This window comes from Podarcis erhardii (assembly GCF_964252035.2).
Source record: "Podarcis erhardii genome assembly, chromosome: 1".
NCBI classification, from domain to species: Eukaryota; Metazoa; Chordata; class Lepidosauria; order Squamata; family Lacertidae; genus Podarcis; species Podarcis erhardii.
The window spans coordinates 12797052-12920967 of NC_138497.1; the positions used below are offsets into that span (position 1 = coordinate 12797052).

The 123916-nt window shown below is 45.8% G+C and overlaps 2 protein-coding genes and 1 long non-coding RNA gene across 9 annotated transcripts; 2 read left to right on the forward strand and 1 right to left on the reverse strand.

The window, feature by feature from the left end:
• The first annotated feature begins 8164 nt into the window (after nucleotides 1-8164).
• Nucleotides 8165-100989, forward strand: CEP170B (centrosomal protein 170B). 5 transcript variants are annotated; one of them, XR_014155555.1, is made up of 22 exons: nucleotides 8165-8458; nucleotides 13914-14050; nucleotides 31887-31976; nucleotides 37440-37518; nucleotides 45400-45458; nucleotides 49083-49221; nucleotides 64148-64264; nucleotides 64807-65283; nucleotides 66818-67587; nucleotides 68497-68676; nucleotides 70326-70461; nucleotides 71831-73603; nucleotides 79662-79908; nucleotides 84124-84283; nucleotides 86852-86875; nucleotides 88560-88598; nucleotides 91304-91450; nucleotides 92772-92860; nucleotides 94115-94208; nucleotides 95540-95591; nucleotides 96803-99906; nucleotides 99951-100834. XR_014155555.1 is itself a non-coding variant. In XM_081858334.1 (21 exons), exons 2-21 carry the CDS (start codon nucleotides 13946-13948, stop codon nucleotides 97039-97041), a joined length of 5016 nt encoding a protein of 1671 aa, XP_081714460.1. In that variant the 5' UTR covers nucleotides 8165-8458; nucleotides 13914-13945; the 3' UTR covers nucleotides 97042-100989. The 5 variants fall into 5 exon arrangements, 4 of the variants coding, with proteins under 4 accessions (XP_081714460.1, XP_081714463.1, XP_081714461.1 ...); XM_081858334.1 differs by having other exon boundaries at nucleotides 96803-100989; XM_081858337.1 differs by having other exon boundaries at nucleotides 79767-79908; nucleotides 96803-100989.
• Nucleotides 84180-88553, reverse strand: LOC309345511. The gene is made up of 3 exons (XR_014158273.1): nucleotides 88213-88553; nucleotides 86796-86873; nucleotides 84180-84303 (listed from the first exon to the last, which is right to left on the reverse strand). It is a non-coding gene; the product is annotated as an uncharacterized lncRNA (long non-coding RNA).
• Nucleotides 100990-104374: 3385 nt separating the features above from the next.
• On the forward strand, nucleotides 104375-119825 carry PLD4 (phospholipase D family member 4). Of its 3 annotated transcripts, none has more exons than XM_081862360.1 (11): nucleotides 104375-104736; nucleotides 105220-105309; nucleotides 107897-108084; nucleotides 110772-110955; nucleotides 111501-111621; nucleotides 112688-112815; nucleotides 114485-114685; nucleotides 114867-115006; nucleotides 115567-115732; nucleotides 117344-117440; nucleotides 118528-119825. In XM_081862360.1, the coding sequence occupies exons 1-11, from the start codon at nucleotides 104689-104691 to the stop codon at nucleotides 118752-118754; spliced, it is 1590 nt and encodes a 529-aa protein (XP_081718486.1). In that variant the 5' UTR covers nucleotides 104375-104688; the 3' UTR covers nucleotides 118755-119825. The 3 variants fall into 3 exon arrangements, with proteins under 3 accessions (XP_081718486.1, XP_081718487.1, XP_081718488.1); XM_081862361.1 differs by having other exon boundaries at nucleotides 105220-105306; XM_081862362.1 differs by having other exon boundaries at nucleotides 104376-104674.
• Nucleotides 119826-123916: the final 4091 nt, after the last annotated feature.

Here is a 123916-nt window from a genome sequence, read left to right on the forward strand (position 1 = left end):
TATCTCTGCTCCCTTCGGCCATCTGGCCAGAGAGAGACAGACTCACAGGCTTATTATGGCACACACTGACCAACCCTGACTGCCTCACAATTCATGGTATCTCCTCCAGATATGCCCTGATAAAGATGCCTGTGGCTGGGGAGAATTCTCATGGCTAAGCGGATGTTTTAGGCGTGCTTCAAGGATCCTTTCAAGTTTATTTTGGCAATACACCAACAGCATGAAACCCTGTGGAAGTTGGCTGGCAGAAGTTAGTGGATGAAACCACTGGGCAGAAGGTGAGGTTTTCTGAAGACCACCCGAGAAAGCAATTAAGACAGCTGTGCTGGTTAAGCAAGGCAGCTTATATTTCTCAATAAATGTCTCTCCATAGACATCCACCTTTGGCATCCATTATTTTTTTTCAAAGATAGGTAATAGAAGCTAGCATCAGTACATAGGGCTGCCAAACGTTCAGATTTTCCCGGACATTACAACTTTCTGGGTGTCCCAGTTTTTACTTTTTGAAATATGGCAACCCTATCATTCTATAAAGGGACGTGGGTGGTGCTGTGGGTTAAACCACAGAGCCTAGGACTTGCCAATCAGAAGGTCGGTGGTTTGAATCCCTGCGACGGGGTGAGCTCCCATTGCTTGGTCCCAGCTCCTGCCAACCTAACAGTTCCAAAGCATGCCAGTGCAAGTAGATAAATAGGTACCGCTCCAGCAGGAAGGTAAACGCCATTTCCGTGCGCTGCTCTGTTTTGCCAGAAGCGGTTTAGTCATGCTGGCCACATGACCCGGAAGCTGTACGCCGGCTCCCTTTATCATTATATAAAATGTACATATCACTTGATTGGGGGGGGGGGTCAAAGCAGGTTACAAAAATGATATGCCACCTCTTTTGCTAAATTCATGCCCTTCTCTTCCACTTGGAACAGCTTTTATGTGCTTTATTATTGGAATTATATATATAATGCATAAAATAAATAAATAATGCAGTTTTACAAGCAGGCCACAAGAGGCTAGGACGACCCCAGGGAGTGTGCTCAGGAACACCAGATGACTGTCAAACACCGGTCTACTGCTCCTTGAAAAGAAAAGAAAAAGCAACTATGATAAACCCTCAGCATCCTCCAGCTGCGTCCAAAATGATGCATGCAAAGCAGAATGCATTTTTAAAATCAGGCTCGCCCATGAACTTTTGATATTGTAAATCCCACTCATTATCCTCAAGAAAAGTAAGTAAATAAATAAAAAAGTATGTGTGCGTTGGGGGGTGGAGTTGTTGTTTCTTGGGTGTGTGTGTGTGTGTGTGGAATTACCCTAGGGAAGGGAGGATATACCTGTATTGAAGGGCTAGACAATAAATAATGAATATTACTCAGTAGCCTCATCCTGGTTTGCACAGACGGCCTTGTCCTGAGTGATTATGACCCTCGGATGTACATGCATGATTAATGATCTCGTTCCCTACAGGCAACCATAACAGGAGGAGGACGATGTCAAACCTGTTTTAAACAAAAGCCAGGCGTCACTCTGCAGCAGATTCTAGGATTACCGCCCACAAAATGACTAACCTTCCAGCTGGGTTTTTACACGGCAAGTGGGATCTGCAACAAAATGTTGCAGCATGGAGTGTTCTCCGATCAGAGTTGCTGTCTCTCCATCCCATCCCCTGCTTTTTATTTTCCTTTTCCTTGCTGACATTCCATGCCCATTGAAGCTGGTCCAAAGGCTCAGGACCAGGCGACTTAACTTCAGGAATAGCTCAGTTGGTAGAGCACGAGATTCTTAATCTCAGGGTGTTGGGTTTGAATCCCACATTTGGCAGAAGAATCCTGCACTGCAGGGGGCAGGGCTAGATGACCCTCGTGGTCCCTTCCAACTCTACAATTCTATGATTCTGGCAGCACGTACACCTCCTTTGCTTCAGAGGATCACCACCAAATAGCCCTCGTTGTTCAGGTTGCACCTGAAGCAGATACACGCTTCCTTCTAAAAATATTTATTGGTGCTGAAACTTCTACACTGGCCAGAGTTGTATTATTACACTTATTGTAATAATGCAAATTTATTCTTGGAAATTTTATTTTTTGGGGGGGGGCGGGTATGAAGAAACGAAAACAGTAAATCGATCAAAATAAACAAACCCCTCTGGGGCTTTTCCAGTTTCTATTCTATCCGTCAATTCCAATTTGAAACTGCCCATTGCTGAGTGAGAAGACTAAATTAAGCTCAGCTGGGTGGCAAAGTCTGTTTAAATAAAGTTAAGTTTCAAGCGAAGTGGCTCCAATGTTGGATAAAGGGAAACTGCAATGGACATCCATAGAAAATGATATAGTTCGTGGTGCGCTAATGTAATAGCGAGTTACTACAACATCATCATCATGGCTCACAGGGAACTGGGTGGTTAATGAAAGGTCTGAGAAATGGAGAGTGTGACAGGCAGGTCAGTGACTCAGGACAGAGGGGGTAGTCAGCAGTATCTTGGGAGATCTGGAGGAAGTGTTAAGGCCAATGAAAGATGTCTGGGAGCTGGAGCAGCAAAAAGCAGGGCAGGCTCTATTAGGCCGAGTGAGGTGGGTGCCACAGGTGCTGGGCACCTGGCAGGGACGGCACTGCTGAGTCTACAAACTTAGCCTTCTCTCCCTAGAGAGACTTGCCTGGCTCCCACACTGCAATCCTTTAACGCCAGGTGAAAACATTTTTGTCCTTCACATTCAAAGCGCATTTCTCCTCTCAAGGAATTCCAGGCACTGTAGTGTGTTAAGGTTTGCGGGGAACTATAACTGCAAGTAAACTGCAATGCCCAGAATTCTTTGAGGGGAAGAAGAATGTGTTTTGAACGTGCTCTAAAAGTATAGTGCGCACACTGCCTTAGCTGGTCAGCCAGGTATCTCCCTTCTGAATGTAGAGGAATTTTTTAGGCTGGGGGAAAACAACAACCTTGGTTCATGAATGTTAGGAGCAAGCCAGCAATAAATCACACAGAGTATGAAAAGTACATTCTTAATTAGAAGAAACAAGGTCTGTTCAGGAGTGCCTAATGAGCAACTCTTCTCTGGTAGGTCCCGCCCCTGTGAGGCAGTTGTGGAGGCTGAAGGTCCCCACCTTAACACAAGTGCCTAAATCTGTTCCCCCCAAGTCCTTCCCAAGTAACCTGAGACTACGCTGGCACACCTGCCTTTGCTCCTCCCACTTCATACCTCTCCTGGTCCTGGGAGACCAGGCGTGAGGGTAGCTGGTCGCAGCAGGAGGGGGAGACACCCATGCTTCTTCACCAGCCTGACTCATCTCTGCCTTTTGGCTTCCCTCCGTCAGCTTCTGCCTCTGATTCTTGACTTCTCTCTGCCACAGGGGCGTAGGAAGGGGGGGCGGGGGGGCATTCCGTCCCAGTGCCATCATGGGTTTTTTCTTTTGACAGCTTATCAAGGAACAATTACTGCCCTACTAGGGCGGTTCATCGGACGCAGGTGGCGCTGTGGGTTAAACCACAGAGCCTAGGACTTGCCGATCAGAAGGTCGGCAGTTTGAATCCCCACAACGGGGTGAGCTCCCATTGCTCAGTCCCTGCTCCTGCCAACCTAGCAGTTTGAAAGCACGTCAAAGTGCAAGTAGATAAATAGGTATCGCGACTGGCAGAATCCGAGACCAAGGAGAAGAGTTGGTGGAAGAAGAGTGGAAGAAATTTAAAGTTTATCTTCAGAAATATTGTAAAATTAAGGAATGTTAGAAAGATGTTGGGGAAAAAAATTATGTGGTTTTAGCAGAAAGGATATAAAGGATTAAGTAAAAATGAATTGGTGAAAGAGAGAAGGTAAAATTATAATATGTTAAGATAAATTATTAGGATAAAAACAAAGTTGGAAGGATTTGCTGGAATATTTAATTGAATTAGAATACAAAAATGGGAGGCGTGAGGATGTCAAGGAAATAAGTGAATGTAAGTAAGTGAGTTAAAGGTTTGACTTGTTTTTTATTTCTTTTTTCTTTTTTCTGTTTTTTGATGATATATATTGTTTTTTTTTCTTTTTCTGCCTTGATTGTTTTCTTTTCTTTTTTTTCTGTAACCTTTAAAATCTTAATAAAAACTTATTTTTTTTTTAAAAAAAAGATAAATAGGTACCGCTCCGGCGGGAAGGTAAACGGCGTTTCCGTGCGCTGCTCTGGTTCGCCAGAAGCGGCTTAGTCATGCTGGCCACATAACCCGGAAGCTGTACTCTGGCTCCCTTGGCCAATAAAGCGAGATGAGCGCTGCAACCCCAGAATCGGCCACGACTGGACCTAATGGTCAGGGGTCCCTTTACCTTTACCTTAGGGCGCTTCATAAAAAAACTTTTTTTAAAATGCCTGCTCCAAAGGTCTTATTTTACTACACTAGGGATTATATAGCTATATCTGAAATTTCATGCATATCAATTAATATCTTGACCCTCCTCCACGAAAATAACTGTTTACTTGGCCGTTTTCATATGTCACAAAGGCTGAAATTTCAATTCAGTGGAGCCAAAACACAATCCATCCTGTAGATTTAAGTATCTGTCCACAGTCGTCTATTTGTTATCAGGGGCCCAGAATCCACATCCCTTTGTAAGAAAATATGAAATGACGTAAAACCATTTTTGCAAGCCAAAACCCCCCACAAAAAACCCCCACAATGTGTGTGTGGGGGGGGGGGGTGTGACAAGAAATTTTCTGCACCAGGTACCACCTGACCTTCCTACGCCTCTGCTCTGCCATAGACTCTTCCGGCTCACTAAACCCTGTTAACCTCTTCAGCTTCCAACACCTCCTTCCTGTCTTCTGAGCCTTTTCCCCTCTGTATCCAGTCAGTCCGTGACAATGAAGCAGAATTTCTTTTCAAATGTATGCAACCCCAAGGACAGAAAATTACAAATCTTGTTTATGTAGTGGTGTTAATGAACGCCAGTGATGCTGTCATGCATATCACAGGGAATGAATAGAAGAGGTGGTCCTTTTTTTGGGGGGGGGGGGACCAGATTTCAGTTGCCTTTAGCGCTTCTCTGAGCTTCTCTGACAAACTGCACTACATGACAATGAGAGATTTGGTAGGTCAGTTTTACCATCCACAGACCTGAGATCTTCTGGTATCAAATGACCATCTTCTTTATCCTTCACCTCCCATCAGCCAACACAATCTCCTCAACATGCAATCTCCTCAACAAAGGATTTATTGACTAGCCACTTAAACAGCATTAAGGAAGCAATAATTTGATGATACACCTTGATGTTCAATGGGGTTTGGCAAACCAGAAAACTGCAGAAGACTACTCTAGTGACTGCCTATTCATTCTTAAAGTAGGGGTGCTAAACCCAGACCCTGAGAGACATTCTCTAGTATGAAGGGTGCTTCCAGACAGGTATTTATTATGGGATTATTAGGATGCGGGTGGCGCTTGTTGTGGGGATCAAATGAGGAGGAGGACAACCATGTGTGCCACTTTGAGCTCCTTGGAGAAAACAGTGGGATATACTGTAATTGCAATCAACAAATTTTCAACAAACACCATCAGAAACTAAAAATAATAATAATGCACACCAACAAATGAGTTACTTACAACTATTCCCTTTGTTATAAACATGGCATCTTTTGTTAACGAAGTATTTGCATAGAATTGCAAACCCCAAAGATTAGCCCAATCCCTCCTTGATCACTGTTAAATACATTCCATCAAGGAGTATCATTCCAAGTGATTCTGTCACAGGGCTCAGCGAAGTAACGTGATTTGAGAGGAACTCCAACCTGCTCAGCTAATCCCTGCACCAGATCACTGGGCCCAAAAATATTCTCCTAATTAGCTGGATGGCAGCAACATCAAGGCTGCCTACCTGGTAGCACTACGGCACTAAAGGAGATCAAGGCGCTGCGATAGTCAGCAAAGGCCCTTCTGAATGGAAAGGTGATGTGAAAGCAAAGTGCACAATCCCCAATAGAAAAGTCAATTATCTAAGCTATCTGATTTGGCTGTGGCTCATACAAAGCTGGAACTGAAGATGCCAGGGTGTTAGGTAAAGGTAAGGGGAGCTCACCCCGTCACGGGGATTCGAACCACCGACCTTCTGATCGGCAAGTCCTAGGCTCAGTGGTTTAACCCACAGCACCACCCGCCAGGGTGTTAGGTGCATGGAAATGCTTGAAACCACTTTTCTTCGATTTCTTCAGACCCTAAAAAGCCCACTGGGTAACCTTGGGCTATTCACTACCTCAGCCTCAACTACCTCACACGGTTGTTGCAGAGTTCCAGTGAGGAAGGGGAAAGCCGTCTATGCCACCTTGAGCTCCTCGGGTCTCCCTTGAGAGGTTGTGGACTATCCTTCATTGGAGGTTTCTAAGCAGAGGTTGGATGGCCACCTGTCATGGATGCTTTATCTGTGATACCTGCATTGCAGGGGGCCGGACTAGATGACCCTCGGAGTCCCTTCCAACTTTATGATTCCTCGCATGCATTTTAAGGAATGATTAACCACCCCAGCTGATCCATAGATCTTTTTGCACCAACTTTTTCTGGGTCACAATACCAACTGCAATGGTAGGGTGGTGCTGTGGTCTAAATCACCAAACCTCTTGGGCTTGCTGATTAGAAGGTCCGCAGTTCGAATCCCTGCGACGGTGGTGAGCTCCCGTTGCTCTGTCCCAGCTTCTGCCAATCTAGCAGTTCGAAAGCACACCAGTGCAAGTAGATAAATAGGTACCGCTGCGGTGGGAAAGTAAACAGCATTAACATGCGCTCTGGCTTCCGTCATGGTGCTCTTCCGTCATGGTTGCGCCAGAAGCAGTTTAGTCATGCTGGCCACATGACCTGGAAAGCTGTCTGTGGACAAACACCGGCTCCCTTGGCCTGAAAAGCAAGATACGCCTCAAGTCAGTGGCGTAGCGTGGGTTGTCAGCACCCGGGGCAAGGCAAGTAATTTGCGCCCCCTAACCCGTGGATTTGCGCCCCCTAACCCTAACCCCCAGATGTTGCGCCCGGTGCGGCCGGCCCCCCCTGCACCCCTCACGCTACGCCACTGCCTCAAGTCGCCTTTCACTGGACTTAACCGCCCAGCGGTCTTTTACTTTTACTTTACCAAGTGCAACACAAAGCGGTGTGTAGAATCATTAACAAGTAGAAAGCTTTCCTTACTTGGCCAAGACAAGAGAAAATTCTTAGCAGTGTTCAAAGGTGAGAACTACACCAGCCCTATTTATGATGGTGACCCACCACAACCCATGCATGTATGGGGAACAAAAAAAACCCTTAAGATGAACTGCTGGATTATTCCCACACACCCTTTCACTGACCTGGATCATCCTCCAGTTTTCTGGCGACTAGCCAAGGGGGCCGCATCCTGGTTTTCATAATAGATAGATAGATAGATAGATAGACAGAGTGCCAAATTCACTCCACGATCGTGGGTACCCAAGCCCTTCATGGGGAATTTTGTGGGTACCCAGAGCCCCGGCACCTATGATAGATAGATAGATAGATAGATAGATGATAGGTAGATAGATAGATGATAGATAGATATAGATAGATAGATAGATAGATAGATAGAGAAAGAGAGATAGATATAGATAGATAGGAGCCAACGAATAGGGGCTGAGGTCCCTTCGCGCTCACTCCACCCATTAAAATATTTGAGGGGCTGGGCTCCCCCAAAGTTAATGGCCAGGCCTATTGCCATTCAAATAGTGTGGGAGTGCGGTGACATGTGGTTGATTATGCGCGGGAGGGGGGACAGAATAATATTTTATTCAAGTTGGCGCTCCTGGAAAGCAAGAAATGGCACCTCTCCTCTCCTCTCCCCGCAAGCTTCTCGTCTCGCCGCTTAGGGCTCAAAGAAGCAAAAGCAACGCGGCCGCGTGCTCCTCCTCGCCGAGCCCGCCCCCGCCCCCGGGGTGCTCGGCTCCGCTCCGCTCCGCCCGCCCTGCCGTCGCAACCAAACTCCTCACCAGCCAAGGGAGGGAGAGGGAGAGACGGGGAAGCCGCCGCTGCCGCCGCCGCCACCCGCGCCAAGCCGCCGAGGGCGCACGGGCGCGCACGACGCTTGTGCCACGGAGAAGCCTCGACGGCGTCACCTGATCTAACCTGGCGGCTTGGCAGTCGGAGGAGGCAGCCCGAGAGGGAAGGGCAGGGCTGGGCTGGGCTGGGCTGGGCTGGGAGTACCGGGAGGGGTGGAGGGAAGGGAGAGAGAGGGAGAGGAGGAGGGCGAGGGAAGCGAGGAGCCGCCTCCTGACGTCGGGAACCTGCTGTGCAAGTGAGCGCAGGCGGCGGCGGCGGCGGCGGCGCTCCTTGTGTCCTCCTCCCCGGGGCGAGAGAAAGGACGATCCCTCGGTGCGCGGCCATGGCAGAAGCCCAGCAGCGCCGGATCCGGAGAGGCTAGGGGAGGCTGACGGTGCGCCCTGGGGCTTGGATCGGGCGCCCCGCACCTGGCGCAGCGCTGGAGGGCGGAGAGCCGGGGGCCGCCACGCCGGGTAAGGCTGCGCCGAGTCGGGGGTGGCGGTGGTGGTCGGGGCAGGCGGAGCCCACCCTCGGGGCAGGCGGGCGGGCGGGCAGGCCGGCGCGCAGGGCCGCCCCGCAGACAGGAAACAGCTGATCGCGCCTGCTGGGCTTTGGCCTGCGGCCTCCGGAGGCGCAGGGAGCACCTGGCCGCGTTGCGATGCGCCGTGCCAGCCCGGCCGGGTCAAGGGCCTGCCTGTCTGCGGGGTTGGAGAGCCGGGCATGCGGGGACTGCACAGGAGGAGGAGGGAAAGGCGCGCTTCCCTCTGCTGCAGGATCGGGGCTGGGGAGAGGAGGTGGGGATGGAGAGCAGGTGGAAGGTGATTGTTATTATTATTATTATTTTGAGGGGGGTGTATAGAATTGGTGGAGCTTGGCCAGGCCCTCCCTCCGCATCTTTCTCAGACACAAAAGGAGGTGGGCTCGCTGCTGCTGCTGCTGCTGCTACTGCTACTAAGGCCAGATTTTGAATGGGAGCGGGTGCATCTATGGGGACAGAGGAGGGGGAGCATCTCAGATGGGGGAGGTGTCATTGAGAGATGGCCGCTGGTGCCGCAAGCCCAGCCAGGTAAGCGAAGGGGAGGCCAAGCGAGGAGCTTGTGGGTGGATTGTGACCAAGTCCTCTCCCAAATGGGGTCCCCGGAGCCTTGGGGGGGGGGAGGATAATGTTGGATAATGGGGGAGGGGAATGTCAGTGCATCCAGCATGGCAGGTAGGAGGTTCCCTTTATCTCTCAACGACGAGAGAGGTATATAAAAGAGCAGAAGGCCACTTTGGGCAGGGACTGGCGGTGAGGGATCAATAGATCAATTCTGCTGCTCCCTGCTAGCTTCCTACCAAAATAATACCCCCCCCCTCCCAGGGATTCACACCGCTCGCCAGCTTGGATTCCTGCTGCAGCCCCAGACTTCTTCCTAAACAAAGAGACGAAGGGTCCCTCCAGTCGACTTATCTATCTATCCACAACCCCTTGGAGGTTTGAATGCTCCCCCACCCCTGGAAAGAGAGACAGATTTATCCGGCTGGCTGGCTGGCGGCTTTATTGTTGCACCTTGGGTAGGGCTGGTGGCGAAGCTTCGGATTCTCTCCCCCCCCCCAATCCTTTCCTTGGGTGTGGGTAGCTGCTGGCAGTCGCTTTGTAATGGTGGCAAGATCTGGGAGGAATCGCCTGGCTCAGCCAGTTGAACTGGCATCTGGTAGCACCAGGCAACCAAATGCTAACCATCTTTTGGAGCTGGTTTTTCTCCCTCTTGCTTGTTATATGTGCTGGTTTCTCTCCTTCTCCTTCTCTTGCAATGCTTCCCCCCCCCCCAATCATGCGCTTCATTTAACTCCTTTCCTCTTCTCACCCCTTCCTCTTCCTCCTCTTCTTTTTTTAAAGCCTGCAACAAAAAGAAAACGAAAAAAACAATCAGGTGGCTTATGGTGGGCTCGATCTGTGGGCCTGGCTTGTGTGTTTTCCTTTAAATCTTCCCCTCCTGCTGGCAAAATGTCCATAATAAGCATTAGTTGTGGCAGAATCTGCTGCTAAGGGTTAGGGCGAGCTGATTAAAGCTACAGCCGCCGAGCAAAAGAAAAATGAAAAATGTTGGGGGGGGGGAGAGAATAGAGTTGCAGGCTTCAGTCGCTGCTCTGACTTGTGTCTGCTTTTGTGGGCCAATGGGGGCTCTTGCCCAGAGTGTTTATTCCCTTCCTCCTAGCAACAGATGCCAACATGCCCCTGCAGCTCCTAGCATGCACTGGAAGAGGGAGTGGGAAAATGCAGCGTCAAAAGGAGGAAAGTGTGAGGCCTGGGTTTCAGCAGTTTCCCAGGAAAGGGCTATATAGCTCAGGGGCAGTGCATCTGATTGGCATGCAGGAGGACCCAGGACCCACCCCTGGCATCTTCAGGTGAGGCTAGGAGAGACCCTGCCAGTCAATTTAGGCAGTGAGTTAGATGGACCAGTGGCATAAGGCAGCTTCTTAGCTTCATACTTCGCTTTCGCATAGTGCTTTGTGAATGTTCAAAGCACTTATAGTTGCATGAAAAATCCAGCATTGTAGGGGTTAGGCTAGGTGTCCCTTCCAACTCTACATTTCTGTGAAGGCTAACCTTGCATCAGTGCAAGCATTTGTCCTTGTGCAACAGGATGGCCCCCTTCTCTCTCTCTCTCTCTCCTTTGTGCACCATAAATTTGCTCTGGTGGTTCCCTGTGATTTTGCAACAGTGTGGGGAGTGAAAGTCCTGTTCTGCAGGTGCAATAATTTAGTTCACTTCAGCCCTTGATAGGTAGTGTCTTGCGAATCCACGTTAGCAGATAGATCCAGCCCCTTAAGACAGCAATAGCTGGATAGCCTACAAACAAGAGTACTTATTCAAAAGTGTACTTATTTCAGTCATCAGACATTGCATGATGTGCGAATGGAGGCATGGGAGGGGAGCTACTTTGAATTAAGTGAGGCGCAAAGGGAGCAAATTTACAAGTGAAATCTTCCATGCAGGAGAACCTTCCTTCCTCTATCAGCTCAGTGGTGAGACAGCCTTTTCCCTTGATATGTTAAATTTCCTGCCCCACCTCTTACAGGGGGGATTTGTAAAAACTAGGAAGTTGGAACATAATAGGCTTGACACTTATTTCCCTGCCCCCCACTTTCACAGCAGCCTAACACACAGAAACATCTATTTATTACCTTTTAAAATAAGCATCACCCGTCAATTGCTTTGGACGTCTTGCACATAAAATATATGTTTGCTTTTCCCTGACCCGTAAGATTGGACCAGATGTCTGTCTTTCATCTCTGTTTTTATGACGCTTTAGAAATTGCTTTTGTATGTTTGGAGTTTTGTGCACTACATACTTAGAGGTTTTGAATATTCCGCAGTTTGTAAGTGCTTTGAAATAAACAAATGGGGTTTATTTTAAGCCTAGACCTCTGCACCCCAAGTTGCTCAGGACAGCACACAGGGTCTCTCTTCCCCCAGTCATAAAATCTGAAGGGACCACGGGGATCATCTAGTCCAACCCTCTGCAACGCAGGAATCTTTTGCCCAACATGGAGATTAAGAGGAGTCTCATGCTCTACCAGCTGAGCCATCATTTATAAGCCGGAACATTGGAAGCTGGTTTATAGTGAGTCATAACACTGGTCCACACTGGTCCCACACTGCCACCAGCTCTCTGGGGTTTCAGACTGAGACCATTCCTACCTGGAGATGCCAGGGATTGAACCTTCAACCTTCTGGATGCAAAGCAGATGCTCAGCCACTGAGCCACGGCCTTTCCCCAGGTCATAGGTTAGGCTAAGAGCTAGTGACAACTCCAGGTCACCTAATGAGCTCCATGACCGAGTGGGGGTTTGAGCCCAGCTCCCTCCAGTCAGTCCAACAGTCTTCACCAAGAATGAGATGGGTTGGCCCTCCAGAGATCAGACTACAGCTCCCATTACCCCTACCTGTTGGCTGTGCTGGCTGGGGCTGGTAGGACCTGCAGTCCAACAACAGCACCTGGAGATCACAGGTGCTCCATCCTTGCTGTAACCACAGGTGTGGAGATAAGGAGTGGGAAGAGTGCTGAATTCCTGTGTGTCAGTCTGCTGTTAAAGGTGTAGGATCAGGTTATATGTCAAAACTTGAAATGCCTCTCTGTACTTTGGTCTTGCCTAGAGCATCAGGTGGGCCTTCCAGGTGAGGCACAGGTGGTAACCAGGAAGGAAGGCACTCAACTCTAATCTATCCCAGACATGGCTTGTTCCGTATGACCTGCTCTGCCTGTTTCCGTGTGTGGATGTTGTGCACGGAATTCTGTGAGCATTCTGTGTTTTCCTTGCCTCCTTTCTCCTTTTGTGTTCAGCTTTTTGAATGCTCTGTGCATGTAAATCCTCCTAGCACTGAAAGTTCAGCGTGACCAAGAGAAAGGATGCTTTTTAAAAAGCCTATAAGGCACAGGTTTTCAACCTTTTTGAGTCCAGGCCTCCCTTGACTAACTACATTTTTTTCTGTGGTACCCCTGTGGGGCTCGGGAACCCAGTTATGTCGTTCCTTGCCTGGGGAGTCAGCAGCCCCTTGCCCCTTTTCGAACACCCTCCCTTGGGGAGTGTTCCCTCGGCCTCCTCTCTTCTCCTTGGGAGTCCTCTGGGCAGTCGCAGCTGCTGCCCCTGGTCTCTGAGCTGCTCCCCCTGCCCCAAAGAGAGGTGCCTCCTCAAATTGCCCCACAGGGGCCTGGGAAGGTATCATTCGCCTGCAGAGCTTGTAGCCAGGGCTGATGCAACAAACAGCTGTGCAAGCCTTTGGGAGGCAGAGACATGAGAGGGCATCAGAGGAGGGAGGGAAGGAAAGAGGGACAGAGGCCAGTGTTGCCCGTGGCATCCCTGACCATCATTCAAGGCACACTGGTTGAAAACTACTGCTATAAGGTATTCGAGACCCAAGCTCAAGTGCTTTAAGCATGATTCCAGGCTTTGGCTCATACCGAATCTCCTGGGCTTTTGAGATTGTCATCAGAAGCCCTTTTTCATGTGTCACCTCTGAGGATGGTGATGAAAGAAGGTGTCATTTCTGCCCACCACTGATACTCTCCTTGGAGAGGCCCTCCTGGTGCCAACCTTGCCATGTTTCAACTCCAGGCAAAGTCTGTTTTTGTTTTCCTCGGCAATTGGACATCACCAGTGAGTGGATCTTTTCGTTCTGTGTTTTTCCAGGACTTTTTGTTGTGGGAAGTGGTTTGTAAATTCAGCAAACCTAACCAAACCTTTGCTTGTCTTCCTGGTTGGCTTTGGGTGGATATTTTCTCCATTTCCCTTTTATAATAACTCTGTGAACTACCAGTTGGGAGGCTCCCTGGCTCAGTGGTAGAACATTTGCTTTGCCCACAGAAAGTCCCAGGTTCCTTCTCGATCATTTCCAGGTTGGGAAACTCCCTGGTCTGAAACCCTGGAGAGCTGGTTTTGGTCAGCAAAGAATGGGGCTGGGGAACATCTGGACCTCCAAATGTTGCCGAACGACAGCTCCAGATTTCTGTACACCTGCACCTGGGGGACCAGAGGTGGGCAAAGGGTGCATTAGGATCTGTACTGTTGGTGCATCTCTGGGTGATTTTGAAGTAGATCCGCAGGGATTTCTGACTCTCAGTTATTTAACAATGGCAATATCAAAATATCTAACTAGGAGCGGGTTTTTGTGACTGTGAGCTCGGTTCAGTTTTGGAACCCAGAACAAATTCCTGGGCTCAGGATGCTTTAATCCTAAATGCATGCTGTTAGCTCCTGACTCCGTAGTTGATAGATATTTGCGTATTAGTAAAAAGCAAAGTAGGTCTTGAAATCTGCCCTCATATGCGGTGGTAAAGGAATTAGTGGTCATGCTTTTTGTGTTCCTAACAGATGACATGGTTTGTTTGCCTTTGTTGGTCCACATTTTTTTTCTGGAACTTTTTTTTTCTCTCTCTCATCTAGGATGGTGAAAAGTTGAAGTGCCAAACACCAAAATGAGTGTGACGTCATGGTTTCTGGTGAGCAGTGCAGGCATTCGCCACCGGCTCCCTCGGGAGATGATCTTTGTTGGCAGAGAAGACTGTGAGCTGATGCTCCAGGTAAGTGATTATGCCTTCGTTCTCATAATTAGCACAACTTGGGTTTCATCTCTGAAAAAGAGCAAGGACACACACACACACCCCTCATTCATTTAGAACACTTGTAGTACACGCTTTTTAACAGTTGTGGAGATCTCGGGAACTTTAGTTTGCTAAGGGTCCTGACTTTACTGTTGAAGTAGTGTGAGTGCTTCAAATACGGATTTTTCTTGAGACTCCAAATGCAATAGTACAACTTAGCATGTGCCCCCAAACAGAAAACATTATGGGTCTATGTACAGAGCATATCTGGGTGCTCAAAATCTGGTGGTATTCGTAGTTGCTCAATTGCTATGCAGACAAAGACTTTTAGCATGGTGACGCCAGTGATTTGTTCCTGTTGGGATTAGTTTGGCACCTACAATCCTGGCATTTTATTACTTGCTGAAAATGTTTTTTTCTTTCTTTTCATTTCTTTGAGAGTTTTTACAGAATTGATCATAGAGTGGCAGTTTGCTCTGTATTTTTTAATTTATTTATTTTTTATTTTGATGATTTTGTTGTATAGCACCACAATACGTACATACATACATACATACATATATACATATATGTGTGTCTGTGAGAGAGAGAGCGCGAGCTGGAGGTTTATAAATTTTCTTACAAAAAGATAAATAAAAATTAAACATTATTCCTGTATTTCAGCAGTGGATAAATAGTAAGACTGATTGACTAGGAATCTGCCTGAGGTACCTTAGTAAATCTCATGAGTTAGATTAGCGAAAGGTGTTGTTGTTTAGTCGTTTAGTCGTGTCCGACTCTTCATGACCCCATGGACCAGAGCACGCCAGGCACTCCTGTCTTCCACTGCCTCCCACAGTTTGGTCAGACTTATGTTTGTAGCTTCGAAGACACTATCCAACCATCTCGTCCTCTGTCGTCCCCTTCTCCTTGTGCCCTCCATCTTTCCCAACATCAGGGTCTTTTCCAGGGAGTCTTCTCTTCCCATGAGGCGGCCAAAGTATTGGAGCCTCAGCTTCAGGATCTGTCCTTCCAGTGGACATTCAGGGCTGATTTCCTTCAGAATGGATAGGTTTGATCTTCTTGCAGTCCATGGGACTCTCAAGAGTCTCCTTCAGCACCATAATTCAAAAGCATCAATTATTCGGCGATCAGCCTTCTTTCTGGTCCAAATCTCACTTCCATACATCACTACTGGGAAAACCATAGCTTTTACTATACGGACCTTTGTTGGCAAGGTGATGTCTCTACTTTTTAAGATGCTGTCTAGGTTTGTCATTGCTTTCCTCCCAAGAAGCAGGCGTCTCTTAATTTCGTGGCTGCTGTCACCATCTGCAGTGATCATGGAGCCCAAGAAAGTAAAATCTCTCACTGCCTCCATTTCTTCTCCTTCTATTTGCCAGGAGGTGATGGGACCAGTGGCCATGTTCTTCATTTTTTTGATGTTGAGCTTCAGACCATATTTTGGGCTCTCCTCTTTCACCCTCAATAAAAGGTTCTTTAATTCCTCCTCACTTTCTGCCATCAAGCTTGTGCATATCTGAGGTTGTTGATATTTCTTCCAGCAATCTTAATTCCAGCTAGGGATTCATCCAGCCCAGCCTTTCGCATGATGAATTCTGCATATAAGTTAAATAAGCAGGGAGACAAAATACAGCCTTGTCGTACTCCTTTCCCAATTTTGAACCAATCAGTTGTTCCATATCCAGTTCTAGCTTCTTGTCCCACATAGAGATTTCTCAGGAGACAGATGAGGTGATCAGGCACTCCCATTTCTTTAAGAACTTGCCATAGTTTGCTGTGGTCGACACAGTCAAAGGCTTTTGCATAGTCAATGAAGCAGAAGTAGATGTCTTTCTGGAACTCTCTAGCTTTCTCCATAATCCAGCACATGTTTGCAATTTGGTCTCTGGTTCCTCTGCCTCTTCTAAATCCAGCTTGCACTTCTGGGAGTTCTCGGTCCACATACTGCTTCAGCCTTCCTTGTAGAATTTTAAGCATAACCTTGCTAGCGTGTGAAATGAGTGCAATTGTGCAGTAGTTGGAGCATTCTTTAGCACTGCCCTTCTTTGGGATTGGGATGTAGACTGATCTTCTCCAATCCTCTGGCCACTGCTGAGTTTTCCAAACTTGCTGGCATATTGAGTGTAGCACCTTAACAGCATCATCTTTTAAAATTTTAAATAGTTCAGCAGGAATACCATCACTTCCACTGGCCTTGTTATTTGCAGTGCTTTCTAATGCCCATTTGACTTCACTCTCCAAGATGTCTGGCTCAAGGTCAGCAACCCCACTACCTGGGGTGTATGAGCCATCCATATCTTTCTGGTATAATTCCTCTGTGTATTCTTGCCACCTCTTCTTGATGTCTTCTGCTTCTGTTAGGTCCTTACCACTTTTGTCCTTTATTATGGTAATCTTTGAACGAAATGTTCCTTTCATATCTCCAATTTTCTTGAACAGATCTCTAGTTCTTCCCATTCTGTTGTTTTCCTCTATTTCTTTGCATTGCTCGTTTAAGAAGGCCTTCTTATCTCTCCTTGCTATTTTTTGGAAATCTGCATTCAATTTCCTGTATCTTTCTCTGTCTCCCTCGCATTTTGCTTGCCTTCTCTCCCCTGCTATTTGTAAGGCCTCGTTGGACAGCCACTTTGCTTTCTTGCATTTCCTTTTCATTGGGATGGTTTTCGTTGCTGCCTCCTGTATAATGTTGTGAGCCTCCATCCATAGTTCTTCAGGCACTCTGTCCACCAAATCTAAATCCTTAAACCTGTTCCTCACTTCCACTGTGTATTCATAAGGGATTTGATTTAGATTGTATCTTACCAGGCAGTGGCGTAGCGTGGGGGGTGCCGGGGGTGCCAGCCGCACCGGGCGCAACATCTGGGGAGGGCGCGAGTCCAGAGGGCCCAGCCCCGTCGTGCCCTCGGCCCGCCCCTATTGTCAGAGCGGCCGGCCAGCCTCCGCCTGCTCCTACCTTGCCCACCCGAGGACTGCGGCAGCGCCCGCCCCCGTGGCCACCTACCCCCGCCTCGCCCATTGGCTTGCTTCCCTCGGCCCCGCCTCTCTCCGATGGCCGCGGGGGTGTCCTGCTCGGCGCCGGCGCCTTTTTTCAGGAGGTAGGGAGGCTGGACGGGGAGGTGGGGTCGGAAGCGGGCAGAGAAGGAGGGGAGCTCGTAGCCAAAAGGGCTGCGCCGGCCGGCAAAGGGCCGGGGAAAGTTTGGAGAGGAGAAATGCACCGTCATGATTTCCCGGTGGAAGCGGCAGGATTAGGGATGGCGAAGCGTAATTACGCACGAATTTCGCTGGGTGAGAGCTTGGGGGATCGATCGGCCGAAATGGGAATCAATTGGAATATGAGAAAGAGAGAGAGAGGGGGGCCATCATTCATAGGCATAGATTTGTAGGGTATGGGGGCGCAAATCCACGGGTTAGGGGGCGCAAATTACTTGCCTTGCCCCGGGTTAGGGGGCGCAAATTACTTGCCTTGCCCCGGGTGCTGACAACCCACGCTACGCCGCTGTTACCAGGCCAGTGGTTTTTCCTACTTTCTTCAGTTTAAGCTTGAATTTTGCTATAAGAAGTTGATGATCTGAGCCACAGTCAGCTCCAGGTCTTGTTTTTGCTGACTGTATAGAGCTTCTCCATCTTTGGCTGCAGAGAATATAATCAATCTGATTACGATGCTGCCCATCTGGTGATGTCCACATGTAGAGTCGTCTCTTGTGTTGCTGGAAAAGCGTGTTTGTGATGACCAGCTTGTTCTCTTGACAGAACTCTATTAGCCTTTGCCCTGCTTCATTTTGCTCTCCAAGGCCAAACTTGCCAGTTGTTCCTTTTATCTCTTGATTCCTTATTTTAGCATTCCAATCCCCTATAATGAGAAGAACATCCTTCTATAAGGTGTTGTAAGTCTTCATAGAATTGGTCAATTTCAGTGTCTTCAGTACCAGTAGTTGGTGCATAAACTTGGATTACTGTGATGTTAAAAGGTCTGCCTTGGATTCGTATCGAGATCATTCTATCATTTTTGAGATTGCATCCCAGTACTGCTTTCGCCACTCTTTTGTTGACTATGAGGGCCACTCCATTTCTTTTGCGGGTTTCTTGCCCACAGTAGTAGATATGATGGTCATCCGAACTGAATTCGCCCATTCCCGTCCATTTTAGTTCACTGATGCCCAGGATGTCAATATACCCAGGTTCATGGTTCTTACATTCCAGGTTCCTATGCAATATTTTTCTTTACAGCATTGGACTTTCCTTTCACTTCCAGGCATATCCGCAACTAGGCGTCCTTCTGGCTTTGGCCCAGCTGCTTCATCAGCTCTGGATCTACTTGTACTTGTCCTCCGCTCTTCCCCAGTAGCATGTTGGACACCTTCCGACCTGAGGGGCTCATCTTCCAGCATCATAACTTTTATATGCCTGTTGTCTTTGTCCATGGAGTTTTCTTGGCAGGGATACTGGAGTGGTTTGCCAGTTCCTGCTCCAGGTGGATCACAACAAAAAAATTCCTTCCAGTAGCACCTTAAAGACCAACTAAGTCAGTTCTTGGTATGAGCTTTCGTGTGCATGCACACTTCTTCAGATACACTGAAACAGAAGTTTCCAGACCTTTCTATATAGTGAGAAGGTGGGGAGGGGTATTACTCAGAAGGGTGGTAGGAATGGGTGATTGGCAGATAGCTGTGATGAGCCTGTTGACGACTCTTAACGACTGCAATAGGTCTTACAGGAGGAAGCAAGGGGTGAAAAGGTGAAAAATGGCTTTGTCATGTATAATGAGATAAGAATCCTAGGTCTTTGTTCAGGCCAGGTTTTTCCATTGTTTTAAGTTTGGTGATAAGTTGTAATTCAGCAGCTTCTCTTTCCAGTCTATTTCTGAAATTCCTTTGTAGTAAAACAGCTACTTTGAGATCTTGTATAGAATGTCCTGGGAGATTGAAGTGTTCTCCTACTGGTTTCTCTGTCTTGTGATTCCTGATGTCCGATTTATGTCCGTTTATTCTTTGGCGTAAGGTCTGGCCTGTTTGTCCAATATAGAGAGCTGAAGGACACTGTTGGCATTTTATGGCATACACAATGTTAGACGATGAGCAATTAAATAGTCCCGAAATGGTATGTGTGATGTTGTTGGGGCCAGTAATGGTGTTGTCCGGGTGTATGTGGCAGCAAAGTTGGCATCTGGGTTTATTACAGGCTCTGGTGCCAGTGTCTGTGTTAGGTCTGGTTGTAGTATTATTGTGGGTTAGGAGTTGTTTAAGACTGGGTGGCTGTCTGTAGGCAATGAAAGGTCTTCCTCCCAGAGCTTGAGAAAGAGAACTGTCATTGTCCAGGAGAGGTTGTAGATCTCTGATGATGCGTTGTACTGTTTTAACTTGGGAGCTGTATGTGATGACTAGAGGTGTTCTGTTATTTTCTTTTTTGGGTCTGTCTTGCAGCAAGTTCTCTCTGGGTATCAGTCTGGCTCTGTTGATCTGTTGTCTAACTTCATCTGTTGGGTATTTTAGTTCTAAAAAGGTTTGCTGTAGATCTCTTAGGTGAGAGTCTCTGTCAGTAGAATTGGAACAGATGCGGCTGTAACGTAGTGCCTGGCTATATACAATGGACTGTTTGGTATGTTTGGGATGGTAGCTAGAGGCATGTAGATATGTTTGTCGGTCAGTTGGTTTACGGTATAAGGTGGTGTCTATGTGCCCATCCTGTATTTTTATAGTAGTGTCCAGAAAATGTATTTCTTGCATAAATTTCTGGTGGAAGGTGTTCAGGGTCTGTTGACCATGTGTCCAGATGATAAAAATATCGTCAATGTATCGCAGGTATAAGAGAGGTTTGAGTGGGTAAGAGTTTAGGAAACGTTGTTCTAAATCTGCCATGAAGATGTTGGCGTACTGTGGGGCCATGCGGGTGCCCATTGCTGTGCCGCTGATCTGAAGGAACAGGTCATCACCGAATTTGAAGTTGTTGTGGGTAAGGACAAATTGGCAGAGTTTGGTAGCAAAGTCCGCTGTGGTTTTATCTGAAATGGTGTTCCTTATAGCTTGTAAACCATCGTTGTGTGGGATATTGGTATACAGGGATTCCACATCCATAGTAGCTAGTATAGTATTGTTGGGAAGATTATTTAAAGATTGTATTTTCCTCAGAAAATCTGTGGTGTCACGTACATAGCTGGGAGCACTGATGGCATATGGTTTCAGAACAGAGTCCATATAACCGGAGACACCCACTGTAATAGTGCCAATACCTGAAATGATGGGGCGTCCTGGATTTCCTGGTTTGTGTATTTTAGGTAGAAGATAGAAAGTTCCTGGTCGAGGTTCTGTTGGTGTGTTAGTGAGGATCTGTTCTTGGATGTGTGGGGGTAGCTCCTTAACAATCTTGTTCAGTTCTTTTTTGTATTCTTGTGTGGGGTCTGAATCCAATTTTATGTAAAAGGCGGTATTGGAAAGTTGTCTGTGAGCCTCCTGGATGTAGTCAGTTTTGTTCATGATGACGACAGCTCCACCTTTGTCCGCTTCTTTAATTATGATGTCTGGGTTGTTTCTGAGATTATCTATGGCTCTCCTTTCAGCATGGTTTAGATTTTGTTGTAAGCGATGGTGTTTTCTGGTCACATCTGTTTGGATTCTGTGGCGGAAGCAGTCAATGTACAAGTCCAGTGTGGTATTGCGTCCATCAGGAGGGGTCCATGTGGAGTCCCTTTTTGTGTAACACTTTTTCGGTGGTATTTGGTGGTCAGTGTTCTGTTGGGAGGGTGGTTGTTGTTCTCCAGTGGGTTGAGAGGTGTTGTGTTGTGAAGTTGTTGCTTGTTCTGCTTTGTCTTGTTGTTGTGTGTGTTGAAAATACTCCTTCAGGCGTAAACGGCGGAAAAATGCTTCCAAGTCCCCGTAGAACTGGATCATGTGTGGGGATTTGGCAGGGCAGAATGACAGTCCACGTGAAAGGACTGATTCCTCAGCTGGGCTGAGTGCTTGCTGTGAGAGATTGACAATATTGTTGATCTTGTTTTGATTTGTAGCCTGTAGGTTGGAAAGGTTAGAGAGTTTCTTGTTTTTCTGTTTTTTCAGTAGCTCCAGTTGAGAGTGGTAAATGTTTTGTTTTTCCTTTTGGAACTCTTGCCAAGCTTGGTGGTTCCTGATAGAGTTGTCCAATACAAGGAGTTCCTCCTTTATTAGCTTCTGTTTAGAGTAGAGAACGCTGATCAGATGTTTGAGCAGCTTCTTAGAGAAAGTGTTGCATAGTTTTCTTGCATATTCAGTGGGATACGTGGATTGTAGAGGGTTCTTAATTCTAAGACCCTTGGGTATAATGTCCAGGTTCTTGCATTTAGTAAGAAAGAAGATATCAGTCTGTACCTGTGCAAGTTTCTTGGTGAGGTTGATGGACTTCCATTTCATGCGGCTCAATGTGGTGCCTTCCATAGTTCCAGTTACAGATAGGTAGCCGTGTTGGTCTGCCATAGTCAAAACAAAAAAATTCCTTCCAGTAGCACCTTAAAGACCAACTAAGTCAGTTCTTGGTATGAGCTTTCGTGTGCATGCACACTTCTTCAGATACACTGAAACAGAAGTTTCCAGACCTTTCTATATAGTGAGAAGGTGGGGAGGGGTATTACTCAGAAGGGTGGTAGGAATGGGTGATTGGCAGATAGCTGTGATGAGCCTGTTGACGACTCTTAACGACTGCAATAGGTCTTACAGGAGGAAGCAAGGGGTGAAAAGGTGAAAAATGGCTTTGTCATGTATAACATGTATAACATATACATGACAAAGCCATTTTTCACCTTTTCACCCCTTGCTTCCTCCTGTAAGACCTATTGCAGTCGTTAAGAGTCGTCAACAGGCTCATCACAGCTATCTGCCAATCACCCATTCCTACCACCCTTCTGAGTAATACCCCTCCCCACCTTCTCACTATATAGAAAGGTCTGGAAACTTCTGTTTCAGTGTATCTGAAGAAGTGTGCATGCACACGAAAGCTCATACCAAGAACTGACTTAGTTGGTCTTTAAGGTGCTACTGGAAGGAATTTTTTTGTTTTGACTATGGCAGACCAACACGGCTACCTATCTGTAACTGGAACTATGGAAGGCACCACATTGAGCCGCATGAAATGGAAGTCCATCAACCTCACCAAGAAACTTGCACAGGTACAGACTGATATCTTCTTTCTTACTAAATGCAAGAACCTGGACATTATACCCAAGGGTCTTAGAATTAAGAACCCTCTACAATCCACGTATCCCACTGAATATGCAAGAAAACTATGCAACACTTTCTCTAAGAAGCTGCTCAAACATCTGATCAGCGTTCTCTACTCTAAACAGAAGCTAATAAAGGAGGAACTCCTTGTATTGGACAACTCTATCAGGAACCACCAAGCTTGGCAAGAGTTCCAAAAGGAAAAACAAAACATTTACCACTCTCAACTGGAGCTACTGAAAAAACAGAAAAACAAGAAACTCTCTAACCTTTCCAACCTACAGGCTACAAATCAAAACAAGATCAACAATATTGTCAATCTCTCACAGCAAGCACTCAGCCCAGCTGAGGAATCAGTCCTTTCACGTGGACTGTCATTCTGCCCTGCCAAATCCCCACACATGATCCAGTTCTACGGGGACTTGGAAGCATTTTTCCGCCGTTTACGCCTGAAGGAGTATTTTCAACACACACAACAACAAGACAAAGCAGAACAAGCAACAACTTCACAACACAACACCTCTCAACCCACTGGAGAACAACAACCACCCTCCCAACAGAACACTGACCACCAAATACCACCGAAAAAGTGTTACACAAAAAGGGACTCCACATGGACCCCTCCTGATGGACGCAATACCACACTGGACTTGTACATTGACTGCTTCCGCCACAGAATCCAAACAGATGTGACCAGAAAACACCATCGCTTACAACAAAATCTAAACCATGCTGAAAGGAGAGCCATAGATAATCTCAGAAACAACCCAGACATCATAATTAAAGAAGCGGACAAAGGTGGAGCTGTCGTCATCATGAACAAAACTGACTACATCCAGGAGGCTCACAGACAACTTTCCAATACCGCCTTTTACATAAAATTGGATTCAGACCCCACACAAGAATACAAAAAAGAACTGAACAAGATTGTTAAGGAGCTACCCCCACACATCCAAGAACAGATCCTCACTAACACACCAACAGAACCTCGACCAGGAACTTTCTATCTTCTACCTAAAATACACAAACCAGGAAATCCAGGACGCCCCATCATTTCAGGTATTGGCACTATTACAGTGGGTGTCTCCGGTTATATGGACTCTGTTCTGAAACCATATGCCATCAGTGCTCCCAGCTATGTACGTGACACCACAGATTTTCTGAGGAAAATACAATCTTTAAATAATCTTCCCAACAATACTATACTAGCTACTATGGATGTGGAATCCCTGTATACCAATATCCCACACAACGATGGTTTACAAGCTATAAGGAACACCATTTCAGATAAAACCACAGCGGACTTTGCTACCAAACTCTGCCAATTTGTCCTTACCCACAACAACTTCAAATTCGGTGATGACCTGTTCCTTCAGATCAGCGGCACAGCAATGGGCACCCGCATGGCCCCACAGTACGCCAACATCTTCATGGCAGATTTAGAACAACGTTTCCTAAACTCTTACCCACTCAAACCTCTCTTATACCTGCGATACATTGACGATATTTTTATCATCTGGACACATGGTCAACAGACCCTGAACACCTTCCACCAGAAATTTATGCAAGAAATACATTTTCTGGACACTACTATAAAAATACAGGATGGGCACATAGACACCACCTTATACCGTAAACCAACTGACCGACAAACATATCTACATGCCTCTAGCTACCATCCCAAACATACCAAACAGTCCATTGTATATAGCCAGGCACTACGTTACAGCCGCATCTGTTCCAATTCTACTGACAGAGACTCTCACCTAAGAGATCTACAGCAAACCTTTTTAGAACTAAAATACCCAACAGATGAAGTTAGACAACAGATCAACAGAGCCAGACTGATACCCAGAGAGAACTTGCTGCAAGACAGACCCAAAAAAGAAAATAACAGAACACCTCTAGTCATCACATACAGCTCCCAAGTTAAAACAGTACAACGCATCATCAGAGATCTACAACCTCTCCTGGACAATGACAGTTCTCTTTCTCAAGCTCTGGGAGGAAGACCTTTCATTGCCTACAGACAGCCACCCAGTCTTAAACAACTCCTAACCCACAATAATACTACAACCAGACCTAACACAGACACTGGCACCAGAGCCTGTAATAAACCCAGATGCCAACTTTGCTGCCACATACACCCGGACAACACCATTACTGGCCCCAACAACATCACACATACCATTTCGGGACTATTTAATTGCTCATCGTCTAACATTGTGTATGCCATAAAATGCCAACAGTGTCCTTCAGCTCTCTATATTGGACAAACAGGCCAGACCTTACGCCAAAGAATAAACGGACATAAATCGGACATCAGGAATCACAAGACAGAGAAACCAGTAGGAGAACACTTCAATCTCCCAGGACATTCTATACAAGATCTCAAAGTAGCTGTTTTACTACAAAGGAATTTCAGAAATAGACTGGAAAGAGAAGCTGCTGAATTACAACTTATCACCAAACTTAAAACAATGGAAAAACCTGGCCTGAACAAAGACCTAGGATTCTTATCTCATTATACATGACAAAGCCATTTTTCACCTTTTCACCCCTTGCTTCCTCCTGTAAGACCTATTGCAGTCGTTAAGAGTCGTCAACAGGCTCATCACAGCTATCTGCCAATCACCCATTCCTACCACCCTTCTGAGTAATACCCCTCCCCACCTTCTCACTATATAGAAAGGTCTGGAAACTTCTGTTTCAGTGTATCTGAAGAAGTGTGCATGCACACGAAAGCTCATACCAAGAACTGACTTAGTTGGTCTTTAAGGTGCTACTGGAAGGAATTTTTTTGTTTTGACTATGGCAGACCAACACGGCTACCTATCTGTAACAGGTGGATCACGTTTGGTCAAAACTCTCCACTATGACCTGTTCATCTTGGGTGCCCTGCTCGGCATAGTTCATAGCTTCTCTTAGTTCTTCAAGCCCCTTCGCCACGGCAAGGCAGTGATCCATGAAGGGGTAGCGAAAGGTAGACTAGGATTTATGCGTAGATCTCTGGGCAACCGGAAGTAGATTGGCAAGGATTTGTGACTTGATGGTTCAACAGTGGTAGCAAAATACCTCCCCCCCCCCCACAAGTGACGGTTCTTCTTATGAATATTTCAGTTCTGTGTTTGTTTAAATCACTGGTTCTTTATCCTTTTTCATACCCCGCCCCTGGGCTCTGTTGGAGGATGGGTGAGATTCATAAATACAATAAATAATAAATTAGGACAAATTATGCCTATATGGGAAGCTCAAAACGAAGGAAGCTGCGGGGAAGGCAGAGATTGTAACCAGACATGGATTTTTGTGCAGCAGGACTGGGGCTGGGCGATAGCTGGTTTTCAGCATCGCGATATATCACCAGCTAAACACAGCTGTGTACTGACCCTTGGGGTGCCTTCTAATTATTTTCCCAGTGATCAAAACTGCTGGCAAGAAAACCTTGGGGGAAACCTTATGTGAATCAGCAGTGAAACAGTACAGAAATTGTGATTTCTGGCGTGATGTGGTGGTTTCTTGGAATTGTGGGGGAGGGCAGCCAAGTTCAAATCCCCTCTCAGATGCTCAACTTATTATGTGATGTTGGGCTGCTTGCTGTCATTCAGCCTAATGGTACCCCATAGGTTTGTTAGGATAAATTCTCTGTGTGTGTTGTTGAAGAAGAAGGGCCTTTGATGAGCTCCTTTGGAAGACGGGACAGTATAAGAATGAATGGATTAACACCATTCAGTCGATTCAGCACTTCTTCATTCATCTTTATAACTGTTCCATTCATCCAAGCAAGCATCCCAACCTGCATGTGTAGGTTTTTTTTTTAAAAAAAGCATTTGTAAGTGGGTGCTCAGCATCATTCTTCTGCACACATTCTGTATTTAGCCCTTGTTTGCTTTGATTTCACCCATGAATTTAGATAGGTCACTGGGGGAAATATGGAGCCTGGAGAGGGAGGTAGTCGTGAAGCTTGGGTATTTAAATAAATTTTGCTGTTGGGGGAAAAAAGCTTAATCTTTCAGGAAACCTTCTGTGCCTACTTTACGGCTTGGAAATACTTAAAATATTTGTGAGGATTAAGAAGCATGTATTGCTGAATTTCAGGTTGTGATTTGAATATTGGAAAACTGAGCATGCATTTGCTCTTTTCCTGGGGGAGGGGAGTTAAGTTAGGTGCTTAGCGCCTGTTGCAGGCTAAATTCTGCCACTCTTTGTGTGCCAGAAATGCAGTGGGGTGTCTGCTTTGAGTGTTGTATGTAGATCTGGAAATGCTCCCAGACTTGCAGAGATCGCTCATGCCCACTCAGTGTTCCAGGCTTGTGTGCTTGCGCCAAAAGATCAAGTCATGGGTGCCAGAAGTTCTGTGGAGGGGATAGGCAGGTCTCCCTCAAACTGTCTGTAGGTGCCGTAGGCGGCAACCCTAAACAGGCTTACTAGGGAGTAAGCCTCATTGAAACCAATGGAACTGCACAGGACTGGAGCTGCATGCCTTGCATTTATTAGGGATCCAGTTAACAAGAGTATAATGATGCCCAAAATGCGGGTGTGTGGAAATGTTTGTATGCTGCAAGAGGAATTGAAGGTTAGATGCATGTTAGAAGCCGCTTAACAAATGGGTTGTTTTATGTCCTGCTTCTGTTTTGGTGTTTTCGTTTTGCAAATTTGTTTTAATGGCTATTTGGATTTTGAAATTGGCGAGCTGCCTTGGAGATTTTGCTGTTGTTCCAAAGGCCAGGATACTTTTGATGCAGAAGTTGAGTATTCAGATAAGGACTTTATACAGTGATACCTCAGGTTACAAATGCTTCAGGTTACATACGCTTCAGGTTACAGACGCCGCTAACCCAGAAATAGTGCTTCAGGTTAAGAACTTTGCTTCAGGATGAGAACAGAAATCGTGCTCTGGCGGCGCGGCGGCAGCAGCAGAAGGCCCCATTAGCTAAAGTGGTGCTTCAGGTTAAGAACAGTTTCAGGTTAAGAATGGACCGGAGATTAAAGTTTAAAAGATTCTAAAGATTAAAATTACCCAAATGCGCTAGGATGTTTTGATGGCACCTGTGCTGCAGCTGACAAGTATAGGAGCATCCCAGGGTCATTGGTTAGGGCCTCAGACTGGAAGACCAGGGTTCAAATCCCGCACTTGGCCATGGTGCTCGCTGAGTGACCTCAGGGCAGTCCCTGCCTCTCAGCCTAACCAACCTCTCAGGGTTGTTGTGGAGGATTAAATGAGGAGGGGAACCGTGTGAACCACCTTGAACTCCTTGGAGTAAAAGGTGGGATAGAAATGATATGACATGGCATGAAATGAATAAATAAAAAAAATAAAAATGCCCCCAAATCCCTTATCCTATCCATGAGCCATGATTGACAGCACAAAGTGGGAAAAGGAGCAATATAAGTGGGACTTTTTGCAGTGGACAACCTGTTGCCTGAAATATGTCTGCATACATGTATATTTTTTTGAGCATGAGGGAACTGTGCCCCCCCCACTTTTCACCCAGAAAAACAACCTGTCCCATTGTACATAAAAAAAAAAAATATTTATTTCAAATTATTACCTGTCATTCTCGCTCTAAAGTTTCAAGGCAGGTTGCGGCAATTTGACTTGCTACACCCACCTCCTTGCTTTGCTTCCTTGTTTATGTTTGGAATAGCACATACCATGCAATTAATTGCCCAATGAAATATAGATAACTTACCCCTTAAGCAGTAGATTTGGAGGGGATGCAATTCATCAAATGCCACATCCATTTCTAAATGAATGCAGCGCCTTCTTGAGAAGCGCCAGCTGGCTTGAAATGATAGCTTTGTATTTGGTTTTATATATTTTGTCAAGTGTTAGTGCTCTTGCAGCACAGTCCTAACCAGGCCTACTCAGAAGTAAGTCCCCAGCTGAAGGACCGTGGAGCATGTGAAAGACATCTCCCTGTGACCTTTGAGAACCAGGACTCAATACTGAGGGATCCTGACCTGGAGGGACAAATACAGTGGTGCCTCGCAAGACGAAAAGAATCCGTTCCGTGAGTCTCTTCGTCTAGCAGTTTTTTCATCTTGCGAAGCAAGCCCATTGACGGATTAGCAGATTAGCGCTATTAGCAGCTCTCAGCGGCTTTTAGCGGCTTATCGGCTTAGCGGATAAGCAGATAAGCGGCTTAGCGGCTTAGAAAAAGGGGGGAAAAGGAAAAAACCCCACAGGAACTCGCAAGACATTTTCGTCCTGCGAAGCAAGCCCATAGGAAATTCGTTTTGCGATGCACCTCCAAAACGGAAAACCCTTTCGTCTAGCGGGTTTTCCGTCTTGCGAGGCATTCGTCTTGCGGGGCACTACTGTAGTATTTCCTGGTCTAAGGCAGCTCCTTCCATTTCTATGAATTGCACAAGAAACCAAGGCTATGAGTCAGTGTAAAATCATATTCATTCATGTCGGCACATTCCCCTCAGCTTCTCCTTCGGGAAACATCGTAGGGTTTTTACACCCACTGTCCATAATGCACACTTTCTGCCTTCAAGGTGTAGTTTTTTCAGCTGATAGTAGCTTTCTTTTGATGGTGAAGATAACTCACGACAATTACAGAAGGGTGTAAAATGTGTGTAGAGAAAGAGGACAGAGGGGCATTCCTCTCCCTCTCTCGTAATTCTACAGCTCTCAGCCGTCCGGTGAAGTTGAATGGCGGGAGGTTCAGAACAACAAACCCCTGTGTTGCAAACTTGACGCAACAAGCAATACAATTAACACAAAGACCAGTATACTAGATAGCACTGCAATTCTTATTGCATGATATACATGATTTAGTACAACAAGAACACAATGTGTACACTTTTAAATTCCCTAATATATTTGAAATAAATGAACACACATCTGTCAATCTTTGAAAGTCCGTAGAAGTATAATAAGTCTATGGTTGAAACAAAATAATAGATGCTATCCTGTGGGCTAAATGGTAAAACTTTTTTTAGGCGTTCATGGTGTTGAAGTAGTATAGAATCATAGAGTTGGAAGAGACCACAAGGGCCATCGAGTCCCTAACAACGTAGGACAGTGATCCCAGATAATCTGACTGTTTCGCTGGAACCTTCTTCAGCACAACACATAGATTAGAAAAATGCACATGGAGCAGTGGTCATGAGGATATGTAGAGAATTTACAAGTGTACACATTGTGTTTTTGTTGTACTAAATCATGTATATCATGCAATAAGAATTGCAGTGCTATCTAGTATACTGGTCTTCGTGTTGCTTGTATTGTTTGTTGTGGCAGGAGGTTCAGGACAGGTGAGGAACGGCTTCTTCACACAGCACATAGTTAAACTGTGGAGTTTGCTACCACCATAGGCACCAACTTGAACAAAATAGGTCCCCCCCTTGCCTGCAGAGCTGGCAGCCCCTCACCCCTTTTCGAACATCCTCCCTTGGGAGTCCTCTGGGCAGCAGCGGCGGCTGCTGCCCCTGGTCTCTGAGCTGCACCCCCCTTCCCCCAAAGAGAGGTGCCTCCACTTACTGCCCCACAGGGGCCTGGGTAGCACCCCCCAGCCAGCCCCAGAGGCTCCATTCGCCTGCGGAGCTTATAGCCAGGGCTGCTGCAGTAAACAGCTGTGCAAGCCTTTGGGAGGCAAAGATGCGAGAGGGCATCAGAGGAGGAAGGGAAAGAAAGAGGGACAGAGGCCAGTGTTTCCCACGGCACCCCTGACCATCATTCAAGGCAGCCCAGGGTGGCACGGCACTCTTGTTGAAAACCACTGTCAAAGTGGTTGACATTAAAACATCAAATAGAACAGTCCAGAATAAAACAAATTCAAACTTCAAGGGAAATAATTCAGATCCTCCTCCCCTGGTGACTTTTGTTTTCCCCAGTTGCCAGCCTGGCATCCAGAGATCTCCACTTGGTCGCAGTTGGACCTGTGCCTGTCACAAAAATGTGCCTGGCACCTAGCTAATTTCTAATGCTGGCCAAATAGGGGCCTGGAGGGACACAGTTGGCACCTACACCTGTGCTTCCCTGCCCCATGCCACTGTAGCAGCATGCTGGATGAGACAGATAGCTAGGCTACAGGACCCCATAATGGTCCTGTATACATGAAGGAGCGTCTCCACCCCCATCGTTCTGCCCAGACACTGAGATCCAGCTCCGAGGGCCTTCTGGCGGCTCCCCCGCTGCAAGAAGTGAGGTTACGGGGAACCAGGCAGATGGCCTTTTCGGTAGTGGCACCTGCCCTGTGGAACGCCCCTCCAGCAGATGTCAGGGCAATTAACAACTATTTTACTTTTAAAAGATACCTGAAGGTGGCCCTGTTTAGGGAAGTTTTTAATGTCTGGCGCTGTATTGTTTTTGATATTTGGTTGGAAGCCGCCCAGAGTGGCTGGGGAGACCCAGTCAGATGGGCGGTGTATAAATAATAAACTATTATTATTATTATTATTATTATTATTATTATTATTATTATTATTATTTATTTATTGAAAGGAGCTCTTCATCACTTAACGACTTCTGTCGGAGGCATTGTGGCTGCAAATACCAGTTTCTGGGAATTGCAAGTGGGGAGAGTGTGGTTGTGTCTACCTTGCAGGCACCCCCTTGGCTGTTGTGAGAACAGGATCCTGGCAGACCAGATGGGCCATTGGCCTGATCCAGCAGGCACTTCTTATGTTCCTGTATTCAGGGCTCTTGCATTCCTAACAAACCTTCCTTGCATCCATTTTTTCCCATCCTGCCAGTTTGCAGGGTGGTGGCCTTGGTCCTGCTTCTGGGTCGCGGCAGGGAAATAGAAACACTTGCTCAGCATCTGTGAAGCTTTAATTGCACATTCATGGAGTGCCCTATTAGAAGAAAACATGCACGGCGGCTTTGACTAACTTCCTGCTTCTGTCCATTTATTTAGAGAGGGTCGGCAGGGTGCAGATTGTGTCAATGTTTACCCTGCGCAAATTAGAAGCTGCAAGTTCTCATGTTAGGAATTTATACAATGTCCTTTGTGTGCATCGAGGGGGCTGCTATGTGCTGTGAAGTGTGAAGTCCCACTAAAACACACAATTAAGTAACATGGCTCTGCTTTTTGACATTTGTTTTGGTGTAGCCTTGTTCTTAGACAGATGCAGATGAGGTGTTAAAACTCTGGACTAGGGATGTTGTCAATGGGAGCAGAAATTACCTGTGCTCTCTTGTTTGCCCTTTGTCCAGAATGGATGCAGCGAATACGATTGCCATTTGCTGCTGTTGTTTTCCAGTCTGAAAATGATATGCAATTGATGATGTACCCCCTTCCGCTAGGGGTGAACCAATGGAGGAAAAAAATGGAAAAATATTATAATCTTAAAATATCTAACTGTGAAGATACATAAAATGAAAGGGTTTAAGGTCAGTGAGAAGGAGGAGGATTGGTTTGAGAAGATACTGAATTATTTGGGTAGGTTTGAACAATTTGGGGCAATTAAAATGTTAAAAGTTAAATAAACCTTGTGGAGGGAGGAGTGTTAAAGGTATATAGAATTGTACATATGGTTGATTTGAATATGTTATTACTGATTATGTATACCCAATGTATCAGACACCTGGGGGGGGGGTTTCACTGTTTGTGTTTTGGTTGTTGGTAAAAAAATAAAAAATAAAATATTAAAAAAAACCTCTGCCTTCCTTCCCCCAGTCTCGCAGTGTGGATAAGCAGCATGCCGTCATCAACTATGACAAGGAGAAAGACGAGCACTGGGTGAAGGATTTGGGAAGCTTAAATGGGGTAAGTAAGGAAGTCGGCTGCTGGATGGGACAGCTTCATTCCTGCTGGTGTTTGGCTGTGCGTTTCCATTTTGCTTTGCTAGGAGCGCTCCAGAGATCTATGTGCTGAAGGCGATTGAAGCATCTCAACGCGAAGTCAGTAGGGTTGATGCTAATCATGGAAGGATATTATTGTCGTTTAGTCGTGTCTGACTCTTCGTGACCCCATGGACCAGAGCACACCAGGCACTCCTGTCTTCCACTGCCTCCCGCAGTTTGGTCAAACCCATGTTGGTAGCTTTGAGAACACTGTGCAACCATCTCGTCCTCTGTCGTCCCCTTCTCCTTCTGCCCTCAATCTTACCCAACATCAGGGTCTTTTCCAGGGAGTCTTCTCTTCTCAGGAGGTGGCCAAAGTATTTTGGTGGAACCCCTGGGTATAATGGATAGGCCAGCCCCAGCTGTACGTCCATAGATGCTTCATAGTGTTTGGCTAGATCTGCCAGACGTTCAGTTTTTCTCCTCCTCCTCCTCCTCCTCATGTTATGGAAGGTCTGCAAAGGCCTGAAAGACATTTTGACTGGTAGCAATGCTGGCAAGGGTTGTTCTGCTTTCTCATGGATTGAAACAAGACTTCCGAGTTGCATCTTCTGCTGTAGAACAGAACTTGCTGGATCAGGTCCAAGGACCATTTGCATGCAGGCTTCTTATAGGCATCTGGTTGACCACAGTGAAAACAGGATACTGCCCTTCAACTGATCCAGCAGAGCTCTTCTTCTTATGTTCCCAATTGACGTATTTCAGATATTTCTGTTGTCCAAATTAAATTCTATCTATCTGTATTACGACTCGCCTTGTATTAAGGTATTTGGCCTTACCGGCAGCTTCATTTGTAATTTTAGTAGAAAGTTTAGTAGAAATTTTTGCCCTCCCTCTGTTCCCCTTGTATGCAGCCTAAATATGTCCTAGGTTTACTCACAACCCTCTGGAGCAGATGTCATTGCACAAGCCCTAAAAGTAGCACAATAAGTTCATTGAATACTGCTTATTGCTTTCTATGTGCATAGTTTTCTATGGAGTATTTGCGCCTGCTGGTAAGCAATAAAACAGGCATAGGCAAACTCCGGCCCTCCAGATGTTTGGGACTACAATTCCCATCATCCCTAGCTAACAGGACCAGTGGTCAGGGATGATGGGAATTGTAGTCCCAAACATCTGGAGGGCTGGAGTTTGCCTGCAATAAAATAAACAGCAGCATTTTTTTAAAAAAGGACTGTTAGAAAGGGAGTAATTCCATCAGAAAACATTTGGAAGTTTTTATCGCTAAAGAAATAAAACCTTACCTCTGAAATAAAAGAAGACAACTTTTCAGAGAAACCATGGATAAATCAGAGGTATTGTTGGTGGTAAAGTATATAAACTTTTGAAAGCTAAATAAACACATTTTTTTAAAAAAAGCTTTTCGGAGAAATGAGCTTTGAAAAGTTTTCAATGGCATGAAATGAAAGAACTGAGGGCTGAGCTTCTGGCTGAGAAGGAATGTGACTTTACAGATCCTGTAAGGAAGAGGAACTCTCAGTCAATGTGACTGTCTACTGGAAATACAAGTATTTCATATAGAGAGATACATGCAGAACCACTGACTCATGCATGACTATCTCCCAGGTTGACAATCTCCCAGCTACTCTGCCCCTGTATTCTACTGCATGTACAGATCTGGACATCAACGGCATCCCCATAATCGGTTGGGGTCCAACAACATCTGGAAGGCTGGAAGTTCCCCATCCCTGGGGTAGACCTTGTTGCCGGGGCCAGATGAATATGGCAGCTCTTTAACTTGTGTCTCCAGCTTTTCTTTGGACTACAACTCCCATCATCCCTAGCTGGCAGGACCTGCGGTCAGGAATGATGGGAGTTGTAGTCCAGTAACAGCTGGAGCTGGCCTAACACTTCTAAAGCAGAAATCCACTTCTGAAGCACTGTTTCAAGTTGAGATTGGGAGCACAACTGTGGTTATAGCAAAACCACGCTGCACCATGGTTAGCTTCAAGAATGAAAGGGGATGGGGTAGAAAGTAGAAAGAGAGGAAGGAAGCAGGACAGAGTGTTTGAGCCCATGAGATCTCCTTGCTGTAGGTAAGGGACCCACCCAACAGAGTTACTGATGTCTGCAACAGGCCTTAGCTTGCATAAAATATGTACCTTGCACAAGGCGCATAGTGAAATGATTTTAAATGATTTCAGATATGTCCTGGTGCACAGAGCTCTCTCTTTTGGCTCCCCAAATCCCCTTCATAGAATCATAGAGTTGGAAGAGACCACAAGCGCCATCGAGTCCAACCCCCTGCCAAGCAGGAAACACCATCGGAGCACTCCTGACATATGGTTGTCAAGCCTCTGCTTAAAGACCTCCAAAGAAGGAGACTCCACCACACTCCTTGGCAGCAAATTCCACTGTCGAACAGCTCTTACTGTCAGGAAGTTCTTCCTAATGTTTAGGTGGAATCTTCTTTCTTGTAGTTTGGATCCATTGCTCCGTGTCCGCTTCTCTGGTGCAGCAGAAAACAACCTTTCTCCCTCCTCTATGTGACATCCTTTTATATATTTGAACATGGCTATCATATCACCCCTTAACCTCCTCTTCTGCAGGCTAAACATGCCCAGCTCCCTTAGCCGTTCCTCATAAGGCATCGTTTCCAGGCCTTTGACCATTTTGGTTGCCCTCCTCTGGACACGTTCCAGTTTGTCAGTGTCCTTCTTGAACTGTGGTGCCCAGAACTGGACACAGTACTCCAGGTGAGGTCTGACCAGAGCAGAATACAGTGGCACTATTACTTCCCTTGATCTAGATGCTATACTCCTATTGATGCAGCCCCTTCTTAACCTTGTGTGAGCCCCACTGTTTTACATCTGTGCTGTCGCTGTGGCAACATACGGCGACACATAATTTCCTGTCTCTGTTTGCTATGCAAGTCCCATCTGCTAAAGATTGCTTGTGCTCTGGATTTCCAAATCCAAGTGCAGCTGTACGTGGCTTGGCTTTCCCAGCGTGCCAGCACATGTTTGCAACGTATTTGCATTTTAAGGGTGGAGAGAAGGCATTTGTTTCTTTGCACGTGCACACCCTTGAATCAGCAGTGCGGCTTTGTAGTTTAGGCTCAGGGCAGGCGCTCGGAAGCTGTCTTTGCAGCAGACCTCCAGTAGTGCCTTGGGTGAAAAACCTCAGGGGTCAAATGTGGCTGCCTAGGCTTCTCCATCTGGCCCTTGGGATGGGAGACAAAAGCAGAGCAACTCGGACCTGTCTCTGTGCCCTCTTTGCAACCCCAACTCAGCAGCCACAAGCTGCCTCTGCGTGAAAATGGCAAGGGAAAGAAATCTGAATTCCGCAAGCTTTTACAAGCTAGGCAAAGCAGAGGAGGAGGAGGAGGAGGATCTTATCCAGCCCAAGGAACTGCCCAACTTCCTCTGTGCTTCTCCTTCAAAAGTGCAGGCCATAACTTTCTCTCTACAAGACATTTGCACAACGGAGTTTAGGTACTCCTGGGAATTTGGCACCCTGGGCGGTTGCCAGGTTTGCTCCAATTAGTTGGCCTTGGCTAGCGGCAGATCCATTTGGCTGGCCTAATTGGAAAGGGCTATGTCGAGGATACAAAACAGAGCTGCATGTCTGATCCCCAGAATGCAGTCTGTGTGATTTCATTCTGGTCCACACAGCAGGCAGGGTACCACGGTTAGACCAGTGCCGATGGTTGAATTTGCCCTCCGAGCCAAAGGCAGAAAGCCCAGCCAGCAGCCAAACGAAGCCTCAAGCGGTGGTTCCCACAGCGCAGCAACCCAGCAAAGGGGATGCAGCAAGGAAAAACACCGTCACCTCTCCGCTGGGAAGCGCTGAGCAAAGGCGAGTCCCCAGGCAACACGGCCAGGCACAAGGCATGCAAGCTCCACCCCCCCCAGTCGTTCTTAGACTCCTTACTGGGTGAGCAACACAGCCAAGCACCACAGTTGGAGCCTCCCTCCTCCCTGGCCGGCAGGGAGGGAGGGAGGGAGAGGAGCTGCTTCCTTTGAAACCCGGGAAATTTAAGGGAAATCATCAATAAGGGACAGCAGCAGGACAGGGCGCTGAGATAAGGGACTTTCCCGCCAAATAAGGGACGGTTGACAGCTATGGCTATGCTCTATTACAGATCTTATGGCCTTTCCCCATTTTCCTGTGCTGCCCACCTTTGGGCTTAGAACAAACATAGCTCTTCCCAGCTGAACTGTCTGTGTTAGCTGCATTGTCGTCGTTATCTCCGTGGGGCCTCAAATAGGTTTTATTTCAAAAGCCCAAGGTCTTGACTTATGAAAGCTCACCAGGCCGACGTCTGAGAACACTCTGCTCTAAAGTTCAGAGCAAACACATTTACTAGACGGCGGCTGCTCTCTAGCATCGCCCGCTTATCAAATTTCAGAGTCTCTTCCTTGCTGTGATGCCAAGGAAGGCGAAACCACTTTGAGATTCTGTGGGCTGCCTGCAGATGTGTAGAATTCGTACTCTGCTTGGGTGAATAGTCCGAAAGCCTCTCCGCACATGGGTTGTTCAATAAATACGTCAAAAACCAATTGCATCTCTCTGAATCTTTCTCAAGGCGGATAAAGTGTGTGTGTGTGTGTGTCATTGCAGCAATCGCAGTAAAGGGTGTCTGTTGCATTGCCTGGGCAGGGTTAGTCAGTGTGGTGTTTGATTAACCAGGTATTGTTCAGTTCCAGTCAGCACAGCCAGTGGTCAGGGATGATGGGATTTGTAGTCCATAACATCTGAAGGATGCCTCGTTGGCTGCCAGTTAATTTCCAGGCCCTATCCAAAAGGCTGCTGTTGACCTATAAAGTCTTAAATGGCTCAGGGCGGCAATACCCCAAGGACCGCCTCTCCGCAATTGAACCGACCCAAACCCTGCAACATGAGAAAGGGCTTTTTCCTGCAGTGGCCCCCCGTTTGTGGAATGATCTCTCCAAAGAGGTTGGCTGGCACCTTCCTTGCATATATTTAGATGCTAGGTGAAAACGTTTGTCTGCCCCCACGCATTCAACTCATTAGCATTCTATGGATTTTTAAATACCGTATTGGCCCGGATATAAGCCGCACCTGAATATAAGACACTCCCTTAAAATTCTGAAGGCACTCACACCCGTTTCGTTTTACCGTAGGTCTGTTTCAGCAGCAATATCGTAAAAGCCATTTTTTGTAAGGTCATGAATTTAAGCCGCACTTTTAACTTTTCATTGTTGGAATTTGGGGGGGGGGGGAGTGAGACTTATATTCAGGCCCCCGCAAATGGTATGTTTGTAGGAGGGAGGTTATTGGTTTGTTACTGGTTTTGTTTTATGTATTTTGTATTCTCATTTTGTATTTTTCTGTTGTGAACTGCCCTGTGATGCAGGGTGGCATACAAATTTTAACAACAACAACAGTCTTTTAAATGACGTTTTGCCCTTCTTCTCCACAGACTTTTGTGAATGATGTGCGGATTCCAGACCAGAAGTACATCACGCTAAGACTGAACGATGTGATCCGTTTCGGCTATGATATCCTTTTTGGGCGTGCTCTATGGGCAGAATTTTGTGGGACCCTTAGCAACGTGCTTCCTTCCCACCGTGAGCCAATCCTGACTTCATGGGGCACTGTCCACTCCTGAAAGTCTGCCATAATAACAATAACAATAACAATAACAATAACAATAACAATAACAATAACAACAACAATAACAACAACAATAATAATAATAATAATACCATTATTGTCAATGTACAACCTGTGTACAATGAAATTAATGCACTCCTTAATGAAATTTATGGTTATTGCACTCTCTTGCACCCTCATTTTGGAGAGGCAGTGTGGTATAGTGGTTAAAATGTTGGACTAGGACTGAGAAGACCCAGGTTGAGACTTCCATTCATCTGTGAAACTCAAGGGGTGACCCTGAGGCCTATTGCTAGCACTCAGCCTAACCTACCGTACTTTTCTGTGTATAAGACGCCCCCCATGTATAAGACACCCCCTATTTTGGGGGACCCAAATGTAGGAAAATGGGGGGAGATGGCACAGAGTTGTTGAACTTTTTTGGGGGGGAGGATTGCCCAGATTGCTTTTTTTTTGGCGGAGGATTGCTCGGGGGGGATTGCCAAAAATTGCCCGCCCCGACACGTCACAACATCCGCCTCTCGTCTGTTTCCTCACCGACAGAAGCTGCCAATCACCTGCTCAATTACCGCAGTGTCAGCCAATCAACACCCCCCCCATTGACACAGCAACCAATAACATGCCCAATAGCCACTGACAGCCGTGGCAGCAACCAATCAAACGTGCACCCTATGCAAAATCCATGTATAAGACCACCCAAACTTCTTAGCATAATTTTAAAAGAAAAAAACCTAGTCTTATACACGGAAAAGTACGGTACTTCACAGGGTTGCTGTGAGCAACTTGCTCGTTTATTTATTTGCGGCATTTATAACTTGCATATTTATTTGCAGAATTTGTAACTCGGTTCATTTATTAATTTGCAGCATTTGTAGCCAGTAAGTAGTAGTAGTAGCTCGCAAACTTCTGTCCTAAGACGGTCCCTGCCCTCAGCCTCACGATCTAAAACATCGGTTCTCAACCTGTGGGTACCCAGATGATGTTGGACTACAACTCCCATCATCCCTAGCTAGCAAGGTCGGAGCTCAGGGATGATGGGAGTTGTAGTCCAACAACATCTAGGGACCCACCGGTTGAGAACTGCTGATCTAAAAGGACACAACACACAAGGAAAAGGAAATGGGAGGGAGGAGGGGATACTAAGGGAGTTTGAATCCTCATGGTGGGGTGTGTGTGTGTGTGTGTGCGCGCGCCTTGAGGGAGTTATCCTGCCCCTTCGCCAATGCCTGTGGCGGTTTGTATTTGGACAGTGAGTTAATACAGGTCACTCTGAGGATATGAAATGCAGGATATGAAAGCAAAGTTCTTTCCCTGAGACTCTCGTGGAAGAGCTTGCTTTAGATTTCACCCTCCGTCTCTTGGAGGTTTTTGGACATTTGGCACATGAAAAAATGTTTGCATCCTGGCCTTGAGCAAAGCCAAACAGTGGATTTTGTTGGCTTCAGTGGGGAATTCCCTCTGGATCCCCCTAAATTGGCAACAACAGCACTCTTGCTTTCCATCCCTGCCTCCCAAACAGTTGAAAAAACTTTCACTTGGCATCAGCTCCAGAGGGAAAGAATGCAATTGCTTAACTCTTTTGGAAACATCTGTGAGATGGAGCTGCAGAAGCTTTTGAGGCTGGGCTTTTAACCTCTTCATCAGAGCATCGTCTCCCAGTTGCCTGGTATCTTCAGCCAGTTACCAGTGTTGCGATCGCTTTCTGTGTGTGCTCTAGGTCCCCCAGGCCAGAATTTTTAATAACAATTGGCAGGTGGACGGACCATTTCCTCTGTGATAGAACACTTGATTTGCCTGAAGAAGGTTCCAGGTTAAATCCTGCACACCTGAGGTTAGCAGGTGCCAGGAGAGATCTCTTGCCTGACATCCAGGCAGCTGCTGTCAGCTGGAGTAGACCAGGCTTGTAAATAAGCCCCCAGAGGTTACTAGTGCGCTAGGCCCCGTGTTAGAAATTAGCCGGGTGTGTTTTGCGACCATGTGGACCTCTATGGATGCCAGGTTGGCAACTGGGGAAAGCAAAATGTTACTTGGAAGAGTAGGATCTGAAATATTTTTTTCCTTGAAGCTTGAATTGGTTTAATTCTGGATCGTTTGATGTTTTAAGGTATTGTAACCTGCTTTGAGATTTGTTCTTTAAAATATAAAGCGGTATAGACATGAAAGTAATAATAACAATAACAATTCCCCTTGGGGAAAAAGCACTTGGACGTTCCATGGTGGCAACTGCAATTCAGGTTTAAGGTGCCATTTGGTGAGTTCATGACGCCTGAGATTCTTTTGGTCCATGCCATTTTCCTTTTGTGATTTGTTTGCCATGTTGTGGGTTTGAGGGACGTATGACCACAGGGGGAAAACCATCTGGTCTGTATTGATATAAATATATGAAATATAAATATATGAATTTATATTATTATAAATTTAATAAAATAGTAAAATAATAATATTATGCTGGTACTGAGAGTAAATGGGGGGGGGGTGCGCTAAACTTTGCTTATCCTGCGAGATGTACGATGAATGGTGGTGTTGGAGAACAGCTCTCTGGTGTGACTTGTGCCTCCAGCCTATTCCCATCCCCCCTAATTTATATCGACCTCCTTTCATTAAACAGCCTTGATGCTAAAATCAGGTCAATTCCTGATTAGCAAGGCATTGATTTTTAAGCAGGTTCCTGAATTACCCCATGGTCCATACCCACTTCTGGCTTTTTAATTTTTTCTTAAATTCGTCTACATTTCAACACTGTGTTTTCTGTCGAGTGCAAAAACGGGCATTATTCCGCTTTAACATGCTTTGTGGACAAGCAAGGTTCTCTCTCCCAAATAGTGTGGCGGGGCTGGCATTTCAGTGCATCTTGGCAGCAGACACGGGTCTCTCTGCAGGCCTTGGCGTTTGTTCGGATCCTTGTGGTGTGTTTGTATCAGAGGGAGAGAGACAGAGAAAGGGCAGCGGTGGTTGCAGGGCTAGGGAGAACCTTTTGCTGAAATGGAATCTTTTGCAGATGAAATTGCATGCCTAATTCCTGCGACCTGGTGCAATTTACTCTGGTCCCTCCCTACCATCTGATGGGCATTTTCCAAAAAGCATTCTGCCTGTCCCCTTCTAGTTCAGCTCTTTATAGCTCGCATTGCCTGAGTCAGCAGTGTTCTCATGCAGAAGGCGACGCATCTGCCGGCCGCGACAAAAACTGGCCGGTTTCCCCTACTGTGCCCTTGTCCTTGGTCTGTTCCCCTCTCTCTAAAAGCAACATGCACAATCCTTTCTTGTGGTTCCAAACATTCCCAAACAACATCCCACCCTCCTCTGTCGGTGAAGTGCAAGCCAGCTATTCTGTGCAGCTGTAACGTGAGCTGTGTCAACGTTGCCCGTTTAAAACGGTTAATTGTGCTTTTGACGGGGCAATCTTTTGTGCTGCGTCTATACTTATTGCTCCGGAGGCAGAGTCTGGTGTCTGGGTGTGGCAGACGCATTTTTGCACAATGCTGCTTTATTTGTGTGCCTGCCTTGCCTTCCCATTGCTCTCCAACCCAGGTGTTCCACCGTCTACCTGCACACAAAGCTCCCAGGATACAGTCCTATGTTCCATTTTAAGCTGGAGCCTGTCTGGGCAATGGGCACCAAATTCATGGTGGAGCTCTGAACTTTCATTTTCATTTTAGCCTGCTCTTGAATGTGACAAACAGGGAAGCCTTTCCTTTCTTCCTTAAAAATAAAAAAACTACAGATTTTCTTGAGTAACAAAAGTGCTTATAGCATCTCCGCTTTCAGTTCATAGAGGCCTTTCTACAGATCAGTTACATTCAATGGGACTACAGTGGTACCTCAGTTCTCAAACGCCTTGGTACACAAATGCCTTGGTTCTCAAACGCCAAAAACCCAGAAGTAAGTGTTCTGGTTTCTGAACATTTTTCGGAAGCCGAACGTCCGATGTGGCTGTCGGCTATTGTTTCTGGGGCGCCTGCACCAATCAGAAGCTGCTCCCTTGGTTTTCGAACATTTTGGAAGTCAAACAGACTTCTGGAATGGATTAAGTTTGGTGCTTTTGTTTTTGATATTTATTTTGCATTTTTGAGGCTTTTCTGGTTAATTTGTTTTTGTGACTGTATGGAACCTAGTTCAGCTACTGATTGATTGATTGTGTGACTGCGGAAATGGATAAAAAAAGCCCCCCATCCAAACAATGACTATCATCAGTGCAGGTAAGAATTTTTTTAAAATTTTTATTTTTATCATCTACAATACTGTCTTATTTATTTTATAGTACAGTACATTGATTATTGCTTTCATTTTATGGTTCAATGGTCTCGTTGGATAGTAAAATCCATGTTAAATTGCTGTTTTAAGGGTTGTTTATAAAAGTTGGGAATGGATTAATCCGTTTTGCTTTACTTTCTATGGGAAGATGAGCCTTGGTTTTGGAATGCTTTGGTTTTGGAACGGACTTCCGGAACAGTTTAAGTTTGAGAACCAAGGTACCACTGTAAAGTTACAGACAGTATGAGGCTGGAGGAGGAGGCGAGAGAAAGGGGGCAGATAGCAAACTCTGGTATTTTTACATGGTGTGTGCGTGAGGTTTTGGTGTCAGCGTCACATGGGTAGGTTCTTTATCTATTACTTTATTAGTTTTTGTTGGCGATGAGAGAGCTTGAGGGGCCCAGGACATGGCTGGAAAGCCTTTTTGTCACCTGAGCAAACTTGGACCACCTGCAGCTGGGTTTCTCAAACACATAGCTGTCAACTTACAGATTTGAAAATAAGGGACCAGCAGCCTTGAAAATAAGGGATCAGCAGCCCAAATAAGGAATTTTCGGAGCGCAGGTATGTTCAACTTCTGAGGCCCTCCGAGCCAAAGGCAGAAAGCCCAGCCAGCAGCCAAACGAAGCCTCAAGCGGTGGTTCCCACAGCGCAGCAACCCGGCAAAGGGGATGCAGCAAGGAAAACCACCGTCACCTCTCCGCTGGGAAGCACTGAGCAAAGGCGAGTCCCCAGGCAACACGGCTGATTTGTTCGGCACAAGGCATGCAAGCTCCACCCCCCAGTCGTTCTTAGACTCCTTATTGGGTGAGCAACACAGCCAAGCAACACAGTTGGAGCCTTCCTCCTCCCTGGCCGGCAGGGAGGGAGGGAGGGAGAGGAGCTGCTTCCTTTGAAACCCAGGAAATTTAAGGGACATTATCAATAAGGGACATCAGTGGGACACGGTGCTGGGATAAGGGAGTTTCCCGCCAAATTGGGACGCTTGACAGCTATGCTCAAACATCCCCCTCTCCCCCTCTTTGCTCTTAAGGGTGCTGCCTTTCACCTGCACAGAGTGGAACAGGCCCAGCCAAGCATTCCTCTGGCAGCGAATCTGCCCTACCCATGTGATTCTGGAAGCTGGACAGCTCAGCGTCTGTGTGCCACAGTGTCTGGCAACATGGCGATCAGGGGAGCGGAAGGGGATGTGCACTTTCTAGCTGCCTCTGCTGAGCAGTGACCAAGCAGGGACGTATGGCCTGTGCAGCAGCGTTCGAAACTCCCATTGTTCTAGGCCAGGCACCCCCAAACTCGGCCCTCCAGCTGTTTTGGGACTACAACTCCCATCACCCCTAGCTAACAGGACCAGTGGTCAGGGATGATGGGAATTGTAGTCCCAAAACAGCTGGAGGGTCGAGTTTGGGGATGCCTGTTCTAGGCACATTTTGGGATAGGGAGTTTCATTAGCGCGAGCATTTTCTGAGCTCTGGGTTTCAAGATAAAAATTCCTTGCAGAGTGGAAGGAAAGGAGGACCTTTTTCTGCCTCCCCGCTTCCAGTGACTCTCAGAAGACTGGAGAAGAGACCCTCTCAATAATATTATGGGTGTGGGCAGGGGAAGGACTAGACCATGTGAAAAACGAATGTAATATTTTAGCTGCAGTTCATTCATTTTCAGCTTTGTATTCTTGTTATTTAAAAGGCACGCCTAGACATTCTGTTGTGGTGCCCATAACCTGGGTTTAAGCTGCCATTTAGCTCCTAACTTTCATATCTTGGTTTCTAACACTGCTGTGCAGGGATGGCCATATTTAGGTCTGTGAAGAGGCCTGCGCGACAGCATTGTTTTTTCGAACTCTGTGCAGTAGTGATGACCATTGACTTGGATGGCCTTACACTGTGAGAACCTAATACTGGACTAGACTAGGTGTCCCTTTGGTCTGATCCAGCAGGGATTTTCCTAGGTGGTGGTTCTTCTTCTTCTTCTTCTTCTTCTTCTTCTTCTTCTTCTTCTTCTTTTAAAAATATTTTAGTGTGAGCAACCCTTCATAGGAGAACTCATTTGAAATGAATGGAATGCACTCTGTTTGTTGCAAGGGCATGCCCTGGATTGGTGCAGCCATTCAGGGACTCTCAAGTGTCCTCCTTGCCAATTGAAGTATAGCTTAATTTAATTGCAGCTGGATGGATAGGTGTAAGAGGACTTGGCAGGAAGGGTGGGGGTGGGGAGAGGCAGGCAGGGAGTAAGGAATGATGTCATCGCATAAACTTTCTCCTCCTGTGATTCTGAATCACCTGTTTTTCCTCTCTTGACCACCTGAGGTTTTTGTTTTTTTTACTTCCTTGTAGAAATGATGTAAGTTTTGGCTGCGAGGTGATCCTAGCTGGTGTGCTGTGTATTTTTTCTTTTGAAGATGCAGTGACTTCCTTTTCTTCATTGATTTGTAGAATTTATATACTGTTTCTTTTTCTCTCTCTCTTTATGCAAATCATGATCGGCAGATATAAGCCAGTGTGGTGTGTAGTGGTTAAGAGCGGTAGACTTGTAATCTCGGGAACCAGGTTCCGGTCTCCGCTCCTCCACATGCAGCTGCTGGGTGACTTTGGGCTAGTCACACTTCTCTGAAGTCTCTCAGCCCCACTCACCTCACAGCGTGTTTGTTGTGGGGGAGGAAGGGAAAGGAGAATGTTAGCCACTTTGAGACTCCTACCGGTAGTAATAAAGCGGGATATCAAATCCAAACTCTTCTTCTTCTATATCCTTTCATGTACATATACAACAATAACAAATGACACTTTCTAAAAACTAAGCAGAAACAGAATAAAACTGTATTATAAGTAAAACTGGGCAGTGTACGATTGAAAGTTGAGAATTGGAGAGCTTGAAATATTGCGTAAACTTCTTAAAGAGGCATCTAAAGCTGACGTCTGTCTCTGCCTCTCAAAACAACCAGGGGGACAGTATTCTAAAGATGGGAGCTACAACCCAGAAGCCCTGCTTCCTCATCAATAAGTGATAATCTGCTGGTCATGGGATGACTATCAGGATCTCCTCGGAAGATCATAAAGCTCTGTTGGGCCTGTGCTGAGACGGCCAGGGATCTGCTGGATCCCAAGCTGTTGCATCACTGCATCGGGCCTGATCTGGGGCTGATCATCCTGCTCTGCAACTTCCACCCCAGCTGTCAGGAACAGCAGGCCTGCAGATGTTTTGATAGCTCCCCACTGGCGGGAGAGGGAAAATTTGGAATGCACTTCAATTATAGCAGCAAAGTTCAGTTTTGACATATGCACTGCATCGCAAACCAGTCTTGTCACAGATGGTGAATCTGCATCCCCTTACACACTTTCCCTTTTCAGCCGCTGTACGATGAATGTTTATTTATGGCTGCTTTGAAATCATCTGACATGACCGTGTTGGGAGAGGAGTTGCTGTTGGCTTCTAATAATGTTACAGTTGGCTTCTAATAATGTTACAGTAGATGAGTCCTGCAAAAAAACCCCCTCTGCCTCTTTCCTTAACGTGTTCTCTACATGCCAACATGTATGTGCTTGAACACATCCAACACAAGGTCCCAGAAGAAGCACTAAAGGTGAGCATTTGCATTCCTTTTTGTGTTTGTTTGTGGGGGGCAGGTGGGATGAAAATAAGGGGGGCTATTTATGACATGCTTCTTGCGCTAGTGAACTATTCCTACAGCTCAGGGAGATTGTATGAGTGGCTCGACACCATTTTCTTTCTGCTGCTTAGCCTGCAAAATCCCCCAAAACGGGCGTCGGGGAAATGGGATTTCCCAGATTCATAGGAGGCGTGGGATCTGATGCCTCTGATAGCTCTCCTAGCAGTAGAAATGAGGGGCTGCGTGGCTCAGTGGTGGGATGCATGCTCTGCATGTTTCCATGGATAATGAGATCAGCTGATATTGGGAAGGTCATTTCTGTGCCTGCAGAGAGTGTCAGGGAATTCTACTCAATATTGATCCAGAGCAGATTCCAGCGTATAGTTAGCAGAGTAAAAACTTAAACACGTTGCAGGATTCCCCAAAAATAGACCAGAGGCAATCAATATTTCATCCAGCAGAGCTTTACTGCTACTGAAGGCAAATGAGCATAATGGTCACAAATCTAATACATTCAGGATTGACACTGTCCATAAGAAATCCAGTTGCAGCAGACTTAACTTAAATTTACAATAACTTATAATAACATTAAACCTTAACACTAAGCATACAGTCATACCTCGGGTTACAGCCACTTCAAGTTGTGTCTTTTCGGGTTGCGGACCGCCAAAACCCAGACATAACCCTTTCCGGTACTTCTGAAACCCGGAGATACCGGAACGGGTTACTTCCGGGTTTTGGCTAAATCACGCTTTGCACATGCACTGCGGTTTGCGAACATGCATCTCACATGGATCACGTTTGCAACCCGAGCGTCCAATGTACTATGTACAGAACACCACACCAGAAGAAAGAGAGACAGAAAGAGAAAGTGAAGCCCAGGCTCCTTCTGGCCTTACTTTCATGGTCAGCATGACCTTGACTGAAAGAGATGGCAGAACCAGTTTAAACCAGCTGCACTCAGCTTCTCGGAAGGAATAACCCAAACACCATGAACCTTCTGCTTGTTTCTTTCACACAGAGAAGCTTCCAATTGAATCAGTTGGAATAGGAAAGATCTGTACACATCAGATCAATACTTTCTGCACTAAGAAATGCAAATGGACTCTCCCCCTGCATCCGGGTAGATAGTATTGGCTTAAGCTTAAGTGTGGGGAACGTTTGGCTCTCCAGATGTTCATAGAATTGTAGGGTTGGGAGGGCCCCCCAAGGGTCATCCAGTCCAACCCCCTGCAATGCAGGAATCTCAGCTAGATCATACAGGACTGATGGTCATCTAACCTCTGCTTAGAAACCCCTAGTGGAGGAGAGTGAGTGTGGCGTGCAAAATTCATTCTGAGCTTCTCATTCAGCCTTGTTGATGAGAACAGGTGTTGTGCAAAAAGCACAGATGCACCTTTGCACCACCACTCCCATTTATTTCAGAGCTTTCCCATGAGAAATACCCAGTGCAGTATGCTGAAACAATCTTAGATCAGAGTTAATCCCCACCTGGCAGTTCCGTGTTTTGCCAAGACTGGTACTTCGCTGATTATTATGTATCTCCGCCTGTTCCATAGGATAGGCTGCCTTCTTCCCCTTGTCAAGGTTTTGGCCCATAGTCAATTTCACTTACTTATTCTTTTAAAGCCAGCCAGTGACGAGGTTCTTGTGAAAGTCCATGGCTCAGGCAAAGTTGTCGGGCAGGATTCGGGCCATGTTTTGGCTGTCCGAGCCTGAGAAAATAATACATACATCGTAAGAAAGAAACACAACAGTGCAGATTGGAGATCTTGTGTGAATTCTGTGGCAGGGCAAAAGAGCTTCTACAAAAGATCGGGGGGGGGGTGTATTTGGAAACAGTGGCTTGTTTTAGCAACGGGTTATAAGAAATGTCTCCAGCCTTCTTAGAAATCCAGGAAGCTGCCATGGACACACAAACACAGCCCATTTCACGGAAAGAAAAACTAGTGATGATCGCCTTTCCGAACAACAACAGGCAGAACATCTACAACCCCCACAAAAAAATAAAACACGCACACACACAAGTAGGCAGGCTCCCCAAGCAGGCAGACCACCTCAAAAGTCCAACCCCATCAGTTTTTTAAAATATTAAAAATAAGGGGTCTGAGGGTGCCATGGTGTCTATATGCACTGCCCCGGGACTTTGAAGAAGCCCCTTTTCTCCTCAAGCTTCTTGCCTTTGTGCACCCCCCCCCTGCAAAATACTACCAAAAAGTTTTGCGTTTCCCCGTCCCTATTTAATCCTCACACTGTAACAATGACAAATTAAAACAAAAAATTCCTTCCAGTAGCACCTTAAAGACCAACTAAGTTAGTTCTAGGTATGAGCTTTCGAGTGCATGCACACTTCTTCAGATACACTGGGAAAACAAAGTGTGCATGCACACGAAAGCTCATACCTAGAACTAACTTAGTTGGTCTTTAAGGTGCTACTGGAAGGAATTTTTTGTTTTGACTATGGCAGACCAACACGGCTACCTATCTGTAAATGACAAATTATTAATTTCAATTACAAGGTTCCTGCATTTCAGGGGGTTGGACTAGAAGACTTTGATGTTCCTTTCCAATTCTATGATTCTGGGGGGGTGTCCCCCCCCCCACGGGCCAGGCAGTCCCATCCAAGCACTGACTAGGCCCAGAGATGTTTTGCTTTGCATTCAGACCCATGCCCTGAGCGTTCACATCAACCGTTCATGTCAACCGTTCCTCTGTGTCCACACGCACTCCCAAGTCGCACCTCTCGCCATCCCTGACTTGTTTTTGCATGGCTGGAATGTGTCCTTGAACAGTGCCGGATTTACGTATAAGCTAAACAAGCTATAGCTTAGGGCCCACTCTCTTGGGCACCCCCCCCAAAAAAAAATTAAAGGGGAAAAAACCCCTGAATGTACATTTCCAGAATATAAGATAAAAAACAAATAAAATAAAATCTACATACAGCAACAGTGTTTTGTGTTGTCTAGGCTCCTATGATGTAAGTACAGTGGTGCCCCGCAAGACGAATGCCTCGCAAGACGAAAAACCCGCTAGACGAAAGGGTTTTCCATTTTTCGAGGCACTTCGCAAGACGAATTTCCCTATGGGCTTGCTTCGCAAGACAAAAACGTCTTGCGAGTCTTGCGAGTTTTTTCCCTTCCCCCCCCTTTTTCGAAGCCGCTAATAGCCGCTAAGCCGCTAATAGCGTTAAGCCGCTAAGCCGCTAATAGGGATGCTTCGCAAGACGAAAAAACCGCTAGACGAAGAGACTCGCGGAACGGATTATTTTCGTCTTGCGAGGCACCACTGTAATGGGCCCTGCCTGCTAGCCTGCTCCCTAAAATATCACATATAAAGGGCCCCATTAGCTTAGGGCCTCATCAAATCTAAATCCAGCCCTGTCCTTGAACTCCGACAATACTTCTTGCTTGCCTGGATAGTGTATGAATAAGCTTGCCTGTGAATAAACTTAACACTTATTTTGCTCTACCCAAAAATTGTCTCGTGGCCCCCGAAGGCTTGCTGAGACAGGGAGTGTTGCCCTTGGGCTGGGAGAGGTTTTTTCCCCACCCCACCCTTGCGCTATAGACGTTTGTGTGTCTCTCTTTTGCCCTTCAGCATGAGAAATACACCAGCCAACTTCAGATGAGCTTCAAAAGTGCAGTCATGAAAAGGGTAGAGCAGCCTTTGGAGCACGGCGGAGAGACCGAGTCGCCCCAAGCAAAGCTGGAGAAAGGCGAGAAGAAAGCAATTACAGGTACCTGTACGGGAAAACCAGTTGGCTGGGCACCGAAACAAGCTTCTCTCTCTCTCTCTCTCTCTCTCTCTCTCTCTGTTGCAAGTCTTGATTTTGCTGGTGATTAGGAGTTAGCTGTTCAGCAGGAGTGTGGGGTTGCCATCGCGGATCTGGCGCAATGTAACCTTGCCTCTCCTTAAAAGGTAAAGGGACCCCTGACCATTAGGTCCAGTCGTGACCGACTCTGGGGTTGCAGTGCTCATCTGGCTTTATTGGCTGAGGGAGCCGGCATACAGCTTCCGGGTCAAGTGGCCAGCACGACTAAGCCGTTTCTGGCAAACCAGAGCAGCGCACGGAAACGCTGTTTACCTTCCCACCGGAGCGGTACCTATTTATCTACTTGCACTTTGACATGCTTTCGAACTGCTAGGTTGGCAGGAGCAGGGACTGAGCAACGGGAGCTCACCTTGTCATGGGGATTCGAACCACCGACCTTCTGATCGGCAAGCCCTAGGCTCTGTGGTTTAGACCACAGCGCCACCCGTGTCCCAGATTGCCTCTCTTTACCCATGCCAAAATGAGATCTGCATGATATTTGAACTCGCTCCCACAGGAGGCAGTGATGGGCTTGGGTGGCATTAAAAGAGAATTTTGGCAGATTCGCAGGGGGGAAAGTTATGAGTGGCTACCAGCCAGAATGGTTTTGTTCTGCCTCCATGCACGGAGGTAGCAAAACTTAAACTGTGGGTTTTTAAAAATTGTTTTCGTTCATTATTATGGTATCTATTTTTGCGGTTTTATATTGTATACCTCCCTGTGATGGGTGGATGAAGGGCAGTATAATAATAATAATAATAATAATAATAATAATAATAATAATAATGCTGCTAGCGAATAGCAGTTCCTGGAAGCCGGAGAGGTGATTGCTCTTGTGATAAAATCCTGCTTGCAGCTTCCCCACAGATATCCGATTGGCCACTGTGAGAACAGGATGCTGGACTTGATGGGCCATTGGCAGCCCTCGCTCTTCATATTACTATTCTTAAGAGGGTCTTCTTTGATTACTTTTTATCTGGATATACAGGCATGATGTTTAAGGCAGCTTTTTAGCTGTTCTGCGTTGTCTCGCCGTTTTGCTTCTTACGTCGACGCTTTTATCAAACCCACCTATATACAGAGCATTCTTAAAAGGTGCAGTATAAAGAAATAATAAAAGGAATAAATAATAAAGTTGCATTCGGTGCTGGTCACACTGAGAATCGACCCGTAAATGGACTTAGGTTAGTCGTATCTGTTCCTTTTCAGTGTGACTACAACCCTAAATTTCTGATAAATGGGGGGCAACCAGCACTGCATCAAATACAAGGCAGGTTCTTCCTTCCCTTCCCCCGTTTTCCTCACGTTTCTCTATTTCAGGGTTAAGCAAAAATCTCACTTTCAAATAAACGCGAGTCCTCTTGATTCCAGGCGTTTCGTCCTCTGGGGATTAGCCCATAAGCCAAATATTTCACCCAGTTTCATCATGCGCTGAGATGAGAAGAAAGGCTTCTCTCTGGCATCACTCGAGAGGCCGCCATCTTGAGTGGCAGGTGCCCTCTGGTTTTTGATGGACTCCAGCTCCTATTAGTCCTGCTCAGTATGGCCAATGGTAAGGGATGGTGGAAATTCCAGTCTAGCACCATGTTTCCTGGCCATCTGCCTGGCCTTAGGTCTGATCCAGCAGCTAGATCCTTCTCACGTTCTTATTGGAGGGCCGCAGTTTGGGACAAGGCTGGTGTAGAGAATAGAATAAATAGAATAAATGTCTGGAAAGGGTCTGAGGAGAACTAGGCCGAGGAGTATAGCTCAGCGTAGTTGCACTTTAATTGAATTAATTATATTTTAAGAATGCGCACACCTCAGTAAAGCTTAAGCGATATTCCAAAAGGTATGGGACAGGGGTGGTGAAAGCTGAAGAGACCGAGCGACCCCTTCCTCTCCCCTCAACCATGTATTATTAGCGTTGTCTTGAAGGCCAGTTGTTGCCCTGGCAACCCCTTGTGCGTTAGAAGGAAGGAAGGCAGCCTTGCACAGCGAAGTTTTGATGCTTTATTCTGCTTTATATTTGCCCTGCCACAGAGTGGTTGGGGCAACCCAGTCAGATGGGCGGGGTGCAAGTAATGCAATTATTGTTATGATTAAGACTGACAGGAGTCTCCTTTCAGTTCGCCCTTAAAGCTCCTCTCAGTTGCAAAGGGAAGGGAAAGGATTTCCTTTGCTGGACTTATGGAGGCTGGTCTCAGTGACGGCAGTTTCTCGTGACCTTAATTTTCCATGCGGGCGTATTTGTCCTTGCAAAAATCCTCTCTAAGCTGGGATCAGGTATTAGAGCCATCCTTTCCCTGTCGGTTCTTTATTTGAGCTGAGAGAGAGTGAGTTCACAGACATGCGTCTACTTCTTTTTCATTCATGTGTTGTGTTCAAAAGGCACACCTCCTCCTTTTCGGGGCTTGTCTCCATTTACCTCTCCTCCGTTCGTTCCAGGCACAGTCTATGATTTGAAGCTCCAGGTCCGAGAGCCCTTTTTTACCTTGAGCTTTCCCTGCCAATCGCCCCCCCCAGCTCTTTTTAAAGCTCGATTGGAGCAAACCGTCAGTCCAGGGAAAACCCAGATTGATGTTTGCTCGGATTCAGCTTAAAAGAGCTGGTTTCTGTGGGGAAAGTTCGGGGCAAAACCAAATATAAATACAAATGCTTGGACATTGAGCTTTAAATCATGGAAAGAGAGGGGCAAAATATAAGGGTGAGCAAGCCCTGTGTGGCTGGTGGCTGTCAGTTTTACCTGTGACGTCTCCACCAGACATGACAAGCTCCGTTTTGCATTGCTCGGAGCGAGCCAGGAGTTTGCGTTCAGCAGGAGCCGCTTCCCGTGATGAGCTGCGACAGCAGACAAAGGCGAAAGGAAGCGACTGTCTTTTCAGTCTCGAAGGAAACTTCCCGGTGGCAACAGCTGTCATGCGAGCCAGATCCTTGCCGTGCCGTTGTAAAGCACAACCGCTCTCCCGTGTCAATCCCCAGAGTAATTAATTCGCATCCCTTGCCCGTCTTATCTTGTCGGCTGCTGATTACACAAGTTCGCCTACATCTGGGGCAGCCAATGTGTCATCATCCAGATTCTGGACTGCAGCTGCCATCATCCCTAACCATTGGCCGTGCTAGCTGAGGGTGACGGAAGTCTCAGCCCAGGACCATGTGGAAAGCTGCCATGTTGACTATGCACCATATGGACCAGCTCCTTGCAAACTAACATTTGCAGTAGGTTGAAAATTGGTGGGAAGTTTAGGCATGCTCAGAGTTCTGTTAGAAGCCAGCTTTACAGGTCTGCAGGCCATCCTGCTGCTTTTGAGCCTGTTGGCTGTGCCCGTCCATTGCCTGCACATTTGCAAAGCTAAACAGGGTCTGGTATGGTTTCAGATTGGATGGGGGGCTGCGTGTTGAGATTCCTGCATTGCAGGGGGTTGGAAGAGATGACCCTGGGAGTCCCTTCCAGCCCTACAATTCTATGGTTCTATGTTTAGCATTACTAAGAAGAGGATCTAAGTGTGTACAGTTGCATTGCTGCAGCACCTGTGGGTGCCCGGGGTGTGGTCAGTTGGGTGCTAGGTGTTTGAAGCGATGGCCAATAGATGTGGTCTTGTCTTCCCTGCCATGCATTTGGTGTATGGGCAGATGTCTGTCCGTACCACCTGTCTGGGCAAGTAGTAGTAGTAGTAGTAGTAGTAGTAGTAGTAATAATAATAATAATAATAATAATAATAATAATAATAATATATTTATACCCTGCCCATCTGACCAGGCCTCCCCAGCCACTCTGGGCGGCTTCCAACAAAATATTAAAATACAGTAATGCATCACACATTAAAAGCTTCCCTAAACAAGGCTGCCTTCAGATGTCTTCTAAAGTCTGGTAGTTATTTTTCTCTTTGACATCTGATGGGAGGGCATTCCGCAGGGCGGGCACCACTACCGAGAAGGCCCTCTGCCTGGTTCCCTGTAACTTGGCTTCTCACAGTGAGGGAACCGCCAGAAGACCCTAGGTGCTGGACCTCAGTGTCTGGGTAGAACGATGGGGGTGGAGACGCTCCTTCAGATATACCGAGACTGTAGCTGTATCAAAATCCAGATCTGGAAGTGTGTGTTCTAAAAGTCATGAGAAGTACCTTGGGGAATGGCAGTTCGTTAAGGGTGCAGAGTAGACGTAACCAATGTGGGGCTTCCAGATGTTGTTAGACTACAACTCCCATCATCCACTTCTGGCTGAGGCTGATGGGAGTTGTAGTCCAACCATACCTGATGCTGATTGCCCCTGCTGGAGAGCACTATTGCGCCAATTTAACACTCATGGCTCCCCCCAAAGCATCACTGGAGCTCTGCAAAGAGTGCAGAGAGTTGTCAGGAGATGCCTATTCGCTTTACAGAGCTACAATTCCCAGAGTTCCTTGATTGTTAAACCACTCTGGGAATAGTAGCTCTGTGTGGGGAATAGGGGTTGCCTGTCAACTCTCAGCACCTTTAACAAACTGCAGTTCCCTGGATTCTTAAGGGAAGCCATGGCTGTTTAAAGTGGTGTCATGCTGCTTTTAAGTGTATTGTGCGGATGTTGTCCCACCAGAGTAAGGACTTCAACGGTAGCCCTGCAGTGCAGGTGGAACATGGTAGACTGACCGGCAAAGGGAAAAGGTGAGGCCCCTGTTATTTCTGCCATGCCTCGCCAATGCAGAGGCTTCATAATATCTGCCAAATTACAGCACCTGATGTTGCACAGCCCTATTCACTTCTGAGGCGGAACAGGGCTCCAGGGCTTGAGCACTCACTTAGAATCATAGAATCATAGAATCATAGAGTTGGAAGAGACCACAAGGGCCATCGAGTCCAACCCCCTGCCAAGCAGGAAACACCATCAGAGCACTCCTGACATATGGTTGTCAAGCCTCTGCTTAAAGACCTCCAAAGAAGGAGACTTCACCACACTCCTTGGCAGCAAATTCCACTGTCGAACAGCTCTTACTGTCAGGAAGTTCTTCCTAATGTTTAGGTGGAATCTTCTTTCTTGTAGTTTGGATCCATTGCTCCGTGTCCGCTTCTCTGGAGCAGCAGAAAACAACCTTTCTCCCTCCTCTATGCTTGTCCCAGGTCACTCACAAATTTAGATACCAGGCTCAGGCACAGTCTATGTTCTGGAATCCTTTGGTCTAAAATTGCTTGCTTTCCACAGGCAGGGAATCTTTTTTTGAGGAAAGGCGAGAGGAAGGAAGGAAGGAAGGAAGGAAGGAAGGAAGGAAGGAAGGAAGGAATAATCATTTACAGATTTAGTAGTCTGGGAAAATACGAAAAAGGTCTTCCGTGCCAGAAAAGCTAGCAGAGTAGTCCCAAGGTGAGCCTCCCCTAGAGAGAGCATTCCATAATTGTGGGGCCACCACTGAGAAGGCACCTGCCTCATTTCTGATGCTCACCTGGAGAATGGCCTCCTGCAAAGGGGTTTCTTCAGTTGCCGTGGTTCTGAACTGTACAGGGCTTTATGTGGCAGATGCATTTGATCATGTTCAGGGCTGTGAACCACCCTAAGGTATTTGGATGAAACATACAAATTTAAACAATAAATAGTTGATCAGTTTTGTTGAGTTGATTATTAAACCGATTGGTTTTAATGGGGTTTTGAATAAATGTTCAGTTAATTGCCACTGCTATGAATTCCATTGTGTTATTGTGAGACTCTTAATCTCAGGGTTGTGGGTTTGAATCTCATGTTGGGCAAAAGATTCCTGCATTGCAGGGGGTTGGTCTAAATGATCCTCGTGGTCCCTCCCAACTCTGATTCTATGCTTCTATCTTATCCCTTCTTCATTATTCTGAAGGAGTACGACGATCCCACGAGGGCTGTATTGCACTCTTCTCAACGCATTGATCCGTTAATGAAAGTCTTATGCAACAGGTGTGTGGTTTTGCATTACACCACCAATCCGGCTCTTGTAGACCCTTTTAGTCGTCCCCCTCCCTAAGTTTGAGGATTGGAAGTGGGTTTAAATCATTAATGGAATAAAGAACATAATACCTTTAGCAGAAAAGTGGGCTTACTCAGTCATGGTGGAAAAGAAGCTTTGGAAGGAAAACTGCTGGGTTAAGCCTGTAGGTATTTAGTAATTTGCTTCTAACAAATTGAAGCGAGCTCCGAAGTGAGCAAATTTCATTTGTTTGTTTTCCTTCTGTTGGAAGTTGAGAGCCCAGGAGAACCGAGCTAGGAATCCAAACAAGTAAAGTCTCTTTCATTCCCTCTCGTTGCCTGCAATACGTTTTTGTAAAATGTTGAAAAAGCAACACAGTGAAAGTTTGTATGAGATGATGATTATTATTTTGCTACCTTTTCTCAATACATCGCAGAAGCCAGCTTCAGCAAGCGTCATTCCACGGTCCTGAGAACTTTTATTGAGACCCAAGTCTGTTTCAATTCCCGATCATCAGTTGCCTGTGCTTTGCAATATTTTGTTTTCATTTCATAAAAACAGATTGGAAAAGAGAGCTCTGTCCTCTTGCAATTTAGGAATTAGCTGATCCCCCTGATTAGATTAGGAAGGAGTATAGCACATGATTTGCCCCTGGGCTCATCCTACAGCTCTGAAGTCATCTTCCTTCTCTCCTGAGCCCCAGGTAGGCTTTACCATTTGTTTTCCTTTATGCATGGAAGCTGGCTGCAAATTTGCGTCTTTTGGAATTGATTTGTGGAATAGCACAGGACTTTGGCAGTTGGTGTTGTGGATACTTTGCAGGTATGAAGTGATTTAGTTCTCTTGGTCAGCCCAAAATACTGTTTTAAACCGCGGTGCGACCCTAAGTATATCTACTGTGAAATAGCCTCACTCTGTTCCATGGGGCTAAATTTGCTTAGCATTTACAATGATCTCCCTCCTACTTTTTTTTGAGAAATGAATGTGGTTTTCAAAGAGATGTGCTCTTATTGTGTTATCTATATCATCTATCTATCATCTATCTATCTATATCATCCATCTATCTATCTATCTATCTATCTATCTATCTATCTATCATCTATATCTATCTATCTATCTATCTATCTATCTATCTATCTATCTATCTATCTATCTATCTATCTCATCATCATCTATCATCTATCTATCTATCTATCTATCTATCTATCATCTATCTATCTATCTATCTATCTATCTATCTATCTATCTATCTATCTATCTTATCTATCTATCTATCTATCTATCTATCTATCTATCTATCTATCTATCTATCTATCTTATCTATCTAGCTATCTATCTATCTATATCTATCTATCTATCTATCTATCTATCTATCATCTATCTATCTATCTATCTATCTATCTATCATCTATCATCTATCTATCTATCTATCTATCTAATCTATCTATCATCTATCTATCTATCTATCATCTATCTATCTATCTGTCTATCTATCATCTATCTATCTATCTATCTATCTATCTATCTATCTATCTATCTATCATCTATCTATCATCTATCTATCTATCTCTATCATCTATCTATCTATTTCTATCATCTGTCTATCTATCTAGCTATCATCTATCTATCTATCTATCTATCTATCTATCTATCTATCTATCATCATCATCATCATCATCTCCTTCCTTCTGCTAAGAAGGCTTTGGTATCGTTTAAAAAACCCTGCAATACCTGTTTTGCCTGGGCGCAAAGGATGTGTGGCTGGTACATTGTGGCTGGTAGGACAGATCTCTGATTTAATCCCTGAAGTTCAAGATGCAGTTCCTCTCCTACCAGTGAGAGTGATGTGTGTCTGAAAATATGTGAATGAGCATATCTCTGTGTGTGACCAGGCCCTCGGAGGGGGTGACTGGACACCCCCTGAGCTGTAAAAGATTAACTGCCCCTCTAATTCTTGAGGGACAGGTGGGGAGGGGGAAGGTTTGAGCGCCTACTTTCCCCCCTCACCATGTTCTGAACCCTGCACCAGCTGTCATGATTCAAACTGGCAGGCAACTGGGCTTCCCCACCACAGCTTCTGCTCACTCCAGGAGAAGTATAGAAAGCCATAGAAATAGGCCAGAAAGTGATCCCTTCTCCATGCAGATCTTCCTCAATCTAGGCATAGCAATAGGAAAATGGGGGCAGTGGTTGGCCGGAAATACATACCTGCTGAAAAGCCCTGCTCTTTAAGCTGGATAGCTCAGTTGCTTAGAGTGTGGTGCTGATCATGCCAAGGTTGCAGGTTTGATCCCCGTAAGGGACAGCTGCATATTCCTGCATTTCAAGGGGGTTGGACTAGATCAGGCATAGGCAAACTCGGCTCTAGATGTTTTGGGAGTACAACTCCCATCATCCCTAGCTAACAGGACCAGTGGTCAGGGATGATGAGAGTTATAGTCCCAAAACATCTAAAGGGCTGAGTTTGCCTATGCCTATGCCTATGCCTGGACTAGACAAACACAAGGGTCTCTTCCAGCTCTACAATTCTATGATACTTCTTCTTTGTTGATCACTCGTAGCCAAATAAGATTGTCTTCCATGAACATGGTTTCCACAGTAAGTCCATAAGTGACTGTGGAGGCTAATTCTGGATTCCCACGTCCTTCCACAGTGAGGACATAGGTTTCTGGGTGGTGTTGATCATGGTGAGGGTTTGCCAAGTGTGCCTTCCTCTTAGCACATTTCTCCCTTTTGTCCTGAGTTCGAGCGTCTTCAAAGTCCATGACACCTTTGGTAAAGGCTGTTCTCCAACTGGAGCACTCACAAGCCAGTGTTTCCCAGTTGTTGATGTTTATACTACATTTTTTAAAGATTTGCCTTGAGAGAGTCTTTAAACCTCTTTCGCTTTCCATTTTTAAGTTTGCAATAGAGTAGCTGCTTTGGAAGATGATAATCAGGCATCCGAACAACATGACCAACCCAGCGAAGTTGATGTTGAATCATTGCTTTGACACTGGTGATCTTTGCTTCTTCCAGTACACTGACATTAGTTTGCCTGTCTTCCCAAGTGATTTGCAAAAATTTTTGGAGACACCGTTGATGGAATCTTTCGAGGAGTTGGAGATGGTGTTTATAAGTGGTCCATGTTTCACAAGCACTTGCAGTACACATGGAAAGTGAATGAGTGTCTCATCAGAAGAACATGCCCTGGCCAGGACACCATGCGTAGTGCTCCTTTGGTCCAGTTGGCCTTTGCTGGAGTCCAACATGACAGCATCCGCTTGGTGTTGTGACCCCATGATCCACCTTTAGCTCCCCACCCCCTCGTTGAAGACCTGTGATTTAAACCACCAAAGATTCAATCAGATTCCCCACCCTGCTTTTCTGCTATTTTTTTCCCTCACTGCCAGTCCATTCGTTATCTGTGTCTGCTGGAGATGGAAGCTGTTAATAATGAATGGGGGAAAGGCTAGACTGCAGTGGTATGGATTTTCATTTTGAGAGAGATGCCTTTGTTACAAACCGCCTGTAACAATCCGCCACTTTTTCTTTGTCTCTCTGAAGGATGCTTTTCCTTTCTTTGGGGTGTGTGTGGGGGGGGGGGGAGAGGGGTCACTTAAAAACTTCCATTGGCAGCCCAGGCACTCGTATGTGTGTGTGTTTGTGTGCTACTTTTGTGGGGGGAAAATGTGCAGAAATATTTTGGGCCCAAAGAAAATAGAGTGAGCTGCTGCCATGATCAAAGCTGCAGGAACCATCAATTAAAAGCCGTCTCTTGGGACAACTGCCCTTATTCCAATGTGTGGTTCTCCTTCCTCTGATCTGCCCAGACGGTATTTTTAGATCAGCACTCACGTTCATTGTCTGGAGAGAGCTGGTGCAGTGCCCTCTTTGCAATCGCTCATTTTATTTTTATTGACTTTTTAGTGGGACAGAGAGGGGGGTTGGGTGCCGTGCTGCTTCTCCTAATGCACTGCTGGGTTGATCTAACGTGGCTCCTGGCCTCCCGTCCCACTTATGGCTAATGCCTCCCTCTTCCCACCTCTCTCTTTCTTTACCACTTTCTGCCACATCTGCTGGGGAATTCCAAACTCTGCAGAACTTGCACGCCATAGATCTAAAGCGCATCCAACACGTCGTGCCCTTTCAAGTGTGTGATGCGCCCTCTGGTTGCCGTCACCCACTCAGGTCCCAAAAACCACAGTTTGCTGCCTTTGGGCATTAACCCTGCTGTCGCCCTCCTGCAATCAGCTTGTACCATGGATGTGTTAGCACTGTTTTCCCCAGTACTCCCATTGGCCCTCAAATTCCTTCTCCCGTGAGCTTGAACAAAAGAGTTCAATCCAAAGAACCGAACAGGGCATCCCGGAAATTCAGGAGTACCAGGATTGGGAAGGACTCTTCCCCCCGCCCCCTTGTGACTCGAGGGAGGTGGGTTCAAGAGATGCTGTCAGTCAGTGCTGGCAGTGCCAGGAAGAAACCGTCCGTGGCTCAGGTGAGGCAGCAGTGTTCATTCGTGTTTGTTCAGCCAAAGGCCTGGTTGTAGAGCAACGTTGTTGCCTGGCTCCTAAAGATATGTAGTGAAGGTGCCAGGCAAGCAAACAAGGAGCCACCGCAGAAAAGGCCCGTTCTCATATTGCTGCCCTCCTGACCTCTCGTGGGAGAAACATGCAAAGAAGGGCCATGGAAGAGGATCGCAGGGTCCGGGTTGGTTCTTATGGGGAGAGGAAGTCCTTGAGTGTCTTGAGCTGTGAATGATGGCAAATGGGACCTGCAGCCAAATTTTGCAGGGTGCGAGCTAGTCCTCCTTCCCCCCCAGTATATTCCATCTCTCTCTCCACCACCAGTTTTCCACTGAACACACACACAGTCTTGTGGATTCTCCCATCTCAAGCCTTGATTCTACCACCCAATTTTTCTTCTTGTATTTCTGCAAATGTTGAGATTCTCCCCCATCATTCTCTTGTCCCTTCTTTGGCTACCTAATAATTGGCTCCTGGAGAATTAAGTTCGTTATTAGTATATACATGATAGATGACACCTTGTTCTGGAACTCCCATAATGCTTTGCTGGGTTAAATACAGTCCACTGGAACTTGATAATTTTGATTGGCGGTGCTCTGTTGGTCTTCCTTTTCATCTTTTTTGCTTGCCCGTTTTTATCTTGTTAATCCCACTCTCGCTCTCTCCCCACCCCCAAATGTCGGTGGTGTTTGTAGTATCGCTGCTGCCACCCAACAGTTCAATATTTATCTAGACTAGTGACCTCGATCCTGTCATTTAAAGGGATGCTGTTCCCCACTTCGCCCTCCCTGGGCTGTCTGGCTGGATTGATGAGCCAAGAAAAGTGCCTGAATGAATTGGAGCCATCTGGACCGGCTGGCATAAAAAGTTGTGGCAGAGGGTTGGGGCGGCGGATGGGTGCTTAATGAGCCAGGCTCTGAGACACTGACTCTAATACAATTAGGACGACAGAACTGTTTAGTTACTTTTCACTGAAGCTTCAGGCACTGCCGGTTGACTCTTTATGTAGGCTTCTTCTGAGCTGTGGGTTAGGGGGTTTAGGCTGTAACCTTTGGCTCCAGGTCATGGCTTCAGCCTCAGCGGGTCCAGGTGAGATCAGTGCTTGGGATAGGAAACTTCCCGGAAACCCTATTGCAGTGGTACAATTCGGTGGTTTTAGAATCTGGACGTGATGGTCTTATCACAGCAGTGGAGAACCTCTAGCCCATGGGCCCATTCAATAATTCACTTTGTACTCCACCCTTCATTTGAGGATCACAGGGTGGTTTACAATATAAAAGCACAAATTGTTGTTGTTAAAATTTCTATAACACCGTTCACCCAAGGATCACAGTATAAAAACAGCTGCAGCTAACATGGTCAGTGGTCAGGGATGATGGGAATTGGGAGTCCACAAGTGAGAGCCAGTGTGGTGTAGTGGTTAAGAGCAGTGGACTCGTAACCTGGTGAACCGGGTTCGCTTCCCCGCTCCTCCACATGCAGCTGCTGGGGGACCTTGGGCCAGTCACACTTCTCTGAAGTCTCTCAGCCCCACTCACCTCACAGAGAGTTTGTTGTGGGGGAGGAAGGGAAAGGAGAATGTTAGCTGCTTTGAGACTCCTTTGGGTAGTGATAAAATGGGATATCAAATCCAAACTCCTCCTCCTCCTCCTCCTCACAAACATCTGGAGCAGGGGTCAGCAACCTTTTTCCGCCGTGGGCTGGTCCACCGTCCTTCAGACCATGTGGGGGGCCGGACTATATTTCGAAAAAAAAAATATGAACGAATTCCTATGCCCCACAAATAACCCAGAGATGCATTTTAAACAAAAGCACACATTCTACTCATGTCCAAACACCAGACAGGCCCCACAAATAACCCAGAGATTCATTTTAAATAAAAGGACACATTCAACTCATGTAAAAACACGCTGATTCCTGGACTGTCCATGGGCAGGATTGAGAAGGCGATTGGGCCGCATCTGGCCCCCGGCGCCTTAGGTTGCCTACCCCTGATCTGGAGGCACCATATTGCCTGTCCCCAGTGTAGAGTAAGTTCTAACCTGACCCTTCCCCCCCCCCCCAGTCTCCATAAGAAGAGCCCTGCTGTATTGGACCAAAAGATTTATCTAGTCCAGCATGGTGTTCTCCTGGTGGCCAACCTCCTGCTTCTGGGAAGCCCACCAGCAGAATATGAGCATAATGGCCCTCTCCCTATCTGTGAAATGGGTATAATAATGACCTACCTCAAAGCAATGGTTTAAGACCACGATGGGGGAACCCTGGAGCCCAGCAGATGTTGTCGGACTGCAAGTCTCATCGTCCTTGATCACATCTGGAGGGCCAGAGCTTCCCCATCCCTGATTTATGGCAAAACAGTAGAGTACAGCAGTCTTCTGTGAGATAAAAGTGCTACGAAAAGCGTTGCTTTTATTAATAATGATGGAAGAAGGATGGGCAAGTCGGTACACATCATGGAAAGAGATTTCAGGGGAGGCATCCAGAAAGAGAGCAGTAATTATGCGTTTCAAGTTCTTGCTTGTTTTATCCTCGACTCTTGGGGTGTGAATTATAATTTTAAAAGGGTACATAGCATGTCCAGGGCTGGATTTAGGTCTGATGAGGCCTTAAGCTACTGAAGGTAATGGGGCGTTTTATATGTCCAGCTGTCTTTTGTCAACAACAAATTGTCGCTGTTTTTAGTGTTGAATATATGCTGTAGGGTAATTTATGGACCTAATAGGTATCTAAAGCCATTTGCACATAACAAAATAGGTATTTTATCAAAGTAATTGTTGAACTGAAATACAATTAAGAAGTATATTAATAGTGAAATAATTATTAAGCTCTAACTGTATGTAGGTTTTATTTTATTTGTTTTTTATCTTATATTTTGGAAATGTACATGCAGTTTTTCCCCTTTAATTTTTTGGGGGGCCCCCAAGAGAGTGGGGCCCTAAGCTATAGCTTGTTTAGCTTATAAGTAAATCCGGCACTGAGCATGTCAGGCTGAAGCAGAACCCCTGTGCTGAAGATTTCAGCTCCCCTTTAAAGCACTTATGCCAGTCCCCACAAACCAACCTCGGTCTTCTGAAGATGAAGTTCAGGGATTGGTGGATTACTAGGGAGGCCAGTCACCCAGAGCGAATGTCTTTGTGCAGCCTGAATTTGCTGCACAAAGGAAGCAGTTGTAAGAATACCTTTTTGCTTGTTGGGATGCGGAGGTGATTCTGCACGGCTCTCCCAATATGACAATAAGTGCTTGTGTGTATTTTTAGTGGGGTGTGTTATGATGACTGGAAGCCCAAGGAACCTGTATTTCCGGTTCCCCTTGCTTATTTCTGCATGGGAAATGGCTCTCAGGTAGCTGAAGCTGTTTATTTAAGTGCCCATGTGCCCATTTTCATGCATGGTACTGAGTTTAAGCTACTATCTCCCTGGCTGGTGTGAACTGGCAGGGTTTTGGACGTGATGCTAGATCTACCACGCTACTCCTCTCCTGACCCCACTTAGCATTGCTCTGTCTGTGCTGTAAGAAGTCTGTGGATGGGTAAAAGAATACTTGTAAGCCTTCTGAGGGTTTAAAACTACAGTGGTACCTTGGGTTATAGACGCTTCAGGTTACAGACTCCACTAACCCAGAAATAGTACCTTGGGTTGAGAACTTTACCTCAGGATGAGAACGGAAATCGTGCGCCGGCAGCGTGGTGGCAGCAAGAGGCCCCATTAGCTAAAGTGGTACCTCAGGTTAAGAACAGTTTCAGGTTATGAACGGACCTCTGGAATGAATTAAGTTCTTAACCCGAGGTACCACTGTATATATCTGTCTCTTATTGGTAATACATTCTTAGCATCAGGACTTGTCAACAGCCTGGTTTTAGAAAGACTTGGAAGGGGCGTCCTTATTGAACTGGCTTAACAAAGTTTGGCAATTGGCCCTGACAGAGAAATTGACCAAACAAAATACCACTAGCTGGAGTACAGAGATGCAGAGACTCATTTAAAACTTACCGGTACTGTTTTAATGAATAATAATAAAGAACTTCTGCAGGCAATCGAGACTTTTTTGGTTGGTCTAGGTTAAATAATAGTCCACATTTTAGACTTCTGACTGAGTGTTATGCTGTGTTTTCAGTATATGCTTTGCAATGATTTTTTTTAAAAAAATAAAATAAAAATCAAGTTACATACGTGTCTTCAAGTGAACCATGATTTAGCTTGCCAGGTATTCCAAAGAACCAATATTTGGAACCAAGGTTTGCATTTGGCCAAGTAGCACCATTTAAAAGCCAGTCTGACTACTTCAGAAGCCTAAGCGGCGAGCAGTTGGTTTATGGAACACTTTTCATTAAATATTGTTGCCCTTAGTTTTCTAAAAGGTGTCCTTTGGAGTAGGTCTCCCTTTGCCACCATCTTGAACTTGATAGCAATAGCTGCCAGCAAACTAATGCTGCCTTGTGTGTGTGTGTTGTCTACCTCCAGAGACGACAACTACTTACCGCACACCCCTTTACGGCCAGCCATCATGGTGGGGGGAAGATGATGAAAACAATAAGTTGGAGTCAGCAGATGACAGAAGGCAAGACGAGCCGTATCCAGGTAAATATACCTGTTGCTTCTCTTTTCAACAGTTAAGGGTGAATAGTGTGAATAGAAACTTTACATAACTGTGACTTTATTGAATTGCATTAATTCATTTTGAGTAATTTGCTGGTGTTGTGTGCTTTAATTGTATGCTACTGTGTTTGGTTCATTTTATTTATTTCAAACAATTTATATACCGTTTGATTGTGGGGGGGGGACTTAATGCAGTTTACAAAAAAGATAAAGCAATAAAATGATCACTAAAAGATTTGCAACCATATTTTAAAACCTACAGAAAGTTAAAACTGCAATAGAATGGACTGAAACAGATTCAAACTTGTAGAAACTTTCAAAACTTCTACGTAGACTTTGATTTTGATATTGTGATGTTTGCTGTTGGGTTTTTAAATGTTTTTTTGTGTTGTGATTGTTGTGAGCTGCTTTCTGCTCTGCGTTTGTTGTTGTAAAAGTGGAAGGCAAGTATTAAATAAAATAAAAATAAAAAGCTTTGATGTCAAATTAAAAGAATAAATAATACTTCCCCCTTTACCCCGCAGAGAGAACAAAAGACATAGGTCAGCACGGAGAGGAAATCAATGGGAACATCACCGGCTACAGCGATCCTCAAGGCGACTCTGTCTACGCCTTCCGAAGGGAGCCTAGTTACTTTGAAATCCCAACGAAAGAATTCCAGCAGCCGGTGAAAACTCCAGAGGCCCAAGTCCACGAAATCCCCACCAAAGACATTGACGCGGTGGCGCTGCCCGTCGTGCAGAGCCACGCCTCTTTCACCATAGAGTTTGACGACTGCACCCCGGGTAAAATAAAGATAAAAGATCACGTCACCAAATTTTCGCTCAGGCAGAGAAGGAACCTCGGCAAAGAAGCCGGCCACGCGGAAATGATCTCGGCAGAGAGCAAAGTGGCCGACTGGCTGGTGCAGAACGACCCGAGTCTCATGAGGAGGCCGTCCCCGGGAGAGGATGTGTACAGTACGAAAAGCGACCTCCCAGTTCACGTCAGGACTCTGAAAGGTAAATGCCAGTTTTGCTAGAGTTGCTAGCTGTGGCCCAGGGCATTCGTTGGCTATAGATGCCTTCCTTATTCTTCTTTGAAGGGATGGGGAGCATTTGAAATTACAGACGTTTGGAATGTGAACTTGCACAGTTTGGAAATCCCTGCTGCATTGTGAACTTGAGTTTCAATCTCTGCATTAGGCCCTTGTTCGTCATGGGGTTTGTCCTGCTACCAGCCATCTTTCTGTTCCATTTCTCCCATCCTTCCAAGGATACTCTTCCCAAAGCGAGGGAGGAGTTTCTTGGAGCTGGATGGTCTTGCTTTTGGGTGCGCAAGAAATCTTGCAGGTCTGCTTATGCTAGTGAGCATGCTTGGGAGCATCATCCCGCCAGGGTTCATAGGATTTGTAGTGTCCTGTGCATAGCTGTCAACCGTCCCTTATTTGACGGGAAACTCCTTTATCCTAGCGCCATGTCCCGCTGCTGTCCCTTATTGATGATGTCCCTTAGATTTCCCGGGTTTCAAAGCAAGCCGCTCCTCTCCCTCCCTCCCTGCCGGCCAGGGAGGAGGGAGGCTCTAATTGTGTTGCTTGGCTGCTTTGCTCACCCAATAAGGAGTCTAAGAACGACTGGGGGGTGGAGCTTGCATGCCTTGTGCCGATCAAATCGGCCGCATTGCCTGGGGACTCGCCTTTGCTCAGTGCTTCCCAGCGGAGAGGTGACGGTGGTTTCCCTTGCTGCATCCCCTTTGCCGGGTTGCTGCACTGTGGGAACCACCGCTTGAGGCTTCGTTTGGCTTCTGAGCCTTTGGCTCAGAAGTTGAACATACCTGTGCTTAGAAAATCCCTTGTTTTGGATGCTGATCCCTTATTTTCGAGGCTGCTAGTCCCTTATTTTCAAATCTGTAAGTTGACAGCTATGGTCCTGTGACTCCTCACAAACATGAACCGGGAGGCACAGAAAGCCATGAACCCCAGCAGCAGATGTTGTCTACCTTTAAACAGAAGTCTGCAAGACCATTTGTGGTCTCAACGAGTCCTCTCTGCCAGGAGTTTGCCTGTCCTTTGGAAGCATAAGTCTGCTTGGAAGTAGGGAGACTGTGAAGGAAAGGGAAGGGTTGCTTTCCTTGTATCCCTCCACCCCGAAAAGATTAGAAGCCCTTCTGGGGGACAGTTCACTAAGTAAGCTCAGAAAAAAAAGTTTGTTTCCTAAGAGAAATAAACCGCGTGCATGGTTAAACTATGGAATTCACATTCTCAGGATGTAGGTATGGCCACCGACTTGGATGGCTTAAAAAGAGGAGGGGACAAATTCATGGAAGATAAAGCTGTCATTGGATAATAGCTGCAATGACTATGTTCTGCGTCTCCTGTTGCAGGCAGTATTCCTGCAAATCCAAGTTGCTGGGAATTGCAAATGGAGAGAAAGTGCTTTCGCCACCCAGGTCCTGCTTGCAGGATTAGATGGGCTCCTCTGTTGATGTTTGGGGCAGTGGCACAGCAGTAAGTACTCTCTGTCCCAGGACAACTCTAACTGCATATCCACTTTGCAGGGAACAGGCATGAAGATGGAACTCAGAGCGACTCTGAAGACCCAGTAGCCCCCAAAGAGGATGAGACTCCTAGTAAAGAACATCTGGCTGAGCAAGCCCGTCTCCAGCGCCAGATTCGCCGCGACCCCCAGGAGATGCTCCACAACCAGCAGGCCTTCGTCATCGAGTTCTTCGACGACGACACGCCTCGGAAGAAGAGGTCGCAGTCCTTCACGCACAGCGGCCAGTCCAACCAGAACGACGTGGACCCCGCCTTGAAGACCAAGATTGAGAAGCGCAAGATTACCGTCCCCGCGGAGAAACCGGGGAGCTCTGTGCTCTCACCCCATCTGCCTGCGGCGGGAACCAAGGGTCCAAGCAACTCTTTCACAGCCCCCAGAGCCGGATCCTTTAAGCGGGAGAAGACGGAGGAGCGGATCAGCTCCTCGTCGTCGTCGAGGACCTCTGGAAAGAACCATGGCAGCGTGGGGAGAAAGTCGAAGATCGCTCAGGAGTTTGCTGCCGAGTGTTTAAGGGAGAGCTCTCAAGCTGCGAAGGCTAGCGTTGAGAAGCCAGCCCTGACACCAGCCCCGCTCACCCCGCGGGTTGTAGTGCCGCCGCCGCCGCCACCAGCACCCGAAATAGTCCCTGAACCAGTGGCTGCTGATCCTAAGTTGGTCAAAGCGAGGAAACAAGAGGAAGACGACAGCTTGAGTGAAACGGGCACGTATACCATTGAGACGGAGTCGCAAGATAAAGAAGTCGAAGAGGCTCGGAAAATGATCGATCAGGTGAGCCTGCCGTTCTTCGGAAAATTGAACTTTGTGTTGTTTGGCCCCCTTGATAGTTGCAGCAATTGGTGTAAACAGAGCAAGGCCCAGGGCAAATGTAACAACAACAACAACAACATTTTTTATTTATACCCCGCCCTCCCCAGCCAAGGCCGGGCTCAGAGCGGCTTACAAGCAATAATAAAAACAAGATGAATGATTACAACTTAAAAACAAAAATAAAATGCAACATTAAAATAATGGAACATTAAAATATTAAAATGTAGCCTCATCGCAGGAGGAGAAAGGAAAAGAAAAAAGAAAGAGGGGGAGGGAATCAAATTGACTCCAAGCCAAAGGCCAGGCGGAACAACTCTGTCTTACAAGACCTGCGGAAAGAAATCAGATCCTGCAGGGCCCTGGTCTCATGAGGCAGAGCTAGGCAGAGCTTTCCACCAGGCCGGAGCCAGAGTTGAAAAGGCCCTGGCTCTGGTTGAAGCTAATCTAACTTCCTTAGGGCCCAGGACCACTAGGGTGTTGCTATTTATGGACCTTAGGTCCTCCGTGGGGCATACCGGGAGAGGTGGTCCCGTAGGTACGAGGGTCCTAGGCTGTGAAGGGCTTTAAAGGTCAAAACCAGCACCTTGAACCTGACCCTGTACTCCACCGGGAGCCAGTGCAGCTGGAAAAGCACTGGGTGAATATGCTCCCATGGCAGGGACCCTGTAAGAAGCCTCACTGCAGCATTCGGCACCCGCTGGAGTTTCTGGGACAGCTTCAAGGGCAGCCCTGCGTAAAGCGAATTACAGTAGTCAAGCCTGGAGGTGACCGTCACATGGATCATGCATCACAAATGTAATGCTTCTTGACCTCGTGGATAGGAAATTCACTGTTTTGTTCTAAGCTGCCTTTCCCCCGTCTCTTTATCAGGTGTTTGGAGTTTTGGAGTCTCCAGTATTTTCCAGAATTTCCCCTGCCTTCAGGCCCGTCATAAAAGGTGAGAAGGAGGAGCTGGCTCACTTGATGGGCGAAAATGGCTCAAGTCCCAAAGTTACCATGATGCAGGTCATCGCTTCCAAAGTTGCCAGCGAGCACCACACGGAGATGCAGGTACAGTGAATGTGTGAAGGGCCCAGCTCTCACTTTGACTTTCCTTGCACTTGAGGGCAACTCGCATGCCTATTTCTGGCCCTCGGGGCTTATGAAGGTTTCGTTTTGTTATTTACCGAACAAAATTGTAGACCTCATTGACTGGTCCTCAAACGAAAGACCCCTAAGCGATTTAGAAAAAAACTTGTTAAAAATACCTATAGAAGCAAACCTTTAAAAACAAGTTACATGAAAAAAAAACTAGCGGTTTTATTAGAGGTGAAAGTAAGTGAGCGAGACTTTGCTAGTAACAGTCACTATTTGTTCCCAAGTATTGCGCGGTGAATAATGCGGAAGCCCTGCCTGCAGGCTTGCAACCTAATGGAACTGTAAATCTTGCTAAATCGCCCAAGGCAGTTTGGCGATGGTGCAGGCTTTTGCAGAAGAGATCAGGGAGCAAGACTTCAGTCCCTTTCACAGCTTGTTACTCTTCTCCATGCTTTGCAGGAATAGAATAAATTATGTGAAATAAGCAGATATATTTGCATCATTTATACGGGTAGCAGAGTTTAGCTCTTTTCTGAGCCTAGGTGGAACAGAGGGCACACACAAGCCCTGCCTGCATGTTGAAACCTTAATAATTTAAAATTGCCAAACAACAGTTAATTAGCTTGCTTTCGGCACCTGCTAAAAACTTCTTTGTTCAGCAAGCCTGCCCAGGCATGCAATTTGATTATATATCTGTATCTATGTTCTAAAGCTATTGATTTTGCTTATATTTTGATATAATTTTATTTCAATTTGATTTTATCAGCATTTTCAACCAATATTTTATATTGTCCTGTATCCGGGTTTCCCAAACTTTGTTCCCCAGCTGTTTTTAGACCACAACTCCCATCTTCCCTAGCTAGCAGGACCACAATGGTCAGGGATGATGGGAATTGTAGTCCCCAAAAAACCCCAAAACAGATGCAGATCTAAGTTTGGGAAACCCTGCTCTACCTAAACCACTAAGAGCCTTTTGTTGAGTTAATCAGTGTATAGATCTTTTCCAACAAATGAAATAAATAAGTGAATATAATCCTGTTGAATCCAAATTTGGCTTACGTCTGAGTAGGCACGTAGGGTTGAATTCAGCATTACACATTGGCATCATTCCATTGGCTCAAGAATTTTTGCGTGCCAAATCTCCCCTCCCCTCCATCTGTGCACTCCATCTGCACATTCTCCCACCCACCCTAAGCCAGTTCGGAGGGGAAGATTGGGGAGGGGAAAAGCCCCATTGTGATAGCAGAACTTCTGCCAGCTCATGCTAGCGCAAATAATTACTTGAGTCTTGCCCCATAATGTATGCTTGTTTTCTGTAGACATCCTCAGGCAATGATGGGTTGTATCCAATTGTACACTGCCCTGGGATCTTTTTTAATGAAGGGTGATTTTGAGTTTTTCAAAATAAACCAAACAGACAAATAGCGCCCCTCTGGTTACAGAAGGCTAGTGGATCCAGGTATCAGTTCTCTTCAAGGATTATATATTGGCATAGCATAGCATTTCCTGCTGGGAATTGAGCCATAGCAAACGTTGCCAAAAACAAAATGGCCAAATACTGTGCATTATGGTGAGAGTTTGTATGAACGGTGTGGGATTTCCCCTCCTCTCTCTATTTGCAGTTACCATTGGCATCTCAAGGTGGTCAGAAATGGGTATCGAGATGGGCAAGCCTTGCAGATAGCTATACAGACTCGGGATCTGCTCCTGGAGTTGGGGATGCTCACCTGCAGGGACCCCTCTCGCAGGCTGGCATAGGTAAGTACAGCACCTGGCGTCATTTTCACATTGCCAAAGGACTTTACCTAAAAAGGGACAGGTGACAAGCGCCCCTGGTCCTGTTTCCTCTTTCTGCTGCTGGATGCTCAATGTTCTGTTCTGAAAGGTCTGGAGGCGGCAACACGAGAACGGGCCTTTTCTGTGGTGGCCCCCTGTTTGTGGAATGCTCTCCCCAGGGAGGTTCAGCTGTTGCCTTCATTATATACCTTTAGGCGCCAGGTGAAAACATTCTTCTTCAACCAGACCTTTGGTTGATTGACATCCAGTGCCCTTTGTTGGGCGAGGCAAATATTGGTTTGTTTTTGTTCTTATTTTTATTGTGTACAGTGGTACCTTGGTTTTTGAACAGAATGCGTTCCGGGAGTCCGTTTGACTCCCGGAACCATTTGAAAACCAAAGTGTGGCTTCCAGTTGGCTGCAGGAGCATTCTGCAGCCAATCAGAAGCTGCGCCGGACGTTCGGCTTCTGAAAATTGTTTGAAAACCAGAACACTCACTTCTGGGTTTCGGTCGTTCGGGAACCAAATTGTTCGGGAGCCAAGGCGTTCGGCTTCCAAGGTATGACTGTATTTTGTGTTTTTTGTATTGTAATTTTATGTTGTAAACTGCCCTGAGATCTTTTGATGAAAGGTGGTATATCATCATCATCACCATCATCATCATTACTAAACTTCCTTTTTTGTTGGTATTTTCTTTTTTTATATATATTTTTATTGGGGCTTTTTTTAACATATCATTTCCAACAATCATATAACATGACTTCTTATCTTATACAATGTTTTAGACTTCTGTCAACACCTCTGATTATTTTTCGTTCTTTATCACTTATTCTGCATTTCTTAATTTCTCTATTACTCTTAATTATTATTAGCTAATAATTCTCCTCATAGTCTTTCTTGCAGTATTTCAGATAATCCTCCTTACAAAACTTCTTGCAGTCCTACTAGCGTAATCTGTTCATTACTTTTCAAATAGTTCGTATATTTACTCCAGTCTTCTAAGAATCTCTGATCCCGCAGGTTTCGAACCCTTCCTGTTACCGTATTTTTTGCCCTATAAGACTCACTTTTTCCCTCCTAAAAAGTAAGGGGAAATGTGTGTGCGTCTTACGGAGTGAATGCAGGCTGCGCAGCTATCCCAGAAGCCAGAACAGCAAGAGGGATTACTGCTTTCACTGTGCAACGATCCCTCTTGCTGTTCTGGCTTATGGGATTCAGAATATTTTTTTCTTGTTTTCCTCCTCCAAAAACTAGGTGCGTCTTGTAGTCTGGTGCGTCTTATAGAGCGAAAAATACGGTAATTTATCTAGTTCTGCGTAGTCTCAGTAAATGTATTTTCATTCCCCTTAGAAAAGGACTGCGGTCCCAGAGTGGCAGAGTCTGAGAGCTCCCTGGCGTTACGGACGAGGCGTCTTCTTCCTCAGCTCCCTCCTGGTGACAAGCCGGAAAGCCCTACGCCAACCATTTTGATTTGTCCAGAGGCATATTCCGACGTTTCACCAAGGAACGCTGCTAACAGCCACGTAGCAGAAATGTTTGTGGATCCTGCCAGCCGACTGGCGGTTCGGGAAGATTTGGATCCCGATAGCCTTAGTGACGCCAGCAAATCTGACGACGGATTTGGCTTGGAAAAACGCAGGAAGAGCCACAACAGCACCAAAACATTGGAGCAGAACCAGGGAAAGGCGGAAAACGTGAAAGCCAAAAACCACCAGCACACGGTGCCGAAACTTTCAGGTCTGAGAGCTTCCAGTGACCCGCTTTCAACATCTTTCTATATTGGCGACGAGGAAGAGGAAGTCGGGGTTCCTTCGAAACTTCCTTCCACCATTTCTCCTTCTCAGGCGGAAAAAGAAGAGGCTCTTTTCAAGTGTGGGAAGCCGGCGGCCAAAGGTGTCAGCAATACCTATGTCAGCTCCAACGGGAAAATGGTGATTTCGTTGCACCAGGGGCTTCCGCTTCCGGAGCAAGAAGTCGTGGCTGCGAAAGAAGCATCGTCCTTCGTCCGGCAGGAAAGCTTTACCAAAGAGAAATCGAGCAGCAACGTTCCTCAAAACCGGCTGCCGCATATCTCAAGCCACCCTCTGCTCAAAGATCTCGATGTCACCCGAGCAAATCGCATGGACTATAACCAAGACACCCACCTCCTCCTTAAAGATACAGAAACTGCCCTGGCAGCCCTGGAAGCCAAAATTCTCTGCCAAACCAACCAGCTTGACACTCTGGAGAATTCCCCAGGGCAGTTGGAAGACTCCTTGTCCGGAGAATCTGACGTGGACACGGCTAGCACCGTCAGCTTGGTGAGTGGCAAAAACTTACCCAGCCACTCGCCGAAGGGCAAACCCATGACAACCTCGCAAAAAGAGAAGATTTCTCCCACGCCTTCTGCCCCGGATCAGAGTCTTCAACCGAGCGCAAGGGAGCGGCTTTCAGAGAAGCGGAAAACTCTTCCGCTTGAGGCGGGGAGCAAAGGCGAAAACGCGAGACGCTTCCAAGTTAAGCGTAGCCCAGGGACCGGGGGCTCCCTGGACTATACAGATGACGAACGAAGTAGCAGCCTCCCATATCTGCCGGCGAATGAAATCGCCTCATCTGACCATGAGCAATCCACCTCGAGGCCTATCTCCAGGAAGAAGCCCTTCTCGCAGTCCACCAAAGAGGAGCACAACAAAGTGACGCCCACCGTGCAAAAGATCCAGCAGGTTCTCACCAGGTCCAATAGTTTGTCTACCCCGAGGCCCACCAGAGCCTCCAAACTTCGCCGGGCCCGGCTGGGGGACACCTCGGACAACGAGAGCGCCGATACCGAGAAAGCGACGCCTCACCATGAAGGAACGGCGGCGCCTTCCAAGCAGCCGGCGGAGGCCAAGAAGCTGTCGAGGCTCGACATCCTGGCCATGCCCAGGAAACGGGCGGGGTCTTTCACCGTGCCGAGCGACTCGGAGAGCGCACCAGCCAGGCCGACGTTCTCCGGGCGCAGCGCAGAGTCGTATTATTCTACCCGGAAGCCCCCCGTGTCGGAAGCCAGGAACGCCGCTAGGAAAACGGCGGCGGCAGTCGCTGCTTCGAAGCAGCCTTTCAGCAGGACACGCTCCAGCAGTGTCAAATACTCCTCTTCTTCTAGTGAGTAACTGTGTGTGTGGAGTGCTTGATCCTGCCATTGCTTGGAGGTATCTGTTTTACGTGCAGAAGGTCCCCAGGTTTGATCCCCAGCATCTCCAGGTAGGGCTGGGGAAAAGTCACCTGTCTGAAACGGCGGAGGGCTGCTGCCAGTCAGTGTAGACCCTACTGAGCTACATTCACCCAAGAGTCTGATTGCGCAGGGGTTCCCAGACTTGGGTTTCCAGCTGATTCTGGACCACAACTCCCAGGGATTGTGGGAACTGGTAGTCCAAAAACAGCTGGAGACCCAAGTTTGGGAAACCCTGGACTATGCTATCAGGCAACTTCCTATGTTTCCACATGTGTTGTTAGGATTTTAAAAAAATTCCAATCCAGAAGAAAACAATTTGGAAATAAATCTGCAGCCCTTTGCAACAGATACAGAACCCCGTACTTTTTAAATATTAAGCGCTGGGATTTTATGACCCAAAGAGAGTTCCCTTCTCCCTTGATTTGTATCTGTGGCGAACGTTGGCTGCCATTGCAATGCAGAAGCTCTAATAGCCCAACATCTGGTAATTCTGTAGCATAACCCTGCTTGATAGCTTCCTGAATCATCTGGTGGTATAGGCAGAAAACACTGAACTGGGGTGGACTCTTGGTTTGTTGCAATAAGGTAATTATTATATATTCTCAGTGCCCTTGCTTTGAATTGTTCTGTGACCTCTGAATACTCACTAGCTGCTTGTTCTTACGTCAGGCTTGCCTCGTTGCCTGTGGTAAGTACAGATCTTTTCCTGGCAACCAGACAGGGGAACTTGCGGAATTGCAGGAAGGTTAGAGTTTGAAGCTTTCAGCCAGCAATGTGCCAATCAGTCACAAGCATTGCTTAGGAACTTTTGCTTAGAAACACTGAAAAAGGGACTAATTTTTCTCAGTTGTTTAAAAAAAGGGGGGGTCACCCCGAAATGAAAAGTTGGGCTCACCATATATGTAACTGTTACTACTCATATTAGTATTAGCACTTTTAAAAAGTGTATGGAACTGTGTAGAATTTTTACGGCTGCCTGGAACTTCCTAAAACTGTGTTGGCGAATCACTGAAAGCAGGAGCCATCCATGCTCCAGATACCAAGAAATAATCAGTGTGCAGAATGTGCAGTCAAAGTGATGTGGGAACTTTATGGTTCTTGCAGCGGAAACAAAGGCAAACTGCAACCTTGATTGATTCTAAGCAATAATGTACATTGTACAAAGCATTGTACAAGTATTAGAAAGTTCGCAAGCCCTATTTTTCCTGTATACATGCTATGTATATAGCATAATACCGTGTACAGTTACATATACAAAAAATTATTTATTGATTTCGGGGTCACCTTTCTTTTCAAAAGATTTGGAAATGACAGTTCATTCCTTTGTTTTTAGGGGAAAGTTCATCTAACTAATCTACAGGAACACGAGGTTGTAAAAAAAGGTTATAACCCTAGTAATCATATGTCTTGTCAGACGTTTGCAAGCTGCAGGAGTCGCCCTGCATTAATTCCCCATCCATCTGCATTGAACATGGGGGAAATAGTCCATCTGATGTAGAGCACGGCTGGGGAATGTCTGGCCCTCCAGGTGTTCTCGGGACACAGCTTCAAACAACCCTGGCCATTGGCCATGCTGGCTGAGTCTGATAAGAATGGGATTCCCAACCGCATCCTGCAAACTGACCTCCCCCTCTTCCTAGGAGTTAATTCCTATTACTTTTCATTCAGCACAAGCACAAACTGAGATTGCGGGAAGTTCCTTTGACCTGATGCACTCCTAGCGGCTGAGCCCTGGGTGATGCAGTTCCTTTTAATTTACGAGTAGCTGCTGTTTGTTGCTGGATAATGCTTAAGCTGTTCACCACTCCAATGATTTAAACTTTGCAGATGACACTGTGATTTAATGGTGCTGTGTGCATAATAACAAAGCGGGGATTGCGGTGTGCATTGTTGGTACTGCAGAGCTGAAGTGGTTTAATCGCCATGACTTCCCTCGAGGAACCCTGCGACTCACCGCCTGGCGACACCGCCGAGTCGCTTTGCCGAGAGACGACGGCCCATCCTAACCGTGCCTAATCTTGTTCCAAATGAATTGGTTTTTGTCTTCCATTTCCTTTGCCCCAACGGCTAACCGGGTTTTAGTGTCAAATTAACCTTGGGAGTTACTACGCATCAGTATACGACTAACACGACTAACCTACTAATTCCACCGGGGTTATGGACCTTGTGCAGGCATTATGCTTTGTTCTCGTGTCATACATGGTGCCAGGTGTGGGACACATAAGGGCAGGCCCTGGCGGAAAGGCAGTGCCTGCAAAACCCTTTGGGCAGCACATCCCAAGTACAGACAATTAGCTTGTTTTGGGGCAGTGCAGAAGCGCTTTGCAAGCCCTGTGCTTGTCACTTGGGGAGCACTGAGCATGGGGCTTGCAAAGTGATCCATGCTTGCAAAGCCCCTTTGGGCCAAGCCTCATCCTTACCTTTCCCATGCCTGATGTCATATAAAATATCAGAGGTGGAGCATGTTGGCTGTGGTTTGGCTGAAACAGCCTTTCGGGCCAAATGGGGAGGGCTGGCGGGCCCAATTTGGCTCATGGGCTGGAGGTTCCCCACTGTTTACACACACACTCAGAGTCTGGGGGAGGAGATTGTGGCTGCTTTGCTCCTCGCTGCTTGTCCCATTGTTGAGCTGAGCTATTCCACGCTTTGCCTTAACATGCCTTCCAAAGCCAGGTTTGTGGATTAGCTCTCTCCAGGCTCTCTCAGGGGTAGAACATCTGCTTTGTACACAGGAGATCCTTAGTTCAATCCCGGCATCGCCAGGAGAGAACCCTGCCTCAGTTCTTGGAGACTCAGTCGGTGTAGACAATAATGAGCTAGATTGACTCAAATAGTCTGATTCAGTTTAAGGCAGTTTCATATGTTCCTGTGGGCTCTGCGCAGCAGCAGAATGACCAGGGGTGAGCAAAGCGGTCGCAATCACCTCTACCAGAGCCTGTGCAAGAGCACTAAGCCAAGGTTTGGTGTGGTGCGATGTGCAGTGTTCCAGCTTCCCAGTTATGTGTCTTTTTTCTCGTGAGCAAATGGATAAGAGAAAAAAGTCAACGTGGAGAAATGTAAACACCGCAATGCAGCTGATAATCACTTATCAGAATTGGTGCACTCTGATAAAGCACAATAACTTTGAAGCTGAAAAAAGGATCTTTCGGTAGCCCGGTAAAAGAATTTCCAGGGAAACAAAATGAGTGGTTTCTCTCCCCTTGACCAGGAACATCTGTTTTGGGTGTAAAAGGGTGTTGCCTGTAAACTGCAGCCAAATGCGGCGTATAAATGCTGCAGGGCAAACCCAGGGATCTCATGGAAATAATTATGACCATGAACATGGTGTGAGCAATCTCCAAATGGGGCTCCCCTTCTGGTTGAAGTTTCCTCTTTCACTTGGCTGAGCTTGTTTACACAGTCAGTAATCCCAAGGCAATTAATGCTCATGGAGTTGTTAAATGGTGTGCATGAAGCAAGTCAAAAGTAAGGGAAGATCCCTCTGGAACCACCAGGCCTCTGAATTTGCCACTGTTCTATCTTGAAGCAAATAACCGCATATAGTAACTTAGCATGGCTGTTTCGTTGGGTGTCAAGAGTTCAGGGAGAAGGCCCCTAGCTCCTATGCGGGAGTTCAGGGAGAAGGCCCCTAGCTCAGTGGTAGAGCACCTGCTTGGCATGCAGAACATCCCAGGTTCTATCCGCAGCAAGAGTGCTAGGAAAGACCCCTGTCTCCTGAAGCCCTGGAGAGCAGCTTCCAGTCAGAGCTGACAATAATAGATGGGCCAGTGATCTGGCTTGCTGGAAGGCAGCTTATGATATTTGGAAAGAACCTTCTCCAACGTCGTGCCTTCCACATATTTTGGGCTACCCCAGCCAGCATTGTGCAAATTTCAATCAGGAGATCTTTTATGGAACAGACTCATAGAATGGTAGAGTTGGAAGTGAACCCTAGGGTGATCGAGTCCAACCCCCTGCAATGCAGGAATCTCGGCTAAAGCATCCATGACAGATGGCCATCCAACCACGCTTGGGAGGTTGTAGACTCTCCTTCCTTGGAGGTTTCTAAGCAGAGGTTGGACGGCTGCCTGTCATGGATGCTTTAGCTGAGATTCCTGCATTGCAGGGGTTGGACCAGATGGTCCTTGTGGTCCCTTCCAACTCTGCCATTCTATGATTTTATGATGCCTTCAGTGCTGATGGGAGTTGTTGTCCAAAACATCTGAAGGGTACCAGGTTCAGGAAGGCTTTTTTAGAATGTAAGTAAGCAGGCCGTGAGTGGTATGATGGTGCTCCAGTTTTAGGGACCCTGGCCTAAATCAGGGGTGGGGAACCTGCCGAGAAGGGAAATAGCCCAGTGGCGTAGAACATCTGCATTGCATGCAGAAGGTCCTAGGTTCAATTTCTGGCCTCTTCAGTTAGAGCTAGAAGAAACTCCTTGCCAGGAACCCTGTCAGTCAGTGAGGACAACTGTGAGATAGATGGACCAAATGTACTCACTTGTACACATCTTCATCTGTTTATTGGGAAGAAAGTGTATTTGGGTGTACCTGAAGCAAGCACCTCACCCCCTCTACTCCCCACCCTTCATACCATTTGTGCCCATCACTAAATTTGAGAACCACTGGATTAAGGATGACAACACTGGATCTCTGTAAACGGACCAGGGGTTTCCTGAGTGTGTAAACAAGCCAGCGGTTTCTGCTCTCCATCTTGGAAGTCCTTAACCTGTGTGGAAATGAAGTCACCTGAACTGGTGGTTTGCTGAGAGGGGACACCTGGAAGTCTAACCTGCCTGACGGTTCCTCCTGGGGCCTCCTGTGCATGTGGCAATTCAGGACCACACCCCACGCTGGAAAATCCCTCCAGTGGAAGGCGCTTCCGTACAGGGATTCACGCGAGGTGCCTTCCACACAGGAAATTTGTAACATGAGCGTATACATTTTGCCACCATAGAATTGCAGCAACCTTCTCTGTTGTGACTGGTTAATTTGTGAAAGTGGAGGGCGGGTACAAATGGCCATTTTGCGAAAAAAATGATCACACGTCTGCACCTGATCTGTGGTAAAAAAATTCTCCTTACTATTTGACTGGCTGGTGGAAATAGCCCTCCACTGTTGCTGCGACCACAGGGTAAGCTCTCTCTCCCTGGTTGTTGTGTGGCTGCCTTTATCTTCCTTGCCTTATTCATGTGCCAGAGAAACAAAACTTTAATGTCTGAATAAGAGAGTGATGGGGCTTCACCCTAGACACCTCCCTCAGTATCATCTGCCCGCTCGGCTTCACCCCTCCAAACGTCCACCAGTCAGGCAGAAATCTGAAGGTGGAGCCAGCTGTCCTCATATAGGTTCCTTGACGGGATCCAAATGGGCATGTGGTATCATATTCTCACTTGTCTCCCCGCTAATGCTCTTAAGGCAGAAGAGGGGAGCAGGATCTGGCCAATGGGACCAAGTCTGACAGGTTTGTGGGGGAAGCCTGAGAGGCCCAAGTTAGACCCTCAGGTTGCCCCTATGCTACAAATGAGCTCCTGTCAAGGGAGCCACATATTTTATTATTTATCTGTTTAAGCAACTTATATGCTGCTTAACTGCAGTACTCCCTTAATCGGTTTGCAAAGGGTGAAAGAAATGAAAACCTGTTAAATCTATAAAATTCCAACGTCAGTTAGAATGCCAGTCAATTAAAGATCAGGTGCGGAAGTGCGATAACGTTATATGGTTGTTGTGTTTTTTTTAAAAAAGGTGGCATCTGTATTGGTCCACAGTAAAAATGCAAACAATTCCATCTTTTTATTCCTCCAAAGTTCTCTGCATTTGGTGGGATGCACAGGAGTTTCCTAGTTCACCTTCCTGCTCCTCCTGCTCCTTGGGCTGTTTTTGCATTCACGTTTTTTTGTTTGTTTCTTAACCTTTTGAAGGCCGTCTCAAAAGTCTTTTTCTTTGCTTTCTCTCCTTCCTATTCTTCTTCCCCACCACCACCGCCCGAAACCAATTCATTTCTTATAAGCTTCAAGGCGGCGGCCGCAGGGCTCAGATTACACTTCCACTTCCGAGGAGGAGTATGGCTCAAACCACAGCTCCCCTAAACACAAACGCTCCCATACTTCAACAGCCACCCAGACGCCCAGGACCCGGGGCTCCGGACTGAATAAGCAGAAGCACAGCAACAGCAGGGAGACGGAAGACGAAGACTACGACGATCACGACCCCTACAACTTCATGGCGCAGACGGCGGAGATTGCCGAAATCGCCAGGTGAGGGACGGGTTGCGGCGGCATGTTGAGCCGTTGGAACCTAAACCATTGGTGGCACGCTGTGGGTCAGGTGAGAAGAGAAGGTAGGAATGAAGGGGGGGGAGGAATATTGGTTGTGTAGTGTTATGCAAGGTAGAAAGAGCTGGGCCCAGGGGTTGGCAAACTTTTTCAGCAGGGGGCCGGTCCACTGTCCCTCAGACCTTGTGGGGGGCCAGACTATATTTTGAAAAAAATAAAATAAAAAATGAACGAATTCCTATGCACACTGCACATGTTTTATTACCGTATTTTTCGCTCTATAACACGCACCAGACCATAACACGCACGTAGTTTTTAGAGGAGGAAAACAAGAAAAAAAATATTCTAAACAAAATAGTGGATATATGATCTTTGTGCTTCATGCTGTGGCCACAGACATGTGATCTGACAGTGAGTTTGGAGTAGCCCAATGCAAAAATCCTGAGGATCCATGTGGATCCATGCTTTGTAACCACGGAGGAGGGAAGGAAGGGGAACCATGGATCCTCTGCTCACGACTGCAGCAGATCCCGCCACCCGCAGGCATTCGCTCCATAACACGCACAGACATTTCCCCTTACTTTCTAGGAGGAAAAAAGTGAGTGTTATGGTGCAAAAAATACGGTATATTATTACGGCCACAGACCAGTTCCGGCTCACTTACAATATCAGGAAAATCAAAAAACACAATAGGAATACATTGAATTGCAATTGGTTATGACAGAGACAAATCAGATATAGCGGCAGTTAAAAATATATATTAAATCTTGATCACTGCACATATTGTATTTGAAGTGCACAAAAACAGGAAAAAAATACAAATAACCCAGAGATGCATTTTAAATAAAAGGACACAGCATGCAAGAGCACCAGGCAGGCCCCACAAATATCCCAGAGATGCATTTAAAATGGACACAGCCATCCCCCCCTCCCACGACTCTCCCCTCCCTTCTCCACAGCACCGGATAACCCCCAGTGGCTGCTTACCTGTGTCTTGTGAGTGGCAGGGGCTGGCGGCGGCAGAGGGATGATGAGCAGCGTGTGAAAGGGCTCTGGAGAGGGGCTGCTTTAAATGGCTGCTCAAGCGCCCACGCTGCTGCTGCTGGCACCAACAAAGCCCTGCCCCTTCCTCTCGGCTCTAGGCAGAGTGAGGAGAAGCCAGGAGGAGGGAGGGAGGAGGCTCCGCCATGGTGTGTGTGAGGAAGGGCGGGGGGCGGATGGCGCAGCCCAAACGATCAGATCAACGCAGCAATTCCCGGACCATCCACGGGCCGAATCCAGAAGGCAACTGGACCGGATCCAGTCCCTGGGCCTTAGTTTGCCGACCCAAGAGCTGGGCTCATCTGCACTACGCTGTTCCAAAAGTTGGGTGCCTCCCCCATTCTTTGCCAAGCTGTGGCAAAAGCCCATGGGGTCCCAGGCTCTGTGGTCCTTTGGAGAATTGAAACACCGCAGAGACTGCTGTAGCTTTAAGAAACATGGTTTATTCACCTATTTACACCTTCAGTCTGCATGGAGGGAGTCCAGATCTTACAGCGCGGTCATTTCAAGAGGGATTTATCTCCCACAGCAGTGCAAACCGCCTCCAGACAGCCTGCCCAAGATGGACACACCCACCCTTGTCCTTCTTGCTTCTTCCCAGCAACCCTTGCTCAAAACACTCTTTTTCTGTCACCTCACACCCAGTTGCCCTGGCCGACTTACAAAGCTTCAGTCTCTGTTCATAACTAACGGCAGGACAGTTCTCTTGCATTGCCAATGACTCTCAACGGCCCTGTATTGCTTCTTAATGGCCTTAGCTTGGCCAGGTCATTTTGCATATTCTAGCCCAGGAATTCCTCTGTAGTTTGTATTTCGCCCTTCACAACCCAAATCATCAAAATCCTACCATATATTAATGTCTTGGCTTTAACCCTGCCCCCCAAATCTATAACAATACATTTAAAGCAGTATCACCCCACTTCTAACAGTCGTGGCTCCTCCCCCCAAAGAATTATGGGAGCTGTAGTTTGTTAAGGGTGCTGAGAGTTGTTAGGAGACCCCTGTTCCTCTCACAGAGCCACAATTCCCAGTGTTTCCTGGAGAGGAAGTTGTGGACTCTCCTTCCTTGGGGGCTTTTAAGCAGAGGCTGGGTGGCCATCTGTCATGGATGCTTTAGCTGAGATTCCTGCATTGCACGGGGTTGGACTTGATGACCCTCGAGGTCCCTTCCAAGTCTACAATTCTAGGATTCTGTGATTGATAACCACTCTGGGAATTGTAGGTCTGGGAGGACAATAGGTTTTGAGTCAACCCACTGTGGATATGACAGCAACCATGGTTTTGCCATTCCACTGAACTGGGAAACCATGGTTAATTAGAAGCCTGGTTGCTCATGATGCAAAGGGAGGAATGAAGGGTTTTGTGTGCTTGAGCCAAAGGGCCTATTCTCCAAACTCTTACTGTCCAAACTATTCATTTGGCACCTTAAGAACTAGCAGATTTATTGTAGTGTAAGCATCAATCTAGGCTGACTCAGTGTAAGGCAACTTTCTTGGTTGCTTCAAGGCTTACTGAGATAATGATAATCCCCCTCAACACTATAATAAGGTTAAGTATTATATTATTAGCATTCTCCTTTTAAAAAATCATATGCGTCAAAAAAAGCATAGGAAAAGTTCAGGTTGCACAGCTGTTAACGGGGAAGCCTTGTGGGAAGGTTGCGTCACACAATCTTGCCGTTGTAGTTGCTGAATAAATCTGGCGGTCGGCTCATTCTGGTGCGGTACATTGTCTTCTTGGTAATGGCACAGCTGGGTGTTTAAGGGATGGCAGCTCTTCAGGAACTTAAGCATTACACAGCTCTCTGTGTTTGATAAATACGTTCTGCTTAAGAAGCCAGCTCTCACAGATTGCAGAAGCTAAGGCTGCATGCTTGCCTGTGATCCGTCTGGCGTCAGGGGCAGAAAGTGCTCTGCCGGATTTTGCAAGAAGGCTGCCCCGTAATTGCAGTCTTTGCCTCCCGCCTCTGCTGCGGCTTCTGAATCAACAGGGAGGCACAGTCTAGAATAGCAAGTGAGGGTTCAAAGGGAAATTAGTTCCCCTTGTTTACACTGGGCTTAATCACGTAATTGAGGCATCAGAAGAAACTGCTTCGGCCCCAGACAAACCTAGCCACTCAATTAGTCATGCAGTTCTGAATATTACTCCATTTTAGCTCACTTGTGCCTTTTTGTTTCCAAGGAAACAGCTGAAAGGTACCATATTTCTATAACCTTGCATGTTTCTGCGGAATCTTATTCACTGCATAGAAAACAGGACTGCAGACTTCAATCCCTTTAGCTGGTAAATTAATCAACTAAAGTTTTAGCTGATAAGTTTTCAGGAGGCCAGTTTTCATCAGTGAAGCTGAACATTCAGAGCACACTTGCTTAGGTTCTGAGATTATCTTTATTCTGCTTAGTTGCATCAATCAGGAATTTTAAAAAGAAAATGTTAACAGTTGACATTTCCATGTAATGATAAGTGATAGTTTTGATCAAATTGTGACTTAACTCACGCTTCATTTAGTATCGCAGAAAGGTGTTGGGAAATTCCAATTTAATTACATGTCTTTGATTAATAAATCATTTGGTTAGAAACAAACAATGATCAATTAAAACCCCCACAAAAAGACAACAGAAGAGATAATGCAAGAACCAGATTTTAATGTATTGTCCTGAGGTAGCAAAATAGACGTTCTGCAATTTCATAATTTAATAAGTGTAACTGCAAAACTAAATTGGGTTGTGCATTTTTCAAGGGCGATGATCTTTCCCTTGGTGTGTGAGACAGAGTGAGTGAGTGAGAGAGAATTATAGTTTCAGTTTTTTCTTGAGTACAGTGGTACCTTGGGTTAAGTACTTTATTCGTTCTGGAGGTCTGTTCTTAACCTGAACCTGTTCTTAACCTGAAGCACCACTTTAGCTAATGGGGCCTCCTGCTGCTGCCGCGCCGCTGGAGCATGATTTCTGTTCTCATCCTAAAGCAAAGTTAACCTGAAGCATTATTTCTGGGTTAGCGGAGTCTGTAACCTGAAGCGTATGTAACCTGAAGCGTATATAATCCAAGGTACCGCTGTATATCCCCTGTCTAAATAAGATGTAGACAAGGGCTGAGCATGATGGCTTTGTAGCTGAACGTTCCTCAGTCCTTAAGTTCTCCATGCTGTTCCTCCAGATTGAGCCAGACGTTGGTGAAGGACGTAGCGATCCTTGCTCGAGAGATTCATGACGTTGCTGGAGATGGAGATTCCCAGAGCTCATCGGGAACGGGGCCAAGCACCTCCCACAGTTCTGTGCCTAACACCCCTGCCTCTACCATATCAGCAAGGGAAGAGGTAAGATGGCGGCTTAAGACCTATGCGGTAGTGAATGCAACCAAAATACAGAGGTTAGAGGAAGCTTCATTAGGTCAGAGCAGCATTTCCCAAACGTGGGTCTCCAGCTGGTTTTGGACTACAATTCCTATCATCCATGGCCACTGGTCTTGCTAGCTAGGGATGAAGGGAGTTGTAGTCCAACAACAGCTAGAGACCCAAGTTTGGGAAAAGCTGAGCCAGAGGCTCCCTGTCAACCCAATCCCTGTTTCAGAAATTCTGTACCTGCTAAGGCCCATCTAAATTCCCCTTGATTTCCTCTCCTTCTTGGGAGCAGAGGAAGAAAAACACACGCCACGCTCTCAATTTAGTAAAATTAACTTTAGCTCACCCCACCTATGCCCTTTTTGCTAGTTTTTTCTTTTGCAGCAAAATGAGGTCAAAAGCTGTTGGGACACAAAACCAGTTCTCCCCAAAATGTTTAGTTACAGAGACTCCTGCCGTATTTCCGCAACCCTCTCAGCAGCTTCCAGTAATGGGGACCAGGAACAGGGACTGTGATGGGATGCCAGGCATGGGGGGGTGGTAACGGCAGTCCTGTGCCCACTTCTTCTTCTTCTCCAAGTGGCGCTTGGTTCCTGAAATGTGTGACCTGTCTTCATCACACCCTGTGTTTCTCTGCCCCCATACCTTGTGGCTGGTTACTGGTTGCTGTTAGATTGGGGTAGGAACATGCACAATGCCGTGATGTTGTGTCTTGTTCCTCCCTATGTTTTGCAATCAGTTTCCCTTTCACAAAGAATTCTGGTGTTGGATATTGGAAATCTGCTGAAAGTCAAGCCTAGAAGTGGAAGGAAAGAACATTTATAATCCAACTGAGGTCAAGCCTTAGTTTTGGGATTTTTGTTAAGTTGTGGGTGAACATATCAGACGACACAGCGATTCTTCAAACAGGCCAGAACAGAACTGAACTGAAGGGTTCAGTCAGCCTGCTTATATAGAACTCCAATACAATGTAACTGTAACAATTTTCTAAAACTATCCAATCACTGAACGTCACTTTTGATTCCTTATTTGCATAACTATCTACAGTATCCCCCTGCTGGCCCAGGGTGAGAACTTCAGTACATAACAATTTCTATATGACATGGTGCACTCCCCACAAACACCCCCCCCCTTTCTCACTAAGATTCAGTAACCGGCTAGCTTTTCTACATTACATCCAAGTTTTATACTCCACAATCATTCATTTTGCATGCACATTCATATGTAAAGCTGCAACATGTATCTTTTCAGTTAAGGAGGGAGTAAGAGCTACTTCTTTCTGGTTGGACTCTCTGTCATAGTGCCATTATCGTGCATGGCGCTTTACAGAGTTTGAGCGAATCGGTCCCTTCCTCCTGGAGTTTAGTAGTTTATAACTACTAAAACTCTTGGAGCATGCAACTGTGGTTAATGGGGACTGGGGCGAGATCAGGGCATTACATCAATGTTTCATCACCTTCAATGGCTTCTAGCCAATTCAGAGTACAGTGATTAATGTCTAAAGCCCTAAATGGCTTGAGGTCAGGATACCAGAAGGATCGCCTCCCCTGTACATACCTGCCCGGACTATAAGAGCCTCACTGGAGACCCTTTTTCCAGGTTCCCCACCTAGTGAAGTGAGCTGGATGGATACTAGGGATAGGGCCTTCTCAGTGGTGGTGCCCTGTTCCTGGAATGCTCTCCCCAGAGAGGTTGGCCTGGAGTTTGCATTGGGAATTTTCAGTGATAGCAGGGCGACCTTTTCATGTTTTTAGTTCTTGCAACTACTTTGTTTCCCTCCTGGTCGGTTGTTAGTGTTGTTGCATTGATCTTATGCTGCTTTGTTCGCTGGTTTTTGCTCATTTTATGTAGGTGCTGCTTTTATATTGATTGTTTTCATGATGGTATTTAAATTCAATGAAATGCAATTTCTGGACTGCCCAGAGGACATGGTTAACCGGGAGGTATTAAACGTGATTGCTTTGCAACTGAAATCTCTTTCGCTTGCACAGCCCTGCATCTCTCTAATTTGAAACCTCCGTCTGGTGGTTGCCCCCTGCAGTTCCTGAGCAGGAGGAGCCTCTTCTGCCAAGGCAGTTTTGAGAAGAGCAATTCCTCTTTTAGCAAAAATAGCTATTCAAGGGTACTGCCAACAAATCCAATTCAGCACCTCTAAAAGCAAAGACAGGAAAAGTTTAGCTAATTAATAATACAGCTGGCAGTGGTTAGAGGGTTGGGCTGGGACCCAGGAGATGAGAGTCCGAATCTCCACTCAGCCATGAAGCCTGCTCAATGACCTTAGGGTAGAAATATAATCATATGTGTGTACATTGTGTCTTGGCCTCCTCACACTGGAGTTAGAACCCCTACTGTAAACCATCGGAAAAGCCTTAGTTCTGTTGTTATGTTCTTCTGGTGGTTGTATATTATGAGTTACCAAGGCAGGCACTCAGTTGGGAGGGCGATATTTTCCCAACAGAGAATGGGTAACGTTGGGTTATTAAATTACTTGCAGATCTTGTCGTTTGAAGCTGCCAAATAACCATTCTCCCTCTTATCTCTCAGTTCCATATGGACTTTTTATTGCCTGTAAGTAAAATATTAATAGAAATAGATTAGTATAGAGAAGTCTTCGTGTGTGTGTGTGTGTGTGTGTGGTGTTTTGTAGACCTGCTGTACTTCCCCACCTTTAAAATCTGGTTGAAATAGCAGTGATTTGCAGGTGGAACGGAAACCCTGTAGCTCCCACTCTCATACAAGCAAGCTTGGCTTAGATGCATGTGGTGGTCTGTAAACTATGGGACTTGATCTTGTGTCTATAAATAAGGATACCTGCTGGGAAGGCTGGAGAACTAAGGTGTTAAAGTTCAGAGGAAAACACCATTAAAATATGATAACCCCAACCTGAACGTTTTGTTTGTTTGAGCTATAGGTGCAATCCTAATCCCAACTAATGGAGATGGTGCGGCAATTGGGTCTGGATTGAACCCAGTGCCGTCCTGTGATGGTGGGTGGGTCCAGCTCAGCCACTCTCCACCCCCATATTGGGGCTTTTGGCTGGCAGCCCCTAGCAACAGGGAACCTGCCAACAGCACCGGCCCCCCTTCCTGCACATTTGGTGCGCACAATGGGAAATTTTATGCCAGCGGAGTGCCTCTGTGCAATCCAGCCTCCCCCCAACCTGGCACAAAGTGGGTTTGGATTCCACCCTGGGACCTGAAAGGGGGACACCCCCCGCCCAGAATAAAGGCTGCCTCCTTCCCATCACCAACCCGGAGACAAGAGGTCATGGTTGATGCTGTCAGTCTACTTGGAGTGATATCCCGCTTTATCACTACCCTAAGGAGTCTCAAAGCGGCCAACAACCTCCTTTCCCTTCCTCCCCCACAACAAACACTCTGTGAGGTGAGTGGGGCTGAGAGACTTCAGAGAAGTATGATTAGCCCAAGGTCACCCAGCAGCTGCATGTGGAAGAGTGGGGAAGCGAACCCGGTTCACCAGATTACGAGTCCACCGCTCTTAACCACTACACCACACTGGCTCTTGGGGAGTTGGGGAGATTTGTTCCTCCCTCCCTTAACGCTAGTTGCTGTCCAGCAGCCTGCAGGCTTGACCCCCCACCCCAAGTCCAAAGATCACCCTACAGTGTCCTTAAAAGATGCTCAGTGTAAGATTTTAGCAGCACTTCAAGGGCTTTTCTCTGTTGCTTTGGGACATCTGCTTGTGCCTCTCTCTGTGCTCTGGTCCAGTTTTGGTGTCTAAATGCAGCTCTTGAAAAGCAACCAAGAGTCCCTGCCATCTCAAAGCCATATCTTGCACAATTTTCTATTTTCCATAATTTTTCAGAAGGATACCTTAATCTGCATACATTCATGTTGATTTTTTTTCTTTCTGGAAAATACCTTGATTAGTAAATCTTGACTCACCATAGTGTCATTTCCTGTTAAACGATCTTGGGTACCAGGGCTGGGAAGGAACCACCATCAGTTCAGGAACCTCTGCCAATCAGAACAGACAATTCTGGACATCATGGATCCTAACTCAATAGGAGGCAGTTTTGCATGCTTGAATGCTATGTTTGAACTTTCTATGATAACATTGCCGCTTCTTCGCTTCTTTGATTTGCCTTTTGCTTTCTCAGTTACATTATTCTGTACTTTTGCCTTTTGGCTCACCCTCTCTGTATATGTGTGTGCAGATTCTGTTGCTCTTATGATCAACATTGATCTCTCTCTTTCTATCTCTTCTTTTTCTTTTCTTTTTTTAAATGCAGATTGCTCATTCATCTTTGCGGGCAGCAATTCCATCTCAGGTGCATTTTCCATCCCACTTATTTCTACTTTTTAAAGCGCTCTTAAAGTTGCTTTTTTTAAAAACAAAACAAAAACCCTCATTTAAATTAATATGTTTTAAGCTAGGGATGTAGGGTTTTTTAAAATTTAAAAAAACTATTATTATTTGGCTAATCTTTATGGCATCACCGTTCTCTGCCTTTGTTTTCCTTCCCTGAATTTTCTAGCATTGCATTAATTGCATTTCTTTGATCTGGTTATGTTATATATTTATTAAAGATGAAGTTCAATTAGGAAAAGATTCCTCCTCGCTCCTGCCCCAACTTTTCCCACCCGTGACCCGAGTATGTTTGACACAACATCTACATGGCATGTATGCACTTAGAGTTCTGTTCATCTGTGCCAGGCCTGTGACATATTTGCCCTTTGATTTTTGGGCTTTTCAGAACGCTGGTTTTTGAAAGTGAACTTGATAGCCCCATTCCCAAAGAAAACGTGCCACCCCCTGCCCCAATTTCTGCTTGTTTGGTGGAAGTTCCGAACTGAAAGCCTGCATGCATATAACTGTATACCCAGGTCTACTTCAAGCCATTTCACTGCATGAAACAAAGGACAATTTCCATATAGAGAAGCTGCCTGGACTGACAGCTGAATTGTACTGAATTGGCCCGAATATAAGCCGTACCTGAAAATAAGCCACACCTTGACAATTCGGCGGCTTAGGGGAGGCTTGGGAGCTAGACGCTGTTGCCCCATGCTCCTGGGTTGCTTCCTGGGGGGGAGTGGAAGAGAGCTGCACCGCTTTGCCGCTGGCATATGGTTGGGAATATAAGCCGCACTTTAACTTTTCACGATTGGAATTTGGAAAACAAAAGTGCGGCTTATATTCAGGCCAATACGGTACTTCAGCGCTGGGGACTAGATAGTGTCCATCGCTGCACCTAAGCTCTACAGGCCAGATTAGGGCAGACTGTGTGGTCACAGAGCTGTGTCTTTCATCCCCTCACCACATACACACACGCCGGCCCCAGCATCTGCCACTTGAGGCAGCTCTACCTAATGGTAGAGCAGGCTGTTTGTATGCGCATAGTTTCCTCCATACGGCTGGCAGCCTTGCACAATACGGATCCCAAACTGCTCTGAGGAACCTAGCACTGCAGCCATGTAGGCCTCTCGTTCAGACCTCCCACCAAACACGCAGAGATTTGGAGGCAGAGCCTGTGGTCCCTGGGTGCAGCCTCCTTCCCTTTTCTGCATGTTCCTGCATCACAAAATTGTATAGTTGGGAGGGGCCCCAAAGGCCATCCAATCCAACCCCCTGCAATGCAGTGAAAGTGCGAAGGGCATTTTTTTAAAAAAATGGTAAGGATTGTATGTTACTTGGGTTTATGCACACGGTAACCTAAGCTGATATGCGCTATTAATACGTGACAGCAAGCATGTGCAGACTGGGAGCATGCTTGCCTGCCACATGGCTGGCTTCGCCCAGTTCAGCTGTGATGTAGGGATGTGCAGATCAGTTTGTTTTGGTTTCTCTCTGTTTCTCGTTTGTCTATTCACTTATCCCCATTTTCACATCAGTTTACATTTTTTTAAAAAAACACCACATGAAAATTTGTAGGCTTTTTTGTGTCCCTTTCACCCCATGTACACATTTTTCCTATGCAATTTTGCCTAATATACACTTTTCTTGTTTGCAACCCCCCCCCCCACAATTTGATGCTCTCTTGTGCACTGATAGAACCGTTTTGTCACCTTGCTTTCCCCAATGTACACTTCTTTAAGAAAGCATTTTTTGCTGGTGGGAGAGCTGCACCGCAAAATTCGGTGAACGGCTGGTTGTCACGTTTTGCGTATTTGCGTGGAAAGGGCGAGTTGGGTAGCTCCATGTTAAATTGCGAACTGAACACATTTTTTTACTTCCATCCCTGGAGAGATGCAAACAAACGTAAGAATTGCCTGGAAAACGGGTTAACTGAGCAGTGAGCTGAATAGAAAAAGGTGTGCAGAATGCTTTGCGCTGTTTTGATAGTTTCCCTGTGAAATTTTGACTAAACCTAATGGGGGCGTCGGGAAAAGGCCTCAAGATTTAGAAATGGCTAAGGCTGAAAAGACGCATGACACAGGAATGCTGTTGAACGTGTCGCTGCATCGATAATCTGTTCTTCCCTACTCAACCTGTGATGGGACACCATCACGTTATGAGTTTTTCTTGCGGTTGTAGCTGGTGTTGTCGAACTGGGGCAGGAAAACAGGCTGTGCGATGTCATCAAGTCACATGGAGGGCACCCGTATGCATTAAAGAGGGAAATAACTAGAGGTGGGGCTGCCATTTTCAGGCATGCCCCTGAGATACATGTAACATGTAGTTCGGCCTAGATGAAGCAGGGCGTAGTGTTCACCTGTGTCAGGCATACCCAAAGTCTGTTTTGGGGGCTTAATCCTGCCCGCTGGATGGTTTAATTCGCCCCCGTGGCAGTTTATTTCCAAGGGGTAAAATCCAAAAAATACCCTCTATAAGTTCAGTCCTAAGCTCAACAACTTTGGGGTAAAATCATAAAAAAGGTCAACAACTCATGGGGACCTCATGGCCCTTCACTTCATCAAATCTGGCCCTCTTTGAAAAAAGTTTGGACATCTATGTGCTTTACCCTACAGTTTTATTCCTCTGTCCCGAACGGCGATATACAATAAATTCTCTCGTCGTTTGTTATGTATTTCAAAGCTGGTGCAGCACATACCAGAAGCAAGCCTGAACTACCAGAAGGTGCCTCCTGGCTCAGTGGGATTCCACGATTATGACCAAAATATGAATGACAGCCGAGAAGAGGATCTCACAAGGAAAACAAGGATGATGAGAAACAGGGAAGAGGTAAGTTCTTGTCAAGTGTGCTCACAAGCCACACAGCAGATAGTTTAACACCAGGTTGTCAAAGTTGGCAGTTACAGGGCCGCCCACCTGTCAGTCACCTGACGTCGCACAGAGCACAACTCTAGGCAAGCTGATCAGCTGATCCCCAGGGCATGTAGGGAAGGTGGGTGTGGCTCAGGCAAATGGGAAGGTCTTTCGTTCTAATCAGGCCCATGGACCTGGAGGTTTCCAACTGCTGTTGTAGACAGTCATTTGGGAGCAGCACATTAGTATTAAAAATGATAGCTCTTCAAAAATAAACGAATTGTGCCTCATTTATCAGGAGCTTGCTTTAATTCACGATTAGGGTATCTGTGACTTTCTGGATCCTGGACTCTAATAATAATAATAATAATAATAATAATAATAATAATTTATTGTTTATACCCCGCCCATCTGGCTGGGTTTCCCCAGCCACTATGGGTGACTTCCAACAAAAGATTAAAAATACATTAAAACATCAGTCATTAAAAACTTCCCTAAAGAAGTTGTCTTTTAAAAGTAAAATAGTTGTTTATTGCCTTGACATCTGATGGGAGGGTGTTCCACAGGGCAGGCGCCACTACCAAGCAGGCCCTCTGCCTGGTTCCCTGTAACCTCAGTTCTCACAGTGAGAAAACTGCCAGAAGGCCCTCAGAGCTGGACCTCAGGGTCTGGGCTGAATGATGGGAATGGAGATGCTCCTTCAGGTATACCATCAAGCCCAGTCAACATGATCCAGTGGTCAGGGATCAGGGTAGTTGCAATCTAGCATAATCTAGAAGGCCACAGGTTTCCCATTCCTGTTTCAGTTTAGCTGATCAAGCAGTAGCCTTTTTGTGATTATTTTTTAAAATTGTTTTTAAAATCATGGAAGGACTTCAGGAAGCTTCAGCAGATTAAAACCAGCTTGAGTGAAAAAAGTACATTGTCTAGGATCCTATGAAATTCTAAATGTATACACCAAGCTTCCCATGCAACCATTTGTATTCAGCCTATTGGCACTTATCATATCAGGTTATAATCTGCCAGTGAAGTTCTACAACAGCCTTTCTCAAGATGTTGTTGAACTACAACTCCCATCACCCCTAGCTAGCAAGGCCAGATCTCAGATCTGGGGACCCACAGGTTGAGAACCACAGCTCTCTTCCCTGTTGTCAGTAACACAAAACATTGTTTCCTTTGGGAAAACACCATGAATATATCCTCCCAACGCAGGGGTCTAATCCTGTTGTAGAATCACTTCTGATAAACACCAGCTTCTGCTGAAAGGAATGTTGCTGTTTGTGGTGTTGCGTTTCAGGTAATCTTTGACAACTTGATGCTGAATCCAGTGTCCCAGTTATCCCACACCATCCGGGAACACACAGAGAACCTGGCGGAGAAAATGAAGTGAGTGGATGCCCTCAGTCTAAACTTCACAGTGGTGAAGCTGTGGAGGAACCCTGTTGCACGCTAACCCAGACTCCTGGGTCTGGAGGAGATGACTGATTCAAATAGGGAGGTTTTTTTCCTGCCAAGATCTGCACATTTCCTGAGGCCTGTTGGAGATAATGTACTGTATATTGACAGGGAAATGTGGACAATTCGAGAGCCAGTGTGGTGTGGTGGTTAAGAGCGGTGGACTCGTAATCTGGTGAACCGGGTTCGCTTCCCCGCTCCTCCACATGCAGCTGCTGGGTGACCTTGGGCTAGTCACACTTCTCTGAAGTCTCAGCCTCACTCACCTCACTTCACAGAGTGTTTGTTGTGGGGGAGGAAGGGAAAGGAGGTTGTTAGCCGCTTTGAGACTCCTTAAGGGGAGTGAAAGGTGGGATATCAAGTCCAAACTCCTCCTCCTCTTTTTCTTCTTCTTCTTTTTGGAAATATTATGTGCACATTCTCCATGAGGCCTTCAGAATGTGCACTGTAGCAGGTCGTTATACATGTTAATCCCTCCCTCTCTTTATAATACAGTTTCTGAGGGCTCATTTAGAAGCCTAAATTGGAACTGCTGCCTCCCTCCCAATGCCCCTGACTTCAGAATGCAGGGGAGCTCAGAGAACTGTCTTTGATAGAATTATAGAATTGGAAGGGACCCCAAGAGTCATCTAGTCCACCCCCCTGCAATGCAGGATTCTCAATAGATCACACATGACGGATGGCCATCCAACCTCTGATAAAAACTTCCAAGGAAGGAGAGTCCACAACCTCCCGAGGGAGACCATTCCACTGGTGAACAGCTCTTAACCACCAGAAAGTTCTTCGTGATGTTTCATTGAAATCTCCTTTCTCATAACTAAGGATGATCTTAATGCATCGACAGGCAGATGTGGGAAGTATAAATCTATAAGCCAGGGGTGGGGGAATCTGTGGTTGTCCAGTTGTTGTTGGACTACAACTCCCATCACCCCCATCTTCAGCTTGGGCCTGATGGGAATTTAATTTAATTTAATTTTTAATTTATTAAATGTGTAGACCATCCTTCACCCAAAGATCTCAGGGCGATTCACAGCATACAAATACAAAAGGAAGAAGATAAAATACATAATAAAAAAGAGAGAGAGTGAAGACCACAAGGGCCACAGGTTCTCCACCCTAGTTTATTACTGTATTCCTGAGCGTGTTTCTTTTTTTGACAAAATATTGTCTTATGTTGTGTGTCAGAATTCTGTTCCAGAATACTGAGCGGACATGGGAGGAGATGGAGGCCAAGATTAACTCTGAAAATGAAGTGCCAATTCTAAAGACCTCAAACAAGGTGGGGAATGTTTTGTTACAATATGGATGCAATGCAGCTGCAAACTGCTAGCTTGAAAAGTAAACATGATGGGAATGTTGGGACTGCCCGTGGGAATCAGAGGGACAGTCATTTCACAGTGCAAAGCACCGGAATTAGCTCAGAGTGTAATATGAGCTCTTCCGTTTGTTCCTATCCAGGAAGTGTTAGTCACTAGACTGCTGGAGCTTGAAGAGAGCAGTCATGTTTTTTGTAACGCTGCAAAGACAGAAATAAAGACATGTAAATACGCTTCTGTCTATCTCTTTCCCCTGCCCCGGGGGGGGGGGGGGGCAGGAAAGAGGGGTGTGTTCTTCTCACGTTTGAGAAGAATCGCCGATCGAGACCTTGCCTGCGCCTGCCGGGGAATGCAGCCAGGGAGGTCAACAGGGAATCATGCCGGGTGCCTGGGAGAGTTGCCAGTTTCTCCTGATAAGGCCTGATTTCCGACATGTTTGTCCTGAACTGTGTGCTTGGTTTTACAAGAAGTCTTTATCAATCAGCAACCCTTAGACTTACATGCACAAACCTACCTTCCTTCTTTTATTTATTTATGGCACAGTTGAGATGAATGCAGGGGGGGGCATGATAGAGGTGTATAAAATTATGTGAGAATTCAGGGACAACCAGCAAAACAAAGCTGAATTTTGGAAAGTTCAGGACAGACAGAATAAAGCAATTTCTTAATGGAGCACATCGTTAAACTATGGAAAGTGCTTCCACTAGATGTAGCAATAACCAGCAACTTGAGTGACTTCATAAGAGGATTATGCCTCTGATTATCAGTTACTGGAAATCACAATTGGAGAAAGTGCTGTCACTTTCAAGATCTTCCCCTAAGCATCTTTTCAGCCACTGTGAGAATATGATGTTGGACTAGGCAGCCTCTTCTTCTATTACGTTCATTGAAATGTGCATCTGAAGCAGAAATCTCGAAACCTGGCACGTTACAGATTTTGGTTCTTAATTTTGTCTCCTTTTTTCACACTTCCTTTTTTTTTTGAAAGGGCACTGGTACATGGCTGCTCTTACACGTTAGCAGTAATATCTGCACATTTGTAAGGTCAAAATATTGAGTTTTACTACTACTAGAGGGCGGGTGGGGTAAAGCTTTCAAAAACCAAACGTGACTTTTAAAACCTTTAAATAGAAAAAAATAGAGGCAAATTTAGAAACTTTGCCCCAGTTTATGTTTTAATATGGGAAGTTGAACAGATCTGGAGCTAAACAGAAATTGCTTTCACTGATAGAATAAACGCGTTCTCAGTCCCTTGAGCGTTTGAATTACTAAACATATCATTCTTTATTACTAGGAAATCAGCTCTATTTTGAAGGAGCTCCGCAGAGTCCAGAAACAACTAGAAGGTTTGCCTTATTTTGACTTCCCTGTTTCTCTTTGATTTGCGATAAATGCAGTTTATTGTACTAAGAGCTGGGCTGGATCTACACTCACCTTTTTAAACGTCATTAGAGCGATATTGCCTATGCTGTTCTAAAACGTCACAGGGCATACTGCAAAAATTACATTCATTACCTTATTGTTATTCCTCTGTAACAGCAGTTCCCCTTACTGCCCGGTTCCTGGTTGCTCTGCAGCGCCCTCTGGTGTCACATTTACTAACGCTTTATTAACCTTCTTAGCAAAACGTAATGTGACCCTTAAGTTTTGGAAATCATCCCTTAACTCTTTCTTAAAGTTATAAACCATGAGTGTAGATCCATCCACAGATAAAAGGGAAAGAAGAACATATGTACGTTTCCAAGCACAATTCAAAGTGTTGGTGCTGACCTTTAAAGCCCTAAACGCCTCGGTCCAGTATACCTGAAGGACCGTCTCCACCCCTATCATTCAACTGGGACACTGAGGTCCAGCTCTGAGGGCCTTCTGGCAGTTCCCTCACTGCGAGAAGCAAAGTTACAGGGAACCAGGCAGAGGGGCCTTCTCAGTAGTGGCACCCGCCCTGTGGAATGCTCTCCCATCAGATCAGAAGGAAATAAACAACTATCTGACTTTTAGAAAACATCTGAAGGCAGCCCTGTTTAGGGAAGTTTTTAATGTTTGCTGTTTTATTGCTTTTTATTTATTATTATCATTAATATTTTGTTGGGAGCCGCCCAGAGGGGCTGGGGAAACCCAGCCAGATAGGTGGGGTATAAATAATAAATTATTATTATGTTATTATAGTGCCACCTGCTGCCCAGCTCCCTGCATTCCAGGTTTTATATCACCTGGCATTGTTTTGGAGATGGTGATGGTGATGATGATGATGATGATGATGATAATAATAATATTTATACCCTGCTCTTCTGGTTGGGCCTCCCCAGCCACTCTGGGCGGCTCCCAACAGAATATTAATAATAATAATAAAGCGATAAAACAGATAATACTTAAGAAACAAAATAAAATAGAAGCCTTTCATCCGCTTGACTGCCAGCCATCAAGTGTGAAGTAACTGGGTTTTAGCATTGAGTGGAGAGAGAGAGGGAGAGAGAGAGAATGGGAATGTGTAGCCAGCCCTGTAGCCCTATAAATCCATCTTAAGTCTGACTTTGCTTTCTCCCCCTCTTTTCTGCAGTTATAAATGCCATCATTGACCCAAGTGGAAACTTGGATGTGCTCGCCAATAACAAAATGTCTTCTGCTACAACACAGTCTGTGGCGGCGAAAATCAGGACTGCTAACAACAGTTCCGGGTCCATGTTGGAGGCGTTGTCTCCTGTCAAGAAGAGAAATTACGTGCAGAAATCAAACTTTGGCTCTGCTAGCCTGCAGGATGCTACGTTTGTTCCGGATGGGGAGAAATACGTGATCTAGCAAGAAAGTTTTCTATCGCTTTTCCTCTTGTATGTAATTTGCCGTGGTGTTAGTATTGTGTACGAGTGGTTGTGGGCAAGTCCGTGTGGAGCAGTTGTTTAGATTGCTAACACATTGCACAAAAGAAAAGAAAACGAAAAGGTACAATCTCTGCTGTGTGAGCATGAGTGGAAGGCCTATGTATATGCCTTTTGGAAGGGGAAAAAATGGACTGTGGAACAGCACATACTCAGCACAGAGGCAGACTCTGATTTTTTTTTTTTTTAAACAGAAAGCAAGTGATGCATAATTTCTCCAATGTGCCATAGCAAACAGGCTTTGCGTATTCTTCACTCTGTACTGCCGAAGCTCTGATATGTTATTGTATTTAGCCTGTTTATAGCTGTCTGTTTTAGTTGTATAGAGGCTCCGTTTTGAAAATGTACCTTTTGGGGGCACTGGCTGGCTGTTGCTGTATATTTAATTTTAAATACAAATCGTTAAATGGTTCAGCCAAAACTGATCCCCCCCCCCTCTCACGCTTGTCAGCTGAGCAATGCACCGTGGAAGTCTTTTTTTCCCTTTTCCTTTCAGAGATCCAAGAGCAGTTAACTTGCAAACATCTCCAAAAAGGAAACCAAGATGACATTGAATCATTCCGCTTCCAATCACACAGCTTTTACGATTCCACTGGGAATGAGTAATAAAGAGTACAGATGATGGAGAGGCAGTGATTAAGTTTGCATTTTTTATTCCCTTATTGTAATCAGTAAAAGAGGGAGGGGAGAGAAATTCAGGTGTAGAGGAGGCGGCAAATTAGTCACAAGGTCAGGATTTTGTATAGTGAAGTTGCCAAATTTGTACTATTTCATGGCAGTTGTTTCATAACTAAGTTTTCGGGTGGTCAAAATGTGTTTTTAATGCAGTCCTCAAAGTCTCCTGTTTACGGCATAGAATTCTGAAGGCGCTAAAGAATTGAGTATTCCATGTGTGAGCAATTAAGATTTTGATCATAACTCACCATCCTGTGCTTCTAAACCTCATTAACATGCATAGGAAGTTTAAGAGCATAAGAGTTGAGCTGCTTTTTGCACTCACAGGAATCCTGTCTTGAGCCTCATTCCTCACCCTGCGAGGCATGCTAAATGGAGGCATCCTTACTAGAGCTTGAGGGGTGCAAATTGAGAATTGTCTCGTGCTGCCTCCAAGTTCCTTGGGTGCTCTCATGCAGCTCTGTTGAGCCAGCAAAACCCTGGGCTCCTCTTTTGTGCTCTAGCAAATGGCCAGCTTGTCAGTCATTTGGCAGCGAGATCACCGATCGCAGGCACGGCACCTTCTGCAATTCCCCTGGTCTCCCCAAAATTCAGGCTGGCAATAATGAAAGTTGCCACAAATCGTGGTGAGATTCCAACTTTTACTGCCTTACGTTGATCGCATGAATGTGGATTTTGGGAATCCGTCTTAGAAGCATCCCACCTGGGGTTTCCATAGGTGGGTTCAGAGTTCACCCTCGTGTTGTCTCTGTTACCTTATTTGGTCCCATTTTGTATGTTGTGTCAAGCATTCCTACCAAGATGAATGGGGAATTTGAGCTGGCAAATCCGGGCAAACTAATGGTGAATGTATTGCTCTCGTTCTCTCCCTGCAACACGCACAAACAGCTGGAACCTCAGTTTACTTCAAGCACTGTGGCCACCCTGCGACTGTTGAATCCAGATATGTGAGCCCTTCCGGCTAGTAAGAATTAAGTGAGTGAAGTTGGTGGCTTTTAAATACAGTATTATTGAAATGATCTTATACTTCCACCAATACAATCTCAGATAAGGCCAAGGATAGTTTTGCAGCAATTCTGAGGTGTATGCTAATAAAAACACAATTTTTTAAATAATAATAATAATTTTAAAAATTCATTATTTCCCACTCCCACTTGCCAAATTAGTCCTTGCTGACTGGGAGGGGGCTGCACTTATTGAGATGCCAGTGAATTTTTTCTATTACAAAATTCCTCTTTTGCCTAAGTAGCTAAAAAAATAAAATAAGGAGCGTGCGTCTTTGTTGTGAAAAAGACAGTACTGAACTAGCTTGGCCTTTCCCAACCCAATGCTCTGCAGACATTTTGTGTTACAACTCCTGGAGGTTGATGGGTGTTTTAGACCAAAACATCTGGAAGTCCGGGGAAGGCTAAGCTAGGTGGACTAACGATGCAAACCAGCACCGTCTATGATTTCTGGTGGTAGAAAGATAATTCTTTTTAGAACTGACTTCTGTAGTCTCGGGTTCTCCCCCCGTTATGTATACTTAACCCCCATCTCTTATGGGACTTATGTGGGTAAGGAGAGAAGACAGGAAATCTAAGCAATTACAGTTAGAATATCTTGGGCATTTGCAAAGAGGTAATGCTCTTTATCCTAACGACTATTTGCTAGGTGACTTCGTTGTGCTGCTTGGTTAACAAACAGGTTATCTGCATGGCCCTGGCAGTCGACAAGGAGAATTTCACTACTCTCCGGTCTTGTTGGGTTCCTGACAAGGTGCAAATGTGGAGTCAAATTCCTTTCATCCCTTGCCAGAGTGATACAGAGGACTGTACATACAGCCCTGCAATAGCCATTTATGAAGCAGCAGGTTCCATGTATTCATCCTAAGTCTGTGAAATTGTACGCAAAATGTCTTAACGCTGCCGGGGTAGATCTCTTGTCCATCTTTTTGAAAATGAATGAAACTGAATGATTTTCTGGGGGAGGGGCGCTGTTAGTCTGATGATCCCCAGTTGCCGTAGATGGGGGTTAGGAAAGGGGGTGGTGGCTGTTGTTGTTGTTGTAGGTGGGAACCTACTGGTAATGTGGGCCTGGGGATAGTGGCTGTATTCAGTAGAGAAGACGGCTAGTCTATTAAATGGAATTTGTTTGAAACAATGCAGGAGATGGCAGGAAGCAAAGTGGTCTGGCAAGTGAACAACATATGCAGCCTCCTTGTGTTTCTCTAACGGCTTGTGGAAGACCCATGATGTCTAACTGGTTTTAGTTTTATAGCATGCGTCTTTCTTAGATAAGTTGGTTGTGTAACTTAGAATGTTGCCATTGCTGTAGAGACACAGCAGTAAAGGTTTCCAAAGCTCTTCCTACTTACAGAAGGACCCAGCAAGTTACACATTCAGTTATTTAGGTCAAATCCACACCATACATTTAAAGGGCAATTCCGCCAAAGAGTCCTGGGAACTGTAGTTTTAGCCTTTCCAGAGGTACGATTCCCATCAAACTGCAGTTCCCAGGATTCTTTGGGAGAAGCCATGTGCTTTGAATATGTGGTGTGGATCGGACCTTCAGTTCCACACGGGGGAGTGGTGGTGTTTGCCAACTCAGCTTAGGGTGCATCCAGCCACGTTGAGGAGATGTCAACTGTTGATCTTGGCATGTGGTCAGCCGATTTGTTCCTGTCTGTGAAATCAATAAACCACATGGGAATGGTGGAGCACATCAAATTCACCTAAAGACCTACTTCAGACTGGGTTGTCCCACAAGAGACTGAGAAGAGGCTGTAACCTGGGCAATGCTTGCCTGTGTCCACTTGGTTTTTTAGGCTGAGATATTATTATTTTTGCCTCCCCCTTGATCAAGTTATTCAGTAATATATTCCAGGACATTATTCCAGGACTTTGAAAGAATGAGCAAACCCAGAGGAGGTGGCTGGATCACACCATCGTTTGACTTCCCCAGTTCTTCCCCATGATCAAACAGAGATGCAACACAACTCTTGTGTTTGCCAACACCAAGTCTAAATTTGATTCTCTTTTAATATAATGCTGTATTTTTTTTAGCACAGGCTTAGTTTGAACAAGCTTAGAACACTCTTAGGGAAGGATAGTATCTGTCAACCTCTTGGATAATCCCACATAGGTTGTAATGCTTTCGTAGGGTCTACAGATGTAGACCCAAACTACACTGTAGTTTACCTTTTTTAAAAAAATAATATCTGGGCAGTGGTCCTGTCATTCAGGTCTAAATGTGAGGTATTTTGTGTGCACACATGCTAGGCAGATACTACATTTACATGTGGATATTCCCTGTACTCTAGCATCTGGGTGGCAAAGGGTGATCCAGTGTGTTTTCCTGCTGCACATTGCATTATAGGTTAATCAAAACAGGGCCTGCAGTCTGGTCTGTATTAAATTGTCACATGTAGTTATGCCAAAGAGGAAACCTCATGACTCTAAACTCTGTCCAGCTTTGGGTCCCTCTGACATATACAAACGTAAATCCCCAGTTTTATGCTGCATACAGTTTGTTAAGTCTTCGTCCTGATACTTCTTGAGTAGTCCAGATCCTATTTACTTTAGGGTTTCAACTTTTGTGGTTTCTTTCTTTCCTAGAGTGTCTTGGGGTTAATCCATTGGCTCAATGACCCCTTCCTGTTTTCACGTGTATTGTCATGCTCTGTTTTTTTCTTCTTCAAATGTTTATGCTAAACATCTATCTTTGGCTCGTAAGTTTGCCTCAGAATTCTTTCCGAAAACTGAGCTTGGTTCTATATGCTGGTGGGGGGGGGGGGAGTGAGTTTTGTTTTGGGTATGTTAACATGTTACATTCTTTTTGTTCATAATGATGGAATGGATGTATATATCTGAGAGCAAGAGAGTGAGCGCACCTGGTTGCATTGAGCATATAATGTGCAGCCTGTCACTCTCATGCTGTTGATGACGACAAAGCCGAATTAAGTGGCAATTCGCAGGACCATTTTTAACCAGGTCAAAGTCTTTGCACAAGTTCGAAACACTCTCTTCCAACAATTCGGCATGTGCCTAGATTATGAGCCCAAGATGTTTTAGATTCACTCACCCTGCAGGGTTTCTCCCCCAGGGTACATTCTGGAGCTTTGTTCACAGGTTCAGTGACCAAACATGTCCATTTGGGGGAGGGTGGAAGTGGAATTGGCTTGTGTTGATGAACCTGAGAAAACTTGACCTGCAAATCAGCTGGGGGGTGGGGAATCTTCACACATTACAGGCAAAATAAGGTTTGTCACGGGAGCGTGCACTGATTGTATTAGCATGGTACACCTGTTCTCCTCTCTTCCTCTCGCACACTTTGTTATTTTGGGATGCACTTAACAGGTCTTAGGTGTACACCTAAAACCCATAATGTGTGAATGGCCCCCGACTCATCCTTCAATGAGTTAAAGAAAACGTTTACAGATGACCTACTTAAATAAAAATAAAAGTGTATGAGTGCAAAGATGCTACTGATATTGGTAAACTGATGCGAGGTCTTTCTCTTTTATTTTGAATCCAGCAAATGTATACATTGCAGCTGTAAAATGTACATTAACTACCTGTTCACTTTCTGATGTGCCCCTTGCTGAATTGTGCCTAACTATATGCCGTTGTTATGCTGCTGAAATCATTTTCTGCTGTTCAGAAACACACACAAACTGTTCATGGAGTCATTCATTCCATCTGCATGCGACACAAATGCAAGCTGGGCTGTATAGCCGAAATTCAACTTTGTATAATTCAAAACTGTTTCAGTGACTTGTCTTTTCTTTCGTTTCCACACCCTCTCTTGAAATACTCTGTATAATTTTAATCCGGAATACCCCCCGTCAATTCGTACATAGTGGGGCATTTCCCATCCTCCCTTATTTTTTCTTTTTTCTTTTTTTAAAAAAAATATGGTTAATTTATTTCATTTGGTTGATAGGCAACTTATCTGTATATTTTTGTTCCAAGGTGATGTTGTGGATGTCTTTAAAAACACAATAAATTGTTATTTTATATAATTTTATCATAAATTTGCTATAATAAATCATTCTTTTTTGTTTTCCACGAGAGGTTTACTTTCATCTCCAAAAATATGTTTTCTCAAGTCCTTTTAAGACTTAATTTTAATAAATTGAAATACAGTGGTACCTCGGGTTAAGAACTTAATTTGTTCCAGAGGTCCGTTCTTAACCTGAAACTGTTCTTAACCTGAAGCACCACTTTAGCTAATGGGGCCTCCCGCTGCCGCCGTGCTGCCGCTGCATGATTTCTGTTCTCATCCTGAAGCAAAGTTCTTAACCCGAGGTAATATTTCTGGGTTAGTGGAGTCTGTGACCTGAAGCGTATGTAACCTGAAGCGTTTGTAACCCGAGGTACCACTGTAAACGTCAGGGAAAGGATGAAAAAGGGGAAAAAATATATACACCTCAGTTTTGGGAGCACAGCCAACCTGGATCAAATGTAAATTTGGGGGAAGGCTTAGATGACTATGATGGCTAGTGGCCTTATCCTTTGATACAAGAGTGGAGAACCTCAGGTTCAGGGAACAAGCACACTACTCCAGGCCTCCCTAACTGGTCCCCAGGGCTTTCTCTAAGCTTTGCATCCTCTCCCCAAGCTGCCACACTCCTGACTGGCCCTGCTCCACAACCTTGAGGGCTTCCCAAGAGGAAGGTTGCAGAATTATGATGAAGTTGGGGATGAAAAGCGATGGACGGGGGAGAGAAAAATCAGTTTGAAGAGAACAGAGCATCCTCAGTGTTCACATGTCGATGGGGGGGGGCAGGCAATCTGAGGGTGAGGCAGAATGGAATGGAGTATTCTTGAAAGGGGGATGGATGGCTGGGACCCTGAACAGAAGAAGTATTCCACACTGCAACATTTTGTTGCTGGTCCTACTTGTTGAACTCTTCCCCCTGACCAGTGGCGTAGCGTGGGGGGTGCAGGGGGGCGGCCGCACCGGGCGCAACATCTGGGGGTTAGGGTTAGGGGATGCAAATCCATGGGTTAGGGGGCGCAAATCCATGGGTTAGGGGGCGCAAATTACTTGCCTTGCCCCGGGTGCTGACAACCCACGCTACGCCACTGCCCCTGACTACTGCAGTCTCCTTTCTAGCCTTCTATTTTGTCATTTCTATTCATCACCCTGCTGCCCGATTCCTTCCCCACTCCTTAAACTCCTACACTGGCTTTATGCTCTCTTCCAGATCGAGCACTGATTTGGGATCTTGCTTAAAACCAGCTTTTGCTAGACAGCATCAAACGTGGGCATTGCAAAGGGGTGCCTCAAGAGGAAAATTACGTCCTCCCGACCAGCCCCTGTTTGTGCAAAGTGCTATGATTTGCTTGTGGTGTTTATTCTCATCCCACAAAGTACTCTGGCAAGCAGGTTTTTGCAGCCTTTCAGAAACCTGCTGAAAATAATATACTGTATTTTAATATTTTGTTGGAAGCCACCCAGAGTGGCTGGGGAATCCCAGGCAGATGGGCGGGGTATAAATAAAATAATAATAATAATAATAATAATAATAATAATAATAATAATAATAATTTATTATAACCTGTTTGACCAGAGATGACAATAGTATATACACTTAAGGGCAGTGATCCCTCTACAATGGTCCTGACATTTTTGGAGATATTTAATGCGAAACTATTCACTTCTTGAGGCAGTGTGTGTAGCACAGATAGCCTTTACCAGACAGTCTCTATTATTCAAATCTAGCAGCTGTGAAATTCTGGTTTGAAAGGGGAAGTTCCGCTTGTGGCACTGTGGGGGAGGAAAAGCAACACGCACAGCTTGTGGCTAGTTGATGAAACCCCGCTCAAACAGTAGCAGAGTGTTACTTGCTCCTCTGTAGGAGATAGAAAGACTTCTAGCTGGAACGACCTAAGACGGTGAGCATTTTTGAATGATTCGGAGACAATTGGTCACTGATTACTTAAATGCACTAGTGAAGGTAAGAGATGGTTTGGGTTGGGATGCTCAGTAACAGAGGGCATGTCTTTGTGTGCAGAAAATCAGTCCCTAGTCTCTTAATGAAGGGGGTCTTAGATAGCAGGTCCGGGGAAAGACCCCCAGCATGAGACCTTGGAGAACTGTTGACAGCTGAGGTAGATCTGGTGGAGAACCTGTGGTGTGTTGAACCTTGCAGAGGTTGCTGGATTCCAGCTGCCATTGTCCCTGAACATTGGTCATATTGTCCTGGGACAATTCCGTGGGACATTCGCATTGTCCTTGAACATTGGTCATATTGTCTGTGGGCTGATGGGTGTTGGGGTCCAACAACACCTGGATGACCACAGATCCCCCATCCCTGGGCTAAATGGAGCAACTATCTGACTCTGCATAAGGCAATTTCATCTGAAGTAGACTTTTTGGGAGCACTGAAGCCATTCACTCTATTTCTTCCAGTTCCTTGCCATGCGTTTCTGTGTTATAGATCATGAAACACGCCCCAATGAACCCACTGAGGACAAACAGGCCCTTTTATTTGAAATCGCACCCAAGCGAGCAAACGTGCATTAATGTGGTAAGTACCAGAATAAAACCAAGTTGCACCTACTGGGCGGTGAATAAATGTCTCTCTGAATTAGCTTGACTAAGACAGAATCTTAGTCCTGTGGTAGAAGAATAGAACCCTCCGTGTCAAGTCTTTAGGAGGGTTGTACTTCAAAACTGGTTCCTTCACTCCAGTCATCAGCCAGCAGAGAAGGGTGGTCAGAGAGGGGTGGGAATAGGTTGGTGAATGTCCCCTCCAGTCTTTCAGTGTCAGGTTCCTCTTGGACTCTTGACCATCATTCAAGGACAATCCTGTTACTGAGTTGTCATAGAACAGGATGAAGCAACCTTCAGGCTACACAGTGAAGGGTGTCAAGAATGGGTTGGCAATAAAACACACGGAGTGAGTGAAGTCAGCGCTTTACTAGAAGAAACAAGGTTGCTCAGGAGTGCCCAGTCTAATGAGCACAGCAACTTTTCCTCATAAGTCTTGCCCCTATGAAGCAGTTATGGATACTGAAGGTCCTCACCTTTCCATAGCTGCCTAAGCCGCCTCCTCTCCCGGGTCCTTCCCAAGCAATCTGAGACTCCGCCGGCACGTCTGCCTCTGTTCCTCCCTCTTCATACCTTTTCTGGTTCTGGGAGACCCAAGGGGAGGGGAGCTTGTCATAGCAGGAGGGGGACAACACCTTGGCTACATCACTGGCCTGACTCATCTCTGCCGATTTACCTCCCTCCTCTCCTGCTTCTGATTCTGGACTTTGATCTGACACAGACTCTCCCTGCTCACTACGCCCCGTGACCTCTTCAGCTTCTGATGCCTCTTCCTCCAGCTCTTCTCCCTCTGCACACCCATAGTCCCACCACCAACCCCTGGGCTCTGAGTCTTCTTCCCTTGGGGGTTCCCCAGCTGGTGCCTCATTCCTCTGCATCCAGCCAGTACATGACAAAGGGGGTATATATTATCTGATGTCAGGAATTGATGTCTGAATAGTACAGCAAACGTTAGCCCAAACAGGGCCCATGATGAAATGTTGAAGAAATTAAGGATGTTTAACCTGGTGTCTAAATGTTGCCTCATGGAGATCAGTAATGGTTGATGACCTCCCCAAAAGAGATTACTTCTACTTCAACTACTGCTACTACTTAGAAGGGCTGTAGGTCAGTGGAGAAGGGCCATACCCCAGTGCTGGAGTCTGTGTCTGAAAGCTGCTGCCAGTCAGTGTAGACAATACTGACCAGTGGTATAAGGCAGCTTCCTATGTACTACTACTATGTATCAAGCATTTAACATTTTTTAAAGGACTGTCCCTGCCCACAGGCTCCCAGTCTAGCTAGCATAATACAAAAGGGAAAGGAATGGAGGTGCAAGCAAATTTAGAGACCAAGCAGAATCATCTGATCTGGGTGGCAGGGCCGCCTCTACCATTGGTCGCTGTGAAGTGGCCTGGCTGCCTCAGGTTGCCTATTCTGGTTGTTTAATGAAAGCCCAGCAAATTGTTAGTTATTTATTTTTTACTTCCTGGGAGAGGTGCTTGTGGAGTTTTCTGCCTCAGGTGCCAAAATAACCCACCTAACCTTGAGTACCATACACTTTGGTTTGCGGGGAGAGGGGGCACCGTTTGCTGGTCCTCCTCAGGCAGCAAAATGTTTTGCTTCCAGCCCTGCAGGTGGGCTGCACTGTCATTTCCCTGTACTTTATTATAACCGCACTGTGATGAAAATATAAAGAGGAAGTCTCATCCACCTGCTATATGACACAGGCGGATGGTTAGCAGAGTTTCACTCTGTTTAATAAATGAAACTGGTTTTGAGCTTGAGAACTGAAATGAGACTTAAATCCATTCCCTCCCTCCCCAAATTGCAAATGTGGTAAAAGGATGGATTATGTGTGTACCAAAGGAATAGAATCAAAATCCTGAATTTGATATACTTAACTATATAAAACCTATGAAGGAACAGATTCACACTCTAACCTTCTTATGGGCTAATAGACATTGCCAAAAGGCTACTCAATCTCAGGAGCTGGTGTGATTAAGAGCAGGAGTTACAAGATCCCTGATTTAAATCTCAGCAGTACCAGAATGTTATTGGGCTGTTCAAGGCAAGGCTCTTTTGTCCCTCCTCCATCTTTCATTTGTTGTTGTCGTTGTTTAGTCGTTTAGTCGTGTCCAACTCTTCGTGACCCTATGGACCAGAGCACACCAGGCACTCCTGTCTTCCACTGCCTCCTGCAGTTTGGTCAAACTCATGCTGGTAGCTTCAAGAACACTGTCCAACCATCTCGTCCTCTGTCGTCCCCTTCTCCTTGTGCCCTCCATCTTTCCCAACATCAGGGTCTTTTCCAGGGAGTCTTCTCTTCTCATGAGGTGGCCAAAGTATTGGAGCCTCAGCTTCAGGATCTGTCCTTCCAGTGAGCACTCAAGGCTGATTTCCTTAAGAATGGATAGGTTTGATCCATGGGACTCTCAAGAGTCTCCTCCAGCATCATAATTCAAAAGCATCAATTCTTCGGCGATCAGCCTTCTTTATGGTCCAGCTCTCACTTCCATACATCACTACTGGCTCGGAGGAGTGCTGCCAGACAACATTTCATGCGCGTTCTTTCCATGTTCCAGGTGTTTGGACTGCTTGCAGCGGCTGGGCTTCTGTTTGTGATAAGAATTCATGTCTTGAAACCCTCCACTGCAGTTTCTCCGGGAGAGGAAGACGGTGTTCTCAACACCCACAATAATGACGACCGAAACACAGAAAGAGACAGAGTGATTGAGATGGACAGCAGCCCTAGATGCAATGATTCATGCAAGTAAGACAAGCAAAGAGGGTTTTTTTTTTTGGGGTGTGTGTGTGTGTGTTTCCAGTGCCTTTTTTGGTCCCAGCATAAGAAGTGCTCCTGCAGGATGAGGCCAGTGGCTTATTTAGTCCAGCATCCTGTTCTCACAGTGGCCAACCAGATGCCTATGGGAAGTTCACAAAAAGGAACAGCACTCTCCCTATTTGCAGTTCCCACCCACTGGCAGTCAGAGCCACACTGCCTTTGAGCGTGGAATAATAATAATAATAATAATAATAATAATAATAATAATAATAATAATAATAATGTATTATTTATACCCTGCCCATCTGGCTGAGTTTCCCCAGCCACTCTGGGCGGCTTCCAATCGAGTGTTAAAAACAGTACAGCATTAAATATTAAAAACTTCCCTGAACAGGGCTGCCTTCAGATGTCTTTTAAAGATAGGATAGCTGCTTATTTCCTTCACCTCTGAAGGGAGGACGTTCCACAGGGCGGGTGCCACTACCAAGAAGGCCCTCTGTCTTGTTCCCTGTAACCTCACTTCTCTCAATGAGGGAACTGCCAGAAGGCCCTCGGCGCTGGATCTCAGAGTCTGGGCTGAACGATGGGGGTGGAGACGCTCCTTCAGATATACTGGACCGAGGCCGTTTAGGGCTTTAAAGGTCATCACCAAAACTTTGAATTGTGCTTGGAAACCTACTGGGAGCCAATGCAGATCTCTCAGGACTGGTGTTATGTAGTCCCGGCGGCCACTCCCACACTTGCTGTGACTAGTAGCCGCCATCTTTCTCTTTTTAAAATGGAAGTGTTGTGAACGTGCCTGATACAGCATGTAATATTACTTAATTTTATTTTTTTTAATTGGCGCGTTTATTAACGTATTTGCATATTGACTTTCATAGAACATCCCAAGGCGGTGCACAAAAGAAAATACGCAATCGTTCATTAAACACATTATAGCAGTATTAAAATCTTTGACAACTAAGATACAACAGTGATCCAGGGCAAAAGCAGCATAATTCCACCCCACATAGGGTTGCCATAGTTCAAAAAATAAAAAAACAGGACACCCCGAAAGTAGTTGAACTTTTTAAAAATAAAAACACCCCAAAAAATCCCATGATCTTTCGATTGACTTGCCTGAGATTCAGGACAAAGCGCTACCTTTTGGAAATTCCCTCTGCCTTTGAAATACTGGTAATGTCTGAAAAAAACAAGACGTATGGCTGTCCTAACTCACAGGAATGACATGGGAACAGAAATACGTCTTCAAAAGCCACTGGAGCATCCAAAAGTGTTGGGACTTTACAAGTTCAAGGCAGAAGTAATTCCACAGAAAGGGGGCCACCACAGAGAAGGTCCTCTTCTCCTAGTCAATACAAAATCAATACCAATCTATAATAGAGATACTGCCCTAAACACACACACACACACACACACACACACACACACACACACACTCTCTCTCTCTCATTATAGAGAAAAGTGTATGTGATTGAATAAAGGAACTGATCAAAATTACAGCTGTCATCTATATTGAAATGAATTTGTTTTACATACTCCTTCCTTCTCTAATTTGGATGTGATAGGTTAATTTTGGCATAATTGCAAAGCCTGGAACATAGGAAGCTACCCTATACGGAGTCAGATCATCGGTTCATCTAGCTCAGTCTACACTGATAATGGAAGTGGCTCTCCAGGGTTTTAGATGAGAACATTCCTAGCCCTACCTGGAGGTACTAGTGGTTGAGTCTGGAATCTTCTAGGCGCCAAGCAGATCCTCTGCCACTGGGCCTCAGCCCTTGTCCTCTGTGTGAGCAGCCAGAAACTGTCTGACACAAGCAGAACAACACATTTCTTTCAATCTGAGGCAGCAGACAGCATGTCTGTTACTAAGCCAAAGGGCATCTTTTCTATATTATCCCGTTCATTTGTAAATTACCCTGGAAGAAATGTTTACGGAGGGTGGTATGCAAATTCCTTCAGTCAAGGGTGGCCAAGCCTTTTCAGCCTGAGGGATGTTTTGAGGGTTGGCCACCCCTCTGATGGCTGTGTGCCAAAGATGGCCGCCGCCAACCCACTGATGTGCACACCAACTCTTGCTAGGCTTATGACACACGGAAACTGGCAGGCAGGCACACAAACATCCAGGCAGGCAGAAAGCCTGGAAACACACACACACAGCAGAGGGATGGCTGGACAAGGGTGGAGAACCTCAGTTCAGGGGCAGAATGTGGCCCTCCAAGCCTGCCTATCTGGCCCTTGAGACACTCCCCAGGCCACCACCCCTTTCTGCAGCCCTCTGACCTTGTTCTGCTCCCTCCCTGAGTAGCCGGAATGCATCACTGAACTCCTGAACTGGCTCTTTAGCACACATTTAGCACACCAAGCATGCACACGCTAGAAGGCTGATTCTAACTTCCACTACTGCTTTTTTTGTTTTAAGGCAGCTAAAAGTAAAATATAATCTGGCAAGGGGACTCAACATCTTGCCTTTTACACAAGCCAGTTTGAAAACAATCCGGAAGGCTGGTTGGTCTGACATTATTATGCAGATGTTGCTAATTCAGGAAAAAATGTTACTAAGCTTTTCTCTCACCCTGAAGTCTACCCTGTGAACTGGGGACTTAGCTCAGGTTGTCTTGGCAGAAACTGTTTTGACTGCGAAGTATTCTGCTACCCCTTCCCTCTTGCAGTTTCCAGCTAGTGGAAAGCCTTCCTTGGGACATGCCTTATGGACCAAACAGCAGTGCTGCAAAGCCTTTATACCAAGCATGGATGGAGTTGTTAAATATAACCCAGGAAAGCATTCACGTGGCTTCTTATTATTGGAGCTTGACTGGAGAAGACCTTGGAGTAAATGACACATCGTCTAAGCAGGTGAGATAAAAAAGGGTTGTTTTTTAATAATACTGTATTTTTCGCCCGATAGGGCGCACCTAGTTTTTTGGGGGGAAATAAAGAATTTTTTTTTTATTTCCCCCCCAGGTGCGGGGCTGGGGCAGGGGAAGCCCGAGCTTCCCCTGACCCCAGAACAGGCTGCTATCCGCAAGCCTAGGGAGCCCGGTGGGAAGTCGCGCCGGTCTCCCCAGGCTTGCGGATATCTGCCCGAAGCCCAGGGTGCACCGACCCCTCTCACTCTACAGGCTTCAGCAAAAGCCTGCATTCGCCCCATAGGACGCACACACATTTCCCCTTCATTTTTGGAGGGGAAAAAGTGCGTCCTATAGGGCAAAAAATACGGTAATAATAATAAAATCAGCAGCTGTGTGTAGGCAGCATTTTAAAGGATGGGAAGACTTTACCACCATGTTGTTGACAAACCAACCAGTCTCGCATCCCCTGATCTGGAGGGATATTTCCCATGCAGAATTTGGCATGTGCCGCCCCTCGTTCGATACAAGTAAGTGATTTGCCTTCTGTAGGGTGAAGATGTTCTCAAGAAATTCGAAAACCTGCTTCTGAAGAATGTGTCTGTGTTTATTGCAACAAGTGTGCCATCTAAGGCTAAACATTCAACTGATCTTGAAGCCCTGGAGAAAAGAGGTAACTGTTTATTAAAATACTTCTATTCTGCCTTTTGGCAGAGCAGTGCCCCCCCCCAACAGCAAACAACATGAAAACAGTCATAAAATGCTTATGACCCCCCCCACCTCCCACTGAAACAACATAAAATCCAGCAACTAAAAATCTTACACAAGAATTAATACACAAGTGTTAAACTGCAGGGCCTCTTAAAACTGCCATATCTTTGTTGCACACCAAAAGGTGAGCAAAGAGGGAACTAAATGAAGCCTCCTAGTCATGATGACTCTGAATGCTAGTTGCTGTTTTGTTATTATATTTCATAGAATCGTGGAAACATAATTGTAGAGTTGGAAGGGACCACGAGGGTCATCTAGTTCAACCCTCTACAGGAGCTGTTCGACAGTGGAATTTGCTGCCAAGGAGTGTGGTGGAGTCTCCTTCTTTGGAGATCTTTAAGCAGAGGCTTGACAACCATATGTCAGGAGTGCTCTGATGGTGTTTCCTGCTTGGCAGGGGGTTGGACTCGATGGCCCTTGGGGTCTCTTCCAACTCTATGATTCTATGATTCTATGATTCTAGGAATCTCAACTAGATCATACATGGCAGATGGCCATCCAACATCTGCTTAAAAACCTCCAAGGAAGGAGAGTACACCCCGCAAGGGAGTCCGTTTCTCTGTCCAACCGCTCTTACTATCAGATAGTTCTTCGTGATGTTTAGTCAGAATCTCTCTTGAATCCATTGGTTCAAGTCCTACCCTCCAGAGCAGGAGAAAACAAGCTTGCTCCACCCTCCATGTGGCTGCCCTTGAGATATTTGAAGATCACCATCATAGCTCCTCTCAGTGTCTTCTTCTCCAGGCTAAACATACCCAACTCCCTCAACTGTTCCTCATAAGGCTTGGTTTCCAGATCCTTCTGAGATCAACAGTCTTACTACGTGCCTCAGTCCCACAACTCTGTAGGGGGTACTTAGTGAATTTGCATAAGGGCTTCCAGTGAAGTAAATGTGTGTTACGGCTTGAGAGCATCCCAAGAAACAGTTCTTTGATCTCTTAAAAAACAAACAAACATTTTTTCCATAGGAGCCCACTTAAAAAGGATTAATTTTGGACAGCTCACCCAAGGTGTCATGCACACCAAATTCTGGATTGTAGACATGAAACATGTATTTCTTGGTAGTGCCAACATAGACTGGAGAGCCCTGACTCAGGTGAGAGATTTAAGGCTATTAAGCTGAAGTGGCACAGGGGTGGGAGTGGGGAGACTGAGTTCACAATACTTAACAAGAAGACAAAATTTGCGTGGAAACATCCTGAGAACCAGTTCTGTTAAGACAGGTGATTTTATTTGGGGAGAACATAAAAACTTATTACCTGGCCAAGCTCAGTTGTCTTCTTTCCTTCCAGCTGTCAGAACATTTCGTTAGTTTTATACTATCTATCTAAAGATGCAAACGAGCTTGTCCTACATTTGTGTTTCTAACCATAGCCACTCAAGTTGTTACGCTACATCAGTAGTTTTCAGATTTTTCTGCCTTGAGGGGACTCTTTCCATGTTGCCTGCCAAGGCACTGCTCCAGCTTGGCTGTGTGTTGAACAGGATTCTGGGTACACACTCCATTCACACATGGTATTGCAATGGTTCTTGGGCCACTGTCATCCTGTGCCAACTAAGGGCCAAACTTGACATGATGTGGTAGATCTGCAAATTGAATTTTTAAAGCGCTACTAGTTGCAGGGCAGTTTGGATTGGGAGTATGGCATTGAGGGAAAACTGCCTAATCCCTTCCGCTGCATTATTTCCCCTTACCGTATGGTTAACTCTCCTTTCCCAAATGCTCTGGTCCACCCAGATCTCCAATGTCACACCCACTTGGGACGTCAGATTGCACCTTTGCAGCAGAGGCGCTTGGTGGAGTTGCACCGGGCGCTGCCCTGCAGACGGGCACCAAAACAATGCTGTAGAACAGAGTACGAGAGGTGGGGTGGTGGGTGGACACTGAATTATAGTGTCAAACAGGGCACTGCTGAAATCTGAGAGCTCAATTCTGCCGCTGTTTGGAGACACCCAACATCCCTCTATGGTTGCATGTTATGGAGAAAGATCAGTTTTAGTGGGCAGGTTTATCCTTCAGGGAAGCTAGTCCATTGTTACTGCTCTTTCTGTGAAGATGGAGTGATTAGGTAAAGAGAGAGAGAGAGAGCACAGGTGTTCTTTAATAGTTTTATAGAAGAGGGAATTTCAACAGGCCTAGCTTCTCATGCAACTATCAAGTGTACAAGAGAGCTCTTTGGTATTTGGGGTTACCCTACTTGGATGACTCCTGACAAGTTCCTGAGAACTCAAGAGTTCCAATATTCCACACACATTATCATAGGAAGCTGCCTTGTGGTCAGGCTGGTTGCCCGTATAGCACAGTATTGCCTACTCAGACTGGCAGCAGCTCTCCAAGTTACGATCCCCAGAACCCAGGTTGTGCTATGTGACTGCAGAGGTGTTGAACTGCTGAGCTCCGAAGCACTTGTAAAAGGGCATTTCCGCCTTCTGTATTTTGCTCTATGATTTCATTCAAACTTATGCCCTTGCTAGATATATTACCACACCACTACAAAGAAAGAGTGAAAGCAACAATTTCCACCCCCCTTCCCAACAGGTGGGTGGGGTTTGCGACACCGAGGAGACTTACCTGGTCTGGTGCCTCCCAGCTGGGTCAGGGTGGCTATCGTCCCGCCTCCGGCCTGGGAGAACAATGGACGGCCAGCTGGGGGTGCGATGAAGGCCAAGGGAAAGAGCCGACCCCTTTGGCCAAACCTCACTTTGTTTCTTCCTCTTCCAGGTTTGGTTTGGAATATTGGTCTCCAGTTTCTCTCTTTCTGCAGGTGAAAGAAGTGGGGGTTTTGATCAGCAACTGCAGCTGCTTAGCTAAGGATCTCTGGAAAACCTTCAAAACCTACTGGGATCTTGGGGAAGCAAACGCCACTATCCCATCTCCATGGCCGAGCAATTATTCTACCAATATCAATAGCTACAGTCCTTTGGAAGTGCAGTTAAATGGAACAAGCACTGAAGCTTATTTTTCTGTAAGCAGACAGTTCCTAAGCATGTTTTCCTCAGATTAACCCTACTGAATTCAGTGGGATTTACTCTCTAGTACGTGTGCATAGGATTACCATGAAACCTTCTGTAGAAAATGTTTATTCTCACTGAAAAAACATGGGGATCAATAGATGATGTAGTAATTAAAGTTCTCCTTTGCTCTAGGCTTCTCCTGCTTCCTTTTGTCCAGGGGGCCGCACCTTTGATCTCGTGGCAGTTCTCGATGTTATCTACGATGCAGAAAAATTTGTCTATGTCTCCATGATGGATTATTTCCCTACGAGCCGCTTCAGACACCCACCAAGGTATGAAGTGAAACCTGAATATATGTGCACCCTTTTATATTCTTAGCTAAATGCTAATTACGGTAGTTGTTTGACTGCTCCCTGCACCATCAGCTCTAAATTACACAGGTTTTGTTTGGGGTGTCACACTGTAAAAGCAACGCAGGTCAGCCTGGGCTTCATGGGACAATAATGTAGTGAAAGACAGCTAGCTAGCACCAGAAGCTGTTACTTCTCTGCTTTAGTAGGAAGCCCAAAACTGAATAGTTCTTGTGTCTATAAAGCTCCCCATTGATTGTTTTACAAGCGTTTGTGGCTGCTGTTCACTTGGACTGGTGAGGTGTAAGGCAGGAGGCCAACAGTAGGTGGAGCCAGAGCCAATGAATTATAGTTTCCTTCCCATTCTCCTCCCAAGTTCTACAAGGGCAACTGAGATGGAGGAAGCTAACAGCTAGTACCACCCTCTGGTTTGGTTGTAAGCAAGAAGGCAGGCAGGTGGGGGGCTGAAACTGAGGTTAATGGGGCAGTACCCATTTGCCCTTATGGTCCAACCTTCACTAATTACAATGTTGTTTTTGTAGATACTGGCCACCCATCGACAATGCTCTGAGAAGTGTGGCGTTACACCAAAATATACACATACGGCTTTTAATCAACTGCTGGGTCCATACTGATTCTTCCATGTTTCGTTTCTTGGAGTCACTGAGTGTCCTTAGTGATCAACATGCCAACATCACAATCGAAGTGGTAAAAGAAGCATGCTTTTGGGCCATGGGCTCCTTACAGATGCACATGTGTTATGTTCCTGGTATTGACAGTGACTTATGTAGCTTGTACACCAAGTTTTAAGAGTCTTTTCTGGGTCATAGTGTCAAATGTGAACATGACAACCCTCAGACTCTGTTGCTTTTTCTGTACCTGCAATGCCAACTTTTTAAAAATCTACACTGGCTAGAACTGGACTGCAGTTTTAAAATGCTTTTCTTCTGTTTCCTATCCATATAGGATCTCTTCCCATAGGAATAGCGGGAGTGATGCTCAAATGCACTTTTTGTGTTCTGTGTGCTGCTAATGCCACAAGAAGGAAAGAGGAAGTGTTACATTGCTGGATAGGAAAAAAATCTCAGGATGAAATGGGCTGAAAAGTTATTTCTCCCTACTGTAAAAACTGTAAACTTAGGTATCAGCAATGATGTTGGCCACATGTCAACAATCCAATTAATAAATTTTAAAATGTAAACAAACTTATAGATTGCTAAACTGAAAGTGTGCTCTCCCCCCAAGTAGGAAATAAACCACAATTTAATAAACAAAAATTTCTTCTCACAGCCAGGAAGAAAAAATAAATTTTGGTTAAAATTGGTAATATGGATCGTTTTCCATTTCTCCTCATGTAGCAGAGCCAGAATGATTAAAAAATAAATAAATGAGCTTAAGGCACATTGGTACTGTAGTACATCCAGGTTAAAAAGCTGTGTTGATATGGGTTTTCACTGTGTTGATATAAATGGCAATTTTACCACATGATGTGCAGTAAAATCTTTCTTGCTCTTTGACAGGATGATACAGATAGTGACTACAGACAGTGTCTCTGCACATACGTATATTTTAGCCTAACATCATCTTTTTTGTAAACCACATTGAGGCTTTTTTTCTATAATCAAGTGGTATATCAATTTTATGAAATAAATACATTCTCTTTCGTTAGCCATGCTACCATGGGAGTTGCAGTGGAGGGCCCCACGTTGCCTACCTCTGCTCTACACTACAAATGACCAATTCAGTCATGGCCACCTGATCTGTGGCAAAAAAACCTCTTTACCGCTTGACAGGACAACCATCTTGGTTTGGCCACTGACAGAATCAGAGAGTGGCAGAAGGTCTTGTTGGCCATCCATTGAGTCCTCTGGTAGCTCAAGCCCATTAGATGAAGTCCTGCCATCTGCGATAGCAGAGAACAAGTACTGGTATTTGCCATCATTTATGTGACAGCTCTTTTTATGTTTGAAGAGTGCTTCTCCAGGCTGAATACAACAAAGTCTTCCAAACTTTCCTCATAGGTCTTCTTTCCCATACAGTTGACCATCTTCGTTGTCCTCCTCATCTGTGCCAATTGAGATGATGTGCACCCAAAAGGCACTATTAAATGCAAAGCTCTCTTATAATTTTTAGCAGTGGGTTTTTCCTTTTCCTTTTACTGGTGAATGGAAGTGGAAAGTCTACTCTAGCTTAGCCAAAAGCTATTCCTATTTTATTTCCATTACTTGGAAAAGGCAGGCAATTGTTGGAAACTCATAAAGTCATCTGTGTTTAATTCCCACTCATTGTAGACATGTTTTTATATTTACATCTTACCAGAAAATCTTCACTGTTCCAGTTGGAAATCACACAAACATCCCCTTTGCAAGGCTGAATCATAGCAAATATATGGTGACCGACAAGGCAGTCTATATTGGTAAGTGTTGTGGCCTGGTAGAGATTGTGGTCCATGTAGAAGTCAGCTATACAGCTGCAAACATAACATTTCAAGTGCATTATACAGTGCTTTAAAAAAATATGTTTAGGGGTACTGTCATTTTCCTACTCATATTGAAATACTGCCCCTCAATGAGGCCACACTTAGATTCACAAATGTTTAGGGGTAGGTGTACTAACCCCTTGTTAGTTTCTGTTTGCCACTGAGCAGCTGCTTTTGGAGTCACAGGACTCTGTTTACATTCCAGGGATTCCAGGCTATTGGAAGTCTCATGGGAGAAGGGAGACGGATGTGACGTACTGGTTTCTCTGTTCTTTTGTTCCTTTGTTCAGTTGCTCTCTGTCTTTCATAGAGAGAGGGTGTATATTTCTTTGCTGTCTGCGTAGTAAGAAATAAAGCATAGTGATGTAGCCATAAATCTCATCACTTCTGCTGCTTTGAAGCTCTGCTGAATGGGGGAACGTGCCTGAGGCCTTATCAAAGGCTCAGGTCGTTAATTATTCGTCGGAGGGCGATTCCGAAGGACTCGGAGGAAAATGAGCTTTATCAGTTTGGCCGAGAGGAGATTCCGACATCCCTGTGTACCCCCAGAAAAAAGCACTGTACAAATGTGACACTAGATGGCAATGGTGAGCTCATGGCAAATTCAATATATTTTTTTAATTTTTTTTTTTTTAAAAAAACATTTTCACAGCATTTTAAAATATGTGTTTAGATTCCACCCTAGAGCACATTGCAATAATCAAGTCTTGAGGTTACTAGGGCATGAATCACTACATCCAAGAATAGCCATAAGCTGATAAAAAGCACTCCTAGTAATTCACATTAGTTTTGGGTTTTTCTTGACACTGGATCCTGCCTGTTTCAATCTCTTTCCTCTCCCTCTTCCTTGAACTCTGCAGCTTTTGCTTCAAGTGAATATTCTAGCAATAGTGCTTTCAATTGTTTGAAACCAGAAATCTTATACGTTTGCCATAACAGGGAAATTTGAGCTTTTTTGGGGGGGGGGGTGACTAGATAAATTAAAATTGCACCCTTATATACACTGCATTTTATACATCTCTAGGAACTTCTAACTGGTCAGAAGAGTACTTCAGCATCACTGCAGGTGTGGGACTGGTTGCCAAGCAGTCTTCAACAGACGCCACAAAGAAAAACCCTACAATACAGGAGCAACTGAGGGCTCTTTTTGAACGAGACTGGAATTCCAAATATTCGGTAAAAATGGAAGACCTGCCTGGGCAGAAAGACTGTGCTTGGGAAGATGGATTTAAAAGTTCTTTTAAAAGCTAAATTATTCTTATTTTTTATTGCTAATGGGAATTCAGTTATGAGCTTTCTGCGTGTGAAATCTAGGATTGTTGTGGATTTGCCAGATGATGAATGTTTTAGTTCAGGATGTCTCAAACCTTGATCACGGAGTAGTCCTGTTCACAAATTTCATTTTTATGGAATCGTATAGCTGCAAGGGAACTTGGATGTCATTTAATTCAATACACTGCTCAGTGCAGGATCTACAATGCAAAATGCAACCGCAGTGTCCCTGGAAGGTGACCACTTAAATGCACTCAGTGAATGATAGCCTATTGCCTCCCAAGAAAGTCTGTTCCTAACAGTAAGAGCTATTTGACATGGAAGTTTTGCCTAATGTTTAGCTGAAACATGCTTCTCTGCAATTTCTATTCACTGGTTATATGGTGGTACCTCTGGTTACGAACTTAATTTGTTCCGGAGGTCCGTTCTTAAGCTGAAACCGTTTTTATCCTGAGGCACGCTTTCGCTAATGGGGCCTCCCGCTGCACGTGCGCCTCTGGGGCACGATTGCCATTCACATCCTGGGGCAAAGTTCACAACCAGGAGCAGCTACTTCTGGGTTAGCGAAGCTCGTAACCTGAAGCGTTCGTAACCAGAGGTACCACTGTAGTCATGTTGTATACTATAAAGCAACAGAGAACCTGTCTGCTCCATCTTCTGCATGGCAGGCCTTCAGCTATTTGAAGACCACTGTAATGACTCCTCTTAAATCTTATCCCCTCCAGGCTATGTATATCTGCAGCTTTGATCCAATATTGTGTATTGTGGAATGGCTAGGTTAGAAAATGTATTATAAGAGGGTACATGAGAATTGGCCATCACTTGTCGACACTTGATCCTTATCCTTATTAATACCTTGACAACTAATGCTATTCTATGGTGTGGTGTGCCTTTTAGTCTGCACCCTTTGAAAAGCGATTTCAAGCCAACACACTCAAAAAAATAAACCCCAAGAAGGGAAAGTTAATTCTTTAGTTGTACTGCGCTGAAATTGTGCAAATACTCATTGGTTGTACAATTTCAAAGTGCAGCCCAGAGATCAAAATACAGTGGTGCCCCGCAAGACGAATGCCTCGCAAGACGGAAAACCCGCTAGACCAAAGGGTTTTCCGTTTTGGAGGCGCTTCGCAAAACGAATTCCCCTATGGGCTTGCTTCGCAAGATGAAATGTCTTGCGAGTTCCTGCGGGTTTTCCCCCTCCCCCCCCTTTTCCTAAGCCGCTAAGCCGCTTATCAGCTGATCCGCTGATAAGCCGCTTAACAGCTGATCGCTAAAAGCCGCTAAACCGCTAATAGCGCTAATCCGCTAAGCTGTCAATGGGCTTGCTTCGCAAGACGAAAAAACCGCTATACGAAGAGCCTCACGGAACGGATTAATTTCGTCTTGTGAGGCACCACTGTAGAGTTATGCAACTGGGCAATTGTTGCACTTGCAAAATTCCACAAGGTGGCAATGTTTGAGAAAATTATGGCCTGCTTTACTCTGCTCCCCCACCCCGCTGTGCTTCATAAACCACTAACATTCTGTTTCTCAGTTCAGAACTGACTTCATCAGCACTGCTCCAGAAAGGTTTGAAGACTGTACCATCAATTCTGCCTGAAAAAGGCAACTGCAGAATAGCAATTCTAAAAAGCTTTGTCTGCTGCTGCCAGCAAGAGTTGCTTATTAAATTAGATTTCTATGGCCTTCTGTATTACTGTTCCTTGAATTTCAAGGTGGCTAGTAACATTAATTGTTATATCTGCCTTGTATTGGAAGTCATTTCTATTTTGCTTTTAAAAATAGGGAACTGAGGCTACCAAGTGAATTGACCCAGGCCTGCCTAGTAAATCTGTGTCCAAGTTGGTTATGGGCTTGAATATGGAAATTTTATTATGTTTTCTGTATACATTACTATGGGATATAATTATGTAAATATAGCTATATAAACATTTCGGTGTGGGTGATGTGCATATATATATTGTCACCAACTACTTATAAGGCCGCTTTACACCTATTTTCTCCACATGGAAAAATAGGACATATATACCTGTGTTCAGCTTTCTGTGTTGAAATCATATGAATATATATTTTGCTTTGATGATTTGTGTTTGGGAGGACCAGTGCAGAATGAGCCTCAACTAAACAGACGTGTTTTCGATCACATGATCCATCTTCCTATTGCTCCAGATCTATAAACTATGGCCAGAGTGAATCCATCTTGTTTCCTCATTTGAATGGTTACTCTCTAGTTCTTTCCTTGGCATGGGCATATGTGGACATCGTATCTCGGGTTTTGCAGATGCTAGAAACTTATGTTTTCGAAATAAATAAACAAATAAATAAAATCCAGATATCTGGGGATTATGGTATGTCTACATAGGGTGGAATGGAGGGAAGCGGGTGGCGCTGTGGTCTAAACCACAGAGCCTAGGGCTTGCCGATCAGAAGGTTGGTGGTTCGAATCCCCGTGACGGGGTGAGCTCCCGTTGCTCAGTCCCTGCTCCTGCCAACCTAGCAGTTCGAAAGCACGTCAAAGTGCAAGTAGATAAATAGGTACCGCTCAGGTGGGAAGGTAAACAGCATTTCTGTGCGCTGCTTTGGTTCATCAGAAGCAGCTTAGTCATGCTGGCCACATGACCCGGAAGCTGAGTGTCTGTTGACTCCCACTTCCCTTTCCCGGGCGCAATATTCTTCCCATCCGAGGGCAAAGCCTCATAAGGCTACAGTACCCCCCTCAAAAAAACCATTTAGCTTATACAGTGGTACCTTGCGTTAAGTACTTAATTGGTTCCGGAGGTTCGTTCTTAACCTGAAACTGTTCTTAACCTGAAGCACCACTTAACTAATGGGGCCTCCTGCTGCTGCCGCGCCGGCAGAGCACAATTTCTGTTCTCATCCTGAAGCAAAGTTCTTAAACTGAGGTAATATTTCTGGGTTAGCGGAGACTGTAACCTGAAGCATATGTAACCTGAAGCATATGTAGCCTGAGGTACCACTGTACGTAAATCCGGCATTGCTTGGAGGCCAACAAGTGGCACAACTTCCCTCACCGTGAAATGACCACAATGTCTACCATGGGTGGAATATCCAAGGAGAATAAAGATATTGATTTGCGCACATCGTGAAGCTGTAATAAAAATGCATAAAGGCCTAATGGAAATTGGACTGCTGGGCTCTGACGGTGGAAAGACCCACGGCAAATTTTGTTAACTGTGAACTCAGCATGCCGAAAATATGTTTATTGTTCCTTTGTCTTAACTATGCTTGCAGAGTTGGTGTGGACATTTGTGCTAAATTAATGGGCATTTATTTAAAAAATGGAGGAAGGGTACAACTGATAAGGAAAGCTGAACCAGACCCGCTTCTGCCTCTCTGTAATTCTTAGCCGGGAAGCAATAGGCATAGCTTTATATATAGAAAAGTGACAATATACTGCTTCTACTAGGCCTAGGGTAACTTTTTCCAGGAGTAAATTGTGTAGATGGGACAGGTTGAAATCAGAGAAGCTCCTTCAAATAATCTAGTCCCAAGTCATTTTGCACTGTTTTGATAATTACCAGCACTTTGAATGTTATCTGGAAATGAACTAGAGGCCAGTGTAGCTGAAAAGCCGAACGCTCAAGTCCCTTTAAAAAAAAACCTGCTTTGACTAACCTCCTGGTGTGGCATTATATTATTTTAAACTGACTTGCTTTTACACTTTTTACTTTTGTGGTTTTAAAGGCTTTTTTAAAAAAACAAAAATTGTTGCACGGATTGCATTACTTTTTTAAAAAATTAGATATCTGTGTTTTTAATTTGGAGGCTGCCTTGAGGACCCTGCGGGGGCCAAAAGCCAGGGTGGAACCATTTTGCATGCATAATTCGTTACATGCTTTCATGTCCATCAACACCACAGGGCAGGGGTCAGCATACGAAGGCCCAGGGGCTGGATCAGGCCCAATTGCTTTCAGGATCTGTCTGGCGGACTCTCCGTGGATCGGCATGGGGCTTCTGTTTGTTCAGGCTGTGCCATTCCCCCCCCCCGCACCATTCCATTCCCCCCTCTGCCTCTCACAAACTGGCTGGTTGAGCGCCATTTTAAGCAGCCCCTCTTCCCTCCGCTGCCCTGGTGCTCCTGTGGACCAGAGAGCAGAGCGAACAAGCTCCCTTTGTCTACCCACGAGAAGCAGCAGTGGCGGCAGCCCCTGGGAAGGTAAGCACAGCGGCTGGGGTTGGAGAGGACGACTACTTGCCCCCCTTGCCTATTCTTGCAGGCCCCCCCCCCCCGGTGCCGCTTTTCCAGCCTGCCACAAGGTCTGAGGGACAGTGGACCGGACCGTGGCTAAATTTTTTGCCAACCCCTGCCACAGGGCAACCCAGTCAGAAGGTTGGCATATACAGTGGTGCCTCGCAAGACGAAAAGAATCCGTTCCGCGAGTCTCTTCGTCTAGCGGTTTTTTCGTCTTGCAAAGCAAGCCCATTGACGGATTAGCGGCTATTAGCAGCTTTTAGCGGCTTAGCGGATAAGCAGATAAGCGGCTTAGAAAAAGGGGGGGGGAGGAAAAAACCCCCGCAGGAACTCACAAGACATTTTCGTCTTGCAAAGCAAGCCCATAGGAAATTCGTTTTGCGAAGCGCCTCCAAAACGGAAAACCCTTTCGTCTAGCGGGTTTTTTGTCTTGAGAGGCATTCGTCTTGCGGAGCACCACTGTAATTAAATTACTAAGGCCCTAATTTCGTGGGGGAGTTCACCAATGGCCTGAGCTTCCGCGGTGCAGCAACAACAACCACCCCTGTCACTTGCCCACCCCTGTGGGTAGGGCAATTTGACTCCCTCTAGCTTCTCAGTGCCACACTGCCTTTTGCGGAGGGAAAGTTGACATATTGCCATGGACTCTCTAAACCCGGAAAATGACCCTGCAATCTAGCACTGATGGCTAGCGATCATTCGCTTATTTACGTCCCAAGATTTACATGTGGCTTGATTGTAACAAACACATAAATAACCTCAAAGCAGTTATCATTAAAATCTATGGCACAAAGTAAATGGGCTGTAACTGGCAAGAGTATAGAGGACTGACAAACCCAGGTTTTGTTGTTCTCAGGTATTTTCTGACATCTGCAGTTCACATGGCACAGTAGTAGTTTCACCTACTTCTTTGGAAATTGTCCCAGGT

Coding starts and splice junctions, on each gene's coding strand:
- CEP170B (XM_081858334.1), top strand. CDS start 13,946: ATGAGTGTGACGTCATGGTTTCTGGTGAGCAGTGCAGGCATTCGCCAC. Junction 88,599..91,303: donor GGGCAGCAATTCCATCTCAG/GTGCATTTTCCA, acceptor TGTATTTCAAAG/CTGGTGCAGCACATACCAGA. Junction 91,451..92,771: donor TGATGAGAAACAGGGAAGAG/GTAAGTTCTTGT, acceptor GTTGCGTTTCAG/GTAATCTTTGACAACTTGAT.
- PLD4 (XM_081862360.1), top strand. CDS start 104,689: ATGATTCGGAGACAATTGGTCACTGATTACTTAAATGCACTAGTGAAG. Junction 114,686..114,866: donor GCACTGAAGCTTATTTTTCT/GTAAGCAGACAG, acceptor CCTTTGCTCTAG/GCTTCTCCTGCTTCCTTTTG. Junction 115,007..115,566: donor CGCTTCAGACACCCACCAAG/GTATGAAGTGAA, acceptor TTGTTTTTGTAG/ATACTGGCCACCCATCGACA.